We start from the raw sequence: 144179 nt of genomic DNA on the forward strand, positions 1-144179 counted from the left end.
TGCTGCGCTCTGCTATGTTTCTCCCTGCAAAGCTCCGCTCAGTCTTTGAAAAACTCGATTCTAGTCACCTCAGCATCAAACTGTACAGACTGGAGGCTACAGGGAGGTCCTCAAAAAATCCACTCCGATCTAGACGCTTCATTAATGAATCAGCTAGAGTGGAGTTGACAAAATGAGGTCCTCAAAAAATCCACTCCGATCTAGACGGCTCAATGGTGAATCAGCTAGAATGGAGTTGCTAAAATGAGGTCCTCAAAAAACCCACTCCGATCCAACGTTGTAAATTATGAGGACTCTGTTGCTGCGCTCTGTTATGTTTCTCCCTGCAAAGCTCCGCTCAGTCTTTGAAAAACTCGATTCCAGTCACCTCAGCATCAAACTGTACAGACTGGAGGCTACAGGGAGGTCCTCAAAAAATCCACTCCGATCTAGACGCTTCATTAATGAATCAGCTAGAGTGGAGTTGACAAAATGAGGTCCTCAAAAAATCCACTCCGATCTAGACGGCTCAATGGTAAATCAGCTAGAATGGAGTTGCTAAAATGAGGTCCTCAAAAAATCCACTAGGATCCAATGTTATAAATTATGAGGACTCTGGTGCTGTGCTATGTTATGTTTCTACCTGTAAAGCTCCGCTCAGTCTTTGAAAACTCGATTCCAGTCACCTCAGCATCAAACTGTACAGATTGGAGGCTACAGTGAGGTCCTCAAAAAATCCACTCCGATCTAGACAGCTCACTAGTGAATCAGCTAGAATAGAGTTGCTAAAATGAGGACCTCAAAAATTCCACTCCAATCTAGACGGCTCAATGGTGAATCAGCTAGAATGGAGTTGCTAAAATGAGGTCCTCAAAAAACCCACTAGGATCCAATGTTATAAATTATGAGGACTCTGTTGCTGCGCTATGGTATGTTTCTCCCTGTGAGGTTCCGTCCACTCTTTGAAAAACTCAATTCCAGTCACCTCAGCACCAAACTGTACAGATTGGAGGCTACAGGGAGATCCTCACAAAATCCACTCCGATCTAGATGGTTCACTAATGAATCAGCTAGAATGGAGTTGCTAAAATGAGGTCCTCAAAAAATCCACTCCAATCCAATGTTGTAAACTATGAGGACACTGTTGATGCGCTCTGTTACGTTTTTCCCTGTGAGGCTCCGTCCACTCTTCCAATGTCGATGCTGCGGCCAGGACTGGTAATACTATAACTATATGTATAATTATTTATATTATAAAAAGCAGTAATAAAATGCAAGTTTGATTAATCATGAAAAATTTTTTTTTGCCCTTTGTAAATACATAATAAATATAACAGTTTAAGCATGTATCTAAAAAATAAAAGTATTATTACAATTATAAAGCTGATTTTATATATATACACACACACACACACACACACACACACACACACACACACACACACACACACACACACACACACACACACACACACACACACACACACACACACACACACACACTGTGAATACATTCCAATTCCACTACATTGCAGCAGTCTATGAGGATCCTGGAACCTGGAATCGGCTCCATTCTGAACATTGGAGGATTTTTTGAGGGACGTCACTGTAGAAACTGAACTGTCTAGAATGGAGAAGCTGCAGAGAGATCATCAAAAAATCCACTCCGATCTAGTCACCTCACCAGTGAATCAGCTAGAGTGGAGTGGATGGAATGAGGACCACAAAATATCCACTCCGATCTAGTCACTTCAGTAGTGAGCCGTCTAGAGTGGAGTTGAAAAAATGAGGCCTCAAAAAATCAACTCCGATCTAGACGGCTCACTAGTGAATCAGCTACAATGGAGTTGATTTTTTGAGAACCACAAAAAATCAACTCCAAACTAGATGCAACCATTCTGTGACACTTTGGAGTTCTGCTTCAAGGACCTGTGATGATGTCACAGTCATGTGATCAGTCACATGGGGGGAGAAGCAGGGTGGGGGCTTGTAGGAAGTGAAGGGTTTTCTGTGTAGGAAGCTGCGAAATGTAAGAGCTGAAGGGAGAAGTCTGCACTGGTGAGCGGTAATGGGGGAGCGGGGACTGTGTGATAGAGGGGACAGGACTCAGTCCTGGGGGGCACCGGGACTCTGCACATTAGGGTACAGCCGGCTCCACATGTAAGAGCTGAGGGGAGAAGTCTGCACTGGTGAGCGGTAATGGGGGAGCAGGGACTGTGTGATAGAGGGGACAGGACTCAGTCCTGGGGGGCACCGGGACTCTGCACATTAGGGTACAGCCGGCTCCACATGTAAGAGCTGAAGGGAGAAGTCTGCACTGGTGAGCGGTAATGGGGGAGCAGGGACTGTGTGATAGAGGGGACAGGACTCAGTCCTGGGGGGCACCGGGACTCTGCACATTAGGGTACAGCCGGCTCCACATGTAAGAGCTGAAGGGAGAAGTCTGCACTGGTGAGCGGTAATGGGGGGCAGGGACTGTGTGATAGAGGGGACAGGACTCAGTCCTGGGGGGGCACCGGGACTCTGCACATTAGGGTACAGCCGGCTCCACATGTAAGAGCTGAAGGGAGAAGTCTGCACTGGTGAGCGGTAATGGGGGGCAGGGACTGTGTGATAGGGGGACAGGACTCAGTCCTGGGGGGCACCAGGACTCTGCACATTAGGGTACAGCCGGCTCCACATGTAAGAGCTGAGGGGAGAAGTCTGCACTGGTGAGCGGTAATGGGGGAGCAGGGACTGTGTGATAGAGGGGACAGGACTCAGTCCTGGGGGGCACCGGGACTCTCCACATTAGGGTACAGCCGGCTCCACATGTAAGAGCTGAAGGGAGAAGTCTGCACTGGTGAGCGGTAATGGGGGGCAGGGACTGTGTGATAGGGGGACAGGACTCAGTCCTGGGGGGCACCGGGACTCTGCACATTAGGGTACAGCCGGCTCCACATGTAAGAGCTGAGGGGAGAAGTCTGCACTGGTGAGCGGTAATGGGGGAGCAGGGACTGTGTGATAGAGGGGACAGGACTCAGTCCTGGGGGGCACCGGGACTCTCCACATTAGGGTACAGCCGGCTCCACATGTAAGAGCTGAAGGGAGAAGTCTGCACTGGTGAGCGGTAATGGGGGAGCAGGGACTGTGTGATAGAGGGGACAGGACTCAGTCCTGGGGGGGCACCGGGACTCTGCACATTAGGGTACAGCCGGCTCCACATGTAAGAGCTGAAGGGAGAAGTCTGCACTGGTGAGCGGTAATGGGGGGCAGGGACTGTGTGATAGGGGGACAGGACTCAGTCCTGGGGGGCACCGGGACTCTGCACATTAGGGTACAGCCGGCTCCACATGTAAGAGCTGAGGGGAGAAGTCTGCACTGGTGAGCGGTAATGGGGGAGCAGGGACTGTGTGATAGAGGGGACAGGACTCAGTCCTGGGGGGCACCGGGACTCTCCACATTAGGGTACAGCCGGCTCCACATGTAAGAGCTGAAGGGAGAAGTCTGCACTGGTGAGCGGTAATGGGGGGCAGGGACTGTGTGATAGGGGGACAGGACTCAGTCCTGGGGGGCACCGGGACTCTGCACATTAGGGTACAGCCGGCTCCACATGTAAGAGCTGAGGGGAGAAGTCTGCACTGGTGAGCGGTAATGGGGGAGCAGGGACTGTGTGATAGAGGGGACAGGACTCAGTCCTGGGGGGCACCGGGACTCTCCACATTAGGGTACAGCCGGCTCCACATGTAAGAGCTGAAGGGAGAAGTCTGCACTGGTGAGCGGTAATGGGGGAGCAGGGACTGTGTGATAGAGGGGACAGGACTCAGTCCTGGGGGGGCATCGGGACTCTGCACATTAGGGTACAGCCGACTCCACATGTAAGAGCTGAAGGGAGAAGTCTGCACTGGTGAGCGGTAATGGGGGAGCAGGGACTGTGTGATAGAGGGGACAGGACTCAGTCCTGGGGGGGCATCGGGACTCTGCACATTAGGGTACAGCCGACTCCACATGTAAGAGCTGAAGGGAGAAGTCTGCACTGGTGAGCGGTAATGGGGGAGCAGGGACTGTGTGATAGAGGGGACAGGACTCAGTCCTGGGGGGCACCGGGACTCTGCACATTAGGGTACAGCCGACTCCACATGTAAGAGCTGAAGGGAGAAGTCTGCACTGGTGAGCGGTAATGGAGGAGCAGGGACTGTGTGATAGAGGGGACAGGACTCAGTCCTGGGGGGCACCGGGACTCTGCACATTAGGGTACAGCCGGCTCCACATGTAAGAGCTGAAGGGAGAAGTCTGCACTGGTGAGCGGTAATGGGGGAGCAGGGACTGTGTGATAGAGGGGGCAGGACTCAGTCCTGGGGGGCATCGGGACTCTGCACATTAGGGTACAGCCGGCTCCACATGTAAGAGCTGAAGGGAGAAGTCTGCACTGGTGAGCGGTAATGGGGGAGCAGGGACTGTGTGATAGAGGGGACAGGACTCAGTCCTGGGGGGCACCGGGACTCTGCACATTAGGGTACAGCCGGCTCCACATGTAAGAGCTGAAGGGAGAAGTTTGCACTGGTGAGCGGTAATGGGGAGCAGGGACTGTGTGATAGAGGGGACAGGACTCAGTCCTGGGGGGCACCGGGACTCTGCACATTAGGGTACAGCCAGCTCCACATGTAAGAGCTGAAGGGAGAAGTCTGCACTGGTGAGCGGTAATGGGGGAGCAGGGACTGTGTGATAGAGGGGACAGGACTCAGTCCTGGGGGGGCACCGGGACTCTGCACATTAGGGTACAGCCGGCTCCACATGTAAGAGCTGAAGGGAGAAGTCTGCACTGGTGAGCGGTAATGGGGGAGCAGGGACTGTGTGATAGAGGGGACAGGACTCAGTCCTGGGGGGCACCGGGACTCTGCACATTAGGGTACAGCCGGCTCCACATGTAAGAGCTGAAGGGAGAAGTCTGCACTGGTGAGCGGTAATGGGGGGGCAGGGACTGTGTGATAGAGGGGACAGGGCTCAGTCCTGGGGGGCACCGGGACTCTGCACATTAGGGTACAGCCGGCTCCACATGTAAGAGCTGAAGGGAGAAGTCTGCACTGGTGAGCGGTAATGGGGAGCAGGGACTGTGTGATAGAGGGGACAGGACTCAGTCCTGGGGGGCACCCGGACTCTGCACATTAGGGTACAGCCAGCTCCACATGTAAGAGCTGAAGGGAGAAGTCTGCACTGGTGAGCGGTAATGGGGGAGCAGGGACTGTGTGATAGAGGGGACAGGACTTAGTCCTGGGGGGGCACCGGGACTCTGCACATTAGGGTACAGCCGGCTCCACATGTAAGAGCTGAAGGGAGAAGTCTGCACTGGTGAGCGGTAATGGGGGAGCAGGGACTGTGTGATAGAGGGGACAGGACTCAGTCCTGGGGGCACCGGGACTCTGCACATTAGGGTACAGCCGGCTCCACATGTAAGAGCTGAAGGGAGAAGTCTGCACTGGTGAGCGGTAATGGGGGGCAGGGACTGTGTGATAGAGAGGACAGGACTCAGTCCTGTGGGGCACCGGGACTCTGCACATTAGGGTACAGTCAGCTCCACATGTAAGAGCTGAAGGGAGAAGTCTGCACTGGTGAGCGGTAATGGGGGAGCAGGGACTGTGTGATAGAGGGGACAGGACTCAGTCCTGGGGGGCACCGGGACTCTGCACATTAGGGTACAGCCGGCTCCACATGTAAGAGCTGAAGAGAGAAGTCTGCACTGGTGAGCGGTAATGGGGAGCAGGGACTGTGTGATAGAGGGGACAGGACTCAGTCCTGGGGGGCACCGGGACTCTGCACATTAGGGTACAGCCAGCTCCACATGTAAGAGCTGAAGAGAGAAGTCTGCACTGGTGAGCGGTAATGGGGGAGCAGGGACTGTGTGATAGAGGGGACAGGACTCAGTCCTGGGGGGCACCGGGACTCTGCACATTAGGGTGTCATGATCCCAATGGCAGGGGATCACAAAAATGACAAGCACAGATACAAACAAGCTCTAGGGCGATGGAACCTGAGCTGACCGCGACCCTAAACCTAACACACAAATAAAAGTAGCCGGGGAACGTGCCTACGATGATCCTAGACGTCTCGCTCCAGCCGAAGATCTAACTTCCCCTATCAGAAGAAACACAGACCTCTCTTGCCTCCAGAGAAATACCCCACAGCAAATAGCAGCCCCCCACATATAATGACGGTGAAATGAGAGGAAAGCACATACGTAGTATGAAAACAGTTTCAGCAAAATGAGGCCCGCTAAAGCTAGATAGCAGAGGATACAAAAGTGAACTGCGCGGTCAGCGAAAAACCCTTCAAAAAACCATCCTGAAATTACTTGAACTCATGTGCCAACTCATGGTACATGAAAAGCAATTTCAGCCCACTAGAGCAACCAGCAGCAGAGAATCACATATCTGCAGGCTGGACTAAAAACCAAATTAAGCAAAACACAAAACAGGAAAATCCAAACTTAGCTTGTCCAGAAGGTTCTAGGAGCAGGGAGCAGAGGTAACAAGACACACTGGATACATTGCTAACCGGCGAGGAAATGCCAGCAAAGCCAGGTTAAATAGGAAACTCCCATATGCTGATGGAACAGGTGGAACCCAGAAACCCAGGAAAGACAAGTCACCCAGTACCATCAGTAACCACCAGAGGGAGCCCAAAAACAGAACTCACAACAGTACCCCCCCCTTGAGGAGGGGTCACCGAACCCTCACGAGAACCACCAGGGCGACCAGGATGAGCCCTATGAAAAGCGCGAACCAAATCATCAGCATGAACATCCGAGGCAACCACCCAAGAATTATCCTCCTGACCATAACCCTTCCACTTGACCAAATATTGGAGTTTCCGTCTGGAAACACGAGAATCCAAGATCTTCTCCACAACATACTCCAATTCTCCCTCCACCAGCACTGGAGCAGGAGGCTCAAGCGAAGGAACAACAGGTACCTCATACTTCCGCAACAACGACCGATGAAACACGTTATGAATAGCAAACGATGCCGGGAGATCCAAACGAAACGACACAGGGTTAAGAATTTCCAAGATCCTATAGGGACCGATGAACCGAGGCTTGAACTTAGGAGAAGAGACCTTCATAGGAACAAAACGAGAAGACAACCACACCAAGTCACCAACAAGAAGTCGAGGACCCACGCGGCGACGGCGATTAGCAAACTGCTGAGCCTTCTCCTGGGACAACTTCAAATTGTCCACCACATGACTCCAAATCCGATGCAACCTATCCACCACCATGTCCACTCCAGGACAATCAGAAGGTTCCACCTGACCAGAGGAAAAACGAGGATGAAACCCCGAATTACAAAAGAAAGGAGAAACCAAGGTAGCAGAACTAGCCCGATTATTAAGGGCAAACTCGGCCAGCGGCAAAAAGGTAACCCAGTCATCCTGATCAGCAGAAACAAAACACCTTAAATAAGTTTCCAAGGTCTGATTAGTTCGTTCAGTCTGGCCATTCGTCTGAGGATGGAATGCAGACGAAAAGGACAAATCAATGCCCATCTTAGCACAGAACGTCCGCCAAAATCTAGACACAAACTGGGATCCCCTGTCAGAAACGATGTTCTCAGGAATCCCATGCAAACGAACCACATTCTGAAAAAACAGAGGGACCAACTCAGAGGAGGAAGGCAACTTAGGCAAGGGTACCAGATGAACCATTTTAGAAAAGCGATCACACACAACCCAGATGACGGACATTTTTTGAGAGACAGGGAGATCCGAAATAAAGTCCATGGAAATGTGCGTCCAAGGCCTCTTCGGGATAGGCAAAGGTGACAACAATCCACTGGCCCGAGAACAGCAAGGCTTAGCCCGAGCGCAAACCTCACAAGACTGCACAAAAGAACGCACATCCCTCGACAAGGAAGGCCACCAAAAAGACCTGGCCACCAAGTCTCTAGTACCAAATATTCCAGGATGACCTGCCAACGCAGAAGAATGGACCTCGGAGATGACTCTACTGGTCCAATTATCCGGAACAAACAGTCTCTCAGGCGGACAACGATCAGGTTTACCCGCCTGAAACTCCTGCAAAGCACGTCGCAAGTCTGGGGAGACAGCAGACAAAATCACCCCATCCCTAAGGATACCAGAGGGCTCAGAATTTCCAAGGGAGTCAGGCACAAAACTCCTAGAAAGAGCATCCGCCTTCACATTCTTTGAACCTGGCAGGTATGAAACCACAAAATTGAAACGAGAGAAAAACAGTGACCAACGAGCCTGTCTAGGATTCAGACGCCTGGCAGACTCAAGGTAAATCAAATTTTTGTGATCAGTCAAGACCACCACACGATGTCTAGCACCCTCTAGCCAATGACGCCACTCCTCAAATGCCCACTTCATGGCCAAAAGTTCCCGATTACCAACATCATAATTCCGCTCAGCCGGCGAAAACGTTCTAGAAAAAAACGCGCATGGCTTCATCACTGAGCCATCGGAGCTTCTCTGTGACAAAACCGCCCCCGCTCCAATCTCGGAAGCATCAACCTCAACCTGAAAAGGGAGCGAAACATCTGGCTGACGCAACACAGGAGCAGAAGAAAACCGGCGCTTAAGTTCCTGAAAGGCCTCCACAGCCGCAGGAGACCAATTAGCAACATCAGCACCCTTCTTAGTCAAATCCGTCAAAGGCTTAACAACACTAGAAAAATTAGTTATAAAACGACGATAGAAATTAGCAAAGCCCAAGAACTTCTGTAGACTCTTAAGAGATGTAGGCTGCGTCCAGTCACAAATAGCCTGAACCTTGACGGGATCCATCTCAATAGTAGAAGGGGAAAAAATATACCCCAAGAAAGAAATCTTCTGGACTCCAAAGAGACACTTTGAGCCTTTTACAAACAAGGAATTGGCCCGCAGGACCTGAAACACCTTCCTGACCTGCTGAACATGAGACTCCCAGTCATCAGAAAAAAACAAAATATCATCCAAATACACAATCATAAATTTATCCAGATATTCACGGAAAATATCGTGCATAAAGGACTGGAAGACTGAAGGAGCATTAGAAAGTCCAAAAGGCATTACCAAATACTCAAAATGGCCCTCAGGCGTATTAAATGCGGTTTTCCACTCATCACCTTGCTTTATTCGTATAAGATTATACGCACCCCGAAGATCAATCTTAGTGAACCATTTAGCCCCCTTAATGCGAGCAAACAAATCAGTCAACAATGGCAAAGGATACTGATATTTTACGGTAATCTTATTCAAAAGACGATAATCTATACAAGGCCTCAAGGAACCATCTTTTTTGGCCACGAAAAAAAAACCTGCTCCCAAAGGGGACAAAGATGGACGGATATGTCCCTTTTCCAAGGACTCCTTAACATAATCCCGCATAGCAGTATGCTCTGGCACTGACAGATTGAACAAACGACCTTTAGGAAATTTACTGCCTGGAATTAAATTTATAGCACAATCGCAATCCCTGTGAGGAGGAAGCGAACTGAGCTTAGGCTCCTCAAAAACATCCCGATAGTCAGACAAAAACACAGGAATCTCAGAAGGAGTAGATGAAGCGATAGAAATCGGAGGTGCATCATCATGAACCCCCTGACAACCCCAGCTTAACACAGACATTGATTTCCAGTCAAGGACTGGATTATGAGTTTGTAACCATGGCAGACCAAGTACTAGAACATCATGCAAATTATACAGTACCAGGAAGCGAATCACCTCCTGATGAACGGGAGTCATACGCATGGTCACTTGTGTCCAGTACTGAGGTTTATTCATAGCCAAAGGTGTAGAGTCAATTCCCTTCAAAGGAATAGGGACTTCCAGAGGCTCCAGACTAAACCCACAGCGATTGGCAAATGACCAATCCATAAGACTCAGGGCAGCGCCTGAATCCACATAGGCATCGACGGAAATGGATGATAATGAACAAATCAGAGTCACAGACAGAATGAACTTAGACTGTAAAGTACTAATGGCAACAGACTTATCAACCTTTTTTGTGCGTTTAGAGCATGCTGATATAACATGAGCTGAATCACCACAATAAAAGCACAACCCTTTTTTCCGCCTATACTTTTGCCGTTCACTTCTGGACTGAATTCTATCACATTGCATTATCTCAGGTGACGGTTCAGACGACACCGCCAAATGATGCACAGGTTTGCGCTCCCGTAAACGCCGATCAATCTGAACAGCCATAGTCATAGACTCATTCAGACCAGCAGGCGCAGGGAACCCCACCATAACATCTTTAATGGCCTCAGAAAGGCCATCTCTAAACTTTGCAGCCAGAGCGCACTCATTCCACTGAGTAAGTACCGACCACTTCCGAAATTTTTGACAATAAATTTCTGCTTCATCTTGCCCCTGAGAGAGGGCCAACAAAGCTTTTTCAGCCTGAATCTCTTGGTTAGGTTCCTCATAGAGCAAACCCAATGCCAGAAAAAACGATTCCGCATTAAGCAACGCAGGGTCCCCTGGTGCCAATGCAAATGCCCAATCCTGAGGGTCACCCCGCAGGAAAGATATAATTATCTTGACTTGCTGAGCAGGGTCTCCAGAGGAGCGAGATTTCAAAGAAAGAAACAACTTGCAATTGTTCCTAAAATTCAGAAAACGAGATCTATCTCCAGAAAAAAACTCTGGGACAGGAATTCTAGGTTCAGACATAGGAGCATGTACAACAAAATCCTGTATATTTTGAACCTTAGCGGCAAGATTATTCAGGCTGGAAGCCAAACTCTGGACGTCCATGATAAACAGCTGAGATCAGAGCCATTCAAAGATTAAGAGGAGGAGGAAGTAGCCAGGCTGCAATAAGGCTAGGCAGCAAACTCTGAGGGAAAGGGGAAAAAAAAAAAAAAAACTTCCTCAGACTACTTATCCTCCTACTTCAGCCAATACAATTAACACTTTGTGGGCCGGTTATACTGTCATGATCCCAATGGCAGGGGATCACAAAAATGACAAGCACAGATACAAACAAGCTCTAGGGCGATGGAACCTGAGCTGACCGCGACCCTAAACCTAACACACAAATAAAAGTAGCCGGGGAACGTGCCTACGATGATCCTAGACGTCTCGCTCCAGCCGAAGATCTAACTTCCCCTATCAGAAGAAACACAGACCTCTCTTGCCTCCAGAGAAATACCCCACAGCAAATAGCAGCCCCCCACATATAATGACGGTGAAATGAGAGGAAAGCACATACGTAGTATGAAAACAGTTTCAGCAAAATGAGGCCCGCTAAAGCTAGATAGCAGAGGATACAAAAGTGAACTGCGCGGTCAGCGAAAAACCCTTCAAAAAACCATCCTGAAATTACTTGAACTCATGTGCCAACTCATGGTACATGAAAAGCAATTTCAGCCCACTAGAGCAACCAGCAGCAGAGAATCACATATCTGCAGGCTGGACTAAAAACCAAATTAAGCAAAACACAAAACAGGAAAATCCAAACTTAGCTTGTCCAGAAGGTTCTAGGAGCAGGGAGCAGAGGTAACAAGACACACTGGATACATTGCTAACCGGCGAGGAAATGCCAGCAAAGCCAGGTTAAATAGGAAACTCCCATATGCTGATGGAACAGGTGGAACCCAGAAACCCAGGAAAGACAAGTCACCCAGTACCATCAGTAACCACCAGAGGGAGCCCAAAAACAGAACTCACAACATTAGGGTACAGCCGGCTCCACATGTAAGAGCTGAAGGGAGAAGTCTGCACTGGTGAGCGGTAATGGGGGGCAGGGACTGTGTGATAGAGAGGACAGGACTCAGTCCTGGGGGGCACCGGGACTCTGCACATTAGGGTACAGCCAGCTCCACATGTAAGAGCTGAAGGGAGAAGTCTGCACTGCTGAGCGGTAATGGGGGAGCAGGGACTGTGTGATAGAGGGGACAGGACTCAGTCCTGGGGGGCACCGGGACTCTGAACATTAGGGTACAGCCGGCTCCACATGTAAGAGCTGAGGGGAGAAGTCTGCACTGGTGAGCGGTAATGGGGAGCAGGGACTGTGTGATAGAGGGGACAGGACTCAGTCCTGGGGGGCACCGGGACTCTGCACATTAGGGTACAGCCGGCCCCACATGTAAGAGCTGAAGGGAGAAGTCTGCACTGGTGAGCGGTAATGGGGGAGCAGGGACTGTGTGATAGAGGGGACAGGACTCAGTCCTGGGGGGCACCGGGACTCTGCACATTAGGGTACAGCCGGCTCCACATGTAAGAGCTGAAGGGAGAAGTCTGCACTGGTGAGCGGTAATGAGGGAGCAGGGACTGTGTGATAGAGGGGACAGGACTCAGTCCTGGGGGGCACCGGGACTCTGCACATTAGGGTACAGCCGGCTCCACATGTAAGAGCTGAAGGGAGAAGTCTGCACTGGTGAGCGGTAATGGGAGAGCAGGGACTGTGTGATAGAGGGGACAGGACTCAGTCCTGGGGGGCACCGGGACTCTGCACATTAGGGTACAGCCGGCTCCACATGTAAGAGCTGAAGGGAGAAGTCTGCACTGGTGAGCGGTAATGGGGAGCAGGGACTGTGTGATAGAGGGGACAGGACTCAGTCCTGGGGGGCACCGGGACTCTGCACATTAGGGTACAGCCGGCTCCACATGTAAGAGCTGAAGGGAGAAGTCTGCACTGGTGAGCGGTAATGAGGGAGCAGGGACTGTGTGATAGAGGGGACAGGACTCAGTCCTGGGGGGCACCGGGACTCTGCACATTAGGGTACAGCCGGCTCCACATGTAAGAGCTGAAGGGAGAAGTCTGCACTGGTGAGCGGTAATGGGAGAGCAGGGACTGTGTGATAGAGGGGACAGGACTCAGTCCTGGGGGGCACCGGGACTCTGCACATTAGGGTACAGCCGGCTCCACATGTAAGAGCTGAAGGGAGAAGTCTGCACTGGTGAGCGGTAATGGGGAGCAGGGACTGTGTGATAGAGGGGACAGGACTCAGTCCTGGGGGGCACCGGGACTCTGCACATTAGGGTACAGCCGGCTCCACATGTAAGAGCTGAAGGGAGAAGTCTGCACTGGTGAGCGGTAATGGGGGAGCAGGACTGTGTGATAGAGGAGACAGGACTCAGTCCTGGGGGGCACCGGGACTCTGCACATTAGGGTACAGCCGGCTCCACATGTAAGAGGTGAAGGGAGAAGTCTGCACTGGTGAGCGGTAATGGGAGAGCAGGGACTGTGTGATAGAGGGGACAGGACTCAGTCCTGGGGGGCACCGGGACTCTGCACATTAGGGTACAGCCGGCTCCACATGTAAGAGCTGAAGGGAGAAGTCTGCACTGGTGAGCGGTAATGGGGAGCAGGGACTGTGTGATAGAGGGGACAGGACTCAGTCCTGGGGGGCACCGGGACTCTGCACATTAGGGTACAGCCAGCTCCACATGTAAGAGCTGAGGGGAGAAGTCTGCACTGGTGAGCGGTAATGGGGGACCAGGGACTGTGTGATAGAGGGGACAGGACTCAGTCCTGGGGGGCACCGGGACTCTGCACATTAGGGTACAGCCGGCTCCACATGTAAGAGCTGAGGGGAGAAGTCTGCACTGGTGAGCGGTAATGGGGGAGCAGGGACTGCGTGATAGAGGGGATAGGACTCAGTCCTGGGGGGCACCGGGACTCTGCACATTAGGGTACAGCCGGCTCCACATGTAAGAGCTGAGGGGAGAAGTCTGCACTGGTGAGCGGTAATGGGGGAGCAGGGACTGCGTGATAGAGGGGATAGGACTCAGTCCTGGGGGGCACCGGGACTCTGCACATTAGGGTACAGCCGGCTCCACATGTAAGAGCTGAAGGGAGAAGTCTGCACTGGTGAGTGGTAATGGGGGAGCAGGGACTGTGTGATAGAGAGGACAGGACTCAGTCCTGGGGGGCACCGGGACTCTGCACATTAGGGTACAGCTGGCTCCACATGTAAGAGCTGAAGGGAGAAGTCTGCACTGGTGAGCGGTAATGGGGGAGCAGGGACTGTGTGATAGAGGGGACAGGACTCAGTCCTGGGGGGCACCGGGACTCTGCACATTAGGGTACAGCTGGCTCCACATGTAAGAGCTGAAGGGAGAAGTCTGCACTGGTGAGCGGTAATGGGGGAGCAGGGACTGTGTGATAGAGGGGACAGGACTCAGTCCTGGGGGGCACCAGGACTCTGCACATTAGGGTACAGCCGGCTCCACATGTAAGAGCTGAAGAGAGAAGTCTGCACTGGTGAGCGGTAATGGGGGAGCAGGGACTGTGTGATAGAGGGGACAGGGCTCAGTCCTGAGGGGCACCGGACTCTGTACATTAGGGTACAGCCGGCTCCACATGTAAGAGCTGAAGGGAGAAGTCTGCACTGGTGAGCGGTAATGGGGGAGCAGGGACTGTGTGATAGAGGGGACAGGACTCAGTCCTGGGGGGCACCGGGACTCTGCACATTAGGGTACAGCCGGCTCCACATGTAAGAGGTGAAGGGAGAAGTCTGCACTGGTGAGCGGTAATGGAGGAGCAGGGACTGTGTGATAGAGGAGACAGGACTCAGTCCTGGGGGGCACCGGGACTCTGCACATTTGTTCTGATGATCACATGTGTGTATTATTGTGAAGAGCTGTAAAACCTGCACTTATGTAATGAACACAGACCGGATACAGATCCTCAACACACAGCAGGAGTATAATATTCCCGGGACAGTTAAATGTTCCTCTTCCAATGGGGTGTACTTAATTCTGTGCACTATATGTCTATTGGGGGTCAGGACAGAAACTGAAAGCGAGGATGAGATCTCATCTCCACACGATTACAGGCAGAAAACCCCTTTACCTGTGGCTAAACGCTCCTGTGGTCCAGGACACAACATAAACAATATGAAAGTTATATTAACCCCTTAACAACTGCCTTATAACGGCCCTGAGGAATAAGACTACAGCGCTGCCCCATGGCTGAAATTCCCGCTGTTGGCAGCTGTACATGATGGCTGACACCCTGCATTGTCGGCCCTGGCTGGTTTTTGGATGCAATTGAGGCCAATAAACCCCTTAACCCCATCCCGACCTGTGACAGCATATGCGTCATGAAAGTCGGTGTCAATCCGACCTGTGACGCATATGCTGTGTGACAGAATGATCACGTCCCTGCAGGTAGAGTGAAAGGGTTAACTGTAATTTCACCTGACCTACAGGGACAGGGGGAGTGGTACTTCAGTCCAGGGGGGGTGGCTTCACCCCTTCCCCCCCCCCCCACCGTGGCTACGATCGCTCTGATTGGCTGTTGAAAGTGAAACAGCCAATCAGCAATTTGTAATATTTCACCTATGAAACGTGGTGAAATGTTACACTCCAGCCATGGCCGATGCTGCAATATCATCGGCCATGGCTGGAAACACTGATCTGCCACCGCCACCAATCTCCTCCCCAGTCCTCTGTCCTGTCCTCCGCTCCCCTCCGTCCTCTTCTCCGCTCCCCTCGTGCTCCGATCCCACCCCCCGTGCTCTGATCCCACCCCCCGTGCTCCTATCCCACCCCCCCATACTTACCGAGCTCCGGTGTTCGTCCGTCTTCTCATGGGTGCCGCCATCTTCCAAAAGGGCGGGCGCATGCGCAGTGCGCCCGCCTAATCTGCCACTCGGCAGATTCATTACAGGTACATTTTGATCACTGTGAAAGGTTTTATCACAGTGATCAAAATAAAAAAAATAGTAAATGAACCCCCCCTTTATCACCCCCATAGGTAGGGACAATAATAAAATAAAGAAAATATATTTACTTTTATTTTTCCACTAGGGTTAGGGTTAGAACTAGGGTTAGGGTTAGAACTAGAGTAGGGTTAGAACAAGGGTTAGGGTTAGAACTGGGGTTAGGGTTAGAATTACGGTTAGGGTTAGAATTAGGCTATGTGCATATAGTGCGGATTTGGCTGCGGATCCGCAGCGGATTGGCCGCTGCGGATTTGTAGCAGTTTTTCATCACATGTAAACCTATGGAAAACCAAATCCGCTGTGCCCATGTGGCGGAAAATACCGCGCGGAAACGCTGCGTTGTATTTTCCGCAGCATGTCAATTTTTTGTGCGGATTCCGCAGCGTTTTACACCCGTTCCTCAATAGGAATCCGCGGTAAATCCACAGGTAAAACACAGTGCCTTTTACATGCGGATTTTTCAAAAATGGTGCGGAAAAATCTCACACAAATCCGCAACGTGGGCACATAGGGTTAGGGTTGGGATTAGGGTTAGGGGTGTGTTGGGGTTAGTGTTGGAGTTAGAATGGAGGGGTTTCCACTGTTTAGGCACATCAGGGGTCTCCAAACGCAACATGGCGCCACCATTGATTCCAGCCAATCTTGCGTTCAAAAAGTCAAATGGTGCTCCCTCCCTTCCAAGCCCCGACGTGCGCCCAAACAGTGGTTTACCCAAACATATGGGGTATCAGCGTACTCAGGAAAAATTGCACAACAACTTTGGGGGTCTAATTTCTCCTGTTACCCTTGTGAAAATAACAAAATGGGGGCTGCAAAATTATTTTTGTGGGAAAAAGATTTTTTATTTCCCCGTCTCTGCATTATAAAATTCTGTGAAGCACTTGGGGGTTCAAAGTGCTCACCACACAACTAGATAAGTTCCTTGGGGGGTCTAGTTTCCAAAATGGGGTCACTTGTGGGGGTTTCTACTGTTGAGGCACATCAGGGGCTCTGCAAACGTAACATGACGCCCGCAGACCATTCTATCAAAGTCTGCATTCCAAAACGTCATTACTTCCCTTCCGAGCCCCGACGTGTGCCCAAACAGTGGTTTCCCCCCACATATGGGGTATCAGCATACTCAGGACGAACTGGACAACAAGTTTTGTGGTCCAATTTCTCCTGTTACCCTTGTGAAAATAAAAAATTGCTTGCTAAAACATAATTTTTGAGGAAAGAAAAATTATTTTTTATTTTCACGGCTCTGCGTTCTAAACTTCTGTGAAGCACTTGGGGGTTTAAAGTGGCACCGCATATCTAGATTAGTACCTTGGGAGGTCTAGTTTCCAAAATGGGGTCACTTGTGGGGGATCTCCATTGTTTATGCACACAGGGGCTCTCCAAACGCCACATGGTTCCGCTAACGATTGGAGCTAATTTTCATTCAAAAGTCAAATGGCGCTCCTTCCCTTCCGAGCCTTGCCGTGTGCACAAACAGTGGTTTATGATCACATATGAGGTATCGGTGTACTCAGGAGAAATTGCCCAACACATTTTAGGATCCATTTTATCCTGTTGCCCATGTGAAAATGAAAAAATTGAGGCTAAAATAAATTTTTTGTGAAAAAAAAGTACCTTTTCATTTTTACGGATCAATTTGTGAAGCACCTGGGGGTTCAAAGTGCTCACTATGCATATAGATAAGCTCCTTGGGGGTCTAGTTTCCAAAATGGGGTCACTTGTAGGGGAGCTCCAATGTTTAGGCACACGGGCTCTCCAAACGCGACATGGTGTCCGCTAAAGATTGGAGCCAATTTTTCATTGAAAAAGTAAAATGGCACTCCTTCCCTTCTGAGCCCTGTCGTGCGCCCAAACAGTGGTTCCCCCCCACATATGGGGTATCGGCGTACTCAGGACAAATTGTACAATAACTTTTGGGGTCTAGTTTCTCCTTTTACCCTTGGGAAAATAAAAAGATCATTTTTGTTACTAAAAAGTTAAATGTTCATTTTTTCCTTCCTTGCTTCTTTTGCTGCTGTGAAGCACCTGAAGGGTTAATAAACTTCTTGAATGTGGTTTTGAGCAGCTTGAGGGTTGCAGTTTTTAGAATGGTGTCACTTTTGGGTATTTTCAGCCATATAGACCCCTCAAACTGACTTCAAATGTGAGGTGGTCCCCAAAAAAAATGGTTTTGTAAATTTTGTTGTAAAAATGAGAAATCGCTGGTCAAATTTTAACACCTTATAACTTCCTAGCAAAAAAAAATTTTGTTTCCAAAATTGTGCTGATGTAAAGTAGACATGTGGGTAATGTTATTTATTAACTATTTTGTGTCACATAACTCTCGTTTAACAGAATAAAAATTAAAAATTTGAAAATTGCGAAATTTTCTACATTTTAGCCAAATTTCCATTTTTTTCACAAATAAACGTAAAAATTATCGACCTAAATTTACCACTAACATGAAGCCCAATATGTGACGAAAAAACATTCTCAGAACCGCTAAGATCCGTTGAAGCGTTCCTGAGTTAATACCTCATAAAAGGACACTGGTCAGAATTGCAAAAACCGGCCAGGTCATTATGGTCAAAATAGGCTGGGTCATGAAGGGATAAATAATGTCAGTTACCACAGCGCTATTAAAGTGATCACAAAGGGGTCACAAGGCTCCCTTTACTAAGTGTCGGACCCCTGCAATGAGAATCACGGTTCCCAATGGTTACCATGCTACTCTGAGGTCATGTGATGACCCCAAGGTACGGTTGCCTGTGAGATTCAGCTATAAGTGGACTCTCACAAATATTGCAGTGTATGAGACCAGCAGTCAAAATTAAAATGATACTGTACGTTTTACTTTTCTTGTACTTTTTCTGTAATACTCTTTACACAAGCCCCTCACAAAACATGTGTAAAAGCACCACTTACACACACACACATTCCCAGTGTTTTAAAGAATAAAATAAATATGACCCTTTCTTCAAGAAGACGCTATTAAGCAGAGGAGACATACACTTTCCTTGCTTCCGACACGCTTTCAAACAGTGATAACCACATTGCTGTAGTGCTCTTCCTCCTCATCTAGCGAGGAGGTAAAGGGGGGTACAGGGCCAGTGTGCTGTGTGCCAAAACTGACTAATGGTTTCCCAAAAGCCCTTTTCTAAATACAAGTCTGGGTGGAGTGTGTTGTTCGGTGGAGTACGTTTCTTAGGCCATGATCACATGTTCAGTGTTTGGTCAGTATTTTACATCAAGCCAAATCCAGGAGTGGAACAATTAAAGGAATATAGAAACATGTCACCACTTCTGTATTTACCACCCACTCCTGGTTTTGGCTTACAAATACTGATATAAAATACTGACCAAATGATGTTCGTCCTTCGTAGTCGAAGGTGAACATGACTTCAGGGTTAGAAGAGAATTAGTAGTTATGGGTCTGGAGGTGGCTGATGAGTCCAATCCCGGCCCTGAAGGTTCACCCACATACTTGACATAAGGAAGCAGATGTGGTCAGTACACCAGACTCTACTTGTGCCTTGCGTACAGCACGCTTTCTTTTTGCGTCAAAGATTTTCCTATCTTCAGCTGCACATGTCCCTGTTATTCTCTGCTGCACCTTTGTTGCACTAGAACCTGATTACTCTGCTATGTTTAGTCTTGCTCTTTACTCCACCCAGAACGTGCACTTACTGAGTCTTAGACACTGACTGTAATCCGAAATCATTTTCCATAAGACCCTCCTAAACTGTGAGGTAATCCAAACTCTATTAACTATCTAATCCCTAGTGTAGTGCAAACTGTATATCTGTTTGGTTTCCCTAGTGGACAGACCTCCTGCATTCCCAGGAATCCAATTTGACACTACAGGCCTCACTAAAATGGACTTGTTCACTTTTTTCTTTCTGTGAGGAAATTATGAATCTTATTGTGGCCCAGACAAATTTGTAAATTTGGAAAAAGTTATAAATTTAAAGTTATAAATTTATATGATAAAGGGAGTGGTTACCTCTGTCCGAGCACTAACACAACATAAGGAGTGACGTGTCTTTCAACACATTACAGACAAATTTGTTCGCCTATCAATATTTCACACAAAATACCACGTTGTCACACTTCAGATGGACCCCAGTAAATGCAGCAGAAATTGACATTTTGAGGCATTATGCTGCATATGGTCATAGTCAGAAAACCACAGCTTCAGCAATACTGGAGTGCTGATATACTCTACAGCACACCGGTATTTCGTATGACCATGACAAGGACAAGATTTGAAGAGATCCCAAAATTCTCTATAGATGAATCTCTGGTTCATTTCAAAGGGAGGCTAAAATTCTGACAATACATGCCCAGTAACAGGGCCAGGTATGGAATTAAACTGTACAAGCTTTTATACCTCAGGGTATAGCCACAGGTTTAAGGAAAAACATCCACATTGACCACCCCCGGACTGTAATGCCCTCTGTCCTGGGGGTGAGTGTGAAAATTGTGTGGGAATTGCTGCTCCCACTGCTGGATAAGGGTTATCACCTTTACATACTCCAGCATCCCACACTTCAAGACCCTCTGTCAGAGGTACAGTAGCTATGACTCAGCCCATCCTCCGACTAGAGGTTTGGAGGTATAGAAAAACATTGTATGTCCACAATTGGTTAATTGTGGTAGGCAGTACTCAGTTAATATATAATAAGTGTGCCTGCCGCGCAGAGAATGGGCAAAAATACCCTATAGAAAGCGCCATTATATATATTGAAGTTATAATTAACAATTGATGTTTCAACATACCTCAAAATCAAATTCAGGTTGCACAACAGGTACAATCAACAAAATGTAAGTATATTAACCAGCATATACTTATTTGGAAAGGGATCGTATAATGCAACAAATAGTATTGAAATGTTGTATCATGTTATGTGATAAAATTGTTGTAGTCAAATGATGAGACACGATAGGGAAGAATCGGGGGGATCACAAAGGCTAACAAAGGAGGAAGGTATAAAAAGAGGAATCTTGCGTATTCTGAGTGTGATACCAATGGTTCAAAATCATTAGAATGGCGATGTTAGCCAAGTGCTAAATTAAGATGAATTTCTGAATGATGTCCGGGGTAACCAAGCTCTCTTATATATGTATGAGTCCAAGTTCAGCCAACTGTCAGAGACTATGAGCTATTCCATTTGAATAAGGTTATCTACACACGTCAAAATTGTTAGTACCCTTCGTGTAATGACAGAAAAACCCACAATGGTCACAGAAATAACTGACAAAAGTAATAATAAAAAATCTATGAAAAGGAACAAATGAAAGTCAGACATTGCTTTTCAAACATGCTTCCACAGAATTTAAAAAAAAAAAACAACTCATGAAATAAGCCTGGACAGAAATGATGGTACGCCTGAAAAGAATGTGACAAAAGGAACATGTTAAATCAAGGTGTGTCCACTAATTAGCATCACAGGTGTCTACAATCTTGGAATCAGTGAGTAGGCCTGTATATAGGGCTACAGATACTGTGCTGTTTGGTGACATGTGTGTATCACACTCAATATGAACCAGAGGAAGCGAAGGAGACGACCAAGGAGAACACCATTGTTGAAAAAAAATAAAAAAGACAGACTGGAATTTGCCAAACTACATGTTGAGAAGCCACAAAGCCTCTGGGAGAATGTCCTATGGACAGATGAGACAAAAATGGAACTTTTTGGCAAGGCACATCAGCTGTATGTTCACAGAAGGAAAAATGAAGCATATCAAGAAAAGAACACTGTCCCTACTGTAAAACATGGAGGAGGCTCCGTTATGTTCTGGGGCTGCTTTGTTGCATCTGGCACAGGATGTCTAGAATTTGTGCAGGGTACAATGAAATCTCAAGACTATCAAGGGATTCTAGAGTGAAATGTGCTACCCAGTGTCAGAAAGCTTGCTCTCAGTCGCAGGTCATGGGTCTTGCAACAGGATAATTACGCAAAACACACAGCTAAAAACACACAAGAATGGCTAAGAGGAAAACATTGGACTATTCTGAAGTGGCCTTCTATGAGCTTTGACCTAAATCCTTTTGAGCATCTTTGGAAAGAACTAAAACATGCCATCTGGAAAAGGCAACCTTCAAACACAAGACAACTGGAGCAGTTTGCTCTTGAGGAGTGGGCCAAAATACCTGTCGAGAGGTGCAGAAGTCTCTTTGACAGTTACAGGAATCGTTTGATTGCAGTCATTGCCACAAAAGGTTGTGCAACAAAATATTAAGGTAAGGGTGCCATCATTTCTGTCCAGGTCTATTTCATGAGTTCTATTTTTATTTTTTTTTTAATTCTGTGGAAGCATGGTTGAAAAGCAGTGTCTGATTTTCATTTGTTCATTTTCATAATTTTTTTTATTTATTATTACTTTTGTCAGATTCAACTTATTTCTGTGACCATTGTGGATTTTTCTGTCATTAAACGAGGGGTACCAACAATTTTGACCACGTGTGTACTGCCTAAACCCATTCCAATTTAGAAGGAATGGTGATTGATCTTCAATGTCTTCTGGGGATAATCTGTCTCACTGCAGCTAAAAATACTTTTTAATGGTAGAAATAGTTATAGGGAATATTGATGGTAAAGCTGTTTCTGGAGAGTTCAGGAAGTTAGTGCAGAATAATTTATTGAAGAGATCAAACAATCCTGTCCACAATTTGGGTATTCGGGGGCAAGACCACCAAATATGGGTCGTGTTACCTACAGTAGAGTCACATCTCCAACACTTACAGTGGGGAAAAAAAGTATTTAGTCAGCCACCAATTGTGCAAGTTATCCCACTTAACCCATTATCTATCAATGTCCTTTTTTGGGACGCCTAATCTTTAGCTTCTAGCAACTAAGATTTTATAATTTTTATAATTAGGTCCAATTTTTTGTGTTGTGTTTGTAAAATGAATGTTTTCAAAATAGGAAATCATGTCATTGTCATTTTTAATTGAATATTGGGACTCCCTATTCTGAAAAATCCGTACTTGTAAAAATTTTAATTTGGCAAGTAATGGGTTAAAAGATGAGAGAAGCCTGTAATTGACTTCATAGGTAGACCACAACTATGAGAGTCAAAATGAGAAAACAAATCCAGAAAATCACCTTGTCTGATTTGGCATGATTTTTTTTTCAAATTATGGTGGAAAATAAGTATTTTGTCATTAACAAAAGTTCATGTATGTCAATATTTTGTTATATATCCTTTGTTGGCAATGACAGAGGTCAAACGTTTTCTGTACGTCTTCACAAGGTTGGCACATACTGTTGGTAGTATGTTGGCCCATTCCTCCATGCAGATCTGAGTGATGTTTGGGCCTGTGACTGGGCAACACGGACTTTAAACTCCCTCCAAAGGTTTTTTATGGGGTGAGATCTGGAGACTGGCTAGGTCACTCCAGGACCTTCATATGCTTCTTACGAAGCCACTCCTTCGTTGCCCTTGCAGTGTGCTTGAGATCATTATCATGCTGAAAGACCCATCCATGTTTCATCTTCAATGCCCTTGCTGATGGAAGGAAGTTTGCAGTCAAAATCTCACAATACATGGCCCCATTAATTCTTTCATGTACACAGATCAGTCATCCTGGTCCCTTTACAGAGAAATGGCCCCAAAGCATGATGTTGCCACCCCCATGATTCACAGTAGGTATGGTGTTTCTTTTGACGCAACTCCGCATTCTGTCTCCTCCAAACATGACGAGTAGTGATGAGCGAGTATACTCGTTGCTCGGATTTTCCGAGACAGGCTGAACACATGTGGGAATTCCCTAGCAACCAGGCAACCCCCACATGTACTCAGCCTGGCTAGTAGCTGTAAATCATTCAGCTGAGGTGACAAAAACTAAATCACCGAGCACTTACAAATACTCGTTCATCACTAATGACAAATTTTGTTTCTACCAAACACTTCTACTGTGGTTTCATCAAACCATATGACATTCTCCCAATAATCTTCTGGATAATCCCAATGCTCTCTAGCAAACTTCAGACGGGCCCGGACATGTACTGGCTTAAGCAGGGGGACACGTCTGACACTGCAGGTGCAGGATCTGAGTCTCTAGCCGTGTAGTGTGTTACTAATGGTAGCCTTTCTTACGGTGGTCCCAGCTCAACGCAGGTCATTCACTAGGTACCCCCCGTGTGGTTCTGGGATTTTTGCTCCCCATTCTTGTGATCATTTTGACCCCATGGGGTGAGATGTTGCGTGGAGCCCCAGATCGAGGGAGATTATCAGTGGTCTTGTATGTCTTCCATTTTTTTAATATTGCTCCCACAGTTGATTTCATCACACCAAGCTGCTTGCCTATTGCAGATTCAGTATTCCCAGTCAAGGTGCAGGGCTGCAATTTTTTTTTGGTGTCCTACAACAGCTCTTTCGTCTTCACCATAGTGGAGTTTGGAGTGTGACTGTTTAAGGTTGTGAACAGGTGTCATTTAAACTGATAACAAGTTCAAACAGGTGCCATTACCACAGGTAATGAGTGGCGGACAGAGGAGCCTCTTAAAGAAGTTACAGGTCTGTGAGAGCCAGAAATCTTGCATGTTTTTAAGTGACCAAATACTTATTTTCCACCATAATTTGTAAAATCTTGCCAAATCAGACAAGGTGATTTTCTGGATTTGTTTTCTCAATTTTGACTCTCATAGTTGTGGTCCACCTATGATGTCAATTACAGGCCTCTCTCATATTTTTAAGTGGGAGAATATAGATTTACATGCCCCCAAATAAATTTAGAAGAAATTGCTTTAATCTTCCGAAAAAAGACTTTGGGTAAATTATAAAGAATAGTCTGGAACGGATAAAGAATTCTAGGTAAAATGTCCATCTTCAGAATGTTAATTCTGCCAAACCAGGAACCAAGAGCCTGGATCATTGTGATAGATCTTCCTCCAGGTTTTGCTATAGCGGCACAAAATTAAGTGGGTAGATCTGTGAGGTATCTAATAGAATTGTAGTACCTAAATATTTGATATGGTTCTTTCTCCATTTAAAGGGAAATGTGGAGCTGAGGAGTGAGTCCTCGGTTTCCGGAATGTTAAAGTTAAGTAGCTGGGACTTAGAGATATTTACCTTAAAATTAGAGAGTAGAGTGAATCGCTCAACCTCCACCAGAATCACTGGTAGGGAGATTCTCGGCATCGTCACGTATAGTAGTAAATCGTCGGCAAAGATGGACATTTTCTGCATTGTATTACCAATTGAAACCCCTGATATGGATGCATTGGCCCTAATAGTGTTCGCCAGTGCCTCCATCACTAAGACATAAAAGAGGGGTGAAAGTGGGCATCCTTGACGGGTGCCAGCGTAGACTGTAAAAGGTTTGGAAATGCTTCCATTAACTCTTACCTGTGCTATGGGAGAGGTATAAAGGGCCATGATGCGTAACAACGTATTGCTACCCAATCCAGTTTTTTTGAGAGCGTCGCCCCTATGAAGTCCCTCCCTAACCTATCAAGTGCTTTCTCCACATCTATAGACACTAGGCATGACGGGACTCGCCAGGAACGCACGCTGTTATTGATTTTGATAATGTTGTCTCTTGCTTCCCTTCCATGACAAATCCCACCTGATCTTTATGTATAATATTTGGTTCTATGGGTTGTAGCCTCATAGCAATAATCTTGGAGCACATCTTGAGATCAATGTTGATTAGAGTTATGAGGTGAAAATTATTTTAATTGTGTGATCTTTACCTGGCTTGGGAATAACAGTTATATGTGCCAAAAGAGATTGTGGTGGGAATTTCCCTTCCCAATGCAATGGAGTTGAAGGATTGTAGAAGAATTGGAGGTAATTGTTGTTTGAATAGTTTATAACATTTTGGAGTGAAACCATCAGAACCTGGGCTTTTGCCTATTTTAAGCCCCTTTATCACCTCCAGGCTCTCCTCCTCTCTGAATTCGTCTTCCTGTGCTCAACGGTCATGTGGTACCGCTCATTAAGGTAATGAATATGGACGAGTCTCCACTCCCATAGGCTTGGAGCGCATATTCATTACCTTAATGAGCGGTACCATGTGACCGCTGAACACAGGAAGAGCTGAAGGCAGGCGCCGGAGGCTGGAATGAGATGCAGTGCCAGCACCCAGGGCACGCAGGTAGGTGAGTATGATGGTTTGTTTTTTTACAATAGGAAACATGCACACAGGGATAGGGGATAAGGAGGCATTCATACCAGAACAGGGAAGGGGGAGGCATTCATATAATGACAGGGGAGGCATGCAGACAGGGACAGGAATGGGGGGGCATTCATACCAAGGCATGCTGACAGGGACAGGGATGGGGAGGCATTCATACCAGGCCAGCGATGGGGGGAGCCATGCATAGCAGGACAGGGATGAAGGGACAATGCATACCCGGCTTATACTCAAGTCAATAAGCTTACCCAGTTTTCCGTGACAAAAGTAGGTGCCTCGGCTTATACATGGGACGGCTTATACTCGAGTATATACAGTACCTAAGTGGGGAAGAGGAAGCCATAACAGGAAGAGGCATCCTTTTGTGACCCATGTTACTCATTAATTCATCGAATCATTATGCCTGACAGCCAGGAATGTAGAGGAAGGAAGATAAGGAAAAGTAGTGGAAGGAAAAGTAGGAGGAGAGAAGAAGAGAGGGGATAGGGACATGGGGAGAGAGCAAATGCTATAAACAGGGAAGTGCAGTTCAAGTTATAGTAGTGACACATAAATTATGAAACCCACAATATGTCAGCAAAATTATGCTGTAATAAGGCATATAGGTAAGAGGAGAAGCTTGCAATAAAAGTTCAAATGCGGCTCAGTGACATTCCTGTTTATCCTGTGTGGGACATCAGATTCTTACGGCGAGACATGCGGTGTGAGCCTAAGGATGAAGCTGTTTCCCAATCATCCCGTGGGACCAAGGGCGAAAGCAAAGTTAATGCTGGCTAGTCCGGAATGGAAATCTGCAGCAAATTAAATGTTGCCAAAAATTTTGGGAGATCCCCCAGATTCTTGAATACTGCAGAGCGTCCATCTTTCCTGGCCAATAGTTGAAATGGGAAACCCCAGCGGTATATGATCCCTTGTTCCCTAAGAGCTTGAGTGAGATGGCACAGTGCTCTGCGAAGCTGAAAAGTGTAATGTGCAAGATCTGGGAAAGTCTGAACATCACAATCCATGAACTTAACCCTCCATCACATACAATATTCGGACTAACGAGTTCACATACAATGCGCCTGTCAGGCGCCTGCTGGAAAAATACCTATAATATCTAATGTTTGCAATTTCAGTGCTCTAAAAGTGATCAGTGACCTTCATAGGGATGTAATAAAAGAGACTACACATAATCAGTTGCAAAAAAAAACATTTACTTAACATAAAACTAATAACTATGAAATACAAACTTTTCAAAACTCCCGCCAAATAGTCCCCAGTTCGACTCTCTCAAAAAAATGTACAAAGAAAATTTTTGAACACAAACTTAATTTTAAGGTACCTTAAGTACTATTAAAAACATATTCAATCAGAAGTAGATGCTGAGGTTTCCCCAGAAAAGTCACACTTGCAGAGCAAATAGCAAGAATTACACACCATTTTTGCATGTGTCAGGCAAATTGCTTTATGATGACATTTGAGACATTCATAATTTGAAAGCCTTCTGGTTCCGCTTTCCGTTTGGCAGGTGGTGCATCTCCTTCTTTTGTGAGGTGGTGCAGATGGTGACTTTTCACCATCATCTTCTGGGCGGAACCTTTTGAGCTGAACTTGAAGGCGAGAGGGGATACCGATTGTTTTCACGCTTCTCCTGCGTAGCTCTCCAAGTACTAGTTCATGGGCCAATTTTTTCAGATACAATCATCTACGGAGTGGTTCAAGCTTGTTTTCAAGATAAATTACTTGTGAATTTATACCACCCAAATTCAACATAGCAAAAAATATGACCATTGGCCAGCGTTTGATGTTTCTGCTGACGTTGAAAGTGGAGCACATCTGATCTGCTGTATCCACACCCCCTTTGGTGGCATTGTAAAATGTAATTATCTCCGGTTTTTTTTCTGCCCCAGTCCCAGGATCGATGGCAGCATCATCATGAAGTGTTGATAGAAGAAGTATGATTTTTTTGGCATGTGGTACATAGGAAACTAAAGCCTTTCCATTATGGAATGCAAACATACTGCTGTACTGTTGTCTCTCTTTCACGCTTACAAACTGTGGCGGCAATTCCCTTTTGTTTTTTCTTACAGTTCCCACATATGACAGATTCTGAATTTTCAGATAATCAATCAGATCACAACTTGTAAACCAATTGTCAGCTGTAATATTGCGACCCGATCCAAATAAGGGTTCAGCCAGTCTTTTTACAACATCAATGGGTTTGTTGCTCACACAGTAAGGACCTTCTGGTTGTTTTCCTGCATAAACTTCCAGGTTGTAAGTGTAGGTCTTACTGGCATCAACAAGGGCATACATTTTTATTCCATATTTGTTTGGCTTTGATGGAATATATTGACGAAAGGCACATCTACCACGAAAACCAGGGAGCATTTCGTCAATAGTGAGATTCTCTCCAGGGTAATAACTTTGTTTACAGTTTACAACAAATCTTTGAAATATATCACGAATTGGAGCAAGTCGGTCATGTGTTTTGCGTTCGTTTCGGGTAGTTCTGTCGTCAAACCGAAGGCAACGAATTAGAATCTTGAATCTGTTTATGGACATAACAAGGCTAAATTTTTCAACTCCATCCCCATCTTTACCCCAAAGTTCCTCCAAACTTTGTCTATTTGCCCTATAAGCTCCTGCAAGGTACAGTAATCCAAAAAAAGCACGCAGTTCTATTTCATCTGTGGGCTTGATGGTTCTGTTGCAGATGTACTTGTCCTTTATAATGTCTATATATTGGTTGGTATATGTGACAATAGAGTCCAGAATGTCATCTGTAAATATACTGTTCCAGCATTCAACTGCAGTTTTTGCATTACGTGCAGTTCCTATTACTGCAGGAAGGTGAGTAATAATGTTTAAAGGTTCCCTACGTTTTTTCTGGAATGGCTTCTTGTTCCATTTAGTATTTTTATCTTTTCCAATATAATATGATCCAACTTCTTCATCCTCACCACTGTCACCATCTTGCTCTGTTTCAGAATCCAGGACACATTCTTCCACCTCATCATGAGAATCAATCTCACTTTCCTCTCCTAAATCCTCATTCAGTGTGAGGTCTCTATCATCTAACAGCATGTTTGTTACTTCCTCAACATCAAGTTGTTTGGATAAATTGTACATTTTCCTCTCCATTTCAGCAGATAATCTGAAGCAAGAGAAGGAATATGTTAGGGAACTACTGTATATGCCTGAGCAGCACACTTTCTTTTATAAAATCTCCCTTATTTCTATGAAATATCCTCACATTTTGTGCTATACATTCATAAAACAAGCTAAATAAACTATTGTGATGAATAAAAACATAAAATACCAACCTTACTGAATGTGACGTATTCACATACAATGAGCCTGAGAGATCTGTGCAGCTATATCCTCTCCCCTGAAGCTCTGAAATCCAACTGTGATATCAGGTTTCACAGACCTTCAAGAGACAGGAGACTACCTGGAGGGAGGGGGTTTCCTCACAATCTGGTGAGGAAGGAGAAATGAAAGTAAAAGAGAAGTGCCTGTCAGATCAGTTGTATGTGACGGAGGGTTAATATTTTGTTTGGCTCTTAGAACCTGTAGAATGTTATCCTTTTATTTGAAAAAATGCACTCTGCGGACAATGTCTCTTGGTCTTAATACTGAGGGTGATTTAGGACTCTGTCCAGCTCAATAAGATGATCAGGGTCTCTTCGGAATAGTTCGCACAGTTTTCTCCAGATCTTGAGGTGAGATATCCTCGGATAAGCCACATATGCGAAGGTTGTTCCTCCTATAATGGTTTTCTATGTCCTCAAGATGGGTGAGCATGTCTGAGATTTGTAATGTATGCTCAGATATAACAAGGTGGTGTTCATTAAGTCTCTGGTGTATAGAGAGTGCCTCTGTTTCCAAGTTTTCCACCCTATTGCCAACATGAGTGATTTCCTGTTTCACTTTCACAATGGCAGAAGCTTGTTTCTCTTCTAGTCTGCAGAACATCTCCATGTCCTGCCCTGTGTGAATAAAAGGAATATGTTCTGTTCAATCCCACTCCTCTGTCTTTGTTTAAGAAAGATCTGAGAAGGAATGTGTCAGAGCTGTGACCCTTGGCTCATGGACAGCTGCCCCTTGTTGTGAATGTTTACCTTGCTTAGAAGATTCTGCAGCATTTGTAGGTGCCATCTTTTCCTGTGTAATCTACCCAGAGGGAACTGACCTGGGACACAGATATCTGGAAATACCAAGGTCTGAAGGTGCAGGGGATGGGGCTGGTGCCCTAGAGAGTCTTTTCTTGCCCATAAACACAATGGGGCTACTTTAGAAATTGTAAGGTTGTCAGGAAGTAGTTAACCCTGCTGTTCTGTTCGGTCTGGGGAGACCTATTTTGAACTTTGGTATTTTTTGGGGTGTTCAAGATGCGGTTCTGAAACTTGTGGTTGATTGACTTAAATGAGGATGGGTCAGTCGGCCACGGGTTTCAGAGCCGCATCTTGAATATTTTAAAGAATATTGAAGTTCAAAGTCGGTCATTTTTGACCAACAGAACAGCAGGGTTAAATCATTGGGTCATTCAGGAGCTCTGTGAATGTGCGCCTTATTCAGCCATCAGCAAACCAGATATCTCCCCCCTCCCCGTGTTTATTATTTTGTTGTCGTTCGTATCATTATTTCTGCCCTGACACATATCCCCTTTTCTGTTTTCTCGATTTATGCAGCGCCTTTTTTTGACAATCATATTTACCGGGATTACAATTTTCTGTAGTTTATATTAATGTTCTATCATTATCTGTTACTGACGTCCCGATCTCTGTGGATGTTTCCTGCACTTTATAATTTTATATCTTTTTTTCATGGAATATTTATTTAACAAAAATTAAGTTAATTTACATCTTCTTTTTAGTTTATTTCTATGTTTTTAGTGCTGGATTGAAGATTTTATGTGATAACTCTCTGTATGTGACTATAATCAAACTAGATGGTGGCCCGATTCTAACGCATCGGGTATTCTAGAATATGTACGTAGCAGCCACATAGTATATAGCACAGGCCACGACATATTCTTGAATACCTGATGCATTAATACAGGCCACGCAGTATATAACAGTGGCCACACAGTATATAACACAGCCCAAACAGTATTTCCATGACAGACAGACAGAAGGACAGAAAGACGGAAGTGACCCTTAGACAATTATATAGTAGATTGTGTGTTATGCCGGGGGGAAGGACGGGGCCATGACTGGATGCAGTGATCATTTAACGCTGGTAACTGCTCTGGAGATTTCTTACATGGGATTTTTATGATGTTACATCATTATATTCTCCCCATTCAGGTCCCTACAATATCGGATCCTCTCAGTGGAGATCTTCTGTATTAGAGAAATCTCATGAGTGACCCTACAAGGATGGATTGGGACAGGGACAAGATGGCGGAGAGGATATTACACCTCACAATAGAGATCCTCTTCCGGCTTACTGGAGAGGTGAGAGATTCTGATGACGTCACATTACATCATTCTTATCTATGGAAATAACAGATGGACAGAACTGGAGAGGTGAGGATTCTGGAAATGTCTGTATGGAGATTTATTAATGTGTCTCTCCATAACCAGGATTACATAGTAGTGAAGAAGACCTCTAGCAAGTGCTGTCAGGCCCCTGTGTCTGAGGGATGGGGAAGACCCCTGAGCCCAATCACAGGGTCTCCACCTCACCCCCTGACACATGAGTACATCAATGACCAGAAGATCCTAGAACTCACCTACAAGATGATTGAGCTGCTGACTGGAGAGGTGACACTGCTGGGAATTTTGGGACATTACACAGTAACGCTATGGAGGGATCGGGAGATGACGGTATCATTGTATGTGTCAGGTTCCTATAAGGTGTCAGGATGTCGCCATCTATTTCTCCATGGAGGAGTGGGAGTATTTAGAAGGACTCAAAGATCTTTACAAGGACGTCATGATGGAGGTTCCCCAGCCCCTCACATCACCAGGTAATATACAGTACTAAATACACACTTCCTAGAATTATCTGTATGTAAAGAATTAATTCAGTCCCTGTATGTGTTTCCTCCAGTTCTATCCAGTGAGATGATAACACCAGAGAGATGTCCCCGTCCTCTTCTACCACAGGACTGTAAACAAGAAGATCCCAATGTTCCTCAGGATCATCAGGTAGATGGAGAGAAGGTGTCATGAGATCTTCCCTATGAGCTGTGGAAGGCTGTGAAGGTCTTGTGTTCAGTCTTGTTTTCTACACCAGTATAAGGGAAGTCAGATGTATAACTCGTACAGGGATTGCATTACAGTAATCGAACTGGCTGACAGCTCTCACGTCCAGAGCATGACAGCATGTATTTCTATGCAACCATCACGCTTGGACTGCACACCTAATATCATACCTCAAGTGCGAACAATGAGCAATAGCACAACCTCACTCTACAGTGAACCACTAGAAACATCTCCCAAGACTCCCCCCCACCTGCAGGGCTGACCCTCTGTAACTTCCCCTGCCCAGCTGCAGGGCTGACCCTCTGTAACTTCCCCTGCCCACCTGCAGGGCTGACCCTCTGTAACTTCCCCTGCCCAGCTGCAGGGCTGACCCTCTGTAACCCTCACCTGCCCAGCTGCAGGACTGACCCTCTGTAACTTCCCCTGCCCAGCTGCAGGGCTGACCCTCTGTAACCCTCACCTGCCCAGCTGCAGGACTGACCCTCTGTAACCCTCACCTGCCCAACTTCAGGGCTGACCCTCTGTAACTCTCCCCTGCCCAGCTGCAGGGCTGATCCTCTGTTACTTGTCCCCTGCTCAGTTGCCTACAGTCCATAACTATCACATAAAAATGACTACAATAAACCATAGCATTACCATATACCATAGTTACAGTACTGTTCATCAGTGTCCTGTAATAACAGTATATTCTGCATCGTTACACATATACCTTTATATCATACAGCAATTCTCTTCGGGAGGTTTCAGAATCTTCCACACCAGGAATATGACAGTGAGTTTTCCTTGTTTTCTCGCCTTCACAGTCCTCACATCTTAACCCTATAAAGCATCTCTGGGACGAGGTAGAATTGGTTGTTCAGAGCATCTCAGCACCTTCATCTAATTTCTGGCAACTGCAAGAACCTATCTTGTTGGCATGGGCTAATATTTCTGGGGAACTATCTGGGCACCTTGTGCAATCTATGATGTGATTAACTGCTGAGGTTCTGAAGGGGAAAGAAGAGCCTATGTCTTACTAGATGGGTGTCTCTAGTAATGTGGCCATTCAGTGTATGTTTTATATCTGGTGGAGATGACATCTGATCATAGACATTAGATGTTGTCTGAATCTTCTCAAACGCGTTCATCTATCAGTGACTTTTACAATGTTTGTTTCAGGGTAAAGATCTGCCCCATATTAATACTACAGAGACATATGTGAGGGGTGATGAGCGGGGTAAAGAGGAGATTCCTACAGATAACTGCACAGGTGAGTAGTGACCACTAAATGCAGAGAATTTACAGGTTCTAATCAGTCACTGGCCTGTAGAGTAACTTTAGATGTTTGTAGTTTTTTCAGATGTGTTTGCATGAAACTTTTGATGTGGATATAGGGGCTGATTCATTATGGGGTTACCAGGAACTATTCTTATTTTATTAGTTTTTAGCACATTGTACAAAAAAACCTCAGGTAGTTGCTTCCTTATTGCCTTTTGTGCTTCCTGCTGATCTCTACTGACAGGTCACAGACTGCTCTTACTGGTGATTCAAATTCTCTTCCATGCTTCTCTGTTGATGGGGGGTGACTGCTGATGTTGTGCTGATTGATAGCTTAACTGCGGGAAGCCGACTGTCAATCACCATGACGTGGAGCAGCTGAATCATCGGCAAGAGCGTTCGGTGACCACTCTGTCCCAGCGTCAAGTACAACAGTCAGGTAATTGTTTCTTTTAGCAAATACCTACTTATTAAGTTTTTAGGCAATTGTAAAAAAAAATGTAAGTCCTAGACAATCACCTCAAGATTGGCACCGTGCACACCAGTGTTTTGAAGGAGGGTGGTGGGGTAAGTAATACTGAATTGATTTAGACATACACACAGTACTTCTGCTGAGTGGTGCGTGCCTCTGTGCGCCTTGCCAGAAAAAAATCCAGAACTGATTGAAGCAACATTTCTGATGAATGTATGTTATACCCCTAGTTATGAATATAGTGGGCCCCAGCAAGCCTCGTTCTTACTTCACAAACTTTGGCAGACCTCACTTAGACTGACGTGAAAATGACAAAAACTCAGGCAAAATGTTTGCGAGTTTTCAGTGTTTTGTACGAATGTTTCTCCCTTGTTTCTCTAAAACCGTACACATATACAAATCCAGAAGGGCCCCAATATTCCTTTTGTATTTTCAGCTAGGATCTGTCTATTATCTGAGTTCTGTTTATTCTTCACTGAGCAGTTGATACACGAGAAGTGTTAATTTTCTACTCACTTGGTTGCGCTTGAGGTAGGTACAGGAATCGGTTCAAGTAAAAGTCCAGGCTGATTTCTTTAGACTAGTGATCAGTGAACTTGTTTGGAAAACGTTCGCCATTCTCAAATTCAGCATGAATATAGCAACACTCAGAGTTGTGTTCTGTTTCCTGGGCATTTTTCCTCAAAGTTGGTAAAATTCAATCAAAGATCGGTAAATAATCACGCTTCAACTATTTGTTGGGGATAAAACTGTGTTGCAGTGAGGAATCAGAAGGCCCCATTTGCTTTTAAAATTGGTAGGCCACTGACAACATCTGTTACTGGACGGGCTACTCTAGGGTCAGAAAAAGCATGTGCTCCAGTGGATGGCAAGCGCTACATCAAGTGGCCGCTCCTTTTCTTTCTCAGCATTAACATCACACACAGTACAATACTCCAGCGGTGGCATCTAAATCACCCTAGTTTCCCCCCACATCACAAATTTTGAAACGTTCAACTGAATGTGGGGAACCACAGATGGGCCATTTTGCAAAGCTGTTCACACCACACATTCTATTTCATGGGCATCAGAGGTCTGCTCCAAAGATTCACAGAATCCTGAGGAGAAAAGCGTCTGCACTGATGTTGCATCGGGGGCTGGATGAAGTAGAGTCCGAGCAGAATCCAGACCCTCATCACCAGACGTTAACCACCGGGTGAGGAGGTGATCCTGATAAGACTCAAATACCAGAGGGGCATGTGGACTGTACTGTGGTGTCAGGGCAACAAGAGGAAAAGGGTGACTCTTAGGGCGAGGTGTGGGAAAACAGAGGATGACAATGAAGTTGTAGATCCCTTTTGGTGTGAACCCAGAAGTACGCAGCTGAGTAGCTCAGCAGAGGGGGGGTTGGGGCTTCCCGCACAGACATGGAGTGATGCAATCACGACAAGCACTGCATTCTCATCTACAACTCTGGCTGTGGCCAGCAGCAGTCCCAAGTCTGCTGTTCACAGCGGCAGTAAGGGTTGCCTAGACTGGGCCTTTTCTTGAGACTGCAAAGGATGACCCAACTAACGTTTAATGACAGTTTTACCAAACAAGACTTTGTAGAGGCAAAAATTGCAATAATTTGACTACTACATCTACATGCATGAGCCGGCACATGAATGATCAACATGCCTTAGTCTGGGAATCTCACTTCGCTAAAATGCAGACTAGCGTGCCTCGCAAACAACCGGCTGCCCCATCAGCCACATCTGCTCCTTCTATCTCCTCCGTCACTGTGCCAAATGTTCTCACACAGGTCTCTGGCTGCAGAAACTCCATTTTTTTACCCCCTACAGTCGAGGTGAGTGAGAACCCATCAGTTACTACCTAAGTCGACATACCTGCTGTTTAGGTGTCACCTAACACAACACATCTTTCTCAATTCATCATAAAATCTCTGCCTGCACCTCACTCACAGTCCAGCAGTTTGTCATGTTCACCCTATTCCACTCTTTCAGCACAGCAGCCAACCCTCGGTCCTGCAGTTGTGGTCACGTAAAAGAAGGTTTCCTCCTACACATGCTAAAGCTAAGAGTTTGAACTCCACCATCTCCAATATTTTGGCAATAGCTTTCTATATTGAACCTGGAGCCACGGAAGTCTGTGTGTGATAACGGTGCAAACCTGGTGGCGGCACTATGGCAGGGCAACCTCAAACACGTGGCATGGTCACTGCATGCTCGCTTCCAATGTTCGCACCCTGCAGGTCATCTGCTTGCATCGATACAAAGGTCTTTGGGCCTTCTGGTTAATCATTTGATTTGCGATTGTCAGATATGGTGGAATTCCACTCTGCACATGTTGCTATGACTGTGGCAGCAGCGAAGAGCCTTGGTGCAGTATGTCCTTTTGCATAGCCTGGGCCAACACAGGACGGATGTGGTGCAAATCATGCTTGCGACGTGGGCACAGATGAAGGACCGCTGCATCCTTCTACAGTGGCGAAATGGCTCCTAAGATGGCTTACGCTGACGATGCCATCATCAGCATCACCATTCCGGCCATCTACATGCTGGAGCACTCTTTAAATACTCTGCAGGAGGAGGTGGTGGTCCCAGAGTAAGAGGTGGAAGCAAAGGAGGATGCGCAAGGGATAAAAATTTGTCTAAGTTCCGGACTCTCACCATACAAGTGGATGGCAAGGGAGCGTCGATTACCTCAATTGGAGGGTGCTCATGGTACCTGACAAACTGTTAGTGAAGGTGCAGGAGTACTTTATCCTGTTTGATCAAGAACACTTCAACATTATCACCCTGGGTCAACTTTTGCAAGGCTCTATTTACTGTTTTCCTCACGTCTGAATCATTACCTTAACTTGAGGGAGGGGCGGTTGCTGTGCCACAGATCGCCTTGTTTAGGAGTTCGATCTGCTGCCTGTGATTCTGCCATAGCTGTTGCTTCATTTAATTGTAATCCACACAAAACGGTTCAGCCCATCCCAGGTTTTTGTCAATTGAGGAGTAACTTATACAACAAAGTTACATATAGGGAAAAGCCAAGGAAGTGACATCACAATCATTAACATAGGAAAGAAACAAGAGATCATAAAAAGAAAATCATGCAAAGCAAATATCAAATGACCAATATACAAACTAACAAGACAATATCATCTTCTCAATGGATATCAATATATGCAGAGTGGATCAATTTGACTAATTAATCAATCCCATTTAAATCAATCCTTCACAATAATTTATTTAAATTTCTATTATTTTTTTTTAATATTAATTTTTTTTATTTCTATCAATCGACTATGCAAAAGGAAGACCAAATTGATATAAATATATCTATATCTCCATTAAATACATCTATAACCTTATGTATATTCAACTTGAAATATCTTCCAGCATCATAAAAAGAAAAATAGATATCAACTCGCAGGGCTGTGGAGTCAGTAAGCCAAACCTCCAACTCAACAATTTCCATGACATCGACTACCAAAATTGGCTTCGACTCAGACTCCACGACTCCAACTCCACAGCCCTGTCAGCCAAACCTCCCCTGTAAGCCAAACCTCCGACTCTTCAATTTCCATGACACTGACTCCACCAAAATGGGCTCTGACTCCGACTCCACAGCCCTGTCCACTTTCATGGTATATGATGCCACAAAGAGACGATGTATCCAAAATTCAGTCAGCACATTTGGGATGTCTAAGGTAAAAGATAAAAAAGAAACAAAATTCAGGAAGGAAAATTGAGTAATCCTAGTCAAATTATGCGGTTAACCTCCTAGTCTCTGTTAAGACCATTCGGAGACAGAGTATTTGGTGTATAGATCCAATATGTCTCTCTACGGAGGAGGATTTTTTTCATTACCTTCTCTCCTAGGGACATTAATCTGTTCCAGTACTTGGTATTTAAAGAGGCTGTCCACAACTTTTATATTGATGTCCTATCCTTCGGATAGGGCAACATTGTGTAATCATCCGGGGTCTGGCACTCGGACAACCAGCTCCACAAGTAAGTACTTCTGGTTTGCGGCTACCACCGCTGACACCGATAACAGCTGTTTGGCTGGTGTGTCTATTGCCTGACCCCGGCCAATCAGACATTGATAGGACATCTTGTGATTTTCTGGATTTTATTTTTGATATTCTATCTCTCAATGTTAATATTAACCTACCCTTACATGGAAATCCCATTGTAAGTGTAGAGTGCAGGATAAATGTGAGTCGAGTGGTACCTGGACCCATAGAGGTGTCAGTTAGATGTGAAGCAGCTTTCGTCCATGAGGATACCCGCTTCCCTACATCCATGTTTTAAGCGTATTTGAATAATGAGAATTTTACATCAGAAAGAGTGCCACCCAGGGGCGTAACTATAGCGGTTGCAGCTGCTTAAGGGCCCGGACGGCTTAGGGACCTGGACTGCTTAGGGGCCCGTCCGTCCACCCGTATAGCAATAGGGAAGGAGAAGGACCGAACCATTGTGGCCAGAAGCAGAGAGGCGTCACCGCAGGTCCTCCAGTTACATGGGGGAATATGGATTGAATGCGGTCACGTGATCCAACCTTGTGACCGGAGAGAGGCGTGTCCACAGGTCCTTCAGCAGCACCGAAGGTGTGAGTGTGAGTGGCCGGTTGCTGCAGCTTGTGGTTTTTAAGCCTAAGAAGCTGCAAGCCCTTGCTGCATCCTCCTCCTCCTGCTGCTGAAGGGTTCATCAGGCTTCCAATCTGCACCTGTCCTCCTGTTATTAGCAGCCGATCGGTGCCAGGAGCTGTGCGCAGACATTGTAGGTGAGTAGTGGCAGGAAGCTTCCTCATCGCTTTCAGTCATTCCCTGCTCCTGACTAAGTAGTCTGCGGGACTGGCTGCTCGGAGGTAATAGACTCTCGTCGACTCGTGAGTGAATGTGGCGCAGTGTATACAAGTGGCATCAGGGCGAACACCATTAATGTACATATCTACAACTGCAAGTCCCAGCAGGAACGTAGACAAGAACCACCGATTTCTACATAGGGCAGCGTGGGTTAAAATACTACAGGGCTCTTTATGTGACTATGCAGCCAATCATAGTACTACTTTTAAAGTCTGTTTTTGTTTAGTTCTATGAGAGCTGTGAGCTGATTGGTTGCTTAAGACACTGCCACTGTAACGTGAGGTATTATGCTATGCGCACATGTTGCCGATTTTGATGCATTTCCGAGGCATTTTTTGGATTCGCAGAATTGCATCAAATCCGCAGTGTAATACACAGCCAATGTTAGTCTATGTGAAATTGATATTTGTTGTGCACATGCTGTGGAAAAAAACAAACGGAATCGCTGCTTTTTTTTTTTTCCCGCAGCATGTCAATTATTTTTGCGGATCTGCAGCGTTTCTGCACCCATTGACTTCCATTGAGTCAGGCACATCCACAGCAAACCCGCAGATGTAAAAAAGGGGTGCATTATACTGTACTGGCTGCCTAATGGTGGTGCATTGTACTATACAGGCTGCCTAATGGGGGTGCATTATACTATACAGGCTGCCTAATGGGGGTGCATTATACTATACAGACTGCCTAATGGGGGTGCATTATACTATACAGGCTGCCTAATGGGGGTGCATTATACTATACAGGCTGCCTAATGGGGGTGCATTATACTATACAGACTGCCTAATGGGGGTGCATTATACTATACAGACTGCCTAATGGGGGTGCATTATACTATACAGGCTGCCTAATGGAGGTGCATTATACTATACATGCTGCCTAATGGGGGTGCATTATACAGTACTGGCTTCCTAATGGGGAGCATTATACTGTACAGGCCTATGGGGGTGCATTATACTTCTTATATGGATCCCCATGACTTCTATGTAAACCCCTTATGAGGATAATGGTTGTTTATTTTCTTTTATACATTACAAAACAATGGCAGTACGGGAGACAAATATATACCAGGATGGGGCTCTGGATAGTTATGCCAATGAGGTCAGACTATACAACATTGCAACAAAGCTATAGTGTGCAAAATGAATAGGGAAAATGTGAATCTGGGTGGAAAATATTTTGGCATAGGGGGGCCCCTGGTGCCACCGCTTCCTTCTTTACGCCAATTTGTAAAGACTTCCTGGGTGGAGCACCTTTCGACCACTGTGTCTGCTAGCTGCAGGCAGTTTCAACTGATTTTCCTAAGGTATCGGTCTTTTTCTTGTTTGCATAAATGTGCAGCATGCCTTCAGCAGCAGGTGAAGAATTGGTTTTATTTTTATGCCGTTCCTCGTGCGGTATAAGTGATTAGGCAACTTTATTCCTTGGGTTGGTGCGATTACAGCGATACCAGATTTATATCGGGTTTTATGTTTGGCTGCTGTCTCACACTAAAAGACGATCTTTATTGCAAAAACTAGTTTTTGCATCATCATATTTTGGGAGTTATAATTTTTTCATATTACTGCCAACAGTCATGTGATGGGTTGATTTTTGCTGGACAAGTTAACTTTTTTATTGGTATCTTTTTCGGGCACATAATGTTTTTTGATCGCTTTCTATTTTGATTTTTTGGAGGCAGAATGAACAAAAATCAGCAATTTGGGAACTGTGTTTTTTCTTTTTTTTATGCTGTTCCACGTGTGGTAAAATTGATAAGGCAGCTTTGTTCTTCAGGTCAGTACACACGATTACAGCAATACCATTTTTTTCAGCCCATTTTTTTAGGCTGAAAGTGCCTCTTTCGGCTTATACTCGAGTCATTGTCCCAGGGGGGTCGGCAGGGGAGTAGGGAGCAGCGGCTGTGACATACTCACATGCTCCCGGTGCAGTGCCTGGCAGCTTCCCCGATGGTCTTCTCCGGGCGATGACAGCTTCTTCCAGCGTTGAGCGGTTACATGGTACTGCTCATTACAGTAATGAATATGGACGAGACTCCACTCCCATAGGGGTGGAGCCGCATATTCATTACTGTAATGAGCGGTACCGGTGAGTATAATGGGGAGAGTGAGCAGCATGCGTGATATTCACCTGTTCTCGTTCCACTGCCGGGCTCCATCTTCCGCATCCTCTGCTGTGACGCTCAGGTCAGAGGGCACGATGACATGATTAGTGTGCGCCCTCTGCCTGAACGTCAGTGCAGAGGACGCGGAAGACACAGTGGCACCCGGTGGTGGAACGAGGACAGGTGAATATTGCAAGTGCTGGGGGCCTGAGCGACTAGAGGTGAGTATGCCTTTTTTTTTTTTAAATATCTCTATGGAGCATCTTATGGGGCCATAATCAGCATTTGTGCAGCATTATATGGGGCAAATATCTCTATGGAGCATCTTATGAGGCCATAATCAACATTTGTGCAGCATTATATGGGGCAAATGTGTCTATGGAGCATCTTATGGGTCCTTATTAACCTTTGTGCAGTATTATATGGGGCAAATATCTCTATGGAGCATCTTATGGGGCCATAATCAACATTTGTGCAGCATTATATGGGCCAAATGTGTCTATAGAGCATCTTATGGGGCCATAATTAACCTTTGTGCAGCATTATATGGGGCATATTTTAATATGGAGCATCTTATGGGGTCCATCATGAACTGTATGGAGCATTATATGGGGCTCCTGATTCAATATGGATAATCAAAAACACTTAAGCTACTGATATCTCAATTAAGTTTACTTTTATTGGTACCTATTTTTATTTTTGAAATTTACCGGTAGCTGCTGCATTTTCCACCCTAGGCTTATACTCGAGTCATTAAGTTTTCCGAGTTTTTTGTGGCAAAGTTAGGGGTCTCGGCTTATACCCGAGTATATACAGTATATCTTTTTTTATGTTTTGGCACCTTTACACAAAAACTGTTATAGAAAAAATATAATATTTATTTTATTTAATTTTCCACTGATATGGCTGTGTTTTTTGTTTGCGGGACAAGACATCGTTTTTAGAGGTACCTTTTTTATTTACATTTGTCTTTTTGAACTAGTTTTATTTAACTTTTTGTTCAGCGGTATGATGAAAAAGCATACAGTAGTTTTTTCCCCAGTTTTAATATATCTTTTTTTTTTTTTTACGGTGCTCACTGTAAGGGTTAACTAGCGTGACAGTTTTATGAAATAATCGTGTACTTTTCTTTTTTTTATACATAAACATGCATTAAAAAAACTAATTTATGGGTTATATATATATATATATATATATATACAGTATATACAGTTAGGTCCATATATATTTGGACAGGGACAACATTTTTCTAATTTTGGTTATAGACATTATCACAATGAATTTTAAACAAAACAATTCAGATGCAGTTGAAGTTCAGACTTTCAGCTTTCATTTGAGGGTATTCACATTAAAATTGGATGAAGGGTTTAGGAGTTTCAGCTCCTTAACATGTGCCACCCTGTTTTTAAAGGGATCAACGCAGTGATCCAGCAGGGGGCAGTGTTCTGGATCACTGCGTTGAGAAACACGTGATGGTGTCTCCGCGGTGTTGGATGTTTTGGTCTCCACGAGGTCAATCATCCGTGCCTTTATAGACTCACTCAGATGCGGCGGCTGACACTCAGGAGGCACGTTTCTTTAAAAGTTCACAGGGTTATTACTTCATAAACTACATGGCAAAATAACAGAAAGCAAATAGCCTTTGGCTCAGGAAAAGAAAAGCAAGTGTCCAGTCCTTCGGGCTCAGTCCTGGAGCCTTAACACACTCAGGAGGGTCTCACCTCCACACATATCTCCTGTGTAAAGCATTAGCCTGTCATATATAGAGCTAACCACACCCAGTATCCCATCACATGATTAGACATGTGGTCTGACATCACCACAGGTCCTGAAACACATATATACATGGTTATGTGAAATAAAGAAAACACTCCGAGCTACATCACAGCGACACGCCACCTAGGTGACACATACCTCCCGTCGACTACACACCCTTTAGCCATGTTACATACCTCCCCCCTCTGCCTAAAGCCGTGGGGCTTCCCACTTTCTCCCACTAAACAAGGGATTCTTGATAGGGCATCCGCATTACCGTGCAGCTTTCCGGCCCTATGTTCCACATGGAAACTGAAGTCCTGCAGGGCTAAAAACCAATGGGTGACCCTAGCATTTCTATCTTTTGTTTCCCTCATCCACTTAAGTGGGGCATGGTCAGATATTAGTCTGAATTTACTTCCCAGCAGATAGTACCGGAACGTGTCCACCGCCCACTTTATGGCCAAACACTCTTTTTCTACGACTGAGTAGTACTTCTCAGATGAAGACAGCTTTCTACTCAGATAGAGAATAGGATGTTCCTCCCCATGTAGTTCGTGGGAAAGGACTACTCCTACCCCAACATCTGAGGCATCTATCTGAAGAATAAATTCTTTCTTGAAATCTGGGGCCATCAGAACGGGTTGCTTACATAGAGCCCCTTTCAATTCTTGGAAGGCTGATTCTGTCTCTTCGGACCATTTAACCATCACTGATTTTGTCCCCTTTAGCAGATCGGTCAGAGGCGCAGCCACTGTGGCGAAGTTCGGGATGAACCTCCTGTAATATCCCAGGATTCCCAGAAAGGCTTTAACTTGCTTTTTGGAGAGTGGTTTTGGCCATGTTTGGATTGCCTCCACTTTCCTGATTTGAGGCTTTATTTCTCCACGACCCACTACATAGCCTAGGTACTTAGCTTCTTCCTTACCCAAGGCACATTTCTTCGGGTTTATTGTAAACCCCGCCTCTCTTAAAGCATCAAGCACCGCTTGGACCTTTTCCAGATGACTCTCCCAGTCCGGGCTAAAGATGACGATATCATCCAGGTACGCAGCAGCGTTTGGCTTATGGGGTGCAAGGACTCTATCCATAGCCCTCTGGAAGGTCGCTGGAGCTCCCTGTAGGCCAAATGGCATCCGGACATAATGGAAGCATCCATCTGGTGTAGAAAACGCCGTCTTCTCCTTGGCTTCCTGTGCCATGGGGATCTGCCAATACTCCCTCGTCAAATCCAAGGTGGTTATATATCTGGCGTGTCCAAAGCCTTTCGATGAGCTCATCAACACGGGGCATGGGATAAGCGTCGAACTTGGAGACCTCATTCAACTTCCGATAATCGTTGCAAAACCTCCACTCTCCATTAGGTTTTGGGACCAGGACAATTGGACTTGACCAACCGCTCTTGGATTCCTCAATGACTCCAAGCTTCAACATATGCTCCACCTCCTTGGAGATTACTTCTCGACGTGCCTCAGGAATACGATAGGGCTTCACGTTCACCCGCACATGTGGCTCTGTTAGGACCTCGTGCTCTATGACCTTCGTGTATCCTGGCAACTCTGAAAACAGGTCCCTGTTTTTCTGGAGTAACTTCCGGCACTGCTGCTTCTGGGTCTTCGATAGCGTCTCCGCTATAGTAACCGCTCCAACCTCACCTTCTGGGTTGCTTAACAAAGATGGAGTTACTGCCGGCTCTCTATCTTGCCATGGCTTGATGAGGTTGACATGGTAAACTTAGAATGGTTTCCGTCTTCCTGGTTGGTGAATTTTATAATTGACCTCACCAAGTTTCTCGAAGACCTCATATGGCCCTTGCCAATTGGCCAAGAACTTGCTTTCCACCGTCGGAACTAACACAAGAACTCAATCTCCCGGATTGAACTGCCTAATTCTTGCAGACTGGTTGTAGACCCTGGCCTGAGCTTCTTGTGCCTGGAGGAGGTGTTCTTTGATGACAGGCATCACCTTTGCAATCCTCTGCTGCATCAGGGCCACATGCTCAATGACGCTTCTGTGGGGCGTGACTTCGGCCTCCCAGGTTTCCTTGGCTATATCCAGGAGTCCTCGCGGATGTCGGCCATATAGAAGCTCAAACGGTGAGAACCCTGTGGAGGCCTGTGGAACTTCCCGAATGGAAAACATCAGATATGGTAAGACAGGGGTGTCAAACTGCATTCCTCGAGGGCTGCAAACAGGTCATGTTTTCAGGATTTCCTTGTACTGCACAGGTGATAATTTATTCACCAACTCATTATTTGTGTAGGTGATTAAATTATCACCTGTGCAGTACAAGGAAATCCTGAAAACATGACCTGTTTGCAGCCCTTGAGGAATGCAGTTTGACACCCCTGTGGTAAGAGACAATCCCAGTCTCTACCGTCTTTCTCTATAGCTTTTCTCAGCATGCTCTTCAGTGTCTTGTTAAATCTCTCAACAAGGCCATCTGACTGGGGATGGTACACCGAGGTCCTCAACTGGGAGATTTTCAGGACTTTGCATAACTCCCTCATCACCTTGCTCATGAAAGGTGTCCCCTGGTCAGTCAGGATCTCCTTCGGCAGACCTGTCCGGGAAAACACATGGACCAACTCTCGGGCTATACTCTTCGAGGATGAATTTCTCAAGGGAATTGCCTCAGGATAGCGTGTGGCATAGTCCAGGATGACTAATATATGCTGATGCTGATAGCCCCGGCCGGATTTAACTAAGGGACCGACCAAGTCCATGGCAATTCTCTCGAACGGCACCTCAATAATGGGCAATGGCACAAGGGGGTTCCGGAAATGAGGAGTGGGGGCAGTTAGCTGACATGTAGGGCAGGACCTGCAATAGTTCACTATTTCCCGGTGACATCCAGGCCAATAGAACCTCTGCACAACCCGTTCCTGCGTTTTTTCCACCCCTAGATGTCCACCCAAGATGTGTGAATGAGCCATGTCCAACACCTTTCGTCTATATGGACCCGGCACTACCAACTGCTCTACCAACTCCTCCCTTATTTTCGTGACCCGGTGCAACAACTCCCCACTCATCAAAAAATGGGGAAATCTTGTATCTGCCCCAGGCTCCTGTACCACCCCATTAATAACTGTGACATTATTAAAGGCTTCCCTCAGAGTGGGATCCCTATGTTGGGCAGTCCCAAAATGTCAGATGTAGGGGACACTTCCCCCTCATCCCCAACCAGAACACAAAAAGGAAACCTGTCTGTCTCTGGGTGTGGCGACACCCTTCCAGGGTTCATTGGTTCCCTACTCTTGCTAGGGAGCTCAGAACCTTTTCCCCACAAATCCCAAAACAAACAGAAATCCCGGCCAATAATTATAGGGTGCAACAAGTCCTGAACGACGCCGACTATATGGGACTCAGTGCCACATGCCGTTTCAATGTCCACCCTGGCCATAGGATAGTCCTTTGCATCACCATGTATGCATCGCACTCCGACCTTCTTTCCCGGGAGCAGGTGAAGAGGAAAAGTGGCGCTCACCAGGGTCACTAAGCTCCCCAAGTCTAACAGCGCCGTTACCGCTCGACCGTTCACCTTTACGGGACACACTTGAGGTCCCTCGTTGGGCGGAGAGTTCACACTGCAAGCTGGATACGCATAGTATGAACTACGGCGTCCCATGCTGCAGTCCATCTGCTCAGTGGTCTGGGAACAACGAGCAGCTATATGTCCTGGCTTGTGGCACCTCCAGCAAATAATATCACCCGTAGGGACCTTGGGCACCACCTCCCCCGCCCTTTGTGACCTTGGATGCCCCACCCCTTTTTGGGACTCAATTCCCTTCTGGGGCCCCCAGTACGGCATGGGTTGCTTCCCGGAGGAGCCTTCCAACCCTTGGTATCTCTCAACCAGTCCGATCAGCTCGTCGGCATTCTGGGGATCACCCTGGGCAACCCAAGACTGTATAGGCCTCGGGAGGGAATAGACAAACCGATCCATAATCACCCGTTCTACCATCTGTGCAGGTGTAGATGACTCTGGCTGCAGCCATTTCTGGACGAGGTGCAACAGATCAAACATTTGGGAGCGAGGTGGTTTGTCCCGGTGATAGGCCCAGCAGTGAACTTGCTGTGCCCTGACAGTCAGTGTCACCCCCACCTCCCATAGGGGTGGAGCCGCATATTCATTACTGTAAATGAGCGGCCCCACGTGACCGCTCATACAGTACAAGGTGTGGCCAGGACAGGAAGCAGCGAGGGAGCTGGGTGAGTATTTTAATCACAACGGGGGGGGAGGGGGGGACCTGGATCTGGATCTGGATTTTACACACTATTATTCATATCTTCTCTACAGCAAATGCTGCTGCAGGGAAGATATGAATGGCGGATTCAGCACCAGTGGGGGGGACAGCACTTAATGTAGCGCTGTCTCCTGCACGGCACACGGACTGCACACGGACAACGTCCGTGTGCGGTACGTGTTTTACACGGACCCATTGACTTTAATGGGTCCGTGTAATCCGTGTGCTCCCACGAACACTGACATGTCTCCGTGTTTTGCACACGGAGACACGGTCTGCAAAAAATCAATGACGTCTGCACAGATGCATTGATTTTAATGTGTGTACGTGTGTCAGTGGCTCCGGTACGTGAGGAAACTGTCACCTCACGTACCGGAGCCACTGACGTGTGAAACCGGCCTAAAGCATTAGCCTTGTCATATATAGAGCTAATTACACCCAGTATCCCATCACATGATTAGACATGTGGTCTGACATCACCACAGGTCCTGAAACACATGTATACATGGTTATGTGAAATAAAGAAAACACTCCGGGCTACATCACAGCGACACGCCACCTAGGTGACACATACCTCCCGTCGACTACACACCCTTTAGCCATGCTAATATATATATATATATATATATATATATATATATATATATATGTACCCATATTTTTTATTTTTTTTGCCATCATGACTCGGATGTCGTCATGGTGATCTTGGGTCATGGCGATAACTATCAGAACCTCATGATGACTTTGCGGGGGCACCCATTTGAAGGGAGAGGGAGCTCCATCCCTCTCCCTCAATTTTAAATGCTATGATTGATATTTAGGAGCTTAAACTGCCGGAAGTTGTGCAGGCATCGTTCCTGGAAATGAAAGCCGGGTGTCAGCGATGATGTTAAACACTCAGCCCTGTATATAACTAATACATCATAGGTTGGGAAGGGGTTAAGACATTGTTTTCTGTTTTACCTTATACTAATTAATAATAAAGTAAACGGCTACCCTGGTAATTAGAAAATAATCAGCCATGAGTCTAGAGGAGGACTGACCTCCATAATGTTACATAACTGACCTGCTAGATCAAATCGACATCTCTCTTTATCTACTTCTAGTGCAAAAATCAGATATAGTTGTTGGTCAATTTTATGCAGAAATATGAAAAATTTGCACAAACATTCAAGCGCCAGTGTAGGGCTAAGTGATTTACACAGGAACCAGGGACGGACAACTATGCTTGCAGAGGACACTGCTGCAAATAGGACATTTTCAGATCCCCCAGTGCTCCCAAATTCAGTCAATGTTTCTGTTGGCTTACATGATATATATAAGAATATAAAGTCTTGTTCTTTTTTCTTGTATCCGCTGTTTAGTTACATTAACCCCTTCACCCCCGGAGCTTTTTTCGTTTTCGTTTTTCACTCCCCTCCTTCCCAGAGCCATAACTTTTTTATTTTTCCGTCAATATGGCCATGTGAGGGCTTATTTTTTGCGGGACGAGATGTACTCGGGAAAAAAATTCCAAGTGTGATGAAATTGCAAAAAAAGTGCAATATCACACTTGTTTTTTGTTTGGATTTTTTGCCAGGTTCACCAAATGCTAAAACTGACCTGCCATTATGATTCTCCATGTCATTACGAGTTCATAGACACCTAACATGTCTAGGTTATTTTTTATCTAAGTGGTGAAAAAACATTCCAAAGTTTGCTAAAAAAAAAAAAAAATTGCGCGATTTTCTGATACCTGTAGCGTCTCCAATTTTCGTGATCTGGGGTCAGTTGAGGGCTTATTTTTTGCGTGCCGAGCTGAGGTTTTTAATGATACCATTTTGGTGCAGATACATTTTTTTGATCGTCCGTTATTGCATTTTAATGCAATGTTGCAGCGACCAAAGAATAGTAACTTTGGTGTTTTGATTTTTTTTTCGCTACGCCATTTAGCGATCAGGTTAGTTTTTATTGATAGATCGGACGATTCTGAACACGGCGATACCAAATATGTGTATTTTTGATTTTTTTTTTTAATTGTTTTATTTTGATTGGGGCGAAAGGGGGGTGATTTGAACTTTTATATATTTTTTATTTTTTTAATATTTTTAAACACTTTTTTTTTAAATTTTGGTATGCTTCAATAGCCTCCATAGGAGGCTAGAAGCATGCACTACACTATCGGCTCTGCTACATAGAGGTGAAGTACAGATCACCTCTATGTAGCAGAAAGGCAGGTGTACTTTGAACGCCGACCACAGGGTGGCGATCAAAGCAATCGGCCATCAACAACCATAGAGGTCTCAAGGAGACCTCTGGCTGTTATGGCAATGCACCGCTGACCTCCGATCATGTGACGGGGGTCAGCGGTGCGAGCAGCTCCAGCCGCGCGGCCGGGAGCGCTAGTTAAATGCCGCTGTCAGCGGCATTTAACTAGTTAATGGGCGCGAGCAGATCGCGATTCCGCTCGCGCTCATTGCGTGCACATGTCAGCCGTACAAAACAGCTGACATGTCACGGCTTTGAGGTGGGCTCACCGCCGGAGCCCACCTCAAAGCGGGGGATCTGCCAGCTATTCCGTCAGCTGGCAGAAAGGGGTTAATAAAAAGATATACAAAACCTTACTTTTTTATCCAAAGCCATATCTTGTGTACATGAGCAATCTCCTCCAATGTGCTTTACTCTGTCCTATAGTGTTTGTACTGGTCGGAGAGTTTATGAGAAGGAATCTCCTAATAATACTGATTACAGATCCCTTTTATGAGTCTCTTCTGAATGTGTAACTGGAACAGATTCATGACAGACACAGGGAATCATGACCTGAAAAGGGGCTATAATAGAGTAGAGAACATTTGTAAGAACATAACCTGGTGGCCTAAGGCTAGGTTCACACTGCGTTAGCAGCAGCCCGTTCAGCACATATGCTAACAGGCTGCTGTAACGCAAGTACCGGCGTTTGCATCGCGCTAGCGCAGATAGAGCATCTGCTAGCTCTATCTGCGCTAGCAGTGACGGACCCGGAAACGCTGCAGCCCGCGTCTCCGGGTCCGTCGCTCAATGACGGCACATCCCTAGCGCACGCCCATTGTGGGCATGCGCTAGCGATGCGCCCGACATTGCAGTCCATGGCGGCCGTAACGGACTACGTTACACCGCGTTTATGCCGCGGTGTAACGTAGTCCGTCTAATGGATACCATTGACGCAGTGTGAACCCAGCCTAACACTGTGATCTCCGTCCCTCTTTGTGGTCTGTTCAGTTTACACAGACATGTTATAAAGTATATCATAATATAAATAGTATTATAATTCCAATGCAATGTTACTGAAAAATAATAAAATAATTTGTATCCTTTCAGGTGACTTTACCAGGAGCTCAGATGGACGTCTGATATTCTCAGATTTTTCAACAGATAATTTTCATATGAAACCCGATACTTATAAAGAACATGTCAGTATACCAGATACACCTGAAGATGTTATCAGAAAAAATCTGTCATCTGATCCTTTTCAACCGGTCCTTGTTTCTGCTTCATCAAAGACAAATATGCAAAACAAAAGTCACAGAAGGGCTCTTGATCATGAAACCACTCACATTGGGGAGAAACCATATTCATGTTCAGAATGTGGAAAACGTTTTAAATACGGATTATGTCTTTTTAGACATCAGATGGTACACACAGGGGAGAAGCCAGTTTCATGTTCAGAATGTGGGAAAAGTTTTACAAAGAAATCATATCTTGTAAGACATCAGATGGTACACACAGGGGAGAAGCCATTTCCATGTTCGGAATGTGGAAAATGTTTTACACACAAATCATATCTTGTAAGACATCAGATGGTACACAGAGGGGAGAAACCATTTTCATGTTCAGAATGTGAGAAATGTTTTACAGACAAATCAGGTCTGGTTGCACATCAGAGAATTCACACAGGGGAGAAACCATTTGCATGTTCAGAATGTGGAAAATATTTCAGTGTTAAATCAAAACTAGTTAATCATCAGAGAACTCACACAGGGGAGAAGCCATTTTCATGTTCAGAATGTGGGAAATGTTTTACAGCGAAATCAAGTCTGCTTGTACATCAGAGAATTCACACAGGAGAGAAACCATTTGAATGTTCAGAATGTGGAAAATGTTTTCATTGGAAAACAAAGCTTGTTACACATCTTAAAACTCACACAGGAAAGTAGCCATTTTCTTTTTTTTCAAATATAAAGTTTTTTTATTTTGTAGCAGCATAATATAACAATAAACAGAAAATCAAAGTCTGGAAGAAGAAAACAGAAAAAAGCGATATATGGACTTCATTACATAAAGAATTAAAGCATAAGAATAAAAAGGGATAATCATGGTACAAATAACAGATGCCGACGGATAGTACGGGTTGACACTGTTGTACCCTCGGACTGCAGGGCAGCTTGATCTTGTTTGGATGTTTGTCGAGGTTCTTTATCCAACATCCGCACAATCTTCCGTTGAAATCTCTTGTCAATTTTTCATTTCCGTCCACATCTAGGGTGGTTAGCCACAGTGCCATGGGCTTTAAACTTCTTGATGACACTGCGCACGGTAGACACAGGAACATTCAGGTCTTTGGAGATGGACTTGTAGCCTTGAGATTGCGCATGCTTCCTCACAATTTGGTTTCTCAAGTCCTCAGACAGTTCTTTGGTCTTCTTTCTTTTCTCCGTGCTCAATGTGGGACACAGGACAGAGGTTGAGTCAACTTTAATCCATGTCAACTGGCTGCAAGTGTGATTTAGTTATTGCCAACACCTGTTAGGTGCCACAGGTAAGTTACAGGTGCTGGTAATTACACAAATTAGAGAAGCATCACATGATTTTTCGAACAGTGCCAATACTTTTGTCCACCCCCTTTTTTATGTTTGGTGTGGAATTATATCCAATTTGGCTTTAGGACAATTCTTTTTGTGTTTTTTCATTTAAGACAAATTAAATGAAGGTAATAATAACAAAGAATTTGTGTTTGCAATCATTTTCAGGAAGAAACTGAGTATTGTCTGACAGGATTGCAGGGGTGTCAATACTTGTGGCCATAACTGTATATAGTCTTTAGTGTCTGCCCGATGCTGTATGATGCTGAAATATCACCAAGCAAAAATTGTGTTCAATGCGGACCCAAAGTATTAACTTAATGCAAAAAATCAAGGATCGCTGCATGGGCTGATGGTAGATAATATCAACAGCAATCAGGTAAACCGACAACTCCAGCACCTTTTGGACAAGATATTTGATTGCCAAACAAAATTGCTAAAACCGCTTTCAATTTTAACCCCCAAAGAGAAATGTATGTACACCGGGATGGATTGCAGCAGGTATTCAGTAGCAGGCTAGGTAGATTGTTTTCTTAAGAACACTGACTCTGACATACAGGGAAAATTGAGTCAGGTTCGAGGCGTTAAGATCCAACTCCAACCGGGAGAAATACAATTGAACATTGAGAGACAATAGCCTTGAGATAAGGGGGACATCAATATCAATGCACAGATAGTTGATATTGCTCCTTGGGGACCATTTAAAAGGGAAGTTGGACTTTTATTGGTGTAGAAAGACATTTAATGCTTCAGATTTGTCAATATTTGTCTTGAATTGTGGCCATTTCTCGAAACGCATGAATTCAATCATGGGTTATATAGAAGGGTTAATGTTTTTCCTTCTTTTGCTTGAATTTGTTCTTATATTGTTGTAGCCTTATAGTCTCCTATTCAAGGATTTTATACTTCTCTCATATGCAATGTTGTCAATAGTCTGCAAAATCATCTTCTGGACATGGTAAATAAAGGTCATCATGACATAGGCAGGGGGGTTACATGGGTTACACTGCTGTACATGGTATAAAATACTACCTTCTTGTGTGAATAAACTAGAAAAGTGATTTGCTCACAACCCATGTGCATTCTTTACTCCGAGCGCTTGTTATCTGTGAGCATAATCTCTTAATTCGCCCTCACTGGTGATCCGGCACATATGACTTTGGGTCAGAACGAAAACAGCTATGACAGTTTTGACGCCCAACGTGGGGCCATGGTAACCAGCCTATTCAGAATCTGTATGTGGGAGTTTCCTGAGAGATTGGACTTACAAATTCCAGCTCCAGCAAGGTAGGTAGCCTTATTCTTACACCTTTGTTTTTCTACTTGCAATCTCTCTGGATCTCTGGATCTCTCAATATCTCTGGGTAAAAGGCCGCAAACACGATTAAAGAACTGACATCACCAGTGAGTTTTTGTGATTTTATGTCTGTTTATGTCTGTATGAGAGTTGAATAATAGAGTAATAAAATAATAAGAGTTATCTGTATTATCTGTCAGATTACTAACTGGTTGTGTAGTGCAGAGCTGGAACTGCAGTTTTATTGCTGTGGTCATCTTGGATTAGAAGTACGTTAGATAAGGCTGCCATCACACTAGCAGTATTTGGTCAGTATTTTGCATAAGTATTTGCAAGCCAAAACCAGGAGTGGGTGATAAATACAGAAGTGGTGCATATGTTTCTATTATACTTTTCTTCTTGTTCCACTCCTGGTTTTGGCTTACAAATACTGATGTAAAATACTGACCAAATATTGCTAGTGTGAGGGCAGCCTAAGGCTGTGTTTTGTATAAGGTAGTGTTTTTGTTTACGTAATTGGCTGGCTTCAGCTGTTCTCGGAGTGTCAGTGCGCACTGCAGTTTTCATAAGTTGTGCTAATTCCTATCCTAAGTACAGTAGGCAGGCTGTGCAAATCTTTGTATGTATGTTTGAGAACCTCTGAAAGACATGATTGATGACTAAGTAACCGAGTATAAGGAACAAATAAATAAATCCCTGATTGATGAGGGGTTAGGTGTGGTCCTCTGTATGTGACAGAGGACATTATTCAACTCACTTTGAGCTGAATCAGACAGAGTGATTGAGATAAGGGATTTTTGTTCTTTATGTGAAAATAAGCTGATTTCAGATCGCTGGAAAGAAAATGGAAAAAAAAACCTGAATGAGCACGTATGAATGAATCATCACACTCCATTCTGTGATGGGTGCAAAGGTATCGTGGGTGTAGTGTGTCAATGGGCAGAGCCCTACAGGATAAAGCACTACAGGATTTTTTGGGGGGGATTCCTATGCCATTACTTTTCCAATTATTGCAGATGGTCCAGGATGGATGCTTTATAGATATTTTAATCTACATATGAGATTGAGTAACAATTAAGCCCGTTTTATATATGGTATGACATTGGAAAGGTTCCTGTATGTGTTGGGCCAGACGCTGTCAGGGTCAGATTATTCAAATCGTGCAGTGATCTGCACTTATAGTGAAATGCCTTGGTTCCATGAGGAAGAGGAAGGGTTTTCAGAAATAAATTGTCTGAGAATTGCTACATTCTGTTTTGTGTAAAAGACACTGCAAGTTTCTTAACTCTGCTAGTACATGACAGGAGAGGCGATGAAGCTGCGTGCATGTTCTCTGTATTTATGTTCTGGGTGTAGTATGCGCTGAGAGATTTGATTTGTGCTTTTAAAGCAACACCTGTGCTGCAGCGGAAAAAGAACTGTGCCTATTTTAGAGAAAACTTGTAAGTGATTGTTTTGTTGTCAGTGTGTATTGGTACCTGCTTCTAGTTGTGTGATTGAAGTACAGCTAGTTGAGGATCAGCAAGAGGGGGTAGCCAACTGCATGACTGATCTAGTAGCTGAGAGGCCTATCACACACGAGCTTTCCTACTTTAGTCAGCGTTTTTTTTTTGTGGGTGAGAGAGCCCCGTGAGCCTTCCCACTGTCCATGGAGCTGGTCTAGTAGGTGAGAGGCCTATCACACCTAGGCCTTTCTACTTTAGTCAGCTGGTCTAATGGGTGAGAAAGCTGAAAGAGCCTTCCCGTTACTCTATAGCTCTCCCTGGTGAGAGAGCCACCAGAGCATTCCAGCTACACCTTGACAAGCTCATTCTGAATTGCTAGAGTGTGGCCTGTAGACAAGGTCCAGGTACACTGAGAGGGCATTTGCAGAAAGGTGAGCTGTCTGGAGAATAAGTTGAAGCCAGGGGCAACTTGTTCTGTGTGCAGTCAAGGGCCCAAATGGGATCTAAAACAACTATACAGATTGTAAAAGAGAGAAGAAAAAGCAGTGAAGGATGTGGGACCAATATTGAAAAAGGCAAAAATGCCAGAGTGTGGATGTTTGCATGTACAAAAATAGCACAGTTTCAGGGAAGAGAATAAAGGTTGGATAAAAGACGAGGGAAGAGAGCAACAAATGAATAAATGGTGTCGTGTGGCAGAGGAAATACAACAGTACGGAAATAAAGAGACTACAGTGGGACGTAAGGTGTATTATGACTGTTTTGATGCACAAAAATCTATCACTATGACTACTACTGCCCGACCTCTGTATAACCAGAGACACAGACAAGACAGGTACACATTGTGGTCAGCCAAACCCAGACTGGAGAGATACTTGTGTGACACCTGTGCTACCACCCGACCTAAGCGAATTACACCGAATCCTGTCTGGACAAGATCATATGTAGTGACTGAAGAAGCTGACTCAGTAGTGCGAGCATTGACTTTTGCGGATGAAGCTGACAGTAGTCCTGAGAGGGAGGAAGTTGTAGAACATCATGTCACCTCCACTGACCATCCGGTCAGCTCCACCACCAAACACCTGTCCACATCAGGACCAAGAAGGGTGACTAGAGTAAGACAGACACAGGAGTATTATCCCTGGAGCCCCTTTGACCAGCTAGCTATGTTAAAACAGTTGCCTAACCCTGAGATCCAACCTTTCCCATTTTACAGACAAATAAAGGCGATACAGCAGGCATATAAGTGCACCTGGGCACACCTAGAGAGTTTGGTGAGTGCGAACGCAAGTGACGTACTAGGACACATGATTAAGACACATGTGAGTCGCCCAGCAGGGCAATGGGGATACTCGGTATTGGTCCAGTCTTAAAGGGGATGTCACGGAGGCTGCGACCTGGTCCGTGGCCCTGGGACTCAATTAAAAGGGGAAAGGTCTTTAAAGGGATTTTGGTAATAAAGTCTATTCTTGACGCCACCTGTGGTTCTCGGTCAGAGGGACCGACACTGCTTAAATGGGTCCTCTGGGGTGATGTTGCAGCAAGATGAAGTGGGGTCCCCAGGGCTCCCAAGGTGTATGGCAGGGATGGTGGGTTGCCGGTAAATAACGGAAGACAAAAGGGTTGCAGTCTTTACCTGGTTTACTGATGGTAACAGGCCTCAGTCGAGGGTACCGGCAACAGGTACAGAAGGAGTCCAGGCTGGAGCCTTCCTCTATGCGCTGGTTTTCTGGTCCCTTGTTACCTGTAGTTCACTGGCAAGGTACGCCTTTCTCCTGTCCTGGGACAGTGCCAGCACAGTGGGCAGCTTGAGCTGTTCTCTTGGGGTCTCTGACACGGTGACTCCAGGATCTGACTGCTGCTTTACCTCAGACATTGAATGGGCAATTTACGTATAGTCCTATGCCCTCCGGCTCTGCTGTGGACCTTACAGCTATCCACAACCTCGGGTTCCCGATGCCCGGTTTCCCTGCTCTGGCTCACAGGAGGCCTAATTGCAGCCTCTCTGAGCTCCTAAACACTCCTCTCCCTTCACTTTCTGCTCCAGACTGAACTAAATCCACCTCCAGACCAGGATGGAAATCAGGGAAGTTCCCCTAAAACAGGGTTCTGAGCTCCCCCTCCTGGCCTGGAGTTAGAATATGTTGTGTGTAAGATTTACCTGCCAAGGGGATTCCACTTGTCTCCAGGCATGGCACTACCCTCCCCGAGAGGAAGGCAACACACTGTGGTACCCGAACTCCTGGGGTGCTACACACACAAATGTAACAAAGGATAAAGCATGGGGCATGAATGATCAATCTGCATGGGTCGGGGAGATGTACTGTGAATCACTAAAACAATGGGCTACTGTGAAACAATCAGAGCAGCCGTACTCCTGACTGGTGTGACACAGCAAAAAGGAGAGAGTATACAGATATACTTTGAACGGATACAGTTGAAGTGGGGTACAGTCCTATGAACCCACTTGATGTTAAAATACTAAAAATGTAGATCCGAAAGATCTGCAGGTGGCAAAAGGAATTGAACAAATGAGGACAACATGGCGCCCTGTTATCTATGCTAGAGGTCAAGGCAAACAGTGGAGACATAGTAGAGGACCTAATGACCTAGAAACAGTGAGATGCTGGAATTGTGGAAAAAATGGACATTACAGCAAACACTGCAAAAATCCTATAAATGAGACTAAGCAGACCAATCTTCCACCTCCATTGCCTTCAAACTAGGAAACTGGCAACCCAGTGACAAATATGTACCCTGTTTTTGTCCCCTCATGACCTGGTCCTACATTGATAATGACCATAACAATGCTGGGGGGAAAGAGGCGAAATTTTTTATTGACACTGGGGCAGCCGGGACGGTGGTGCACAAAGACTTGATAATGCCAGGCATGATTACTAATGAGATTGTGGAATGTGTGGGGGTAGAGGGACAAGTGGCTGAAGCCCCTCTGACTAAACAAATAAAACTAAAATTACGAGATAGCCAAGAGATGCTTACGAAACTTGTTAGTGAGAATGCTCCTATGAATTTGCTGGGAGCAGATGTGTTGAGTGCTATCCAGGCCACCATCCAATACACTCCTGTGAGTATTACAGTCACAAGTCCCCTCTCAGATAAGCACTTGTGTAAGATTGCAGCAATGGTGTATATGACAAAAGCATTGGAAGTAGCACCTGACACAAGAATGTCTGAGGGCAGGGAAATGAATCAGGTACCTGACACCGTTTGGGTAAAGGGAAAAACTGATGTGGGTCGGCTGCCCATCCCCCAGTCATGATTAAGTTAAAAGAGGGAACCACTCCTCCTAGTTTGGAGCAGTGCCCCTTAAAGGGCCATTGTCACCCCCCTCCAGCCATTATAAACTAAAAGAGCCACCTTGTGCAGCAGTAATGCTGCATTCTAACAAGGTGGCTCTTTTAGTTTTTTGTTCATGTATTCCCAAAATAAAGCGCTTTGAAACTTATCTAAAATACCTGTCTTTCGCCAGGGAGGCGGGTCCTCACTCCCCAGCTTGAACCGCTACTCTGCCGTCACTCCAATCTTCAGGGGCTTTCGGCGCTGGTTTTGAAGCTAAAACAGCGCAGAGGGGGCGGCGCCGAAAGCCCCTGAAGATTGGAGTGAGGGCAGAGTAGCGGTTCAAGCTGGGGAGTGAGGACCCGCCTCCCTGGCGAAAGACAGGTATCTTAGATAAGTTTCAAAGCGCTTTATTTTGGAAAAAAACATGAACAAAAAACTAAAAGAGCCACCTTGTTAGAATACAGCATTACTGCTGCACAAGGTGGCTCTTTTAGTTTATAATGGCTGGAGGGGGGTGACAGTGGCCCTTTAAGCTTAGCTAAATCAATGGCCCTGAACAGGGATATTAAAGAGTATGTTAAGGCAGGGGCTCTGGTGCAAAGATCTTCCCCCTGCAACACCCCTTTGTATCCCATTAAGAAAAAATGACCCAATGGTTCCCCTGACACAGAATGGTTCATGATTTAAGGGCTGTTAATGATGTTGCAGAGAGTGTGACCTCAATTGTTCCTAACCTACACACCTTACTGTCACAGATCCCGGCAACATCAAAATGTTTCACAGTAATTAATTTGGCAAATGCATTCTTCTCAGTACCCCTACACCCTGATTGTCAGTATCTTTTTGCTTTTACTCATGAAGGTAAACAGTACTATTGGACGGTCCTCCCACAGGGAGGAATGAACTCCCCTACAAGTATGGGGGTAGCAATGCTGCAGCAAGGCATGTTCTCTGAAAGCCGGAAGAGAGTCTGCTCCAGTAAGGGGGGAAATAGGAGAGCAGGGCAGACCAGACAGGGGCTGGTAGTGGGACTCAATTATTAGGTTAACAGATAGGGCAATCTGTCATAAAGACAGGGATCCTCGAACGGTGTGCTGCCTACGCGGCGCTCAAGTCCAACACATCGCTGAATAGGTTGACAGATTACTGGGAGGGGCTGGCGATGACCCAGCAGTCATGGTGCACATTGGCACAAATGACAAAGTTAGAGGTAGGTGGAAGGTCCTTAAAGATAATTTCAGGGAATTAGGCTGCAATCTTAAAGCAAGGACCACCAAGGTGGTATTCTCTGAAATACTGCCTGTACCACGTGCCATTCCAGAGAGGCAACGGGAGATTAGGGAGGTTAATATGTGGCTCAAGAATTGGTGTAGGAAGGAGGGGTTTGGGTTCCTGCAGAACTGGGCCGACTTCTCAGTTGGCTACAGGCTCTCCGCTAGGGATGGGCTGCATCTCGATGGGGAAGTGGCAGCTCTGCTGGGGGAGAAAATAGCTAGAAAATTGGAGGAGTGTTTAAACTAGGGATTGGGGAGAGGGTATTCATTTTATAGGAGGGGAAGAGAGTGCAGATAGAGACCCGGGCACAAATAAGGAAGTTGGGGTGGGGTTAGAACAGTTAATAATTTAAGAAAGAATAGAGGTACAGAGAGACACATAAAGTTCATGTATACTAGTGCCAAAAGCCTCACCAACAAAATGGAGGAATTAGAATTCATGGTGGGGATATCTGAGACATGGCTGGTGGAGAGTCATGACTCCCAATACCGCTGCAGACACAGCTCACATACAAGGCGCCGCAGATCTCGGGCATCTGGATGGCTCTCCACATCAGAAGGGTCCAACGAGCCGCAGAGTCCCGATAGGCGAAATCGGGCACACGACAAAGGGCAAAAGTCGTGTGCTCCTTCAGAGGTTATCAGACGGTCTGGCTCCACCCACTCTTCAGAAATGTCGGAGCTGGGACTGGTGAAAATACAGTAAAAGTCAAATTCGGCCAAAACTAAACAATCAGTGCTGTGTGTAATTATTTATGTTACAAAAAGTGACAATGCATACTGTACATTTATAATTCCTATGCCACTAGATTTGAATCTAGGAGGATCTCCTGGAATTAACTCCATTCTGGAAGTTTCAGTCATGAGCCGTCTAGATTGGATTTGATCCTATAAGGACATTGCTTCAGCCATTCTAGCATACGTCCCAACTTTTGAATAAGGCAAAGAGGGACAAAGGTTGTGGCAAATTTCAGGCCACGCCCTGACCACACCCATTTCACAACTAGTCACACCCATATCCACACCCCAAACACACCCATTTAGCACTGTTGATCACACTGTTTCATAAACAATAATTATAAACAAAAAAAATGGCCACACAGTGCTCTATACTCTATGATGGCCTCACATGATGCTCCATACTGTATAATGGCCTCACATAATGCTCCATATTGTATAATGGCCCCACATGATGCTCCATACTGTATAATGGCCAAACAGGATGCTCCATACTGTATAATTGCCACACACAGTGCTCCATACTGTATAATGGCCACACAGTGCTCCATACTGTATAATGGCCACACATAATGCTCCATACTGTATAATGGCCACACATGATGCTCCGTACTGTATAATGGCCACACAGTGTTCTGTACTGTATAATGCCCCCATATGATGCTCCGTACTGTATAATGGCCACACAGTGCTCTGTACTGTATAATGGCCTCACATGATGCTCCATATGGTATAATGGCTACACATGATGCTCCATACTGTATAATGGCCACAGAGTGCTCCATACTGTATAATTGCCCCACATGATGCTCCATACTGTATAATGGCCCCACATAGTGCTCCGTACTGTATAATGGCCTCACATGTTTTGTACAGTATAATGGCCCCACATAATGCTGCGTACAACCCTAACCTCAAACCTAACCCTAACACACCCCTAATCCCAACCCTAACCCTAACTTTAGCCCCAACCCTAACCCTAATTTTAGCCCCAACCCTAACCCTAACTTTAGCCAAACTTACTTTAGCCCAACTCTAGGGGGCGATCACCGGGGCAGGGGGTGACCACCAGGGCAGGGGAAGATCAGCGGGGCAGGGGAGTGATCACCAGGGGCAGGAGGGGGCTGTCAGGCGCAGGGGGGCAGAGGAGATGCAGCAGAGATGGAGCTGGCACCAGCAGGGAGGTGATCAGGGGGGCGGGAGGTGATCACCGGGGCAGGGGGGAGGAATCGGAGGTCGGGGGTGGAATCAGACAGCAGGGGGAGCGGAGAGTAGCAGAGGGGAGTACCGGATGGCAGTCAGGCGGCGATCAGTCAGCAGGAGACCTTGCTGTGTAGCTCCCGGGAGGATGGAGAGTGAGGGCAGCCATATTTCACTCCGCCCCTTCCCATCTGATTGGAGGGATAGCGTCACCTGGACGCTAGCTCCAATCAGATCTGGGGGTTGGTGACAAAGAGGTCTCCAGAGATATCATAGCCACAGGGGGGCAAAGCCACCCTCCCGGGCTCAACTAGAAGTCCTCCTGTACCTGCAGGTCGGGTGACATTTCAGTGACCCTGGTCACCCGACCAGCAGGAACGCATGACGCCTCATAGGCATCACAGGTCGGATTGGCACCGACTTTCATGATGCCTATGTGGTGTCACAGGTCGGGAAGGGATTTTAAAGCAGCGGTACATTTAGTCTGAGGCGATGCGGGAAAAGGAGGATCCCGACTGTGACAGCGGGACAGAGTCTGAAAAGCGGGATAGAGTCTCAAAATCGGGACTGCCCTGCTGGATCAGGGATGGTTGGGAGTTATGCAAGTAAGGTAATGAACAGGAACTGAACTAATTAGATTGTGTAGTACGTACGTACGACCATTGTGCCATGATTTGCTGTCTCATAATAAAGCACATGATTATACAGTGTCAGGCTTAGCTTTCATGTCAGGCTTTACAAGGCTGCAGTACCAAAGAGGCTCAATTGCATGGGAATTGGTTGAGGCTGCCAGTGGGGAAAATTAGCAAGCCACATTAGCGTCGTCCTCTCCCAGGGAGCTGCAGCTGCTGCTCCTCCACCAGCATTCACTGGACTACTGCACAGACTTCTCCATACCACCCTGATACATCGCTCTGCAATGCAGCAGCCGAGGCCAGTAACACAGGAGGTTGTGAGGGTCCAGCCCACCCTGCTCAGCCCGTCATTCCACGCAGGATTAGCCAGGCATTAGCTCCACTGCTGCTTACATTGGCGCCCAGGCTGTGTCCGGCAGGTAAGCCCTGGAGTTAGATGCCAGTGTACAGTCGGGGCTGTAGATGTGTGCAGCTCTGCTTACCACCGCACTGGAGGAACATAAGGAAGGGAAGGGGCGTGTCTGCTGCTTCTCCTGCTGTGTGCCGGAGAAGCAGAGTCCCGGGTGGGGCGCAGCCTCAAAACCGGGACAGTCCCGCAGTATGAGGGACGGTTGGGAGCTATGATTCTAGTCGTGTCAGCAATGAACTGTACAGAATAGAGGCTACAGGGAAAAACTCCACTCACTCTTTGAAAAACTCGATTCCAGTCACCTCAGCACCAAACTGTACAGATTGGAGGCTACAAGGAGGTCCTCCAAAAATCCACTCCGATCTAGACAGCTCAATGGTGAATCAGCTAGAATAGAGTTACTAATACCTCAAAAAATCCACTCCGATCCAATGTTGTAAATTATGAGGACTCTGTTGATGCGCTGTTACGTTTTTACCCGTGAGGCTTCGCCCACTCTTCCAATGTCGGTGTTGTGGCCATGACTGGAGGAAATACAGTAAAAGTAAAATTCAGGCAAAACTGAACAACTGCCCTTTGGAAAAACATAATAAACTTAACAGTTTGAGCAAGTATCTAAAAAATAAAAACATGAAATCATCACAATTCTAAAGCTATATATAAAATGTGTGAGTATACATTCCAATTCCACTACATTGCAGTCTATGAGGCTCCTGGAATCAGCTCCATTCTGAACATTGGAGGATTTTTTGAGGGACGTCACTGTAGAAACTGAACTGTCTACAATGGAGAAGCTGCAGAGAGATCATCAAAAAATCCACTCCGATCTAGTCACCTCACCAGTGAATCAGCTAGAGTGGAGTTGATTTTTTCAGGACCACAAAAAGTGAACTCCAAAATAGAAGCAACCATTAGGTGACCCTCTGGAGTTCTGCTTCCAGGACCTGTGATGATGTCACAGTCATGTGATCAGTCACCTGGGGGGAGGAGCAGGATGTGGGTGTTTGAAGTGAAGGGTTTTCTGTGTAGGAAGCTGCTACATGTAAGAGCTGGAGGGAGAAGTCTGCACTGGTGAGCGGTAATGGGGGAGCAGAGACTGTGTGATAGAGGGGACAGGACTCAGTCCTGGGGGGCACCGGGACTCTGCACATTAGGGTACAGCCGGCTCCACATGTAAGAGCTGAGGGGAGAAGTCTGCACTGGTGAGTGGTAATGGGGAGCAGGGACTGTGTGATAGAGGGGACAGTGTGTGACGCCGATCCAGCGCCGGCCGGCCGTAAAGCAGAGCACAGCGGTGAAGTCACCGCTCTGCTTTACGGCCTGCTGGCGCTGACACAGGATGCAGGAGGAGTGCAGGGAAGCGGACGCCGGGGAAGTGACAGGCATCGGAATGTAAGTATGTGTTTTTTTTTTTTTTTACATTTACAATGGTAACCAGGGTAAACATCGGGTTACTAAGCGCGGCCCTGCGCTTAGTAACCCGATGTTTACCCTGGTTACCCGGGGACTTCGGCATCGTTGGTCGCTGGAGAGCTGTCTGTGTGTCAGCTGGTCGTGATCGTTGGAAAGTTGCTGAGTGTGACGGTACCTTTACTCACTTTTGTTTCTGGAGCTCTCGTTAACTTCCTGTTCATGGGAATAGATCCGGCTACAAACAAGACAGAAAACATTGGGTCCGGGTTAACATTTCTGACTTTACTGTGCAGTTCATTTACACATGGCTGCAGCATACAGTTTAAGACAGTCTCTTTTTAGTGATGTTCCCTTGCTTTTGTGCCCCATCAGTCCTCGTCCAAGTCCTTTCCTGAGACTCACCATCTTTACCCCACTTCGTGACCCGGCTGACAAATTCTTCATCAGGTACACAGAGGCATGAATCGCTATACCTTTTCTGGACCTTAGGCCCAAAGCTGTCCCAGCATCTTGACGTGGCTGGAGATGTGCTCTGATTCTTGTAGGAAACTTGCACTGACCGAACTTGTTCTTCTCTGTTGCATTAGAACCTCCTAACTCTGCTATGTTTAGTCTTACTCTTCACTCCATCCCGAACTTGCACTTACTGAGTCTTAGCCTCTGACTAACTGACTGTAATCCAGAATCATTTTCTATTAAACCAGATCTAACCCTCCTAAACTGTGGGCTAATCCAAACTCTATCTAATCCCTAGCGTAGTGCAAACTGTATATCTACTGTATGGTTCCCTAGTGGACAGACGTCCTGCATTCCCAGGGACGGCCTTAGGCATAGCCTGTAAGAGAACCAAATCGAACACACACTGGCCATAGGGATAAAATATAACATTACTTTTATCGCACTAATAACATTAATAGATAAAACTTCACACAACATCCTAATCCTTTGTTGCCACAAAGTTGACATCATCCCAGCCTTCCCCCTACAGAAGGACCCCCAGCAACCCCCATAGGGACATCTTTATAGATGAATCTCTGGTTCATTTCAAAGTGGGGTTAAAATTCTGACAATACGTGTGCAGTAACAGAACCAGGTATGGAATTAAACTGCACAAGCTGTGCGAGAATACCTCAGGGTACATCCAAAGTTTTAGGGTCTATAAAGGGAACGACATACTCGTGGATCACCCCCAGAATGCAATGCTCCCTGTCATGTTGGTGAGTGTGGAAATTTTGTGGGAACTGCTGCACCCACTCCTGGATAAGAGTTATCACCTCCACATAGATACCTTTTACACCCGCATCCATCCTCTCTGTCAGAGGTAAAGTAGCATGTGGCGTAGTGCAAAAAAATCATAGAGGCCTCCCTAAGCCGCTAATTGGACAACTGCCGAGAAAGGGCAACAGCAGAGAACAATGCAGCGACAACATGCTGATCAAGTATACTAACTAGGGATGTCCTAATCTTGACAACCGTGAAAACAGCTCCCCTATAACTATCCGTGATATCACACCAGAACTCTCAAAGCCAGATTATATCCTGGATTATAAGTAGTTCATGGGGGGGAAGGGGGGTTGTTGATCTCTCCGATCAGATCCTTAAACTGTACAGTTCCATGCGAAAAGCTAAACTACGGTACAAAAAACCTGGTCTGGCACTGTACAATGCTTTTGTGCTGTTTTGATGTGCAGGCAATATGGGGATCTTCCTTCCGTTTCAGGAAGTAGTCATCAAGGCCCTATATTTGGCTCTCAGCAAGGTGAGGGTCCCAGTACTACTGAAACTGATGGTGCCTATATCGTACCAGGTCAAAATTTTCCCCTTGAGATTTTCCCAAACAGCGAAGAAAGGAAGAACACAAAAAAAGGTTCAGAGTAAGCTCCAAGAGGGGAATACGAAAGAACCCAATTTACCATTGTAAAACCTGCCCAGAGAAACCTGGCCTTTGCATTATGAATTGCTTTAAAGTGTACCACTCTTCCATAAATTTAAAAAATTTGGTTTTACACTGTTGACACAACACACTTTTATAATTTGATGTTCTCCGCACAACTTACACATACCACCACATTACAAATTCACACACCAGTAAAACAAAAAGCATTATATTCATTATTAGAATTATGCTTCTAGATAAATTCCTTAAGGGATGTAGTTTACAAAATGGGGTTGCTTGTGGGGCTATTTCCACTGTTTAAGCACATCCAGGGGCTTTCCAAGCACAACATGACACCCGCATCAAAGTCTGCATTCCAAAATTCCACTCCATCCCTTCCAAGCCATGCCATGAGCCAAAACAGTAGCTTTCCCCCACATATGGAGTATCCGGGTAATAACAATTTTTGGGCTGTTGGAGCACGCTGCACCAGGCTCAGTGTAAAATGACGGTGCAAGCCACGATCCGGCGGCACCTTCCAGTACGAACCCCGAACTTTGGAGTTTGGTTTTGCTCATCACTGTTACCCTTACTGTCACTGATAGTTTGTTATACCATGCCTCATGAAGAGACCTAAGAAGTCTTGAAAGCTTGCTATGTAACATAATTTATTTTATTTTTGTTAGCCATTAAAAGGTATCGTAGCTAGAAGCTTATTATTTAGTTTTTTTTCCACTGAGAGCAGTTTTTTAAAATTACTCTTTACATACAGACCACACTGATTTCAGTTTGTCCTGCATGTTATTCCTGATCTCTCTATATTAATTCCGTTATTATTGCTATCTTTCTTTGTATGTCGTGAGATGGAATAGTCAAGGGGTCCGAGGTCAGATGCCAGGAAGGTACGTCATAAATAGAAGGCAGAGACAAAGTCAGTCAGGTAAAGTTCTGAGGTCCGAATACCAGGAAGATAGCAGATTAGAGCAGAAGGGGTTAAACAAACATTGGATGGCCTTGCTTTCAATCAACACACAGCTGAAACGCCCCTGCAACAAATTGGATGACTATTATTATTATGACTGAGCTGTCAGTAACTGTTTACCAGAATTACTGAGGGGTGGAACTTTGACAATTGTCCTTCCCCTTCCGCCCTTTTTTGGTTCTTTGTTTCCAGTCCCACTTTACTACCTGTAGTGGGAACAAAAGGGGCAGTACTGCAAAATGGTGCATAAATGGTAAGAAAGTAGTAATAAATGGGTTAAATTAATTAAAAAGCACCAAAGTTGAGCATGTAATAAAAAAATAATAGGTGGCTGTGGAGCAACTGATATGCGAAGAACCTACAATAATTGTGTACAGCCAAGAATAGGTACAAAAGTACTGTATATGATTGTATAGAAATAGACATAAAAGACAAGAAGTTTAAAAATAGGGGAAACACTAGAGAGCGACAAACACAGCAGGAGGTGCTGCGAGTACATTATAATGATGGTGTAAGAACATAGTAACATAGTTAGTAAGGCCGAAAAAAGACATTTGTCCATCCAGTTCAGCCTATATTCCATCATAATAAATCCCCAGATCTACGTCCTTCTACAGAACCTAATTGTATGATACAATATTGTTCTGCTCCAGGAAGACATCCAGGCCTCTCTTGAACCCCTCGACTGAGTTCGCCATCACCACCTCCTCAGGCAAGCAATTCCAGATTCTCACTGCCCTAACAGTAAAGAATCCTCTTCTATGTTGGTGGAAAAACCTTCTCTCCTCCAGACGCAAAGAATGCCCCCTTGTGCCCGTCACCTTCCTTGGTATAAACAGATCCTCAGCGAGATATTTGTATTGTCCCCTTATATACTTATACATGGTTATTAGATCGCCCCTCAGTCGTCTTTTTTCTAGACTAAATAATCCTAATTTCGCTAATCTATCTGGGTATTGTAGTTCTCCCATCCCCTTTATTAATTTTGTTGCCCTCCTTTGTACTCTCTCTAGTTCCATTATATCCTTCCTGAGCACCGGTGCCCAAAACTGGACACAGTACTCCATGTGCGGTCTAACTAGGGATTTGTACAGAGGCAGTATAATGCTCTCATCATGTGTATCCAGACCTCTTTTAATGCACCCCATGATCCTGTTTGCCTTGGCAGCTGCTGCCTGGCACTGGCTGCTCCAGGTAAGTTTATCATTAACTAGGATCCCCAAGTCCTTCTCCCTGTCAGATTTACCCAGTGGTTTCCCGTTCAGTGTGTAATGGTGATATTGATTCCCTCTTCCCATGTGTATAACCTTACATTTATCATTGTTAAACCTCATCTGCCACCTTTCAGCCCAAGTTTCCAACTTATCCAGATCCATCTGTAGCAGAATACTATCTTCTCTTGTATTAACTGCTTTACATAGTTTTGTATCATCTGCAAATATCGATATTTTACTGTATAAACCTTCTACCAGATCATTAATGAATATGTTGAAGAGAACAGGTCCCAATACTGACCCCTGCGGTACCCCACTGGTCACAGCGACCCAGTTAGAGACTATACCATTTATAACCACCCTCTGCTTTCTATCACTAAGCCAGTTACTAACCCATTTACACACATTTTCCCCCAGACCAAGCATTCTCATTTTGTGTACCAACCTCTTGTGCGGCACGGTATCAAACGCTTTGGAAAAATCGAGATATACCACGTCCAATGACTCACCGTGGTCCAGTCTATAGCTTACCTCTTCATAAAAACTGATTAGATTGGTTTGACAGGAGCGATTTCTCATAAACCCATGCTGATATGGAGTTAAACAGTTATTCTCATTGAGATAATCCAGAATAACATCCCTCAGAAACCCTTCAAATATTTTACCAACAATAGAGGTTAGACTTACTGGCCTATAATTTCCAGGTTCACTTTTAGAGCCCTTTTTGAATATTGGCACCACATTTGCTATGCGCCAGTCCTGCGGAACAGACCCTGTCGCTATAGAGTCACTAAAAATAAGAAATAATGGTTTATCTATTACATTACTTAGTTCTCTTAGTACTCGTGGGTGTATGCCATCCGGACCCGGAGATTTATCTATTTTAATCTTATTTAGCCGGTTTCGCACCTCTTCTTGGGTTAGATTGGTGACCCTTAATATAGGGTTTTCATTGTTTCTTGGGATTTCACCTAGCATTTCATTTTCCACCGTGAATACCGTGGAGAAGAAGGTGTTTAATATGTTAGCTTTTTCCTCGTCATCTACAACCATTCTTTCCTCACTATTTTTTAAGGGGCCTACATTTTCAGTTTTTATTCTTTTACTATTGATATAGTTGAAGAACAGTTTGGGATTAGTTTTACTCTCCTTAGCAATGTGCTTCTCTGTTTCCTTTTTGGCAGCTTTAATTAGTTTTTTAGATAAAGTATTTTTCTCCCTATAGTTTTTTAGAGCTTCAATGGTGCCATCCTGCTTTAGTAGTGCAAATGCTTTCTTTTTACTGTTAATTGCCTGTCTTACTTCTTTGTTTAGCCACATTGGGTTTTTCCTATTTCTAGTCCTTTTATTCCCACAAGGTATAAACCGCTTACACTGCCTATTTAGGATGTTCTTAAACATTTCCCATTTATTATCTGTATTCTCATTTCTGAGGATATTGTCCCAGTCTACCAGATTAAGGGCATCTCTAAGCTGTTCAAACTTTGCCTTCCTAAAGTTCAATGTTTTTGTGACTCCCTCACAAGTCCCCCTAGTGAAAGACAGGTGAAACTGCACAATATTGTGGTCGCTATTTCCTAAATGCCCAACCACCTGCAGATTTGTTATTCTGTCAGGTCTATTAGATAGTATTAGGTCTAAAAGTGCTGCTCCTCTGGTTGGATTCTGCACCAATTGTGAAAGATAATTTTTCTTGGTTATTAGCAGAAACCTGTTGCCTTTATGGGTTTCACAGGTTTCTGTTTCCCAGTTAATATCCGGGTAGTTAAAGTCCCCCATAACCAGGACCTCATTATGGGTTGCAGCTTCATCTATCTGCTTTAGAAGTAGACTTTCCATGCTTTCTGTTATATTTGGGGGTTTGTAACAGACCCCAATGAGAATTTTGTTACCATTTTTCCCTCCATGAATTTCAACCCATATGGACTCGACATCCTCATTCCCTTCGCTAATATCCTCCCTTAAAGTGGATTTTAGACAAGACTTTACATAGAGACAAACCCCTCCTCCTCTCCGATTTTTACGATCCTTTCTAAACAGACTGTAACCCTGTAAGTTAACTGCCCAGTCATAGCTTTCATCTAACCATGTCTCGGTTATTCCCACTATGTCAAAGTTACCTGTAGATATTTCTGCTTCTAGTTCTTCCATCTTGTTTGTCAGGCTTCTGGCGTTTGCGAGCATGCAGTTTAGAGGATTTTGTTTTGTTCCAATCTCCTCACTGTGGATTGTTTTAGAAATGTTCTTACCTCCCTTCTGAGTATGTTTTCCTGGGTCGTCTTTGTTCGAGTCTAATGTTTTTCTTCCCGTCCCCTCTTCTTCTAGTTTAACGCCCTCCTGATGAGTGTAGCGAGTCTTCTGGCGAATGTGTGTTTCCCAGGTTTGTTGAGGTGTAGTCCGTCTCTGGCGAGGAGTCCATCATACCAGTAATTCACACCATGTATACAATGTATACAAATAAGTACATAATGGGAGAACAATGTAATTCAACCAATAACACCCAAGGCCAAGTAATAGTGGTATATAGTGAGGTAAAGCTAGAGTTTGTGAATAAGGGCTGCAAATATGAAGAGAAAAAGTGAAGGACTAATATTTATCCATATGTTCCTCATGCCTGAATGGTGTCAGCCCCTGTCATGATATGTACTTTTGCCCTGTCCTCTATTTGAATAATATGCCATTTGATGTATATAACTGTTCTCTGGTTTCTATTAGCTGTAATTTATGTATTTTCTTGGCTGGGAGTTCACCTGTAACAATGTCTCCTTCCCCCAATACTTGCAGCCCTAAGCTCTAATGTAATTAAGCTTTGTCAACATCACTAGTGGAGGAATAGCCATTCTTCCTCACAGCAGGTGGCTAGTCAAATGTACATATTACATAGACTGCCTGGAGCCCACCAGTCTAGAATCTTCTGGTGGACCCAACCATTGAATAGAAGGTGTAACCCCTACCCCCTTCATGGGCGGATCCCAGGAGCTCAGAAAATCCATTCTTTGAGATCAGATGTGAGTTGATCCTTGAAGGAAAAGGAGTGGGGATTCTTAGCTGAGGCAAGACCCCATGTCCATCTGGGATTGCGGAAGCGAACGGGGCGAGACTTGAGCTGAGGACATATCTCGTCGTTCGTGAGATTGTTTTTGGGATCCCTTGGACTAATTGTGGACTATTGCTTTGTTACCTGGCACAAGGATTATCGGGAGGTGCCCCCGAACCTGTTCTGTTGGACTAATTGTGGACTCTGTAGATCTACCTGCATGTGTTGTTCCAGCGTTCTTGATAATAAATCTGTGGAATCATCCCTTGGCCTGTTGTCCCTTCTTGCTCTGCCGTACACCCCGTCACAAACTGGTGGCAAGCAGTGGGATCAGAGCAGAAGGAATGGAGGACAACGGCCCATCAACATCGAGAACCAGCACCACAGAGTACAAGAACTGGAGTTTGGGGAGCCTACAATCAAAGGCCCGGGAAGTAGGAGTCCGTTTTAAAGGACTCTCCAAGGAGCAGCTTATTGAGGTTTTGCCAGGAGTTCGCCTGCAAGATGACGCTGAGGAAGGATCCTCACAGCAAATGGAGGAAAGAAGGCAGCCGGAGGTAAATACCCAAAAAAGTCAGTGGGTTGTGTGGTACGAGGAGGAGTTGGCATTGCTGGGAGAAGAGGCCACCATACACTATAAGAAAGAGGCCATTCACCGAGCTCAGGAGAGGGAGGCCATTCACAGAGCCGAGGAGAGGGAGAGGGAGGCCATTCACAGAGTCGAGAAGAGGGAGAGGGAGGCCATTCACAGAGCCGAGGACAGAGCTCAGGAGATGGCATTGCTGGAGAGGCAGATCGCTTTGGAAGCAGCTAGAAGCTCCAGACAGACTCTAACCCCAGCACCCACCATGAGGGAACTCCCCAGAGTGTCCCGCAAAGACTTCAAGCCCTTTAATGAGGCTGCAGGCGACATTGAGGGCTTCTTCCAGGACTTTGAGCATCAGTGTCGATTAATGGAAGTCCCGGAAAGGGACCGAGTCCGACATCTGGTGGGGCTCTTAGAGGGTGGAGCTGCCGCAGCCTATAGAGCTATGGACCCTCAGGGGAACTGTGAGTATGCGGAGATTAAACGGACTATTCTAGAACATTATGCTGTTACCCCAGACACTTACAGGACTCAGTACCGTACTTTAGCCTGTGATGAGGAAGTGTCTTTCAAGATGTATGCCCACAGACTCAAACAGATATGTCATCGCTGGCTGGAGGCAGATGAGGCCTTAACCTGGGAGACCTTCCTCCAGGTTATCCTAAAAGAGCAGTTTTACTTCAAGTGCCCTGCTGAGATCCGGGAATGGGTGTGTGAGAGGAGACCAGCCACTGTGGAGGAAGCTGCAGCTCTAGCTGATGAGGCTCTCACCATCAAGCCTCAGTGGAGGGTTCTGTTGGAGGATGGAGAGAGGCCTACCAGCTCCACAACACCGGTGGCCCCCTGTTCTTCTGTCCCCATTGTTCCCCGTTCCTCTAAGCCACCACCTCATGCTGATACCCGTGTAAATGTGCCTCCAGTTGCTTCTTCTGCGTTTTCTGGAATACGACGAGGAGAGGAAGTAGCAGAGCGCAAGTGTTATGGTTGTGGGCATCTGGGGCATCTGCAGGCCTCATGCCCAGCCAGCTCATGGAGAAGTCATCCTCAAACCCCTACAGCACCTTCAGGTGGAAGCCGGCCTCCACGTTCCCTTACCCCTCGCCCAAGAGGACGCCTTGGATGGAGTGAGACCCAGCAGAGATGTTATCGATGTGGACAGCCGGGGCATCTGCAAGCCTCCTGCCCAGCTGTTCAAATGAGGATTAATCCTGTACCCAGTCGTATTATTAATTATGTACACCCAAGTGCCATGGATGACGACGTGTCACCACTACGTGAGGACTGGCCTAGTGCCTCACCCACCCATGTTGCACCACTAGGAGTTTATGGTGGGCGACCTGCAGCTATGACGACTTCTGCTCATCGAGGTAAGCACTTGCAGGAGGTTGTGCTGGATGGACGGAGACTTATTGGATTTTGTGACTCAGGGGCTTTCCTTACACTGGCTGATCCCCGAGTGGTTCGGCCTGAGGCAATCCATCGAGGACCTGGGATTGTCATTGAACTGGCTGGTGGACAATGGAGGACTATTCCCACAGCCACTGGGGATCTGAACTTTGGTTTTGGGGTCAGGCGATGTGTGGTTGGGGTGATGGGTGGTCTGCCTGCAGATGTTCTCCTGGGCAATGATGTGGGAGAGCTAAGATGCCAATTTGTGGCTGCATGAAGCCACATGTAAGTTACGCTCTGCCTGTGTGTACTTAACCAGCCCTGTCCTCTATTTGAATAATATGCCATTTGATGTATGTAACTGTTCTCTGGTTTCTATTAGCTGTAATTTATGTATTTTCTTGGCCGGGAGTTCACCTGTAACAATGTCTCCTTCCCCCAATACTTGCAGCCCTAAGCTCTAATGTAATTAAGCTTTGTCAACATCACTAGTGGAGGAATAGCCATTCTTCCTCACAGCAGGTGGCTAGTCAAATGTACATACTACATAGACTACTTGGAGCCCACCAGTCTAGAATCTTCTGGTGGACCCAACCATTGAATAGAAGGTGTAATCCCTACCCCCTTCATGGGCGGATCCCAGGAGCTCAGACAATCCATTCTTATTTTGCCCCATAGCGCATTTCGGCACTGGCCTTTGTTGGGGGGGGGGGGGTCGTCAAACCAGTGGAGAGAACTATTTAACCTCCTGTGAGCCAATCAGAACTGATGTGTCACAGTATATCATTGCCGAAAATGGAGCAGTCACTGGACAGCTTCCGAAGGCTAACACACCCTGCTCCACGTCATCGGAGGTGGGATGGGTCACACGACAGCAAACCCGACCTTGTCAATGACAAGGGCAGGAAGGGTGAGATGAGAGCCAAACCATGCCCGGATATAGATGCGGCAGAGAATGTGCTGTCCTGATGGAGATCAGCGCATGCGCACAGGCAACAAAGGCAGAGACTTAATGAAAAATGCCCAGGCGGGAGGAATGCGGCAAGATAGCAGAGTGAAACTGTAGATGAAGAATCGGGGCTGGGAAACGGGAACTAAAACCATCTTGTATACATGGGACAGACTGTGTGCATTTAGTCTTTGTGACAGGGTCACTGGCACTGTATGTGAGGGGAAATATGTATTACGGAGATTGCTTTCCTCCGTGATCTAGAAACCTGTAAGTTTCTTTTCAGCATGCTATGTGCTGAAGGAGTTACGTGACCATGCTCTGAGTGGGTGTTTAGGTGAGTAGGTAAAGAGATGGATGGGACGCCTACTCGCCATAATTCCATCTCAAGGGTGTGGCTGGGGAATTAAATGTCCAGCTAGTTTTTTTTTTCCCTCTGACTGTGGAGTCAAGGAAGTCTCCATACTGAAGCTCTTGTGTGAGCTATGATATTTGTTGTCCCACAAGTGCTGGGCAGGACTGTGTATGAACTGTTTATTTTCTTTTGAGCCAGAAAGGCTGTTTTTCTGTTACCATTTGTTTTTTTGGTTTATGATACAATAAACCACCCAGAGACTTTAACCCCATGTGTACCTGTGTATACCTGGAGGAACAGCTAAGTGAGCTGTCTTTCCACACCATTGGTATACCATATATACTCGTGTGTAAGCTGAATTTTTTAGCAACTTTTTTTTGTGCTGAAAACGCCCCCTTTCGGCTTATACACTATACATTGTGATAGAAGATGGCGGCGGAGCAGCGGTTCACAGGAGGCAGGAGCCAGAGGCTGCAGCTAAAGCCTGTGCTCGCTGCTAAAGAGAAATGGATATTCACTGCACTGGCAATGAATATTCATTTCTTTTATAGTGCGCACAGTAGCAGCCGCCGGCTTCTAGCAGCTGCCGGGCTATCACGAGTGCCTGCACATTAAGGTAATGAATATTCACCCCTCTCCACTCCCATAGGCATGGATAGAGGTGAATATTCATTCCCTTAACCCCTTCATGACCCAGCCTATTTTGACCTTGCAGTTTTTTGCAATTCTGACCAGTGTCCCTTTATGAGGTAATAACTCAGGAACGCTTCAACGGATCCTAGCGGTTCTGAGATTGTTTTTTCGTGACATATTGGGCTTCATGTTAGTGGTAAATTTAGGTCAATAAATTATGCGTTTATTTGTGATAAAAACGGAAATTTGGCGAAAATTTTGAAAATTTCGCAATTTTCACATTTTGAATTTTTATTCTGTTAAACCAGAGAGTTATGTGACACAAAATAGTTAATAAATAACATTTCCCACATGTTTACTTTACATCAGCACAATTTTGGAAACAAAATTTTTTTTTGCTAGGAAGTTATAAGGGTTAAAATTTGACCAGCGATTTCTCATTTTTACAACGAAATTTACAAAACCATTTTTTTAGGGACCACCTCACATTTGAAGTCAGTTTGAGGGGTCTATATGGCTGAAAATACCCAAAAGTGACACCATTCTAAAAACTGCACCCCTCAAGGTACTCAAAACCACATTCCAGAAGTTTATTAACCCTTCAGGTGCTTCACAGCAGCAGAAGCAACATGGAAGGAAAAAATGAACATTTAACTTTTTAGTCACAAAAATTATCTTTTAGCAACAATTTTTTTATTTTCCCAATGGTAAAAGGAGAAACTGAACCATGTAAGTTGTTGTCCAATTTGTCCTGAGTACGCTGATACCTCATATGTGGGGGTAACCCACTGTTTGGGCGCACGGCAGGGCTTGGAAGGGAAGGAGCGCCATTTGACTTTTTGAATCAAAAATTGGCTCCACTCTTTAGCGGACACCATGTCACGTTTGGAGAGCCCCCGTGTGCCTAAAAATTGGAGCTCCCCCACAAGTGACCCCATTTTGGAAACTAGACGCCCCAGGGAACTTATCTAGATGCATAGTGAGCACTTTGAACCCCCAGGTGCTTCACAAATTGATCCGTAAAAATGAAAAAGTACTTTTTTTTCACAAAAAAATTCTTTTAGCCTCAATTTTTTCATTTTCACATGGGCAACAGGATAAAATGGATCCTAAAATTTGTTGGACAATTTCTCTTGAGTACACTGATACCTCATATGTGGGGGTAAACCACTGTTTGGGCACATGGTAAGGCTCGGAAGGGAAGGAGCGCCATTTGACTTTTTGAATGAAAAATTATCTCCATCGTTAGCGGACACCATGTCGCGTTTGGAAAGCTCCTGTGTGCCTAAACATTGGCGCTCCCCCACAAGTGACCCCATTTTGGAAACTAGACCCCCCAAGGAACTTATTTAGATGCCTACTGAGCACTTTAAACCCTCAGGTGCTTCACAAATTGATCTGTAAAAATGAAAAAGTACTTTTTTTTCACAAAAAAATTCTTTTCGCCTCAATTTTTTCATTTTCACATGGGCAATAGGATAAAATAGATCATAAAATTTGTTGGGCAATTTCTCCCGAGTACGCCGATACCTCATATGTGGGGGTAAACCACTGTTTGGGCACTCGGCAGGGCTCGGAAGGGAAGGCGCGCCATTTGACTTTTTGAATGGAAAATTAGCTCCAATTGTTAGCGGACACCATGTCGCGTTTGGAGAGCCCCTGTGTGCCTAAACATTGGAGCTCCCCCACAAGTGACCCCATTTTGGAAACTAGACCCCCCAAGGAACTTATCTAGATGCATATTGAGCACTTTAAACCCCCAGGTGCTTCACAGAAGTTTATAACGCAGAGCCATGAAAATAAAAAATAATTTTTCTTTCCTCAAAAATGATTTTTTAGCTTGGAATTTCCTATTTTGCCAAGGGTAATAGGAGAAATTGGACCCCAAATGTTGTTGTCCAGTTTGTCCTGAGTACGCTGATACCCCATATGTGGGGGTAAACCACTGTTTGGGTGCACGGCAGGGCTCGGAAGGGAAGGCGCGCCATTTGGCTTTTTAAATGGAAAATTAGCTCCAATCATTAGCGGACACCATGTCACGTTTGGAGAGCCCCTGTGTGCCTAAACATTGGATATCCCCCAGAAATGACCCCATTTTGGAAACTAGTCCACCAAAGGAACTAATCTAGATGTGTGGTGAGGACTTTGAACCCCCAAGTGCTTCACAGAAGTTTATAACGCAGAGCCATGAAAATAAAAATAAAAAATTATTTTCTCAAAAATGATCTTTTAGCCTGCAATTTTTTATTTTCCCAAGGGTATCAGGAGAAATTTGACCCCAAAAGTTGTTGTCCAGTTTCTCCTGAGTACGCTGATACCCCATATGTGGGGGTAAACCACTGTTTGGGCACATGCCGGGCGGCTCGGAATTGAAGTAGTGACGTTTTGAAATGCAGACTTTGATGGAATGCTCTGTGGGCGTCACGTTGCGTTTGCAGAGCCCCTGATGTGGCTTAACAGTAGAAACCCCCCACAAGTGACCCCATTTTGGAAACTAGACCCCGAAAGGAACTTATCTAGATGTGTGGTGTGTGCTTCACAGAAGTTTATAATGCAGAGCCGTGAAAATAATAAATACGTTTTCTTTCCTCAAAAATAATTATTTAGCACAGAATTTTTTAATTTTCCCAAGGGTAACAGGAGAAATTTGACCCCAATATTTGTTGTCCAGTTTCTCCTGAGTACGGTGATACCCCATATGTCGGGGTAAACTACTGTTTGGGCACATGCCGGGGCTCGGAATTGAAGTAGTGACGTTTTGAAATGCAGACTTTGATGGAATGCTCTGCGGGCGTCACGTTGCGTTTGCAGAGCCCCTGATGTGGCTAAACAGTAGAAACCCACCACAAGTGACCCCATTTTGGAAACTAGACCCCGAAAGGAACTTATCTAGATGTGTGGTGAGCACTTTGAACCCCCAAGTGCTTCATAGAAGTATATAATGCAGAGCCGTGAAAATAATAAATACGTTTTCTTTCCTCAAAAATAATTATTTAGCCCAGAATTTTTTATTTTCCCAAGGGTTACAGGAGAAATTGGACCCCAAAAGTTGTTGTTCAGTTTCTCCTGAGTACGCTGATACCCCATGTGTGGAGGTAAACCACTGTTTGGGCACACGTCGGGGCTCAGAAGGGAAGTAGTGACTTTTGAAATGCAGACTTTGATGGAATGGTCTGCGGGCGTCACGTTGCGTTTGCAGAGCCCCTGGTGTGCCTAAACAGTAGAAACCCCCCACAAGTGACCCCATTTTAGAAACTAGACCCCCCAAGGAACTTATCTAGATATGTGGTGAGCACTTTGAACCCCCAAGTGCTTCACAGACGTTTACAACGTTGAGCCGTGAAAATAATAAATCATTTTTCTTTCCTCAAAAATGATGTTTTAGCAAGCATTTTTTTATTTTCACAAGGGTAACCGGAGAAATTGGACCCCAGTAATTGTTGCGCAGTTTATCCTGAGTATGCTGGTACCCCATATGTGGGGGTAAACCACTGTTTGGGCACACGTCAGGGCTCGGAATTGAGGGAGCACCATTTGACTTTTTGAATACGAGATTGGCTGGAATCAATGGTGGCGCCATGTTGCGTTTGGAGACCCCTGATGTGCCTGAACAGTGGTAACCCCTCAATTCTACCTCCAACACTAACCCCCCCAGACCCCTAACCCTAATCCCAACTGTAGCCATAACCCTAATCACAACCCTAACCACAACACACCCCTAACCACAACCCTAACCCCAACTGTAGCCATAACCCTAATCACAACCCTAACCGCAACACACCCCTAACTCTAATCCCAACTGTAGCCATAACCCTAATCACAACCCTAACCGCAACACACACCTAACCCTAATCCCAACTGTAGCCATAACCCTAATCACAACCCTAACCCCAACACACCCCTAATCAGAACCCTAACCCTAACACACCCCTAACCCCAACACACCCCTAACCCTAACCACAACCCTAATTCCAACCCTAACCATAAGGCTATGTGCCCACGTTGCGGATTCGTGTGAGATTTTTCAGCATCATTTTTGAAAAATCCGCGGGTAAAAGGCACTGCGTTTTACCTGCAGATTTTCCGCGGATTTCCAGTGTTTTTTGTGCGGATTTCACCTGCGGATTCCTATTGAGGAACAGGTGTAAAACGCTGCGGAATCCGCACAAAGAATTGACATGCTGCGGAAAATACAACGCAGCGTTTCCGCGCGGTATTTTCCGCACCATGGGCACAGCGGATTTGGTTTCCATAGGTTTACATGGTACTGTACACCTGATGGAACACTGCTGCGAATCCGCAGCGGCCAATCCACTGCGGATCCGCAGCCAAATCCGCTCCGTGTGCACATGGCCTAATTCTAAAGGTATGTGCACACGCTGCGGATCCGCAGCAGTTTCCCATGAGTTTACAGTTCAATGTAAACATATGGGAAACAAAAATCGCTGTACACATGCTGCGGAAAAACTGCACGGAAACGCAGCGGTTTACATTCTGCAGCATGTCACTTCTTTGTGCGGATTCCGCAGCGGTTTTACAACTGCTCAAATAGAAAATCGCAGTTGTAAAACCGCAGTGAAATGCGCAGAAAAAACGCGGTAAATCCGCCATAAATCCGCAGCGGTTTAGCACTGCGGATTTATCAAATCCGCAGCTGAAAAATCCGCAGAGGACCAGAATACGTGTGCACATACCGAAACCCTACCCCTAGCCCTACCCCTAGCCCTAACCCTAGCCCTAACCCTACCCCTAACCCTACCCCTAACCCTACCCCTAACCCTATTCTAACATTAGTGGAAAAAAAACATTCTTTATTTTTTTATTGTCCCTACCTATGGGGGTGACAAAGGGGGGGGGTCATTTATTATTTTTTTTTATTTTGATCACTGAGATAGATTATATCTCAGTGATCAAAATGCACTTTGGAACGAATCTGCCGGCCGGCAGATTCGGCGGGCGCACTGCGCATGCGCCCGCCATTTTGGAAGATGGCGGCGCCCGGGGAGAAGAAGGATCGGTAAGTATGATGGGGTGGGGGGGGAGCACGGGGGGGGGGGGTGGAACGGAGCACGGGGGGTAGAACGGAGCACGGTTGGTGGAACGGAGCACGGGGGTGGAACGGAGCACGGAGGGGTGGAACGGAGCACGGAGGGGGGTGGATGGGAGTGCAGGGGGGGTGATTGAAGCACGAGCGGACAAGAGCACGGGGGGGAGCGGAGCACAGGACGGAGGGGAGCCGGAGCAGTGTACCGGGCAGATCGGGGGGCGATGGGTGGGGTGGGGGCACATTATTATTTCCAGCCAATGCCGATGATATTGCAGCATCGGCCATGGCTGGATTGTAATATTTCACCAGTTATAATAGGTGAAATATTACAAATCGCTCTGATTGGCAGTTTCACTTTCAACAGCCAATCAGAGCGATCGTAGCCACGAGGGGGTGAAGCCACCCCCCCTGGGCTAAACTACCACTCCCCCTGTCCCTGCAGATCGGGTGAAATGGGAGTTAACCCTTTCACCCGATCTGCAGGGACGCGATCTTTCCATGACGCCACATAGGCGTCATGGGTCGGATTGGCACCGACTTTCATGATGCCTACGTGGCGTCAAAGGTCGGGAAGGGGTTAAAGGGAAGGTGCCATCAAAAAAAAATTTTTTTCAGAAATTGTAAAAATGTAAAGAATTAATGATTACATTTTCTTTAAACATATTATCATTTGTTTAGAATTTAGTAAAATATGAAAAATAATTTGAAAAGTTTTGGAATTTCCACTTTTCAACACTAGGGGGAGCAGCTGCTGAAATTTCAGAAAAACCTAGTGTACAAATAGCTCACATTACAGCACTGCAGTAATTATGGGCGGAGTCTGCTGACGTGTGTGATGTCTCTTCTCCTCCCCTTCTGGGTGTTTGCTAAGGGATTAGAGAGGATGATATTCAGGAACCCAGTGAGCAGCCATTTTGTTGGTGACTGCAGAGTATGGCTGCCGTCACACTATCAGTATTTGGTCAGTATTTTACCTCAGTATTTGTAAGCCAAAACCAGGAGTGGAACAATTAGAGGAAAAGTATAATAGAAACAGGTCACCACTTCTGTATTTATCACCCACTCCTGGTTTTGGCTTACAAATACTGAGGTAAAATACTGACCAAATACTGATAGTGGACGGCAGCCTTAGGCTACTTTCACACTAGCGTTGTTGGCTGTACGTTGCAATGCGTCATTCAGAAGAAAAAACGCATCCTGCAAAGTTGTCTGCAGGATGCGTTTTTTCCCCATAGACTAACATTACCGACGCATTGCCACACGTCGTAACTGTCGTGCGACGGGTGCATCATGTTTTGGTGGACCGCCGCCACAAAAAAAGTTACATGTAACGTTTGTGCATCGAGTCCACCATTTTCGACCGCACATACACGGCCGAAACTCCACCCCATCCTCCCCAGACCTTACAATGGGGCAGCGGAAGCGTCATAAGACTGCTTCCGCTGCCCACGTCGGACATTTCTTTCACAGCATGCGTCGGTACGACGCACTGCGACGGGCCCGTACCGATGCTAGTGTGAAAGCAGCCTTATACTGACAAGTAGACAGTCACCGAGGATGGCAGGCAGCAAGGATTCTGGGAGATATGTGGTGGAGGGAGCAGGGTGACAGCAGCACAGAGAATTTCAGGAGAGCAGTGTGCTGGTCTATGGGGGCCCCCTGTTCGGTGTGCGGAGCAGCCAGGGATTGTACATAGAGCACTGTCTTTTATACACATGGATGGACCATCTGCTTGTTTGCTCCACAGAAATCCAGGAAACATTTCTGCGGATTGATGGCCTGGTCTGATCCAGACTTTGCATGCAGACCCCATTCCCCTCCTCAGATCCTGTCTTCCCCATCCTGTCCTGGCGATGTGTGAAAGCGAGGTGACAGGCGCAGTCTGGGGTGACGCTGGGAAGGAAATGTAGCCATATAGTAACGATAAAAATGAGACGCTTCTCTTCAGCTGCCTCACCAGCCCTGACTGCACCTAACTGGAGGTCATGCTGCCCCCTCTATTACCCCAGACCCGCGTGCAGGTGCTCAGCCAGAACCACCATAGAATGGGTCCGCTTTCTGAAGATAATACTGCCATAGTGTTCTCACATAATACCGCCATATAGATCACACATAATACTGCCATAGTGTTCTCACATAATACCGCCATATAGATCACACATAATACTGCCATAGTGTTCTCACATAATACCGCCATATAGATCACACATAATACTGCCATAGTGTTCTCACATAATACCGCCATATAGATCACACATAATACTGCCATAGTGTTCTCACATAATACCGCCATATAGATCACACATAATGCTGCCAGTGTTCTCACATAATACCGCCATATAGATCACACACAATACCACCATATAATTCTCACAATACTGATCAAGCATAATACCACCATACAGATCACATAATACCATCATATAGATCTCACATAATGCCATAATACAGCATGACGCCCGCAGCTCCTGTTATCGCACGCATTGAGTTGTGTGTGCAATGGGGAAAGATATGCAGGGGGGAGAGGAGTGCATAGAAGTGGATTAGATACACGGTTCACCAGACAGTATCACACAGGAGAGGATTAGATACACGGCTCACCAGACAGTATCACACAGGAGAGGATTAGATACACGGCTCAGCAGTCAGTATTCCACAGGATTAGATACACAGGTCAGCACAAGATAGGATTAGATACACGGCTCAGCAGACACTATCACACAGGAGAGGATTAGATACACGGCTCACCAGACAGTATCACACAGGAGAGGATTAGATACACGGCTCAGCAGTCAGTATTCCACAGGATTAGATACACAGGTCAGCACAGGATAGGATTAGATACACGGCTCAGCAGACACTATCACACAGGAGAGGATTAGATACACGGCTCACCAGACAGTATCACACAGGAGAGGATTAGATACACGGCTCAGCAGTCAGTATTCCACAGGATTAGATACACAGGTCAGCACAGGATAGGATTAGATACACGGCTCAGCAGACACTATCACACAGGAGAGGATTAGATACACGGCTCACCAGACAGTATCACACAGGAGAGGATTAGATACACGGCTCAGCAGTCAGTATTCCACAGGATTAGATACACAGGTCAGCACAGGATAGGATTAGATACACGGCTCAGCAGACACTATCACACAGGAGAGGATTAGATACACGGCTCAGCAGTCAGTATTCCACAGGATTAGATACACAGGTCAGCACAGGATAGGATTAGATACACGGCTCAGCAGACACTATCACACAGGAGAGGATTAGATACTTGGCTCAGCACAGTATAGTGAGAGATGCAGGGTCTGATGTCCTGTGAGGAGCTGCAGTGAGGTCGGAGCAGCACAGAGCCTCCCCCATCCCCCTCTGTTACCTCTCTGCAGCTCCTGATAAGAGAACATCAGACCGCAGCACTTCACCCTCTCTAGCGATTCTAGAGATTCAGCCACACACCAGGCAGCAGAGGACAGGGAACGGCTGCTGAGTGTGAGGGGAGACAGATGGAGCTGCCCCTCCAACAGCGCAGCTCTCAGTCACAGTGGAGCTCACAGGTACACTCCACTGTAGACTGAAGCAAGATGGCGCCGATCTCCTGCCTCTGCTGTGATGTGGAGACAGCCCAGGGGGCGTGGCCACATCAGAGCAGAGAGAAGCTTATAATGCATTACTAGCTATGGGGTCGCCTTCCGACTACAGATCTCTATGTCCAGGGCTGCCGTATGTGAAGACTGTAAGTGTCGTGCAGCTATACTTACAGTCCTGAAAATGAAAATGGCGGCGCCCAGTGGCAGAAAAAAAAATGAATAAAAAAAAAATACTGTGCACTTGAAAATAACTTATAAAAATAAGGAATTAAAGAGGTTTTTTTTTTTTTTACAATATTAAAACGCGGCACCTTCCCTTTAATGAGCAGTGATACCTGATTGACCGGCCACAGGAGCTTCTGGCACCGGAACAAGATGCTGCGAGGGTGCGTAGGGTAAGTAGAATGTTGTTTTTTGTTTTTTTTATGCTTTTCTCATGGGGTCCATGCATACAAGGATAGGGATGAGGAGCCATGCAGACAAGGATGGTGATGAGCCATGCAGACAAGGATGGTGATAAGGAGACATGCAGACAAGGATGGGAATGAGGAGCCACGCAGACAAGGATGTGGATGAGGGGACAATGCATACCTGGCTTATACTCGAGTCAATAAGTTTTCTTAGTTTTTCATGGCAAAATTAGGTGCCTTGGCGTATACTTAGGTCGGCTTATACACGAGTATATACGGTAATTATTTCTGCCCTGACACATATCCCCTGTTCTGTTTTCTCGATTTATGCAGCGCCTTTCTGGGACATTCATGTTTACTGTGATTACAATTTTCTGTAGTTTATATTAATGTTCTATTATCTGTTACTGACGTTCCTGGTTCTGCCGTCCCGATCTCTGTGGATGTTCCCTGCACTTTATAACGTTTATATTTTTTTTTCATTGAATATTTATTTAACAAAGAGTCAGTTAATTTAGATTTTCTTTTTAGATAATGTCTGTGTTTTTGGTGCTGGATTGGAGATGATCTGTGATACATCTCTGTTATCGGATTGTGTGTTATACTGGAGCCATGACTGGATGTAGTGATCATGTGAAGCCGGTAACAGCTCCGAAGATATCTTACATGGGATCTTTATGATGTTACATCGTCATCTTCTCCCCATTCAGGTCCCTACAATATTGGATCCTCCTGTATAAGAGAATTCTCCTGAGTGACCCCACAAGGATGGATAGGGACAGGGACAAGATGGCGGAGAGGATATTACACCTCACCCTAGAGATCCTCTTCCGGCTTACTGGAGAGGTGAGAGATTCTGATGACGTCACATTACATCATTCTTATCTATGGGAATAACAGATGGACAGAACTGGAGAGGTGAGGACGCTGTAAATGTCTGTAGTGAGGTTTATTAATGTGTCTCTCCATAACCAGGATTACACAGTTGTGAAGAAGACCTATAGTGAGCGCTGTCAGGCCCCCGTGTCTGAGGGATGGGGAAGACCCCTGAGCCCAATCACGGGGCCTCCACCTCACCCCCTGATACATGAGGACATCAATGACCAGAAGATCCTAGAACTCACCTACAAGATGATTGAGCTGCTGACTGGAGAGGTGACACTGCTGGGAATGCTGGGACATTATACAGTAACACTATGGAGGGATCGGGGATGACGGTATCATTGTATTTATCAGGTTCCTATAAGGTGTCAGGATGTCGCCGTCTATTTCTCCATGGAGGAGTGGGAGTATTTAGAAGGACACAAAGATCTGTACAATGATGTCATGATGGAGGTTCCCCAGCCCCTCACATCACCAGGTAGTAGACGGGACTACATGCACAGGCTTATAATTATCTGTATGTAAAGAATGAATTCAGTCCCTGTATGTGTTTCCTCTAGTTCTATCCAGTGAGAGGACAACACCAGAGAGATGTCCCAGTCCTCTTCTTCCACAGGACTGTAAACAAGAAGATTCCAATGTCCCTCAGGATCATCAGGTAGATGGAGAGAAAGTATCATAAGATATTCCCTATGAGTTGTGGACGGCTGTGAAGGTCTTGTGTTCAGTCTTGTTTCGTCCACCAGTATAAGGGAAGAGTCAGATGTATAAATCAGACAGACCAGTGGCTCTCAAGTCCAGAACATGACAGCATGTATTTCTATGCATCTGTTACGCTTGGGCCTCACACCTAATATCATGCCTCAAGTGCAAAACAATGAGCAATAGCACAACCTCACTCTACAGCCCTCCATATAGGAATCATGCACACAACTACAGTCTAATGTGTAAACAGCAGACCACCTAGGAACATCTCCCAAGACTACACACCCACACACCCCTGCAGGGCTGACCCTCTGTAACTCTCCACTGCCCAGCTGCCTACAGTCCGTAATTATCACATAAGTGACTACAATAAACCATAGCATTAACCATATAGTTAAGTACTATTCATCAGTGTCCTGAAATTACGGTATATTCTGAGTCATCACAAATATACCTTTGTCATACAGCAATTCTGTTAGGTGCCAGGATCTTCGATTCGTTTACGCCAGGAGTATGGCAGTGAGTTATCCTTGTTTTCCGCCTTCACAGTCCTCAGATCTTGGCATGGTCCAGTATTCATGGGGAACAATCTCAGCAGCTTGTGCAATCTATAACAAGATTAATATCTGAGGTTCTGAAGGGCAGATAAGATCCTATGTGTTACTAGATATGTGTCTCTATTAATGTGGCCTATTCAGTGTATGTTTTATACCTGGTGGAGATGACAGGATAAAGCTGATCATAGACATTAGATTTTGTCTGGATCTTCCCAAATTTCTTCATCTGTCAGTGACTTTTACAATCGTTGTTTCAGGGTGAAAATCTGACTCATTATAATACTATAGAGACATGTGTGAGGGGCGATGAGCAGTTTAAGGAGGAGATTACTACAGATAACCACACAGGTAAGTAGTGACCACTAAATGCAGAGAAGTCACAGGTTATAATCAGTCACTGGCCTGTAGAGTAACTTTAGATGTTCGCAGTTTTTTTCAGATTTGTTCACATAAAACTTTTGATGTGGATATAGGGGCTAATTTCTTTTGGGGTTACCAAGGGCGATTCTTTTTTTTTTTTTTTTTTTAATACATATATATACAATTATACATTGTGCTAACAACTATCTCTCAGGTAGTTGCTTCCTACCTGCCTTTTGTGCCTGCTGCTGATTTCTACAGATACAGACTAGTCACAGGCCACTCATAATGGTGATTTAGATTCTCTTCCACTCTGCTCTGTTGATGGGGGGTGACTGCTGATGTTCTGCTGATTGATAGTTTAACTGTGGGAGGCCGACTGTCAATTACCGTGATACCAGAAGCCATCCCTTGTCAATAGAGAAACCCGGTAGAAGAAAAGCTGCTCGCTGACTTGTAGCAGCTGAATCACTGGTCGGTGACCACTCTGACCTAATGTCAAGTACAACAGTCAGGTAATTGTTTCTGTTAACAAATACCTTCTTATTAAAGGGTCACCCCCCCTTTCCCCCCCCCCCCCCCCAGGCATTTGTAACTAAAAGAGCCACCTTGTGCAGCACTAATACTGCATTCTGACAAGGAGGTTCTTTTAGTTCTTGGTGCTGCAACTGCAGAAATAATTGATTTTGCAATTTGTCCGAATTACCTTGAAATAGTCCTGGGGGCAGGTCTACCCCCTAATGCAGACGCAACACCGCCATCACTCGTGCCCTTTTGGCGCCTGGCGCCGCCTCCTCAGCATTGTTTTCAACTGTCCCGGCACCTGCGCGGTTATCTTATGCCTTGGGCATGCGCAGTTAGCACTGCCCGTCTTCTGACATTATTTGATGTCATGTTGACTGCGCCTTTGCGGCTTCGCTGCCTGAGATCCCGCCCCGCAGTGTAAATAAATCAGAAGACAATGTGAGCTTTCCATCCAAGGATGTAGAACGTAGAAGTGCTTTAATATTCTTCCAAAAGAGGTGTACCTCCTTGAACCCAGCCCACCAGTGAGGTCAGCAAGGAGTTTCTAGGTGTTTGGCCAAAGCATAAAACCAAAATGCACATTTTGGGAGGCGTCAGACACTGGAGAGTCAGCTAGGCAACAGGCTGTGCTGCTGATCCATTGCTTTGGAAAGCCTCTCCTCTCTTTTTTCGAGACGTCATACCTGTGACTGAGAAAGTAAGTTTCATATTTTAATCCCTGTTATTTCTAACTGTTTGTACATATTGCATTTTGTCTCCTTTTTGTAATATCTTTTGTATTTTTGTAAACACTGCCGATATTTTCTTGAGTAAACTTATAAATTTACTAGTTACGTTCTTTTTGCTGTATGATTGAACCGACACATACTCCTTGCAAAATCCCGCTACCTTGGGTTGGTTCCTGATCTGATACAGGCTTTGGTATCAAACGAGGTATTTGGTGTCAACGTAACGTCAGGGTGTTGTTGGGAACCCTGGCAGTAATGGATCGGAGATTTATGTGCGTATACCTGCCTGGCATTGGTGATACACATACCGCCCTCACTGCAGAATGCCAGATAGCCAGTACATGACAAGGCAGCCTTTCCGACGACTACTTATCCTAGTTGCAGTTCCCTGACTGACCTGAGGGTAATGGGGGCACCAGAGAGTAAATTTTGGCAGATGCTCCCCACCCCCTAGAAAGGGATGCAGGCTGTTATGACCTGGTGGTAAGGACAATAATGGACCTGGTGGTTAAGAGCACACGGAATGACCTGATAGTTACTAATAATATAGGACGAGCTCTGAGACGTGGGAACTCTGCTGACCGCAATCCCTAATCCTATCACACAGACTAGAAATAGCCGTGGATTGCTCCTAACGCTCCCTATGCAACTCGACACAGCCTAAGAAACTAGCTAGCCCTAGAGATAGAAAAATAAAGCCTACCTTGCCTCAGAGAAATTCCCCAAAGGAAAAGGCAGCCCCCCACATATAATGACTGTGAGTAAAGATGAAAATTACAAACACAGAGATGAAATAGATTTAGCAAAGTGAGGCCCGACTTACTGAACAGACAGAGGATAGGAAAGGTAACTTTGCGGTCAGCACAAAAAACTACAAAAAGACCACGCAGAGGGCGCAAAAAGACCCTCCGCACCGACTCACGGTGCGGAGGCGCTCCCTCTGCATCCCAGAGCTTCCATGAAGCAAGACAAAAAAACAAAATAGCAGGCTGGACAGAAAAATAGCAAACCAGAGAAAAACAAGCAGGAACTTAGCTTCTGCTGGGAAGACAAGTCACAAGAACGATCCAGGAGAGAACTAGACCAATACTGGAACATTGACAGGTGGCATGGAGCAATGATCTAAGTGGAGTTAAATAGAGCAGCCAGCTAATGAATTAACCTCGTCACCTGTGGAAGGAAACTCAGAAGCAACAGCTCCACTCACAACCACCAGAGGAAGCCCACGGACAGAACCAGCCGAAGTACCATTCATGACCACAGGAGGGAGCTTGACAACAGAATTCACAACAGCAGGCATGCTAGAGTATCGAAACACGTTTGTAGACCGTCTTAGGAATGGTTTTCCCCAAGACAGCAGGGAGGCACAGTGTGCATCGCAGTTCTAGACTTCCAACCCCAAGAACGTCAAGACGTCACTGCAAAAATATTAGCAGCAGCAGCAGTGTAAGTGGCATAAATAACTTATGTGAGTCATTTCACACATTTTTTTAGACCATCCCGTGCACTAGCACTATAAGTCTGACACGCTGTGACCGACCGACTGGACAGGATGGTGTCTTGAGCTCAATAATACCACCAGGGAGAATGTCGACCCTTTTGCATTTTGATCTTCAAAAAATGGAAGAGTGGCCTGAGCTTGTCCGTCTTGCTTTGGAGGTTTTGTCCCACCCGGCAGCCAGCGTTCTCTCAGAACGAGTGTTCAGCGCTGCTGGTGGTGTCCTGATGGATAAGCGCATCTGGCTGCCCCCTGAAAGTCTAGACTACCTAACTTTCATCAAAATGAACAAGTCATGGATCTCTAATGTCTTTTGCACTCCAGTCATAGACTGGGCAGACTAGGCAAGGGTGTCGTCTTTAGCGGCATGCATTGGTCTTGTGTTATTGCAGTCTGCTGTGGCCTTTGTGTCTGCGGTTGCTACTGCTGCTGATGTTGCAAACAATTTTTTTTAAATGTGGAGACTCCAAGTTGTCTCCATCTGGTGGATTGCCTGTTGTGGAAGGGGTGTTAGAGGCCTATTATACTGCTTCTACTCTGTGGAAATTGATGTCACTTTAGTGGTGCATGATAATTTTTTTAAATGTGGAGAATGCAAGTTGGGTCTCCTTCATGTGTATTGCCTGTAGCAGTAGGGCTCCCAGACTGACAGGCCTGCACTTACTGTCACTGAACTACCTGTGTTACTATGCTTCCATTTTTCTACCAATAGTATTCTATGAAACTGATGTATGTGACACCTCACTTTGGCAGGAAATAAAAAATAAATTGATGTAACTGTTGCATGAGGTATCGGGCTCTCAGCCAAGAAGGCTTACATCGCTCCCTTAACCACCAGGTCTTAATTGAAACTTCAATTCAAAGCTATAAATGCTTGCTAAGACCCTGATACCATACGCTTGGCCCATGGCATTATAAAGTAGTGTACTGTGGGGACAATTGATCAGTCAACTACCTGTGTTAATTTCCTAATATTTTTCTAGCAATAGTACTGTATGAAACTGATGATTGCGCCACCTGACTGTGGCAGGAGAAAAAAATTGAGCTGTTGCATGAGGTATGTGTGTATATGTTTGGTTTTGCATCCTACTGAATTTAATGGGGTTCAGGTACGTTCGCCGAACTGCTTGGTAAACATTGGGACATTCAGTGAGCCAAACCAAACTTTGGAAGGTTCTCTCATTTCTAATTAAGACTCTATAAACCATGACACAAGCAAAGGAAATAAAAGGCCTTTCAGTGAAGGCAAAACAACGTAAACAGTCCAAACAGCGGCTCTTTAGTGATAGCCTGGGTGGTTTTCTTACCTCCTTATAACGTGACTAGAATCTACTATGAAAATGGGTCTCTGTTCCAGTAAAGCAATTTTCAGCATTGTAGATTTTAGTGACATCTTCCATGTTGGCATAGGACATAGCCACAAAATACGGAGCTTCCACATGTAACATAGTTAGCAAAGCCGAAAAAAGAAATTTGACCATCCAATTCAGCCTATATTCCGAATATAGAATAAATCCCCAGAACTACGTCCTTCTAAAGAACCTAATAACTGTAAGATACAATATTGTTACGTACCAGGAAGACATCCAGGCTTCTCTTAAACCCCTCAACTGAGTTTGCCATCACCACCTCCTCAGGCAAGGAATTCCAGATTCTCATTGCTCTAACAGTAAAGAATCCTCTTCTATGATGGAGGAAAAACCTTCTCTCCTCCAGATGCAGATAATGTCCCCTTGTGACAGTCATATTCCTAACTATTCAACCTTTCTAGGGCTCTTGGACATCCCCCAGATGTGAATTGCAGCATTTAGAAGATAGAAGTGGGAGACCCCTGCTATACTCACCTCTCCGTATTGCATTGTAAGAGACCAGTGATCAATGATCAGACAAATAAAAATTGAAATCCCATACAGGGACTGGGTAAAAAAGTAAAAAAAAAAAAAAGTATTAAAAATGTTTTAAAACTATTAAAATAATAATCACAAAATAAGTAAAAAAAAATATTAAACCAATAAATACACTGCTCAAAAAATAAAGGGAACACTAAAATCCCACATCCTAGATACCACTGAATGAAATATTCCAGTTGTAAATCTTTATTCATTACATAGTGGAATGTGTTGAGAACAATAAAACCTAAAAATGATCAACGTAAATCACAACTAATATCCCACGGAGGTCTGGAGTTGAATGATGCTAAAAATCAAAGTGGAAAATGAAGTTACTGGCTGATCCAACTTCAGTGGAAATGCCTCAAGACAAAGAAATGATGCTCAGTAGTGTGTGTGTGGCCTCCACGTGCCTGTATGACCTCCCTACAATGCCTGGGCCTGATGAGGCGGCGGATGGTCTCCTGAGGGACCTCCTCTCATAGCCGGACTAAAACATCCGCCAACTTCTGGACAGTCTGTGGTGTAGCGTGACGTTGGTGGATGGTGCGAGAAATGATGTCCCAGATGTGTGCAATTGGATTCAGGTCTGGGGAACGGGCGGGCCAGTCCATAGCTTCAGTGCCTTCATCTTGCAGGAACTGCTGACACACCCCAGCCCCATGAGGTCTGGCATTGTCCTGTATTAGGACCAACCACACCAGCATATGGTCTCACAAGGGGTCTGAGGGTCTCATCTCAGTACCGAATGGCAGTCAGGCTACCTCTGGTGAGCACATGGAGGTCTGTACGGCCCTCCAAAGAAATTACACCCCACACCATTACTCACCCACTGCCAAACCAGTCATGCTGAAGGTTGTTGCAGGCAGCAGATCGTTTTCCACCGCGTCTCCAGACTCTGTCACGTCTGTCACATGTGCTCAGTGTGAACCTGCTTTCATCTGTGAAGAGCACAGGGTGCCAGTGGCAAATTTGCCAATCATGGTGTTTTGTGGCAAATGCCAAGCGTCCTGCACGATGTTGGGCTGTGAGCGCAGCCCCTATCTGTGGACATAGGGCACTCAGACCATCTTAATGGAGTCTGTTTCTAACCATTTGGGCAGACACATGCACATTTATGGCCTGCTGGATGTCATTTTGCAGGGCTCTGGCAGTGCTCCTCCTGTTCCTGTTTGCACAAAGGCTGATGTAGCAGTCCTGCTGCTGGGTTGTTGCCCTCCTACGTCTCCTGGTGTACTGGCCTGTCTCCTGGTAGCGCCTCCAGCCTCTGGACACTACGCTGACAGACACACAAACCTTCTTGCCACAGCTCACATTGATGTGCCATCCTGGATGAGCTGCACTACCTGAGCCAATTGTGTGGGTTGTAGAGTCCATCTCATGCTACCACGAGTGTGAAAGCACAACCAACATTCAAAAGTGACCAAAACATCAGCCAGAAAGCATTGGTACTGAGATGTGGTCTGTGGTCCCCACCTGCAGAACCACTACTTTATTGAGTGTGTCTTGATTATTGCCAATAATTTCCATCTGTTGTCTATTCCATTTGCACAGCAGCATGTGGAATTGATTGTCAGTGTTGCTTCCTAAGTGGACAGTTTGATTTCACAGAAGTCTGATTTACTTGGAGTTAGATTCTGTTGTTTGTGTTCCCTCGTCCGGAAAGAGCCAACCTATAAAACGGTCACACTTGTTCACACCGTAAAAAAAACAAACAAAAACAACCTTTGCTTTTTCATCATGCCGCCAAAGAAAAAGTAAAATAAAACGCGATCAAAAAGTGATATCAAAATTAAAATGGTAGCGATTAAAACATCATCTTGTCCCGCAAAAAAACAAGCTGCCATACAGCTCCAACAGCAGAAAAATAAAAGTTACAGCTTTCAGAATAAAACTATGCAAAACAATTATTTTTTCAATAAAATAGTTTTTGTTGTGAAAAAGCGGCAAAACGTAAAAAAAAAATATAAATGTGGTATCACTGTAATCGTACTGACTTGAAGAATAAAGCTGCCTTATTAATTTTACTACACACAGAATATCATTAAAAAAAATCCTGAATTCCTGGTGTTTGATCAATCTGTCTCCCAAAAATCAGAATATAAAGCGATCAAAAAATGTCATGTGCCCGAAAATCAGAATATAAAGCGATCAAAAAATGTCACGTGCCCGAAAATGGTACCAATAAAAATGTCAGCTCGACCCACAAAAAACAAGCCATCACATGACTGTCAGCCGAAATATGGAAAACTTATAGCTCTCAAAATATGGTGATGCAAAAACTTGTTTTTGCAATAAAAAGCTTTTTTTAGTGTGTGACATTAGACGGAACTCCCGGCTGAAGATTCCCTATAATGAGGCAGATGGGGACACTGTGGACGCCATAAGACCTGTGATCCGGCAGAGTCCGTCTGTCATACATAAAAGCGCAGTCAGCCAGTTTTATGCACCTCTGAAAAGGACACCGCTGAACAGAGTCCAGACGGAATCCAGAGTAAGGCTCAGAGAGAAAATATCCACGTTGAACATGCGAGATGGAACAGCTACAATGCAAATGACCCACAGATGAGTGGTGAACTCCCCAGTCTTGTAGAAACAAGAGAACAATGATAATACCAAAAACACATGGGCCACCTGCATAGCGAACAAGTCTGTAGGAACCTGTTCACACCACCAAAGAACTTGAAAACACAAAAGCGCACAGAGAGGTCAAAAAATACTCTGTTGTAAAAAAAAGTCACAGTAAATAAGCAAGTGCTAGTCAAAAAATAAAAAAATACAGGGTATTTAGTTAATACGTTTTTTTGCAAAAAAAGTATGTTAAGCTGCTCCACCAATCGCCAAGGTATACCCATAATAGAGCAGTCCTACCTAATGTATATAATCCCTATCTGATGTATTTAAAAACCTGATCATCTGTATAGTACCTGTATGAACAGGGCTCAGAGAGTGGCCCATGTGTTTTTGGTTTTATGATTATTCTCTTGTTTCTACAAGACTGGGTAGTTCACCACTCCTCTGTGGGTCATTTGCATTGTAGCTGTTCCATCTCGCATGTTCAACGTGGATATTTTCTCTCTGAGCCCCGTTCATACAGGTACTATACAGATGATCAGGTTTTTAAATACATCAGATAGGGATTATATACATTAGACAGGACTGCTCTATTATGGGTATACCTTGGCGATTGGTGGAGCAGCTTAACATACTTTTTTTGCAAAAAAACGTATTAACTAAATACCCTGTATTTTTTCATTTTTTGACTAGCACTTGCTTATTTACTGTGACTTTTTTACAACAGAGTATTTTTTAACCTCTCTGCGCTTTTGTGTTTTCAAGTTCTTTGGTGGTGTGAACAGGTTCCTACAGACTTGTTCGCTATGCAGGTGGCCCATGTGTTTTTGGTTTTATGGAATCCAGAGTAAGTTTACTGCCTCATTATAGTGAATGGAGGTTTCATCTATCACGTCACTCAGAGCTTTAGATAGTAACCCCAAAGTAAGTGCTCAACGTAGAGCACCAGATAAAGGTGATCCCAAATGTTATGTACAATGTTCCCAATAAAAGCTTCAACTCATTCCACAAAAAAAGCAAGTCCTCACTCAGGTCCGTCATCTGTTAACGGAAATATAGGGGGCTTCCATGTTACTGGTAGCACAAAGGCTCTGGAAAAACAAAATAGCTTCTCATCCGCCAAAAGAAAGTTTGCGCTCCCAAATTCAACTACCCCCCTCCCTTCTGAGCCCCACAGTGTACCTAAACCAAATAAATCATCAACATGTTTGGCAATTCTGTTGTGATGAGAGTCCACCTAATTTATGAGTGCATGTATCCAGAAGCACGGGCTGGGCATAACATACTGGTGACTGCAACGTACTGGTCACTACCGCGTACTGGTCACTACAACGGCAGTTTGCATTTTTCACTCACCAACATCCACTGCTGCCTGTTTCTGGAAAACACTTATGGAGTAAAAATCATCACTACACCTGTAGATAAATTCCCAAAGGGGTGTAATTTCCAAATTGGGGTCACTTGAGGAGGGGATTCTGCTTTTCTGGCATTTAGGGGCTCTTTATATAGAGTCGGGAAACTATTCTATAATAATTTGTTTTCCAAGAGTCAAATAGCGCTCCATCCCTCCAGAGTCTTGCTCTGTGGCTAAGCAGTACTGTACAGCCACATATGGGTAATTGCCAAGTTCAGAAGAAATTAAGTAACACATTTTGGCACCATTTTTTACACATTTCCCAGTGTGAAAATGTAAAATCTAGGGCTAAAACAATTTTTTTGTAGTAAAAACGTCATTATTTTTTCTTCACTGCCCTATGGTATCAAATTCTGTGACACACTTGTGGTGTCAATATGTCATGATCACTGCACCCCTAGTTGAACTCATTGAGAGATGTCGTTTTTAAAATGGGGTCACTTATGGGGGTTTCTGACATGGCCCCCTCAAACCAATGCAGCAAAACCTGCACTGTAATATGGCACTCCTTCCCTTTCATGCCCTGCCGTTCTCTCAGACAGTAGTTTTCCACCACATTCTGGGTATTGTCATACTCAGGAGAAATTGCACAACAAACTTTGGGGTCCATTTTTTCTTGCTACCCTTGTGAAAATAGTTAAGTGGGGGCTAAAATAACATTTTTGTGGTAAAAATGTTTTTTTTTTTATTTTGAAGGCTCAATATTATAAAAATTCTGTGAAGCTCTGGACTTTCAAGGTGCTCACCATACATCTAGATAAATTCCTTGAGGGGTCTAGTTTCCAAAATGTGGACACTTGTTGGGGGTTTACACTGTTTAGGCATGTCAGGGACTCTCCAAACGCAACATGGCATCAGTTATTGATTCCAGCCAGTCTTGCATTCCAATAGTCAAATGGCGCTCTTTGCAAGCTCTGCTGTTCGCCCAAACAGTAATGATTTAAGGGCATAAAAAAAATTTCACCAAATTTCCATTAACAAATAAACGCAAGTAATGTTAAAGAAATGTTACCACCATCATAAAGTACAATATATCACAAGAAAGCATTCTCAGAATCACCGGGATCCATTGAAGCATTCTAGAGTTATGACCTCAGAAAGTGACACTGGTTAGAATTGAAAAAAATTGCCCCGTCACGAAGGCAAAAACAGGCTCGGGCGCGAAAGGGTTAATATTTTTATTCCTATCAATTGACTATGCAAAAAGCCTACCGAATTGATATAAATATATCTATATCTCCATTAAATACATATACAGTGGGGGAAATAAGTACCGTATATACTCGAGTATAAGCTGAGATTTTCAGCCCACTTTTTTGGGCTGAAAGTCCCCCTCTCGGCTTATACTCGAGTCATACCCGGGGTCGGCAGGGGAGGGGGAGCGGGCGCTGTCTAGTAATACTCACCTACTCCTGGCGCGGTCCCTGGCTTCCCCGGCGCCGGCAGCAGCAGATTCTTCCTGTACTGAGCGGTCACATGGTACCGCTCATTACAGTAATGAATATGTGGCTCCACCTCCCATAGAGGTGGCGGCGCATATTCATTACTGTAATGAGCGGTAACGGTGACCGCTCAGTACAGGACGAAGCTGCGGTGTCGGGGAAGCAGGGACCTGCAGGGACCGTGCTAGGAGTAGGTGAGTATATCGGGGAGGGGAGCGCTGCGCGATAGTCACCTTTCCTCGTTCCGGCACCGCTCCATCTTCAGCAGTGGCGCTCAGGTCAGAGGGTGCGGTGACGTGGTTAGTGCGCGCTCTCTGCTGAACGTCAGTGCTGAAGATGGAGTGGCGCCGGAACGAGGAGCAGGTGACTATTGAAAGTGCCGGGGGCCTGAGCGATGGAGTGGTGAGTATGTGATTTATTTTTATCGCAGCAACAGCAAATGGGGCAAGTGTCTGTATGGAGTATCTATGGGGCCATAACATTTGTGCAGCACTATATGGGGCCATAACGTTTGTGCAGCACTATATGGGGCCATAACGTTTGTGCAGCACTGTTGATTTCTTCACTCCAAGCTGGTTGGCTATTGCAGATTCAGTCTTCCCAGCCTGGTGCAGGGCTACAATTTTGTTTCTGGTGTCCTTTGACAGCTCTTTGGTCTTCACCATAGTGGAGTTTGGAGTCAGACTGTTTGAGGGTGTGCACAGGTGTCTTTTTATACTGATAACAAGTTTAAATAGGTGCCATTACTACAGGTACTACAGGTTTCTGACCAAATACTTATTTATTCGGACTCCCATGACAGCACACGAGAGAGGGGATCCGCCCTTAAGGAACAGGAAACCTACCGATACAAAAGGGCGGCACCTCTCCCCATGCATCAGTTGGTTTCCTGTTCCTGAAGGGACTGGATGCCTATAGAATCTACATGAGTCCAGGCCGGCCGGACCGATTCTGGTGGTGAGGGGGTCTCCCACTTCAGCCGGTGCGGGTACCTGAGGTAGTCACGGTGGCCCTGGCAGGGCGGCACGGCGGTGACTAGGCAGCGAGGAGCGGTCGCCAGGGGGTGTCCGGTCTCCGGGGCCAGCATATGGTAAGTCGCCCTTCCCGTGTGCTATGGGTCTCTCTGTGCGGGGGGGCGGCAGCGTCTAGGGAGCGCCGATCGGAACGTAGCTGGCCGGCCTCGGCGTTCCACGATGGCTGCAGTGCTGACAGGAAGCGCTGTAAGCTGTGGTGACGTCGGGAGGCAGAGCCGGCGACGACTTCCGGGTCGGTGAGCTCCTGCGCATGCGCAGGGGCTCCAAGATGGCGGCGCCCACCGGAGATCATGCCGCAATCCCTCCTGAGCGTCGATTGATCCCCCACAGCTGCGGGAGGGCGGGAAAATTAAACAAGCAAGCTGGGCAAGGTGCGCTGACCGAAGGAGGGGCTTTATAAGGCGGCTCCAGCAGCGTCTTCCCGGGTTCTGGCTCCAATTTACTAAAGATGGAATCGGATCAGGATCAGCAGGTTGTGCTGCTGGAACAAGCATCCCAGAAACCCAAGGAGAAGGAACATGAAAAGAGGAGCGATGGTTCGGGCCGCAGAAGCTCCTCCAGACAGGGGTCTGGAGGGTCAGCCAAAAAGGATCCCCCTCGTGCTTCGGTATTTCTGGGTGTGAACAGCCACTGGTAAGTGATCTTCGAGAAAGTTCACTTAGTGACTAGTCTCCCCTCATATGTCTTATGCAGGGAAGGAAAAACGTCAGTAAGGCGAAGCATAGGGAATGTGCCATCTGCGGGGTTCCCTTGCCTGACTCACACCCTAAAAAACTATGTGACCCCTGTATCCAGCAGTCGGTGAGGTTCTGGAAGGAGGGGAGGGGGTATAGCATGTAGATTTTACACTCTAGTCTACCTTACTTATCCCCGTAGGTAGCCGAAGAATCCTCCTCTATTACGGCCAGTCTCAAAGAGATGATTAAAATGGAGGTTAAGGAGTCCTTTAAAAACCTTTCACAGTCAGGAGGTTCTAGGCAGAGAACTGAGTGGAGCAATGTCTCTACTTGGGTCACTCACATCTTGCATTCCAGCAGTTAAGTGGGCTCAGTTCCACACCAGGTCCCTACAAAAAGAAGTCCTGTTCCATGACAGAGCCTTAGGAGGCGCATTGAATGGGAAATTGACGTTGAGGCCGATAACATTGAATTCCCTTAGGTGGTGGCTAGATAAACGGAATTTATCAGCAGGGGTTCCCTGGATGGTAGATGTCACCCACGTGATAACCACAGATGCCAGCTCTTCAGGGTGGGGAGCCTATATGGGGGACATGGTGGTCCAGGGACAGTGGGAACCCTTCACAACATTCTCATCAAACCAAAGAGAGTTGTTGGCGGTTGAATTGGCTGTTAAAAAATTCCTCGTATATCTGCAGGGCCAGCACGTCAGAATTCTGTCGGACAACAGAGTGGCGGTCGCTTACATAAACCGGCAAGGGGGAACTCGTTCCGAAACTTTAATGCAGATCACGGGTCGGTTGTTCCAGGTGGCAGAGCTCAATTTTCTATCTTTGACAGCTCTTCACATCAAAGGAAAAGAAAATGTGGCAGCAGATTTCCTCAGCCGAAATGTGTTAAAACAGGGAGAATGGTCTCTCAACGAGGACATTTTCAATCTTATCGTCCGCAGATGGGGTCAACCAGTGGTGGATCTATTCGCCACCAGAAACAACAGAAAAGTAAAACTCTTTTGCTCCCTAAATCCCAGGGAGAATCCACTGGCGGTGGATGCGTTTCTGATAAAATGGGATTTTCCACTGGCCTATGCTTTCCCACCACTGAACCTGATACCTCTAGTGGTGAGGAAAATCAGGGAGGATCGAGCGAAAGTCATCCTTATCGCCCCCTTTTGGCCCAGAAGAACCTGGTTTGCCTGGCTCAAGACAATGTCCGTAGCGGTCCCCTGGGTACTACCAGAGATCCCGAACTTGCTTTCTCAGGGACCGATCTCCCATCCACAAGTGGCGGCGCTCCATTTAACGGCGTGGAGTTTGAACGGTCACTATTAGTGGGGAAAGGCTTCTCTCCAAACTTAGTAGAGACACTCCTAAAGAGTAGAAAGCAAATAACTACGAGAATCTACTCTAGGACTTGGAGAAAGTTTTTGACTTGTTCAAAATTTAATATCCAAGACGGGGTGCCAATACAACAAATCTTAGAGTTCCTACAGAAGGGGTTCGAGTTAAAACTCTCTCCTAGTACCCTTAGAGTACAGGTCTCAGCTTTAGGTGCCCTGTTTTCCTGTAATATAGCTAATAACTACTGGATAGCAAGGTTTATGAAGGCAGTTAGTAGATCCACACCAGTGCATAAAGACAAAACAGTTCCATGGGATTTAAATTTAGTTCTGTCCTCTCTCACTAAACCCCCCTTTGAACCTCTGCAGGAGGCCTCGATCAAAATGTTGACACTCAAGACAGCCTTCCTGATTGCCATAACCTCAGCTCGCAGGATAGGGGATATACAGGCGCTTTCCAGAGCTCCTCCATACACTGAAATCTTGTCAGACAGAGTAGTCCTTAGACCAGACCCAGCATATCTACCAAAGGTGGCGTCACGTTTCCATAGATCACAGGAGATCGTTTTGCCGTCCTTTATTCCTAATCCCTCTAATCCTAAAGAGCAGGAGCTTCATACGTTAGACGTCAGGAGATCTCTTCTTCAGTATATTTCAGCTACTGATAATTGGAAGAAAGATGGGGCACTGCTTCTTTCCTTCCAAGGTCCAAGGAAAGGGTTTAGAGTATCAAAATATTTACTGGCTAAATGGATTAGGGAAACTATCTCTCTAGCTTATACAGCAGGTGGGGGGCCAGCTCCGCAGAATCTAAAGGCACATTCCACCCGGGCCATGGCGTCATTCTGGGCGGAAAGATCTGGAGTGTCAGTGGAGCAGATATGTAAGGCGGCCACATGGTCATCCCCTTCCACTTTCTTTAAACACTATCGGTTGGATTTGGGGTCCTCCTCTGATCTTTCCTTTGGGTTAAGGGTGCTACAATCTATAGTCCCTCCCTAAGGTAGCTTACATCTCTGTAAATCTCTTGTGTGCTGTCATGGGAGTCCGAATAAAGCATTAAGCTACTTACTGGTAGCGGCATTTTTCGGAGGCCCATGACAGCACCCTTAGTTCCCTCCCTATTCACGTGGGGGTAGCACTTCCTGATATGTATATAGCGTAATATGTAAATCTCACGTATGGTGTCTTATTACAATAATGGGTTATTTTGTTTCAAAATGTATATAATGTATATTGGTGTACCACTAACCGCGGCAGTCCTCTCAGGCTCTGAAATACAACTGATGCATGGGGAGAGGTGCCGCCCTTTTGTATCTGTAGGTTTCCTGTTCCTTAAGGGCGGATCCCCTCTCTCGTGTGCTGTCATGGGCCTCCGAAAAATGCCGCTACCAGTAAGTAGCTTAATGCTTTTCCACCATAATATGCAAATAAAATGTTAAAAAAACAGACAATGTGATTTTCTGGATTTTTTTTTCTCAGTTTGTCTCCCATAGTTGAGGTCTACCTATGATGTAAATTACAGACGCCTCTCATCTTTTTAAGTGGTGGAACTTGCACTATTGCTGATTGACGAAATACTTTTTTGCCCCACTGTATATGGTATTTGATCCCTTTCTGATTTTGTAAGTTTGCCTACTGACAAAGACATGAACAGTCTATAATTTTAAGGGTAGGTTAATTTTAACATTGAGAGATAGAATATCAAAAATAAAATCCAGAAAATCATATTGTATAAATTATATACATTTATTTGCATTTTGCAGTGAGAAATAAGTATTTGATCCTCTACCAACCATTAAGAGTTCAGGCTCCTACAGACCAGTTAGACACTCCTAATCAACTCGTTACCTGCATTAAAGACTGCTGTTCTACATAGTCACCTTTATAAATGACTCCTGTCCACAAGCTCAATTAATCAGACTAACCTCTACAACATGGGCAAGACCAAAGAGCTTTATAAGGGTGTCAGGGACAAGATTATAGACCTGCACAAAGCTGGAATTGGCTACAGAACCATAAGTAAGATGCTGGGTGAGAAGAGACAACTGTTGGTGCAATAGTAAGAAAATGGAAGAAATACAAAATGACTGTCAATCGATATTGATCTGGTGCACCATGCAAAATCTAACCTCATGGGGTATCATTGATCATGAGGAAGGTGAGTGATCAGCTTAAAACTACATGGGGGAACTTGTTAATGATCTCAAGGCAGCTGGGACCACAGTCACCAAGAAAACCATTGGTAACACTTCACACCATGAAGGTTTAAAATCCTGCAGTGCCCGCAAGGTCCCCCTACTCAAGAAGGCACATATGCAGGCCGGTCTGAAGTTTGCCAATGAACACCTGGATGATTCTGTGAGTGATTGGGAGAAGGTGCTGTGGTTAGATGAGACAAAAATTGAACTCCACTCGCCGTGTTTGGAGGAAAAGAACTACTGCCTATGACCCAAAGAACACTGTCTCTACTGTCAAGCATTGAGGTGGAAATATTATGTTTTGTGGGTGTTTTTCTCCTAAGGGCACAGGACTACTTCACCATGTCAATGGGAGAATGGATAGAGCCATGTACCATAAAATCCTGAGTGACATTAAAAATGGGTCATGGCTGGGTCTTCCAGCAAGACAATGACCCGAAACATACAGCCAAGGCAACAAAGGAGTGGCTCAAAAAGAAGCACATTAAGGTCATGGAGTGACCTAGCCAGTCTCTAGACCTTAATCCCATAGAAAACTTATGGAGGGAGTTGAACCTCGGAGTTGCCAAGCAACAGCCTCAAAATCTTAATGATTTAGAGATGATCTGCAAAGAGGATTGGACCAAAATTCCTCCTGACATGTGCACAAACCTCATCATCAACTACAAAAAATGTCTGACTGCTGTGCTTGCCAACAAGGGTTTTGCCACCAAGTATTAAGTCTTGTTTGCCAGAGGGCTCAAATACTGATTTCTCACTGCAAAATGAAAATAAATTTATATAATTTATACAATATGTTTTTCTGGATTTTATTTTTGATATTCTATCTCTCAATGTTAACATTAACCAGCCCTTAAAATTATAGACTGTTCATGACTTTGTCAGTGGGAAAACTTACAAAATCAACAAGGGATTGAATACTTATTTCCCCCTCTGTATAATCTCATGTTTATTCAACTTGACAAATCTTTCAAGCATCATAAAAAGAAAAATATATATCCACTCGCATAGTATATGATTCCATGAAGAGAAGATGTATCCAAAATTCAGTCAGCACATCTGGGATGTCTAAAGTAAAAAATAAAACAGAAGCAAAATTCAGGAAGGAAAATCTAGTAATCCTAGTCACATTATGCGGTTAACCTCATAGTCTCTGTTAAGACTATTCGGAGACAGAGTATTTGGTGTATAGATCCAATATTTCTCTCTACGGAGGAGGATTTTTTTCATTACCTTCTCTCCTAGGGACATTAATCTGTTCCAATACTTGGTATTTAACCCCTTTACCCCCAAGGGTGGTTTGCACGTTATGGACCGGGCCAATTTTTACAATTCTGACCACTGTCCCTTTATGAGGTTATAACTCTGGAACGCTTCAACGGATCCCGGTGATTCTGACATTGTTTTCTCGTGACATATTGTACTTCATGATAGTGGTAAAATTTCTTTGATATTACCTGCGTTTATTTGTGAAAAAAATGGAAATTTGGCGAAAATTTTGAAAATTTCGCAATTTTCCAACTTTGAATTTTTATGCAATTAAATCACAGAGATATGTCACACAAAATACTTAATAAGTAACATTTCCCACATGTCTACTTTACATCAGCACAATTTTGGAACCAAAATTTTTTTTTGTTAGGGAGTTATAAGGGTTAAAAGTTGACCAGCAATTTCTCATTTTTACAACACCATTTTATTTTAGGGACTACATCTCATTTGAAGTCATTTTGAGGGGTCTATATGATAGAAAATACCCAAGTGTGACACCATTCTAAAAACTGCACCCCTCAAGGTTCTCAAAACCACATTCAAGAAGTTTATTAACCCTTCAGGTGCTTCACAGGAATTTTTGGAATGTTTAAATAAAAATTAACATTTAACTTTTTTTCACAAAAAATTTACTGCAGCTCCAATTTGTTTTATTTTACCAAGGGTTACAGGAGAAAATGGACCCCAAACGATGTTGTACAATTTGTCCTGAGTACGCTGATACCCCATATGTGGGGGTTAACCACAGTTTGGGCGCATGGCAGAGCTCGGAAGGGAAGGAGCGCCATTTGACTTTTCAATGCAAAATTGACTGGAATTGAGATGGGACGCCATGTTGCGTTTGGAGAGCCACTGACGTGCCTAAACATTGAAACCCCCCACAAGTGACACCATTTTGGAAAGTAGACCCCCTAATGAACTTATCTAGAGGTGTGGTGAGCACTTTGACCCACCAAGTGCTTCACAGAAGTTTATAATGCAGAACAGTAAAAATAAAAAATCATTTTTTTTCACAAAAATTATCTTTTCACCCCCAATTTTTTATTTTCCCAATGGTAAGAGAAGAAATTGGACCACAAACGTTGCGGCACAATTTGTCCTGAGTACTCTGATTCCCCATATGTGGGGGTAAACCATTGTTTGGGCGCCTGGGAGAGCTCGGAAGGGAAGGAGCGCCGTTTGACCTTTCAATGCAAAATTGACAGGAATTGAGATGGGACGCCATGTTGCGTTTGGAGAGCCACTGATGTACCTAAACATTGAAACCCCCCACAAGTGACACCATTTTGAAAAGTAGACCCCCTAAGGAACTTATCTAGATGTGTGGTGAGCACTTTGACCCAATAAGAGCTTCACAGAAGTTTATAATGCAGAGCCGTAAAAATAAAACAAAAATTTTTTCCCACAAAAATAATTTTTTAGCCCCCAGTTTTGTATTTTCCTGAGGGTAACAGGAGAAATTGGACCCCAAAAGTTGTTGTGCAATTTGTCCTGAGTGCGCTGATACCCTATATGTGGGGGAGAACCAGCGTTTGGGCGCATGGGAGGGCTCGGAAGGGAAGGAGCGCCATTTGGAATACAGACTTAGATGGAATGGTCTGCAGGCGTCACATTGTGTTTGCAGAGCCCCTAATGTACCTAAACAGTAGAAACCCCCCACAAGTGACCCCATATTGGAAACTAGACCCCCCAAGGAACTTATCTAGATGTGTTGTGAGAACTTTGAGCCCCCAAGTATTTCACTACAGTTTATAACGCAGAGCCGTGAAAAAAAAAAAAAAAAATTTCCCCTCAAAATTATTTTTTAGCCCCCAGTTTTGTATTTTCTCGAGGGTAAAAGGAGAAATTGGACCCCAAAAGTTGTTGTCCAATTTGTCCTGAGTGCGTTGATACCCCATATGTGGGGGGGAACCAGCGTTTGGGCGCATGGGAGGGCTCGGAAGGGAAGGAGCGCCATTTGGAATGCAGACTTAGATGGAATGGTCTGCAGGCGTCACATTGCGTTTGCAGAGCCCCTAATATACCTAAACAGTAGAAACCCCCACAAGTGACCCCATATTGGAAACTAGACCCCCCCCCCACGAACTTATCTAGATGTGTTGTGAGAACTTTGAGCCCCCAAGTGTTTCACTACAGTTTATAACGCAGAGCTGTGAAAATAAAAAATCTCTTTTTTTCCCACAAAAATTATTTTTTAACCCCCAGTTTTGTATTTTCCCAAGGGTAACAGGAGAAATTGGACCCCAATAGTTGTTGCCCAATTTGTCCTGAGTACGCTGATACCCCATATGTTGGGGTAAACTCCTGTTTGGGCACACGGGAGAGCTCGGAAGGGAAGGAGCACTGTTTTACTTTTTCAATGCAGAATTGGATGGAATTGAGATCGGTCGCCATGTCGCGTTTGGAGATCCCCCTAATGTGCCTAAACAGTGGAAACCCCCCAATTATAACTGAAACCCTAATCCAAACACACCCCTAACCCTAATCCCAATGGTAACCCTAACCACACCTCTAACCCAGACACACCCCTAACCCTAATCCCAACCCTATTCCCAACTGTAAATGTAATCTAAACCCTAACCCTAACTTTAGCCCCAACCCTAACTGTAGCCCCAACCCTAGCCCTAACCCTAACCCTAACCCTAGCCCTAACCCTAACCTTAGCCCTAACCCTAGCCCTAACCCTAGCCCTAATGCTAACCCTAGCCCTAACCCTAACCCTAGCCCTAGCCCTAACCCTAGCCCTAACCCTAGCCCTAACCCTAGCCCTAACCCTAGCCCTAACTCTAATGGGAAAATGGAAATAAATACCTTTTTTTCATTTACTTTTATAGCGGGTTTTTTAGCGGATTTTTATGATTGGCAGCCGTCACACACTGAAAGACGCTTTTTATTGCAAAAAATATTTTTTGCGTTACCACATTTTGAGAGCTATAATTTTTCCATATTTTGGTCCACAGAGTCATGTGAGGTCTTGTTTTTTGCGGGACGAGTTGACGATTTTATTGGTAACATTTTCAGGCACGTGACATTTTTTGATCGCTTTTTATTCCGATTTTTGTGAGGAAGAATGACCAAAAAACAGCTATTCATGAATTTCTTCTGGGGGAGGCGTTTATACCGTTCCGTGTTTGGTAAAATTGATAAAGCAGTTTTATTCTTCGGGTCAGTACGATTACAGAGACACCTCATTTATATCATTTTTTTATATTTTGGCGCTTTTATACGATAAAAACTATTTTACGGAAAAAATAATTATTTTTGCATCGCTTTATTCTCAAGACTATAACTTTTTTTTTTTTTGCTGATGATGCTGTATGGCGGCTCGTTTTTTGCGGGACAAGATGACGCTTTCAGTGGTACCATTGTTATTTATATCCATCTCTTTGATCGCGTGTTATTCCACTTTTTGTTCGGCGGTATGATAATAAAGCGTTGTTTTTTGCCTCATTTTTTTTTTTTTTTCTTACGGTGTTTACTGAAGGGGTTAACTAGTGGGCCAGTTTTATAGGTCGGGCCGTTACAGACGCGGCGATACTAAATATGTGTACTTTTATTGTTTTTTTTTTTTTATTTAGATAAAGAAATGTATTTATGGGAATAATATTTTTTTTTTTTTTTCATTATTTTGGAATATTTTTTTTTTATTTTTTTTTACACATTTGAAAAAATTTTTTTTAACTTTTTTACTTTGTCCCAGGGGGGGACATCACAGATCGGTGATCTGACAGTTTGCACAGCACTCTGTCAGATCACCGATCTGATAGGAGTGCAGGCTGCTTCACAGTGCCTGCTCTGAGCAGGCTCTGTGAAGCCACCTCCCTCCCTGCAGGACCCGGATCCGCGGCCATCTTTGATCCGGGGCTCGAGCAGGGAGGGAGGGAGGTGAGACCCTCGCAGCAACGCGATCACATCGCGTTGCTGCGGGGGGCTCAGGGAAGCCCGCAGGGAGCCCCCTCCCTGCGCGGTGCTTCCCTGCACCGCCGGCACATCGCGATCATCTTTGATCGCGGTGTGCCGGGGGTTAATGTGCCGGGGGCGGTCTTTGACCGCTCCTGGCACATAGTGCCGGATGTCAGCTGCGATAGGCAGCTGACACCCGGCCGCGATCGGCGGCGCTCCCCCTGTGAGCGCTGCCGATCGCATATGACGTACTATTGCGTCCTTGGGAAGTAAAGCCCACCCCACATGGACGCAATAGTACGTCTAATGGCAGAAAGGGGTTAAAGAGGTCCACTACTTTTATATTGATGCTCTATCCTTAGGGTAGGGCATCAGTGTTGTGTGATAGGCCGGGGTCTGGCACTTGAACAACCAGCCCAGCAAATAAGTACTTCCGGCTCGCGGCAGCCACCGTTGACACCGATAATAGCTGATCTGCGGGGGTGTCTATTGCAGGACCCTGGCCTATCACACATTTATCAAAAGGATAGGGCATCAATGTAAAGGTAGTGGACAACCTCTTTAAGCTGTGCAACAGAATGTCCTTTTTCCTTAAAATACACTATTCGACATGTAAGTAAAATTAAACCTTGATTTCAAAACGCCTACCTGTTCGGGGGTGAGTGAAACATTTCCCCTTAATCACATTATTTCATTGCGCACAATTCAAACTTTGAAAAGTCCCATTTGTTTTGGTTGATAAAAAAAAAAAGTTTAGTTTTACTCCCAGTGTCAGCGCGCACTAATTTATTCTTAATATTAGGTAGTCTTTTATGGCAAATAAAGAAATTCTGAAATATTGGGGTATGCCTGTCCTAGGATATGCCAATGTTTTTTATTATTAATTGATTCACCTTCTTATTGATTGGATGGAAATATTTCCCAAAAGGTATATAGGTAATTTATTTTTTAGTAGGAGTTATATCTTCATGGAGAAGATGTAAAGGGTAACCCTAGAGTGATCGCATCTCGGCAAGTCTTGGTTCACAGGTTACAAAGAGGTGGCTCATTATTAGTTTTTTACAACTATTTAAAGGGAATCTGTCACCCCCCAGGACATATATGACCTATTAATATGGGCATACAGGTGATAAGATGTTACACTAGTCCTACCTGTATGCCTCATGTTAGCGGTCTTGTTGAGAAATGTTTCTTTCCTTATACTAATGATTTCTTCTTTGCACCTCACGCCCTTGGGCAAGGAGGAAATCATTAGTATAAGTCCCTGCCTCCTGTCTCCATTGTAATACTATCCCCCTCCCATGCACACCAGTTATGACCCCGGAATCCAGCGCCTGCGCCCTACATTCCCTCAGAAATACATACCTCATCCTCCTTTCTATGGGCACTGCATTCAGGGATCTTCTGCGCAGGTGTCGGCTACTTCCGCTCCAGTGACCTCCGGTGTGCGCGCCGATAAGGTGCTCTCCCCACTTCTTCCCTGCATAGTCATCACTATGTACATATGGTTCCTAGCGATGACTGTACAGGGAGGAAGTGGGGAGAGCACCTTATCGGCGCACACATCTCCAACATGTATCTGGGGTAGTAGGGAACATAGTGTGAATGCTGTCTGGGCATCTGTACCAATGAGTCAACAATTTATAACTTCTCTCTTGGAAGTCTGCACATAATGAAGATCTGAACGTGTGGAGGAGACTCTTATTCCCGTCCTCCAATGTTAATGGTTTATGCAAGTCGTTTTCCCACTTCAAGAAGAAAGCTGGAGGATCAAATGTAGACACCTGATGCTCCTGGAACATTTTATAGAGGAGTGATACGTGTATGTTGAAGGGTCCCCATCCAGGCAAGCCGACTCAAAGGGAGTAAGAGGTCTAAATAAATCAACCTGTCTGGATATTTTGGTTATATAGCTTCTAATTTGTTCATAAAAAAGCTACAAGCCGGGGGGAGGTCCCGTCTCTCCAAAGAGGGACTGCAAGGATTTTATAGAAGATTGGGTTATGTAATCATAGACTATCGGATGGCTATCTTTGTATTTATGTAGGAATATAACTTTATCCAGGCCCGCAGGGAAGTCTGGGTTATCAAAAATCAGGGTCAAGGGGCCTGGTATGGATGAGATATTAAGCTTTTGATTATTGTGTCTAACAAAAAGAGTCAAGTTTCTTGTGAGATAGGGTAGGTTCTCTCTCTGAGCCTTCATATTTCCCTCCTGCCAAATGTTTACTTTGGGATTATTCGTTAAGATCTTTGATTCTAAATCCACTCTTTTTTTATGTTTATGATGATATAAATCTAAGAGGCAGGTTCCGAGGGAGGCATAATTGTAAAGTAGAAAATTAGGGAGGCTCAATCCTCCCGTTCGTTTAGATCTGCTTAATAACTGATACGACAAGCGAGGACATCTGCCCGACCACACATATCTTGTAATTGTCTTGAGTCTGGAGAAAAAGGAGGCGGGTATGACCATAGGAATAGTCTGAAAAAATAAAGGAGACATGGTAATAAGTCCATTTTTATCGTATTGATCCTCCCAAGCCAGGATATGTGCAATTTATTCCATTTCTCCAGATCAAGTTCTGCTCTACGAAGAGCTATTTTATGATTGGCCTCATATAATTGTGATGTCTTAGATATCTGGGTATAAACCTAACTTCTAAGGGAATCACAACGCTATTTAAACGGGAAGGAGGGTAGCTGAGAAACTAGGGAGGATGGTAAAGAGATGTTTAATATTTCTGATTTATGGGAATTTATTTTGAAATCGCTCAGTTGACCAAAGCAATGCAGTTCCGATAAAATATTGGGTATAGTGGTTATGGGGGAGGTAATGAGCATGAGCACATCGTCAGCAAATAGTGCCAACTTGTGCTCTTCTGATAGGATCTTCACCCCTTTTATAGATGGGTTAGTACGGATTGCATTGGCCAAATGTTCCATAGTCAATACATATAGCAAGGGTGATAGAGGACACCCCTGCCTTGTGCCGTTTCGTATATGCAAAGAATCTGACAAAGAGACATTAACTTTAATCTGTGCAGAAGGAGACTCATAAAGGTCCATGATACTCCTCAGTATTTTCTTTTTCAGTCCAATGCCCTCTAGCGTTTGGTACATAAACTCCCAACTCACCCTATCGAAGGCCTTTTCGGCATCGATTGAGAATATACACATGGGATTCCCTGTCCTGTTTGCTCTGTCTATTAGAGAAATAGATCTTATAGTGTTATCCCTTGCCTCTCTTCCTGGAACGAAACCTACCTGGTCCTGATTAATCAGGTGGGACAAGAGACAACTTAATCTTTTAGCGATCATTTTAGCATAAATTTTAACATCAATATTGATAAGTGAGATAGGACGATAACTGCTACATAGCGAGGGATCCTTCTCTGGCTTCGGGATAACCGTTATATGGGCTGCTAGAGCTTGTGGAGGAAAGGATCCTCCCGATGCCACAAAATTACATGCGGCCAGGAATGGAGGGCCCAGCAGATCCGAAAACTATTTATAGAATCCCGCTGAGTAACCATCGGGACCAGGACTCTTACCTGGTTTCAGGTTCCCAATTACAGAGGTGACCTCCTCCAAAGAAAAGTCTTCCTCAAGATTCACTAGGCACTCCTCCGAAACAGCGGGCAACTTGTTTAATTGTATATAAGTTTTGATTTTATCATGGAATGAATGGGCTGGAAGATCCTTAAAGTGACCCTTTATATTATACAGGGAGTTATAGTAATCATAAAAGCTGGATAATATATCCCGTGTACTATGGGCTATCTTACCCTTGGCATTTCTTATGAATGGTATAAATGTTTGTGGTCCCCGTGGATGTAGAGCTCTTGCCAGAAATTTGCCACTTTTACTTAAGTGATAGAAACGGCTCTTGATTCTCTCCCTAAGGATTTCTGATCTAGTATTGTGAGTAACTTTTGTCTGGCTGTGGATAAATATGACAGGGTAAGCGGGGAAAGGTCTTGTTTATGCTGTGTCTCGAGTTTAGAAATCTGGGAGGAGGGGTCAGCTATTTCTGCTATGCGAAACCTCTGAAGGCGGGCACCCTGTGAGATAAGGACACCTCTCAAGATACTCTTCAGGGCCTCCCATTTTATTGAAGGAGACGTGGGGTCCACAGCATGGTCCACCACAAAACCCTCGATAGATCGTTTTATCTCAGAGGTACACATTGGATCCTGTAATAAGTTCTCATTTAGTCGCCAAGAAAACTTAGATTTCGCAAAGGAGTCCAGTTGCATTTAAAAATAAATGGGAGCGTGATCGGACCACAACACCGACCCCACCTCCGCCCCCACCCCGAGCTCCAGTAAGGAGTGGGACACACAAAAAAATAATCAATTCTTCTATAAGTGGAGGGTACCCGTGAATAAAAGCTATAATCTCTCGCATCCGGATGGAGAGCCCTCCACACGTCGACCAGGCGGAGATCACTCATCTGCTTTCTTACTTTTTTAAGAGGACGGAGAATAACAGGACTTACCCGTTGATACGTCAATTAGAGGGTTCATTGGAAGGTTAAAGTCACCTCCAAGACTAATTGGCGAGTCACCTGCAAATTTCTCCAGAAACTTTTTGCACGAATAGCCAAATTTCTGCTGATCCTGGTTAGGAAAATAAACATTCGCCAAGATAAGTTCACGAGATCTCCAAGCCAACTTCAAGAAAATAAATCTCCCCTCCGTATCAATCACCTAGTCAAGGACTTCTGGAAGAAAGGACTTATGAAAACCCACTGACACTCCCCTAGACTTGGAGTGAGGGTTTGTACTATGGTACCACTTCGGGTAGTAAAAGGATGTACAATCAGGGGTCACTCCAGTCTTAGAGTGAGTCTCCTGAAGTAGCAAAATGGAGACACGTTGCTTATGATTGGAGTACAAGATCTGTTTTCTTTTTTCTGGTATGTTTAACCCTTTAGCATTAAAGGAACAAAATTTAACTCCAGCCATAATCAAGATGTTGTTTGAGGAATTGGTTATATGAGAACGGATACCGGATCCCCTGAATATTCATATGTAGTTCCAGGGTGGGGAATAGGTTGAGGAATTGGGGATGAAACAGTAAAGAGAAGGGAGAAGAAGAGGAAACAAACAGATTGAGAAGAAAAAAGAAGAATTTAGTATGTGGTGAATGTACACCTATAAGAAGAAATCGTGATGTGGTGGTGTGTCGAGAGTCCACCAGACACATCAGTTAGGGTGAAAAACAGCCGAAGGTGAGGTCCAACCTCCGCCCACCACCCCCATGGCCTAAGCAAAATAATAACTAGCAGAAAACACTAATTAAGGTCTATCAAAATTATCCGACATCTGACCCCACTTGAATTAACTTTAAGCTCTAACTAAACAATGCAAACTGTAGAGAGGATAACTAGACCTTCCATTCCTTAACATATCATAAGTTGAGGAGTCCACTTGGTTGAAAAGTGACCGTATTATTGAACACGGGCAAACCCAACGCATACCGGACCAGAGGTCAGAATGACCTGTCAGGATGTGTGTATGCAGGGTATTATATTCTGAGAATAGGAGGAAGAGGAAGAGAGTCCCCTCAAGTCTGGCAAGGAGCAGAACCATTTTTCTTATGTTGTTTGGCATGTTGAGCTTTCAATCATCTCGGTGGGATGTCTGGGAGCTGGGAAGATCTCAGCCAATCAGGGAGATCAGTTAGTGGTAATTCAAAAGTTCCCGAGAAAGTGGCCAGGTCACCGAAATTATGAAAAATTGCTGTTTTCCCTCCTTTAAAGGCTATCAGCTGGAATGCGAATCCCCATTTGTAAAGAATATCTTTTTCTTTAAGGAGAGATAGAAGTGGTCTCAAGGCTCTCCTTAGCTGTAGAGTCCATCTAGACAGATCCGAGAGTATTAGAATCTGAGCTCCACAAAAGGTGATGGTGCCTTTTTGTCTGGCTGCTATCATAATTAGTGTTGAGCATTCCGATACCGCAAGTTTCGGGTATCGGCCGATATTTGCGGTATCTGAATTCCGATCCCGAGTTCCGATATTTTTGCGATATTGGGAATCGGGATCGGGATGAATATTTATGTGTAAAATAAAGAAAAAAAAAATATGAATATACTCACCCTCGGACACGCCCTGGTTGTAACCGCTGCAACCGGCAGTCTCCGTTCCTAAGAATGAGCAAGTGAAGGACCTGCGATGACGTCACGGCTTGTGATTGGTCGCGTGAGCGGTCACATGAGCGATCATGCGACCAATCACAAGCCACGACGTCATCGAAGGTCCTTCACCCGCTCATTCTTAGGAACGGAGGCTGCCGGTTACACCGCTAAGGTCCAGGGTCCGCCGGAGGGGTGAGTATATCCATATTTTTATTGTTTATTTTTTACATGAATATGGTTCCCAGGGCCTGAAGGAAAGTTCCCTCTCCTTCAGACCCTGGGAACCATTCCAGGATACATTCCAATATTTGTGTCCCATTGACTTGTATTGGTATTGGGTATCGGCAATATCCGATATTTTTCGGATATCGGCCGATACAATCCGATACCGATACTTTCAAATATCGGAAGGTATCGCTCAACACTAATCATAATAGATTCTTTAACTTTATAATAATGTATTCTGCAGATGACATCTCTAGGCCTTGAATCTGATAACGGTTTAGGTCCAAGGGATCTGTGAATCCGGTCAAATTCTATGGAGCCTGCCTTCTTATCATTTAAGATCTCAAGGAACATTTTTTGTACTGTAATATCCAGCTCAGACGGGCTCACAGACTGAGGAAGGCCACGTATTCTAATGTTGTTACGTCTGTTACTGTTCTCCAAGTCCTCCAATCCCGTTGCCATGTCCTCCAGTCTCATAGCATGGTTTGTTATTACCTCTCTGTGGGTTTGTAGTTCCTGCAAGATGAGTTCCTGGGATTTCTCTATGTCTTCCACTCTAGAGGTGAATTCTGATTTTAGAACCTGCAGTTCCTTCTTATAAGAGTTTTCAATTCTGCAAGCGAATGTCTCCAAGTCACATTTAGTGGGAAGAGTTCTGATAAATTTACTAAGTCAAGTCATCTGGGAACTCGGAATTATCATCCCCCTCATCTGTTGCTCTATCATGAGAGCTATGCACGGCTAAAGAATCCTGAGAAGAGGACATTCCCCAGGGATCTTGGAAGAGGACATGAATCTAGTATTTCTTTGTTGTTTTTTTGTAGTAAGAAAGCGATCCGTGTCTTCTGAGGGAGCTTTAGTATCCAGAAACTGTCCAGCACGCTTTTTGGGCTTGTCCATAAATATAAGTGGGTTTTATAGATTAATATGTGGGCATGTGAGGCAGGGGCAGCTACATCAAGCTACTTTATCCCCCATCGGCAAACCGCCCTCCTCTAGTAATAATAATAATCTTTATTTTCAAATAGTGCTAACATATTCCGCAGCGCTTTACAGTTTGCACACATTATCATCGCTGTCCCTAGTGAGATTTCCACTCCGTGTAGAGATGTGGCCTGAAGTCTCTCAGGAGCCAAGCAGATCTTGTGCTGCTATATCGCAGCAAGAGGTGGGTTATTGCCTCTGTCTCTGCCGTTCGGCAAGATGGCGGTGTTTGGCTCCAAAAGAGAGCCCCGGGAGAAGGAGAGCACCAGGAGTCCCACAGCCCCGCCGAAGGCAATCCTAGCTCCTCCACACCGGACAGGTAAGACTGCGGCAGGTGGATTAAGTGTGAGGAGTCGCAGGAGGAGGGGAGCGGGGAAGTACCACCGGCGCCAGGAGCCGCGATCTGTCTGCCTCCTCAGCACTCCAGGATCAAGATGGACGCCGCTGCAGTGACAGGTGGTCTCCCTCCCGCTCCGCCGTCACTCCCTGACTCACCAAGTCCTTCCTGTGGTGTGCCAAGGTCTCCGACACTGTCTCTGGCGCCAGCACTCTCGTCTCCGCTCCGTCCGCTCGATCAGGGCGGTGATCCTCCTCCGGTTCCAGGCTCCTGTCGGTAAGTGGCAATGGTGTCCCTCAGTGAAAGCGCCCCAGCATCCGCCGATATCGGGCCCCTTCAGATGTGATTTCCCAGTGATATGGATGATGGAGCTGTAATATTCCGGGGTCTTTGGCAGATTATGGGTGGTTGTGGAGGTTAAATCTGGTGAAATCTGATGAGCTCTCCTCAGACACGTCCGCTCAGCTCAGAGTCCAGGCCACGCCCCCACATGACGTTTTTTGATCGCTTTCCATTTTGATTTTTCTGAGGCAGAATGAAGAAATATCAGCGATTCGGAAACTGTTTTTTCTTTTTTTATTATTACGTTATGCATGTAGTAAAGTTGGTAAGGCAGCTTTGTTCTTCAGGTTAGTACAATTACAGCAATGTCATATTTATATCTTTTTTTTATGTTTTGGCACTTTTACACAAAATAATAATAATTTTATTTCTATAGCGCCAACATTCCGTAGCACTTTACATTTTAGAGGGGACTTATACAGACAATGGACATTACATCATAAGAATAAACACATAGATCAAAACAGATACCAAGAGGAATGACGATCCTGCGCTTGCCGACAGTTAATGAGAGGTATATCTCAGGATATAAAACTAAATGGTGGTTTATTCTACGCATTTCAAAGTACAAATGACTTCATCAGGAAAGACCACAAGTATAGTATACTTGTTTCGTTTTATATCCAGGGATATACATCTCATTAACTGTCAGCAAGCGCAGAAACCATCCACAAACCTTTCTTTCCATCCTTTAATATGAAGGACTTGTTCTCCTTTCTTGTTTCCACTGTTTAGTTACATTAATAAAAAGATACACAATACCTTACTTTTTTCTCTAAAGCCATAACTTGTGTACATGACCAATCTCCTTCAATGTGCTTTGCTCTGTGCTATAGTGCTTGTACCTGTCAGAAAATGTATGAGAAGGAATCTCCTAATAAAACTGATTACAGATCCATTTTATGAGTCTCTTCTGAATGTGTAACTCGAACAAATTCATGACAGACACAGGGAAACATGACCTGAAAAGTGGCTATAATAGAGTAGTGAACATTTGTAAGGACATAACCTGGTGGCCTAACACTGTGATCTCAGTCCCTCTTTGTGGCCTATTGTCCAGTTTACACAGACCTGTTATAAAGTATATAATAATATAAACTATTATAATTCCAATGCAATGTTACTGAAAAATAATAAAATCATTTTTATTCTTGGCAGGTGACTTTACCAGGAGCACTGAGGGATGTCTGATATTCTCAGATTTTTCAGCAGATAATTTTCATATGGCACCGGATACTTATGAAGAACATGTCATTAAACCAGATACACCTCAAGATGTTATCAGAAAAAATCTGTCACCTGATCCTTTTCAACAGGTCCTTGTTACTCCTTCATCAAAGACAAATATGCAAAACAGTGGTCACAGAGGGGCTCTTGATCATGAAACAGATTACACAGGGAAGAAACCATTTTCATGTTCGGAATGTGGAAAATGTTTTACACACAGATCATGTCTTGTAAGACATCATATGGTACACACAGGGGAGAAACCAGTTCCATGTTCAGAATGTGGGAAAGGTTTCAGAAAAAAATCACATCTTGATAGACATAAGCTAACACACACAGGGGAGAAGCCATTTTCATGTTCAGAATGTGGAAAATGTTTTACAGAGAAATCAAGTCTTGTTATACATCAGAGAATTCACACAGGGGAGAAGCCATTTTCATGTTCAGAATGTGGGAAATGTTTTACAGAAAAATCATGTTTTGTTAGACATCAGAGAATGCACACAGGAGCAAAGCCATTTTCATGTTCAGAATGTGGGAAATGTTTTAGTCGTAAAACACATCTTGTTGCACATCTGAAAAATCATACAGGGGATAAACCATTTTCATGTTCAGAATGTGGGAAATGTTATAGTGCGAAATCCATACTTCTTAAACATCAGAAAATTCACACAGGAGAGAAGCCGTTTTCATGTTCAGAATGTGAGAAATGTTTTAATCTGAAAGCAAGTCTTGTTGCACATCTGAAAACTCACACAGGGGAAAAGCCGTTTTCATGTTCAGAATGTGGTAAACGATATAGTGAGAAATCCACACTTTTAAAACATCAGAGAATTCACACAGGGGAGAAGCCATTTTCTTGTTCAGAATGCGGGAAATGTTTTACACACAAATCAAATTTTATGATGCATCAGAGAATTCACACAGGGGAGAAACCATTTGCATGTTCAGAATGTGGGAAATGTTTTACAGAGAAATCAAGTCTGGTTGCACATCAGAGAATTCACACAGGGGAGAAACCTTTTTCATGTTCAGAGTGTGGGAAATGTTTTACAGAGAAATCAAGTCTGGTTGCACATCACATAAGTCACACAGGGCAGAAACCATTTTCATGTTCAGAATGTGGGAAATATTTCAGTATTAAATCAAAACTTGCTAAACATCAGATAATTCACACAGGGGAGAAGCCATTTTCATGTTCAGAATGTGAGAAATGTTTTACAACAAAATCAGGTCTTGTTAGACATCAGAAAATTCACACAGGAGAGAAGCCATTTTCATGTTCAGAATGTGGAAAATGTTTTAATCGGAAAACAAATCTTGTTACACATCTAAAAACTCACACAGGAAAGTAGCCATTTCCTTTTTTTTTCAAATTCAAAGTTTTTTTTTATTTTGTAACAGCATAACATAACAATAAACAGAAAATCAAAGTCTGGAAAATGAAGAACTGAAAAAGAGTGATGTATACACTTCATTACATAAAGAATCAAAGCATATGAATAAAGAGGGATAATCATGGTACAAATATCATGAATTCAATGTAGTATATGGATAGGCAAGACACTTCAAACATGAGAAGAAAAATAAAAGTCATGGGGGTCCATGGGTATTTATAACTTTATACTGTAGATTTGATTACAAGTAGAGTGTAAGGACATTGATTGGCTAGAAGGTAAGTCCGCAAGGACAGGGTCTTCTCCCCTCTGTACCGGTCTGTCATTGTAAATTTGTTTACTTTAAAGGATATCTATAACGCTGTATGTAACCGCTTTTCTCATGTACAGCACCATGGAATTAATGGTGCTATATAAATAATAATAAAAGGTATTCAACCATTTGTTGGTCTATGGACTTGCAAAGAAGAGACAAACTTTAAGGCGCCTTAGCCTAGTTTCGTAGAGTGGAAAATAGGGAAAGGTTTCCCAGTGTAACCATTTAGTAGCGGTTGTAATAGTCTTCTTGTGTTTGAACCATCAGCTTTTCCAAAGCATGGTTCCTAGCCATCTCTACGAACCATTCTTCTAATGAAGGGGGGTACTGAATTCCAATCAAGTGATATTATTGTTTTGGCTGTCTAAAGTAAATGCTTTTTAAGGCCAGAGTCATACTAAATGTATGAAAAATCGATCCGAGAGTTGCATGAGTGTAATGCAAGTGTGATGCAAGTACAGTCTGATTTTTCACACCTATCTTCCGATTTACATCCAAATGCAGTGCAATTGCCATCCAACTGCAATGCGATTTTAACATGAGCTTTTACATCGAGAATTGCTCTGTCATCTGCATATTGTTTTCAAAGGAAATATTTGTCAAAGTGTGTGTGTTTATATATATATGTGTATATATATATATATATATATATATATATATATATATATATATATATATATACACACACACACACATATATATATATATATACATACAAGGGGAGTTCATTAAAGATTTCACCTAACCCACTTCCTGTGGACTGAAAACACTGAAACTTAAACTTGGCACAGTTATTAGTTCTTCTCTTCATATGTGCCATCTGGGGACACACACTTCTTCCATCTCTTTAAGCAACTGTAAACACCTCAGTTGTAGGAGTCAACAGGTTGCTCCAAAAGCCACATGACTTCAGAAATCAGAGTCATATCATCTGGAAAATGCTTGCCCTTCAAAAATAACTTATTTGTTGGAAAGAGGTGGACATCCAATGGTGCAAGGTCAGATGAATAAGGGAGATGCGGTAGAATTTCAAAGCCACAGGAGCTTGCTTTCATTTGGGCAGCATATGAGTTGTGAACTGGTGCATTGTCTTGCAGAAGGTGGACACCTTTGGTGAGTATGCCACATCTCTTGGTTTTGATGGCCTCCTGCAATTTCTGCAGCAGTGAAGCATAGTATTGCCCAGTGATCATAGTACCTTTTGCTAAGAAATCCATCAATACTACTCCGTGCTGGTCACAAAATACTGTGAGCATGATCTTGCCTGCCGAGGTTTGGGCACCAGCCTTCTTTGGGGGTTGTGAGTCATGATGCTTCCATTGCATCGACCGGACTTTAGTCTCAGGATCATATTGATGGACCCAGCTTCCTGTGTGATGAATCTGTTGAAAAAGTCCTCCTGGTTTCCATGGCACTTCGTCAATAGAGCCTGAGGGCATTGGACGCTTCCTGCTTCTGAAAAGGTGGCAGCAGCCAGGGAAACCAGCGAGCAGATACCTTATGCATGTGAAGATTGTCTTGGATGATATTTTTCCACGGATCCCACACTAATCTTGACATTTTGGGCTAAGTGGCGAATGGTTGTGTGGTGATTTTCCAAAATGGCGACCTCCACTTGTTAGATGGTGTGTTCCTCAGTAGCAGAATGGGGTTGCCCTGGAATTGGAGCTGTTTGCACCGGAGGCAGACCACATTTGATTTGATGCCAGTTCTTTATTACATCATATGATGGGGAATCATCATCATAAACATCTCATCGATTGTCTCCTTTGGTGTGTGGCCTTTCAAGTAATGGAACTTGACTGCTCTGTATTCAACTGGGTCCATTATCAAACCTCATATCACTTCAGCACCTGTAAAATCAAGACCATTATCAGTTTTGAGTAGGAAATTGGCATGTAACCTATAGAGACTTTTTACACGTGCAGTTTCGGTGTCCTGTGTTAAATAGAAGTGGGTCAGGGGAAATCTTTAATGAATGCCCCTCATTTACATATATACACTGCTCAAAAAAATAAAGGGAACACTAAAATCCCACATCCTAGATATCACTGAATGAAATATTCCAGTTGTAAATCTTTGTTCATTACATAGTGGAATGTGTTGAGAACAATAAAACTTAAAAATGATCAACGTAAATCACAAGTAATATCCCATGGAGGTCTGGAGTTGGAATGATGCTCAAAATCAGAGTGGAAAATGAAGTTACAGGCTGATACAACTTCAGTGTAAATGCCTCAAGATAAGGAAATGATGCTCAGTAGTGTGTGTGGCCTCCACGTGCCTGTATGAGTATCAGATTCAGGTCTCGGGAATGGGCAGGCCAGTCCATAGCTTCAATGCCTTCATCTTACAGGAACTGCTGACACACCCCAGCCTCATGAGGTCTGGCATTGTCCTGCATTAGGAGGAACCCAGGGCCAACCACACCAGCATATGATCTCACAAGGGGCCTGAGGATCTCATTTCGGGACATAATGGCAGTCAGGCTACCTCTAGTGAGCACATGGAGGACTGTGCGGCCCTCCAAAGAAATGACACCCCACACCATTACTGACCAACTGGTCATGCTGACGGATGTTGCAGGCAGCAAATTGCTCTCCACGGCATCTCCAGTCACATCTGTCACATGTGCTCAGTGTGAACCTGCTTTCATCTGTGAAGAGCACAGGGCGACAGTGGCGAATTTGCCAATCCTGGCATTCTGTGGCAAATGCCAAGCGTCCTGCACGATGTTGGGCTGTGAGCGCAACCTCCATCTGTGGACATAGGGCACTCAGACCATCTTAATGGAGTCTGTTTCTAACCGTTTGTGCAGACACATGCACATTTATGGCCTGCTGGATGTCATTTTGCAGGGCTCTGGCAGTGCTCCTGTTCCTGTTTGCACAAAGGCTGATGTAGCTGTCCTGCTGCTGGGTTGTTGCCCTCCTACGGCTCCCTCCATGTCTCCTGGTGTACTGACCTGTCTCCTGGTAACGCCTCCAGCCTCAACACTATGCTGACAGACACAGCAAACCTTGCCACAGCTCGCTTTGATGTGCCATCCTGGATGAGCTGCACTACCTGAGCCACCTGTGTGGGTTGTAGAGTCCGTCTCATGCCACCACGAGTGTGAAAGCACAACCAACATTCAAAAGTGACCAAAGCATCAGCCAAAAAGCATTGTTACTGAGATGTGGTCTGTGGTCCCCACCTGCAGAACCACTCCTTCATTGGGTGTGTCTTGATAATTGCCAATAATTTCCATCTGTTGTCTATTCCATTTGCACAACAGCATGTGAAATTGATTGTCAAACAGGGTTGCTTCCTAAGTGGACAGTTTGATTTCACAGAAGTTTGATTTACTTGGAGTTATATTCTGTTGTTTAAGTGTTCCCTTTATTTTTTTGAGCAGCGTATATGTATGTGTATATATACAGTATGTATATACAGTGGGGCAAAAAAGTATTTAGTCAGTCATCAATAGTGCAAGTTCCACCACTTAAAAAGATGATAGGCGTCTGTAATTTACATCATAGGTAGACCTCAACTGTGGGAGACAAACTGAGAAAAAAAAATCCAGAAAATCACATTGTCTGTTTTTTTAACATTTTATTTGCATATTATGGTGGAAAATAAGTATTTGGTCAGAAACAAACAATCAAGATTTCTGGCTCTCACAGACCTGTAACTTCTTCTTTAAGAGTCTCCTCTTTCCTCCACTCATTACCTGTAGTAATGGCACCTGTTTAAACTTGTTATCAGTATAAAAAGACACCTGTGCACACCCTCAAACAGTCTGACTCCAAACTCCACTATGGTGAAGACCAAAGAGCTGTCAAAGGACACCAGAAACAAAATTGTAGCCCTGCACCAGGCTGGGAAGACTGAATCTGCAATAGCCAACCAGCTTGGAGTGAAGAAATCAACAGTGGGAGCAATAATTAGAAAATGGAAGACATACAAGACCACTGATAATCTCCCTCGATCTGGGGCTCCACGCAAAATCCCACCCCGTGGGGTCAGAATGATCACAAGAACGGTGAGCAAAAATCCCAGAACCACGCGGGGGGACCTAGTGAATGAACTGCAGAGAGCTGGGACCACCGTAACAAGGCCTACCATAAGTAACACACTACGCCACCATGGACTCAGATCCTGCAGTGCCAGACGTGTCCCACTGCTTAAGCCAGTACATGTCCGGGCCCGTCTGAAGTTTGCTAGAGAGCATTTGGATGATCCAGAGGAGTTTTGGGAGAATGTCCTATGGTCTGATGAAACCAAACTGGAACTGTTTGGTAGAAACACAACTTGTCGGGTTTGGAGGAAAAAGAATACTGAGTTGCATCCATTAAACACCATACCTACTGTAAAGCATGGTGGTGGAAACATCATGCTTTGGGGCTGTTTCTCTGCAAAGGGGCCAGGACGACTGATCCGGGTACATGAAAGAATGAATGGGGCCATGTATCGTGAGATTTTGAGTGCAAACCTCCTTCCATCAGCAAGGGCATTGAAGATGAAACATGGCTGGGTCTTTCAACATGACAATGATCCAAAGCACACCGCCAGGGCAACGAAGGAGTGGCTTCGTAAGAAGCATTTCAAGGTCCTGGAGTGGCCTAGCCAGTCTCCAGATCTCAACCCTATAGAAAACCTTTGGAGGGAGTTGAAAGTCCGTGTTGCCAAGCGAAAAGCCAAAAACATCACTGCTCTAGAGGAGATCTGCATGGAGGAATGGGCCAACATACCAACAACAGTGTGTGGCAACCTTGTGAAGACTTACAGAAAACGTTTGACCTCTGTCATTGCCAACAAAGGATATATTACAAAGTATTGAGATGAAATTTTGTTTCTGACCAAATACTTATTTTCCACCATAATATGCAAATAAAATGTTAAAAAAACAGACAATGTGATTTTCTGGATTTTTTTTTTCTCAGTTTGTCTCCCATAGTTGAGGTCTACCTATGATGTAAATTACAGACGCCTCTCATCTTTTTAAGTGGTGGAACTTGCACTATTGCTGACTGACTAAATACTTTTTTGCCCCACTGTATATATATATACAGTACAGACCAAAAGTTTGGACACACCTCATTTAACATTTTTTCTGTATTTTCATGACTGAAAATTGTAAATTCACACTGAAGGCATGAAAACTATGAATTACATGTGGAATTATATAATATTTTATATAACAAAAAAGTGTGAAACAACTGAAAATATCTCTTATATTCTAGGTTCTTCAAAGTAGCCACCTTTTGCTTTGATGACTGCTTTGCACACTCTTGGCATTCTTTTGATGAGCTACAAGAGGTAGTCACTGGGAATGGTTTTCACTTCACAGGTGTACCCTGTCAGGTTTAATAAGTGGGATTTCTTGCCTTATAAATGGGGTTGGGACCATCAGTTGTGTTGTGCAGAAGTCTGGTGGATACACAGCTGATAGTCCTACTGAATAGACTGTTAGAATTTGTATTATGGCAAGAAAAAGCAGCTATGTAAAGAAAAACGAGTGGCCATCATTACTTTAAGAAATGAAGGTCAGTCAGTGCGAAAAATTGGGAAAACTTTGAAAGTGTCCCCAAGTACAGTTGGAAAAACCATCAAGCGCTACAAAGAAATTGGCTCACATCAGGACCGCCCCAGGAAAGGAAGACCAAGAGTCACCTTTCCTTCTGAGGATAAGTTTATCTGAGTCACCAGCCTCAGAAATCACAGGTTAACAGCAGCTCAGATTAGAGACCAGGTCAATGCCACACAGAGTTCTAGCAGCAGACACATTTCTACAACAACTGTTAAGAGGAGACTTTGCAGCAGGCCTTCATGGTAAAATAGCTGCTATGAAACCACTGCTAAGGACAGGCAACAAGCAGAAGAGACTTGTTTGGGCTAAAGAACACAAGGAATGGACATTGTGCTTTGGTCTGATGAGTCCAAATTTGAGATATTTGGTTTCAAACCACCGTGTCTATGTGCAACGCAGAAAAGGTGAACGGATGGACTCTACCTGCCTAGTTCCCACCGTGAAGCATGGAGGAGGAGGTGTGATGGTGTGGGGGTGCTTTGCTGGTGACACTGTTGGGGATTTATTCAAAATTGAAGGCATACTGAACCAGCATGGATACCATAGCATCTTGCAGCGGCATGCTATTCCATCCAGTTTGCGATTAGTTGGACCATCATTTATTTTTCAACAGGACAATGCCCCAAAACACATGTCCAGACTGTGTAAGGGCTATTTGACCAAGAAGGAGTGTGATGGGGTGCTACGCCAGACCCGAACCCAATCGAGATGGTTTGGGGTGAGCTGGACCGCAGAATGAAGGCAAAAGGGCCAACAAGTGCTAAGCATCTCTGGGAACTCCTTCAAGACTGTAGGAAGACCATTTCTGGTGACAACCTCTTGAAGCTCATCAAGAGAATGCCAAGAGTGCAAAGCAGTCATCAAAGCAAAAGGTGGCTACTTTGAAGAACCTAGAATATAAGACATATTTTCAGTTGTTTCACACTTTTTTGTTAAGTATATAATTCCACATGTGTTAATTCTTAGTTTTGATGCCTTCAGTGTGCATTTACAATTTTCATAGTCATGAAAATACAGAAAAAATGTTAAATGAGAAGGTGTGTCCAAACTTTTGGTCTGTACTGTGTGTGTGTGTATATATACATATATATATTTATATATATATACACAGTGGGTACGGAAAGTATTCAGAATCCTTTACATTTTTCACTCTTTGTCTCATTTAAAGGGGTCTGAATACTTTCTGTACCCACTGTATGTGTGTGCGTATATATATATATATATATATATATGTATATATATATATATATGCCGGTAATTCAGCAGCTGAGTAATGTAAAACCACAGCAGGAGCCAACAGGATACAATAGCTGGATTACATACAGTAAATCTATAGAGAATAGGTAGATTTACAGATGTTTGTGATAAATACAATTAGTACAGTGTGTGCAGCTACTGTACATGTATTTAATTAATAAAAGATTATTTTTCTAAAAAAATGGTGTGGGCTCCCACATAATTTTCGTAACCAGCAGAGGGAAAGCCAACGGTTGGGGGCCGATCTTTATAGCCTGGGAAGGGTTTAATACCCATGGAGCTTCCCAGGCTAGTAATATCAGCTCACACCTGTGTACTTCTTTATTTTATAATCTTTATTTTTTATATAGCGCTAACTGTTCTGTCCTCACTAAATGAGGCAGGCTCATACTTAGTTATACAGTCAGCTAAACCGCTATACCGGAGGTCCAATAAGGAGACTGTGGTTGAGTCTGTGCTTTATTAAACGTAGTGGTATATTGATGCGGTGAAACTGTGAACAATGATATACATAGAATCAGTGCATGGCATAGAACAGATACATAATACACATGATATACATTATGCATAATATTTAGAAAGCTAGTGACTAAACTAGGAGTACAACTGGTTAAACTAAGCTAATATAGAGCAGAAATATCTATAGGAAGCATAAAGACATACCGGCAATGCAATCGCAAGGGGGATGAAGTGAAGCGTCTTTCCTTGAAGGCAAACCGAAGAAAGTGAAAGGAAAATGGAGGGAAATGGAGGCTGAGCTACCATAATGCATTGCAAAGGAGGAGGAGAATCAGACATGGATAATACAAAAACAAGATTGAACTGCCAACATAACTCTGACCGCTAGAGGGAGCCAAAGCATCACAAACAAATAAAGGTATGAATATCCATACTGAGAAACCTGCAATTATGCAAACAGATAATCAGGGTAACAATATTAGATGGCGGAGACAGAACACTCCCCGTCTGGCATCAACGGATGTCACTACTCCTTTCTTCCGAAGGCAACAATAGGACCAGTTCAGATACCGGTCTGGAAAATGTCTTAGGTTCATTCCCTTTGGTCATCCTTAGCTCAACTTTGCGGACGTTGCCATCCTTGCTCGGAAACGTTGCGGTAACTAGACCAAGTGGCCACTGGTTCCAGTGAATCTGACAGTCTTTCACAAGAACAAGGTCACCTATGTTCAGATTAGGTTTAGTAGATTGCCACTTCGTCCGTGGCTGCAGGGTAGACAAATATTGTTTGCGCCACCTGTCCCAGAAAGTATTTGCAAGACTTTGTACCTGTCTCCATTGGCGCTTGTAGAGGTCCTTCGCGTCGAATCCTCCTGGAGGGGCACTGGACAGTCCTGTTTTCTGGGTAAGTAAAGTAGCTGGAGTCAATAACAAAGGCTCCTCAGGGTCGTTAGGAACTGGAACCAGGGGTCTTGCGTTAATTATAGCTGCAGCTTCAGCCATGAAGGTGATTAGGCTTTCGTGGGTAAGCCTCGCTGCTCCTTTACATTTTTCCATGTCACGAGTTCTGGTAGCCATGAATGAGCGAGCTATATGTGTCAGGCAGGTAATGGCTCGAGTAAGTGACTTCCAACTTGAGAATCTGTCGAATCTGCAAGATCCAAGCTGGATAACAGAGGTCATTGTATGTAGTGTAGAAACCTGAGGGCGGATTTCAGCATCTGAGTCCTGTCCTACTAGTTCAAAGGTGTCTGGAAAACATTCCTCAATGTACAATAGTTTTGGTCCAGAGAGCCACGTTGTGCTTCCTAGTCGACTTGCGTCAACTGCTCTAGTTGCATGATCCGCGGGATTCTGGTCTGTGGGTATGTAATGCCACTGCTGTGGGTGAACTGATCTCCTGATTCGTAGCACTCTGTTATTGACATAGACGTAGAATCACCTGGTTTCGTTGTGGATATATCCCAGGACTACTTTGCTGTCCGAGTAGAACTTGGCCTGTGTCAGGTCGATTGTTGTGAATTCTGTGGCTGAATTCACTCCTGTGGTCACAAGTGGTACTGCAGCTTCTGAGCTTCCTCCCTCAGGTGTTCTGGTGAGCTCGTTAACTGCTTCATTACTTAACTCCGCCTGATGCTGCTATCCTTGCTCCTTGTCAATGTTTCAGTGTTGGATCTGAGCTTCTCCTGATTGTTCCTGTGACCTGCTGCTCTGTATAGCTAAGTGCTTGTTGCTTTTTTGTTGCTTTTTTTCTGTCCAGCTTGTCTTTTGTTTTGCTGGAAGCTCTGAGACGCAAAGGATGTACCGCCGTGCCGTTAGTTCGGCACGGTGGTTTTTTTTTGCCCCCTTTGCGTGGTTTTGCTTTAGGGTTTTTTGTAGACTGCAAAGTTCGCTTTACTGTCCTCGCTCTGTCCTAGAATATCGGGCCCCACTTTGCTGAATCTATTTCATCCCTACGTTTTGTCTTTTCATCTTACTCACAGTCATTATATGTGGGGGGCTGCCTTTTCCTTTGGGGAATTTCTCTGGGGCAAGTCAGGCCTATTTTTCTATCTTCAGGCTAGCTAGTTTCTTAGGCTGTGCCGAGTTGCCTAGGTAGTTGTTAGGCGCAATCCACAGCCGCTTTTAGTTGTGTTTAGGATAGGATCAGGTGTGCAGTCTACAGAGTTTCCACGTCTCAGAGCTCGTTCTTGTATTTTTGGGTATTTGTCAGATCACTGTGTGCGCTCTGATCGCTAAGCACACTGTGTTTCTGGATTGCCTTCATAACACCTGTCATTAGCAAACATAACAGTACAAGGAGCCAAAACTAATGATTCTCAATAGAGGGAAAGAAAAAGTTCTGACATCATTTTTTTTTTTTTTTCTGCTCTGTGTTCACTTTTTTTTTTTCCCCTAGACATTTGGGTGATTCTGGACACAGGTGTGGACATGGATATTCAGGGTCTGTGCTCTTCAATGGATAATCTCGTTATAAATGTACAAAAAATTCAAGATACTATTGATCAGAAATCTATGTTAGAACCAAGAATTCCTATTCCTGATTTGTTTTTTGGAGATAGAACTAAGTTTCTAAGTTTCAAAAATAATTGTAAGCTATTTCTGGCCTTGAAACCTCATTCTTCTGGTAATCCTATTCAACAGGTTTTGATTATTATTTCTTTTTTGCGCGGCGACCCTCAAGACTGGGCATTTTCTCTTGCGCCAGGAGACCCTGCATTGAGTAGTGTCGATGCGTTTTTCCTGGCGCTCGGATTGCTGTACGATGAGCCTAATTCAGTGGATCAGGCTGAGAAAAATTTGCTGGCTTTGTGCCAGGGTCAGGATGATATAGAAGTATATTGTCAGAAATTTAGGAAATGGTCAGTACTCACTCAGTGGAATGAATCTGCGCTGGCAGCTTTGTTCAGAAAGGGTCTCTCTGAGGCTCTTAAGGATGTCATGGTGGGATTTCCTATGCCTGCTGGTTTGAATGAGTCTTTGTCTTTGGCCATTCAGATCGGTCGACGCTTGCGCGAGCGTAAATCTGTGCACCATTTGGCGGTACTGCCTGAGGTTAAACCTGAGCCTATGCAGTGCGATAGGACTATGACTAGAGTTGAACGGCAGGAATACAGACGTCTGAATGGTCTGTGTTTCTACTGTGGTGATTCCACTCATGCTATTTCTGATTGTCCTAAGCGCACTAAGCGGTCCGCTAGGTCTGCCGTCATTGGTACTGTACAGTCCAAATTCCTTCTGTCCATTACCTTGATATGCTCTTTGTCGTCGTTTTCTGTCATGGCGTTTGTGGATTCGGGCGCTGCCCTGAATCTGATGGATTTGGATTATGCTAAACGTTGTGGGTTTTTCTTGGAGCCTTTGCGGTGTCCTATTCCATTGAGAGGAATTGATGCTACACCTTTGGCCAAGAATAAACCTCAATACTGGGCCCAGCTGACCATGTGCATGGCTCCTGCACATCAGGAAGTTATTCGCTTTCTGGTGTTGCATAATCTGCATGATGTGGTCGTGTTGGGGTTGCCATGGCTACAAACCCATAATCCAGTATTGGATTGGAATTCCATGTCGGTATCCAGCTGGGGTTGTCAGGGGCTACATGGTGATGTTCCATTTTTGTCGATTTCGTCATCCACCCCTTCTGAGGTCCCAGAGTTCATGTCTGATTATCAGGATGTATTTGAAGAGTCCAAGTCCGATGCTCTACCTCCGCATAGGGATTGTGATTGTGCTATCAATTTGATTCCTGGTAGTAAATTCCCTAAAGGTCGATTATTTAATTTATCCGTGACCGAACACGCCGCTATGCGCAGTTATGTGAAGGAATCCCTGGAGAAGGGACATATTCGCCCATCGTCATCACCACTGGGAGCAGGGTTCTTCTTTGTAGCCAAGAAGGATGGTTCGCTGAGACCGTGTATTGATTACCGCCTTCTTAATAAGATCACTGTTAAATTTCAGTATCCCTTGCCATTGTTATCTGACTTGTTTGCTCGGATTAAGGGATCAAAGTGTCTCTTCGGTGTGCAGAAAGTTTCATTTTTGGGGTTCATCTTTACCCCTTCTACTATCGAGATGGATCCAGTTAAGGTCCAAGCCATCCAGGATTGGATTCAGCCGACATCTCTGAAAAGTCTGCAAAAGTTCCTGGGCTTTGCTAATTTTTATCGTCGCTTCATCTGTAATTTTTCTAGCATTGCCAAACCATTGACCGATTTGACCAAGAAGGGTGCTGATTTGGTTAATTGGTCTTCTGCTGCTGTGGAAGCTTTTCAGGAGTTGAAGCGTCGTTTTTGTTCTGCCCCTGTGTTGTGTCAGCCAGATGTTTCTCTTCCGTTCCAGGTCGAGGTTGATGCTTCTGAGATTGGAGCAGGGGCGGTTTTGTCACAGAGAGGTTCTGATTGCTCAGTGATGAAACCATGTGCTTTCTTTTCCAGGAAGTTTTCGCCCGCTGAGCGTAATTATGATGTGGGCAATCGAGAGTTGCTGGCCATGAAGTGGGCATTCGAGGAGTGGCGTCATTGGCTTGAAGGAGCTAAGCATCGCGTGGTGGTATTGACTGATCATAAGAACTTGACTTATCTCGAGTCTGCCAAGCGCTTGAATCCTAGACAGGCCCGTTGGTCGTTATTTTTTGCCCGCTTCGACTTTGTGATTTCGTACCTTCCGGGCTCTAAAAATGTGAAGGCGGATGCTCTGTCTAGGAGTTTTGTGCCCGACTCTCCGGGTTTATCTGAGCCAGCGGGTATCCTCAAGGAAGGAGTCATTGTGTCTGCCATCTCCCCTGATTTGCGGCGGGTGCTGCAAAAATTTCAGGTGAATAAACCTGATCGTTGTCCAGCTGAGAAACTGTTCGTCCCTGATAGGTGGACTAATAAACTTATCTCTGAACTTCATTGTTCGGTGTTGGCTGGTCATCCTGGAATCTTTGGTACCAGAGAGTTAGTGGCTAGATCCTTCTGGTGGCCATCTCTGTCATGGGATGTACGTACTTTTGTGCAGTCCTGTGGGATTTGTGCTAGGGCTAAGCCCTGCTGTTCTTGTGCCAGTGGGTTGCTTTTGCCCTTGCCGGTCCCAAAGAGGCCTTGGACACATATTTCGATGGATTTCATTTCTGACCTTCCCGTTTCTCAAAAGATGTCAGTCATTTGGGTGGTCTGTGATCGCTTTTCTAAAATGGTCCATCTGGTGCCCTTGGCTAAATTGCCTTCCTCCTCTGATTTGGTACCTTTGTTCTTTCAGCATGTGGTTCGGTTGCATGGCATTCCTGAGAATATTGTTTCTGACAGAGGTTCCCAGTTTGTTTCAAGGTTTTGGCGAGCCTTTTGTGGTAGGATGGGCATTGACCTATCCTTTTCCTCGGCTTTCCATCCTCAGACTAATGGCCAGACCGAACGAACCAATCAGACCTTGGAAACATATCTGAGATGTTTTGTTTCTGCAGACCAGGATGATTGGGTGTCCTTTTTGCCGTTGGCTGAGTTCGCCCTTAATAATCGGGCCAGCTCGGCTACCTTGGTTTCTCCATTTTTTTGCAATTCTGGGTTCCATCCTCGTTTCTCTTCAGGACAGGTTGAGTCTTCGGACTGTCCTGGTGTGGATTCTATGGTGGATAGGTTGCAGCAGATCTGGACTCAGGTAGTGGACAATTTGATCTTGTCCCAGGAGAAAGCTCAACTTTTCGCTAATCGCAGACGCCGTGTGGGTCCCCGACTTCGTGTTGGGGATCTGGTTTGGTTATCTTCTCGTCATATTCCTATGAAGGTTTCCTCTCCTAAATTTAAACCTCGTTTTATTGGTCCGTATAGGATTTCTGAGGTTCTCAATCCTGTGTCTTTTCGTTTGACCCTCCCAGACTCCTTTTCCATACATAATGTATTCCATAGGTCGTTGTTGCGGAGATACGTGGCACCTATGGTTCCATCTGTTGAGCCTCCTGCCCCGGTTTTGGTGGAGGGGGAATTGGAGTATATTGTGGAGAAGATTTTGGATTCTCGTGTTTCTAGACGGAAACTCCAGTATCTGGTTAAATGGAAGGGTTATGCTCAGGAAGATAATTCCTGGGTTTTTGCCTCTGATGTTCATGCTCCCGATCTTGTTCGTGCCTTTCATGTGGCTCATCCTGGTCGGCCTGGGGGCTCTGGTGAGGGTTCGGTGACCCCTCCTCAAGGGGGGGGGTACTGTTGTGAATTCTGTGGCTGAATTCACTCCTGTGGTCACAAGTGGTACTGCAGCTTCTGAGCTTCCTCCCTCAGGTGTTCTGGTGAGCTCGTTAACTGCTTCATTACTTAACTCCGCCTGATGCTGCTATCCTTGCTCCTTGTCAATGTTTCAGTGTTGGATCTGAGCTTCTCCTGATTGTTCCTGTGACCTGCTGCTCTGTATAGCTAAGTGCTTGTTGCTTTTTTGTTGCTTTTTTTCTGTCCAGCTTGTCTTTTGTTTTGCTGGAAGCTCTGAGACGCAAAGGGTGTACCGCCGTGCCGTTAGTTCGGCACGGTGGGTTTTTTTTGCCCCCTTTGCGTGGTTTTGCTTTAGGGTTTTTTGTAGACTGCAAAGTTCGCTTTACTGTCCTCGCTCTGTCCTAGAATATCGGGCCCCACTTTGCTGAATCTATTTCATCCCTACGTTTTGTCTTTTCATCTTACTCACAGTCATTATATGTGGGGGGCTGCCTTTTCCTTTGGGGAATTTCTCTGGGGCAAGTCAGGCCTATTTTTCTATCTTCAGGCTAGCTAGTTTCTTAGGCTGTGCCGAGTTGCCTAGGTAGTTGTTAGGCGCAATCCACAGCCGCTTTTAGTTGTGTTTAGGATAGGATCAGGTGTGCAGTCTACAGAGTTTCCACGTCTCAGAGCTCGTTCTTGTATTTTTGGGTATTTGTCAGATCACTGTGTGCGCTCTGATCGCTAAGCACACTGTGTTTCTGGATTGCCTTCATAACACCTGTCATTAGCAAACATAACAGTCGATATCCATTTCGGATGCGATGAACTCCGCTAACTCAACGGCTAAGACTGCGGCACAAAGCTCTAACCTGGGTATAGTGTGCTCTGGTTGTGGTGCGAGTTTGGCCTTTCCCATGACGAAACCAATGTGGCACTGACATTTAGAGTCTACAGTTTTGAGGTAGGCAACAGCGGCAATTGCTTTGACAGAAGCATCTGCAAATACGTACAGTCTTTGGCTCTGTATCTCAGTAGATGGCACAGGGGTGTATGGTCTTGGCATATGCAAGTTGGAGAGTGCCGCTAACGAGTTCTTCCACTCTTCCCACTGGATCCTCTTATCAGGTGGCAGAGGTGCATCCCAGTCAGATGTTTCCCTAGTTAAAGGGAACCTGTCACCCCGTTTTTTGAGATTGAGATATAAATACTGTTAAATAGGGCCTGTGCTGTGCGTTACTATGGTGTATGTAGTGTACCCTGATTCCCCATGTATGCCGAGAAATACATTACCAAAGTCGGCGTTTTCGCCTGTCAATCAGGCTGGTCTGGTCAGGTGGGCGTGTTCACAGCGTTCTTTTCTTCCCCAGGTTTCCGTTGGTGGCGTAGTGGTGTGCGCATGTCCAAGGTCCGGATTCCCTGTGCCCACGTGAAGACACAGCGCGCGATCTGCGCTGTCATTCCTTTCATCGGTGCGGGCGGCCATCTTCCTGGGGCCGCGTGTGCGCAGATGTAGTGCTCTGCTGCATGGGGCTTCAGGAAAATGGCCGCGGGATGCCGCGCGTGCGCAGAAGAGATCGCGGCGGCCATTTTCCCAAAGCCGAGTTTGCATCTCGGCTTTGGGAAAATGGCCGCCGCGATCTCTTCTGCGCACGCGCGGCATCCCGCGGCCATTTTCCTGAAGCCCCGTGCAGCAGAGCACTACATCTGCGCACGCGCGGCCCCAGGAAGATGGCCGCCCGCACCGATGAAAGGAATGACAGCGCAGATCGCGCGCTGTGTCTTCACGTGGGCACAGGGAATCCGGACCTTGGACATGCGCACACCACTACGCCACCAACGGAAACCTGGGGAAGAAAAGAACGCTGTGAACACGCCCACCTGACCAGACCAGCCTGATTGACAGGCGAAAACGCCGACTTTGGTAATGTATTTCTCGGCATACATGGGGAATCAGGGTACACTACATACACCATAGTAACGCACAGCACAGGCCCTATTTAACAGTATTTATATCTCAATCTCAAAAAACGGGGTGACAGGTTCCCTTTAAGTCTCTTAGTAGGGCCTTGCCTTGTATAGTAACAGGAGCTGCGAAACCCAAGGGGTCGTACAGACTGTTGATGGTAGACAGGACGCCTCTACGTGTGAAAGGCCTTTCTTCCTGGCTGACCTGAAAGGTGAAAGTGTCTGATTGTAGATTCCAGAGAAGCCCGAGGCTGCGTTGCATTGGTGCGGGGTCTGACCCCAGGTCCAGGTCTCTGAGACCATTACATAGGTCCTGAGAAGGGAACGCTTCCATGAGTTCTTGGCTGTTTAAGGCTATTTTATGAAGCCTAAGGTTCGAGTAGGCAAGCATGTCCTGAGCTCTCCTGAGAAGACTGATGGCAGTCTCATTTGAAGGCATGGCTTTTAGACAGTCGTCGACATAAAAGTCCTTTTCTATGAATTGTCTGACATCTGCTCCGTATTCTGCTTCTCCTTCCTGAGCCGACCTTTTGAGTCCGTAAATGGCGACTGCAGGTGAAGGACTGTTGCCAAAGATGTGCACTCTCATGCGATACTCTGTGACTTCTTTAGTAGGATCATTGTCTCTGTACCAGAAGAATCTTAGGAAGTTCCTGTCTCTCTCTCTCACAAGGAAACAATGGAACATTTGCTGGATGTCAGCGATGAAGGCAATGGAATCCTTACGGAAGCGCATAAGTACACCCAGTAGTTTGTTATTGAGGTCTGGTCCTGTCAGCAGAATGTCATTCAGGGAGACATCATTAAATTTAGCACTGGAATCAAACACGACTCTGATCTGGCCTGGTTTTTTAGGGTGGTATACTCCGAACATGGGTAGGAACCAGCATTCTTCAGAGTCTTTGAGAGTGGGAGCTAGTTCTGCGTGACGGTTTTCAAAAATCTGTGACATGAAGGAGAAAAAGTGATCTTTCATCTCTGGTTTCTTTTGCAGATTACGAATGAGAGAGGAGAAACGTTGTAATGCCTGATTTCTGTTGTTCGGTAGATGTGGTCTGTGGGTTTTGAAGGGAAGAGGTGCGACCCAGCTGTTGGTCTCATCTTTAACGAGTCCCTTGTCCATTACCTCTAAGAACAACTTGTCCTCTACCGACATTGCCACTTGGTTGTCCTGCTTAGTTCTCTGGAAGACTGTGCACCCTAACTGATCCTCATAGCCTCCCGACACTATACTGCTGTCGTGAGTAAAGTCTATTAAATGGTTGGGCAGTTGGATGCTGTGTGGCAGTTCCCTGACATGGAACTCATTGCTACAAGGTTGAAACAGAGATGGACGTCCTTTCTCCAATGTATTTGTCAGCATGCTTGTCACAGAAGATGGGGCGTGCATGCGTCCCAAGCATACGTTGCCAATTATGACCCATCCTAGGTCTAGCCTTTGGGCATAGGGAGCATTGTGGAGTCCATTGATATGACGTCTCACTTTATGAACCTGCAGGATATCTCTCCCCAACAGCAGAATTATCTGGGCCTGATGGTCGAGTTCTGGTATAAGGTGTGCTATTTGTTTTAAGTGAGCGTGATGGATTGCTACATCTGGTGTAGGGATTTCAGATCTATTGTCTGGGATCTGGTTACATTCGATGATCGTAGGTAGTGGTAGGCAGAATTGTTCGTCTAAAGACTCAATCTGGTAGTCAGTAGCTTTCCTGCCTGCTGTTGTCACAGTACCTGCACACGTCTTTAAGGAGTAGGGAGTGCTTGGCCCTTTGATGTTGAATAGGTCAAAGAACGTTGATCTAGCCAAGGATCGATTACTTTGATCATCCAAGATAGCATACAGTCTTACAGCTTGGTCTCTATGGCCCTTCGGGTATACTTTGACGAGGCATATTTTTGAACAGGACCTACTGTCTATTGTCCCTTTGCAGACCTCGGTGCATTGTGAAGTGATCTCTGGCGTAGCTGTATCAGTGTTCCTTTCCTCCCCGCCATGCTCACTGTCAGCAGGCGTGTTTTGTGTACTCCATGGAGCTGGGCCAGGGTGTAGAGCGGTGTTATGGTCTGTGGTGCCACATTCTGTGCATTTTACACTGACCTTGCAATCCTTGGCGAGATGAGCTGTGGACGAGCAGCACTTGTAGCAGATACCGTTTTCTTTCAGGAAGCTTCTGCGATCTGGCATAGATTTTCCTCTGAAGGCTTTGCATTTCAGGAGAGGATGAGGCTTCTCATGAAGTGGGCACTGCTTGTCAGGGTCCTGCACCTTTGTCTCTGATTGGGAGCAGCCAGCAGACCTGTAATTAGAACCTGAAGAAGAAACATAAGTCTTGTGTACTGCCACAGATGTTCTGCGTGGATTTGCAGGTGGTGACGGTGTGGCATATGGTATTGCAAAGTCAAAGCTGGGATCGTTTCTAATTCTCGCTTGTTGGTGTATGAAGTCTACAAAAACGGAGAAGGGAGGGAATGGAACGCTGTGTTTGTATTTGTACGTGGAACCATGTGTGAGCCACCTCTCCTGTAGATTGTAGGGCAACTTCTGGACTATAGGGTTAACACCTCTGGCTGTGTCGAGAAATGCAAGTCCCTGTAGGTCGTCCTGGTATTTGGCAACTTGGACTTCCTTTAGCAAGTCGCTTAGCTCTCTAAGTTTCTGGAGACCTTTGTTAGATATTTTAGGAAAGTCATCGATTCTTTTGAACAAGGCTCTTTCTATTACTTCTGCTGAGCCGTAACACTCATCCAGCCTTTTCCAGATCTCTTTGAGGCCAGTCTCAGGGCGGTTTATATTAATGTCTCTGATCCTTACTGCGTGTTTGACTGACTCTTCTCCCAGGTATTTGACTAACAGGTCTATCTCTTCCCTGTGTTGCAGCCCCAAGTCTCTAATGACATTTTGGAAGGAAGCTTTCCAAGCTCTGTAACCTTCAGCTCGGTCAGTGAATTTCATGAATCCCTTGGCAACCAGTTCACGTCGTGTGAAGAACTTGGCAAATTCTGTCGTGAACTGGTTGTCAGCAGAGTATACTGGTGATGGGTCGCCCTGATAGTGATGTGAGGTGCGTTCGTACCTGTTAGTGTCCCCATGGTGGCGCCAGCCGGTGTCGTATTGCTTCGGCCTGATGTACGGTGCGTCAGCAGGGTGATCCACGTTGGTTACTTCGCTGGAGGTGTCGTATTCTGGTTTTGGTACTGGTTCAGGGTTATAGTTTGGATCAGGAAGGTCATTAACATACTGAGATGTGCGTTGTGGTGAGTCTTGCAGTGGAAACTCCAGACTCGACGTACTGCTTTGGCTATGCAGCTTGGGATTTTGCACGGCTTCTAGCGATTCTGCTTCGGCGAGGGCTGCGGCAGCTTCCCTTTTTGCTGCTAGGCTTTCTAAGGCGGCATCCACACGTGCCTTCTCTAACTGCGACCTTCTCTCTTGATCGGCTCTCTCATCATCTATGCGTGCTTTTTCTAACTGCAACCTTCTCTCTTGATCGGCTCTCTCATCATCTATGCGTGCTTTTTCTAACTGCAACCTTCTTTCTTGATTGGCTCTCTCTAAGCGCGACCTTCTCTCTTCGTCATCTAGGCGTGCTTTTTCTAATTTAAGTTGCATCTCTTGGTCAGCAAAGCTCGCTCGTATTTTGGCAGCTTCAGCATTTGCGCGGGCAATGGCGACAGCGCTGCTGATGGATGTTGTCTTTGAGGAGACGGAAGTAACAGATCTTGTCCTATGCGATTTGTGAGACATGGTGTCTTGGGAAAGTGCTTGGCTGTGCAGAGATTGCTGTAGCTGTATTTAGTCTCTGAGTAGCCGGTGACTTGAATCCCACTAGTTGGATGGCTGCCGTTTCACTGTTCTGTCCTCACTAAATGAGGCAGGCTCATACTTAGTTATACAGTCAGCTAAACCGCTATACCGGAGGTCCAATAAGGAGACTGTGGTTGAGTCTGTGCTTTATTAAACGTAGTGGTATATTGATGCGGTGAAACTGTGAACAATGATATACATAGAATCAGTGCATGGCATAGAACAGATACATAATACACACGATATACATTATGCATAACATTTAGAAAGCTAGTGACTAAACTAGGAGTACAACTGGTTAAACTAAGCTAATATAGAGCAGAAATATCTATAGGAAGCATAAAGACATACCGGCAATGCAATCGCAAGGGGGATGAAGTGAAGCGTCTTTCCTTGAAGGCAAACCGAAGAAAGTGAAAGGAAAAATGGAGGGAAATGGAGGCTGAGCTACCATAATGCATTGCAAAGGAGGAGGAGAATCAGACATGGATAATACAAAAACAAGATTGAACTGCCAACATAACTCTGACCGCTAGAGGGAGCCAAAGCATCACAAACAAATAAAGGTATGAATATCCATACTGAGAAACCTGCAATTATGCAAACAGATAATCAGGGTAACAATATTAGATGGCGGAGACAGAACACTAACATATTCCGCAGCGCTTAACAGTTTTGCACACATTATCATCACTGTCTCCGATGGGGCTCACAATCTAGAATCCCTATCAGTATGTCTTTGGAATGTGGGAGGAAACCGGAGTGCCCGGAGGAAACCCACGCAAACATGTGGGTAAACATACAAATTCTTTGCAGATGTCCTGGGTGGGATTAGAACCCAGGACCCCAGCACTGTAAGGCTGTAGTGCTAACCACTGCGCCACCGTGCTGTACTTAGATTTTACTGGCTATTAAAATGGGGGACCCTAAAAAAATTAAGTAGGGTCCCCCTATAATTAATAACCAGCAAAACCTATGCAGACAGCTGTAGGCTGATATTAATAGCCTAGAAAGGGGCCATGGATACTGCCCCCCAGGTTAAAAACATCAGCTCTCAGCTAACGCCGAATTGGCGCATCTCTAAGATATGCCAATTCTGGCACTTAGACTCGCTCTTCCCACTTGTAGCGGTGGTAAATGGGTGATAGTTGGGGGGTTGATGTCACCTTTGTATTGTCAGGTTCACATTTGCGGTTTGCGCCGCAGCGGCATCGCCGCAACACAACGCATGCGTCGTGCGGCCCTATCTTTAACATTGGGGCCGCATGGACATGCGTTGTCATGCGTTGTGTTGCGTTTTGCAACGCATGCGTCGTTTGGCCGCACCTGGCAGGGCGCGGCAACCGCAACATGTTGCATTTTTTCGGCGGTGCCGACTTTTTAAAAAGCGCATGCGTCGTGTTTGCGTCGTGTTTGCGTTGTCAATGCGCCTAATTCCCCATTGAAGTGTATTGACAACGCATAGGACGCAAGCACTTGCGTTGTCGTGCGCTGTACGACGCATGCGTTTTAATTTAAAAAACAAGGAAAAGTGTCTAGACGGTGTCTAGACACTGACAAAAGGTCACTATATATATAAAGAAAAGGGGTTGGCATTGTCTTTCACTAGGCTATTCAACAGAGAAGACACTATTCACCAGAGAAGACACAGAGAGGAGCAATCTGCTTTCAAAACCTGTAAGTATATATATTTCTCATTGCATTTTATTCTGTGTTTTATTTCTTGATTTTGAATGTATTTTTGTGCAATTTTTGGTCTGTGCTATTGTACGGTTATGCCACTGTGTGTTATTATTGAAAATGTATCTTGTTTAATGTATTTCTGATGTTATACGATGGCTTTTCTTGTCTCCGGCCTTGCTGGTTTTTAGATTTGTTGTAATTGGATTTTGTGTTTTTCTGGTGTCATGCGGTTGTTCAAAATGATTTTTTATTGTTTAATTTATGGTGAATGTCTTGTTATTCTGGTTTCTATTTTTTGTGGTAACCGTATGGCGTTTTCTTAGCTCATTTATTGTCTTCGGTGTCTTTTCTTGGTGGTGGTGGGGTTATGATTGGGTTGTTCCGTGCGGAAATATGCCTTTTTTCCCCCATTGTATTGTTATGTTTTATTTTATTTTATTTTTTTTGTTTAATGTATCTGATATTTCCGGCGTTTGTAACCATATGGCATATATCTCCTTCCTTGACTGTTTGCATTGTAAAGTTTTTATTATGGATGCTAATTTTTTGGGGGGGCTGGTGAGCCTGTTTTTTTTTTCATGTTTTTTTTTCGCTTTGACTATGGTTGATGTTGTATTGGGTTGCTGTAGATTTTAACAGCGGCTGTACCATAATGTTTATTGCTTTATATCAAATGGTTTTTATATCTGTTTCTGATGTATGATGTGGTACAAGATGGTGTTGTTTTGGATAATGTCTTGTTGTAATTGTAAAGTATGGCGTTCTAGTTCTTGTGCCATATTTTTTTTTTTTTTAAAAGAAAGATATGTGTCATTTTATTCACAAAATTGTACCTAGTGGTGTCTTGTAGCTGAATGTTTTTTGGTCTATTCTGGATGACACTTTTTGCTTCTGCATTGTGTTGTATCTGCTATTGTATTCAATTGCGATGTATGGCGTTGTGGTATGGCTTGTTGAGTTTGCATTGTCCTATGAGTGAACATTCCATTGTGGTAGTAATGATTTTTTTTATAAATTTTTTGCTATGCTATTGTATGTGGTCATGTTTGCTTTTGAATAAATTTTTTTTTTCTTTTTCTCCTTACAGAATAACTTGAAACAATGGCGTCAGATTCACCAGCTAGCCAATCGGCACAGGAGAGTGCGGTGAGTAATTATGTCCAGTTGCTTACTATTCGGTGTCATTTGTAGCCTTGGCACTAATTTTAAAACAATTTGTACAGGCTTCTTCAAGTGAGGAGGAAGGGACCCAGCAGGAGCAGGGAGATCGGGGTCAAGGTGTGGCGTCAAGCAGGCAAGTATTATTTTTTTGGTTTTTTTGGTTATTATTTCTTTACTAATCCAGCTGTGAGGAAGGATGGCTATTCTTTCACTTGTGATGTTGACATTAGGGCAGCAAGTTATGGGGGAAGGAGACATTTTAGGTGAACTCCCAGCACAAGAACAAACAAGTGGCATATACTTCAAATACAGGACAGGGCAAAAGTACATATCATGACAGGTGCAGGTGGTTGTTGTGAATATTTTCAAATATTTAACCTTACTGTTTTCCTATTATTCTAGGTTTCACAACGGGAACACGAGAGTATTGATGTTGACCTGCTAATTACCAGCATCCAGGAGCGTGGCACGCGGACCAGGTGGTGTTGAGGCGGATGTGGCAAAAGCGCTGTGGGATGGCTTTGACAGCGCTTCAGCCAAGGAGAAAGGCAACTTTGGTGAGTATTGCTGATATGCCGCTATCATCAGGCCAGGATAAAACAACCGTGTGTGATGTGAGCAACGCCTTTAACTTTGCATCACAAACAGTTGTGTTATCATTTTTAAATGCTAAATATTTAACTATTTTTGTTGTATTCATTCACAGTCAAAAAGTTGAAGACCAGATGGCGATCCATGAAGGACCGTTTCAATAAGGTCCTCCGTGCTGAGGAGAAGCAAGCTTGCAGTGGTGCTGCTGCGGCCAGGTCTGTGCCCTACAAATACAGCAGGGCGTTACAGTTCCTGAGACCGGTCTTTGGCCGCCGAAAGTAAGTATTTCTGGTACAGCACAATATGCATTTTACACATACCATATTGCCCAGCCACATAGCATATTGCACAGCCACATCATACATTGCCCAGCCACGTACATTGTGCATCCACATAGTATATTGCCAGGCCACTATATCGCAGCCACATAGTACATGTTCTAGCCACGTATCCAGATAGTAGATTTTACAGGCACACAGTGTATTGGCCATCCACGCAGTCAGCGTAGCATATTGGGCATCCACGTAACTTTTGGGATGGTATATTGCTAGTGTTGAGCGATAACTTCCGATACTTGAAAGTATCGTATAGTATCGCCCGATACCCGAAAAGTATCGGATATCGGCGATACCGATACCCAATAGCAATACAAGTAAATTGGACACCAAGTATCTGAAGCTATCCTGTATGGTTCCCAGGGTCTGAAGGAGAGGAAACTCTCCTTCTGGCCCTGGGCTCCATATAAATGTTTAAAGTAAAGAATAAAAATTAAAAATATTGATATATATACTCACCCTCTGACGCGTCCTGGTTGTAACCAGCAGCTTCCGTTCCTTTGAATGAGCGCTTGAAAGACCAGATGACGTTGCGGCTTGTGATTTGTTGCGTGAGCGGTCACGTGACCGACACGCAACCAATCACAAGCCGCAACGTCATCTGGTCTTTCAAGCGCTCATTCAAAGGAACGGAAGCTGCTGGTTACATCGGTAAGGTCCAGGTTGCGTCGGAGAGGAGAGTATATCAATATTTTTTAGTTGTATTTTTTATTTTAATATCGATCCCGATACCGATTCGCAATATCGCAAAATTATTGGAACTCGGTATCGGAATTCCGCAAACACTGATAGACAGAGGATTGTAATCTATTGTTGTGTGACCTAATTTAAACATTATTATTACAGGATTTGGCGTATGTGAGAGGTTATTATTTGTAGACTAATGTTGCCCTTTTCTTTTCACAGAACACACAGCAGCACCCTCGAGCCTGGCCCATCTGGAGCGGTCCGTCATGAATCGCCATCTGGAACGTCACAGCCATCCCACAGCGCGAGCAGTCTTGTACCACTTTCTGGGGAACTGGCAGCCAGTCCATCAGGTGTTCCCCTGCCCGATGCCTCTGGCACTCCTTCTTTCGGGTATTCCCGTCAGCGTCAGCGGGCCTCGGACAGGCCGCTGCCCGAATTTTTGCATTTGAGCACGGTGTTCCAGAATTGTTTCAAGGCGCTGGGCGATAGAATGGACACTGCTCTGTCCAATATCGACCGGCGCCTTGAAACAATCGAAACCGAGCTCTCGAGGCCGGCAAAACATTTTTTTAGTACCATTGCTAAGGGCATGCTGGAACACCTTACGCCGGAACTCCAGATTTCGGTGATGCAGGACTGCAACACTTCCTACGTGAGGGCTCTGCAGCAGGCTCGGAGAATGCAGTCAGCGACTACAATGCCCGTAGTACCATCGCTGGCTAGCATGACTTCGACTCCTGCTGCAGAGCTGCTCCAGCCATCCCACCGAGGTCCGCGTGCGGCGGGACGCCACCACAGACATTACATTGCGCCGCCGACTCCTGCTCCTGCCAGGCCCTCAGCCTCCAGTACCCGTCATGCTGAAGGAAAAAAAAAAGAGGAGGAAGACTACAAGGTCATCATCTGAGTCTCTGGCTGCTCCAACACAAACACCCAGATCTCGGCTGGGGTCGAGCCGGAGCAGGAGCAGCCAGAGCCAGTCGAGATCAAGTGGGAGACTTGTTATGCCTCCTCCCTCCCCTGCAGAGGTTGCTGTCTCATCGCCAGCTTACATTGAGGGCTTGCCCTCTAGTTTATTGGAATATGGCTCCACATCCTCATCCTCTTCCTCCCCCACTCCCAAACAGAGACTTACCACTCACCCATGGTAGCTGAGGTTGATACACCATAGTTTTATTTCCCATCCTTTTTTCCTGTTTCCCCAAATAAAAGTTTTATATTTCAAACAATATGTGTTTTTATTGGGCAGTAGACTTCTCGGCAATACACACCGTGCGCCGTCTACACATATCTTGTGTTTCAAAACACCTCATATATATGCAATATCAGACACAATTTTCTCAATTTTCCCTTTTCCTTTTTTTGGGTGTCTCACATTGCTGTATGAGGTGTTTAGAAACACTTTAGGCCACTTTCACACGTCAGTGTCTCCAGTACGTGAGGTGACATTTTCCTCACATACCGTAGACACTGACACACGTAGACCAAATCAATGCATCTGTTCAGATGTCATTGTTTTTTTGGGGTCCTTGTCTACGTTTTCCAAACACGGACACATGTCAGTGTTTGTGGGAGTGCACGTATAAGGGACCCAATAAAGTCAATGGTTCCGTGTAAACACGTACCGCACCCGGACGTTGTCCATCTGCAGTCCGTGTGCGTGCATGAGACACCGCTACAGTAAGCGCTGTCCCCCCCACATGGTGCTGAAGCCGCGATTCATATTTTCCCTGCAGCAGCGTTTGCTGCAGAGAATATATGAATTATATAGTGTTTAAAATAAAGATCTATGTGCCCCCCGCCCTCCCACCCCCTGTGCGCCCCCCCGCTGTTCTGAAAATACTCACCCTGGTCCCTCGTTGGCTGTCGCTGCTTCCTGTCCTGGGCGCACCTTGTACTGTATGCGAACACGTGGTGCCGCCAATTAGAGTCATCAATAGGCGGCTCCACCTCCCATACTGGTTGACCCTTCTATTCATGACTGTAAATGAGCGTCCCCACGTGACCGCATACAGTAGAAGGTGCGCCCAGGACAGGAAGCTGCGACAGCCAACGAGGGACCCGGGTGAGTATTTTCAGAACAGCGGGGGGGCGCACAGGGGGTGGGAGGGCGTGGGGCACATAGATCTTTATTTTAAACACTATATAATTCATATCTTTTCTGCAGCAAACGCTGCTGCAGGGAAGTTATGAATCGCGGCTTCAGCACCAGATGCTGGTACGTGTGGTACCCAGTGGGCACACAGGCGACACACGGGTGCCGCACGTGTGCCACACTGACGTGCCACAGAAACGTAGGGGCACACGGACACGTAATTCCGGTACCGATTGTTTCTGGTCCCGGAATTATGTTGACGGGTGACTGCCCTAGATTGTATACATAAGGGTTTTGCAGACCATTTGGTAGCTGGTGATCACCAGAGTACATTTTGTGCAGTACACCGTTTAGCCCAGTTGGTAGATAAATGTACTTTGGAGAAGTGTTGAAAAATGCAAAAAAATTTTTATTAAACAACAAGTTTTTATAAAAAGGGTAGCAAGTTTAGTCAAAAAACAAACATTTATGAAGTATAGGTAGATGCCAAATTGGAAATTACATTACCCACCTACACTGATGACATTTATTGCACATAATACTGTATAAATATTCTATTATCATTATATTATATATTTAGCACAGTTACAGTTAAAAGGTATTTAGTGTTGTAGTTAAAACCAGTAATACAATAGTCAAACATAAACACTACACCATAGTATCTTGCCATGCTACACGGCCAACATCTGAAACAAAATAGGAAGCAAATCGATCCCTCATCTGCGCAATTTCAACACTTGTCCTCAGAGGATGATCTTGGTAATCGGGCAATGGGTTTGGAATGGGTTCATCGAGTTCCACGTTCAGTCTCTCTTTGGCCATAATATAATTGTGGAGAACCACACAAGCCTTCACCACCTCATCCACTGTCTCAGTTTTCAGATTAATGGCGGATCCTAATATACGCCATTTGGAGACAAGGATGCCAAAGGCGCACTCCACAGTTCTTCTGGCTCTGGGCAGTCTGTAATTGAAAATACTTTTTGTGTGGTCCAAGCCCCGACTGGAGTAGGGTTTCAGTAGGTTGGCACACATCTGAAATGCCTCATCCCCAACCACAACAAATGGCATTGCCGGGCCTTCGGTGTTGGGAAGAGGTCGTGGCTGGGGGAAATTAAAATTGTTCCCATATAACCTTTGGCCCATATCAGACTCCTTAAATGTTCGCGAGTCATTTGCACGGCCAAACGCTCCAA

General features: G+C 45.0%; 2 protein-coding genes across 2 annotated transcripts; both read left to right on the forward strand.

The window, feature by feature from the left end:
- The first annotated feature begins 1958 nt into the window (after positions 1–1958).
- LOC138667881 (zinc finger protein 585A-like) lies at positions 1959–117336 on the forward strand. Its single transcript, XM_069755962.1, has 14 exons — positions 1959–2037; positions 31053–31202; positions 31332–31511; positions 31594–31717; positions 31801–31898; positions 33114–33204; positions 49970–50801; positions 62742–62819; positions 83949–84084; positions 84214–84393; positions 84475–84598; positions 84681–84778; positions 85640–85730; positions 115428–117336. The coding sequence occupies exons 2-14, from the start codon at positions 31107–31109 to the stop codon at positions 116849–116851; spliced, it is 3552 nt and encodes a 1183-aa protein (XP_069612063.1). The 5' UTR covers positions 1959–2037; positions 31053–31106; the 3' UTR covers positions 116852–117336.
- Positions 117337–139039: 21703 nt separating this feature from the next.
- Positions 139040–141795, forward strand: LOC138667882 (uncharacterized). Its single transcript, XM_069755963.1, has 6 exons — positions 139040–139054; positions 139199–139257; positions 139335–139405; positions 139725–139829; positions 139979–140141; positions 141105–141795. The coding sequence occupies exons 1-6, from the start codon at positions 139040–139042 to the stop codon at positions 141793–141795; spliced, it is 1104 nt and encodes a 367-aa protein (XP_069612064.1).
- Positions 141796–144179: the final 2384 nt, after the last annotated feature.

This window comes from Ranitomeya imitator, chromosome 2 (genome assembly GCF_032444005.1).
Source record: "Ranitomeya imitator isolate aRanImi1 chromosome 2, aRanImi1.pri, whole genome shotgun sequence".
In the NCBI taxonomy this organism is placed as follows: domain Eukaryota; kingdom Metazoa; phylum Chordata; class Amphibia; order Anura; family Dendrobatidae; genus Ranitomeya; species Ranitomeya imitator.

Coding starts and splice junctions, on each gene's coding strand:
- LOC138667881 (XM_069755962.1), top strand. CDS start 31,107: ATGAGTGACCCTACAAGGATGGATTGGGACAGGGACAAGATGGCGGAG. Junction 31,718..31,800: donor CCAGCCCCTCACATCACCAG/GTAATATACAGT, acceptor TGTTTCCTCCAG/TTCTATCCAGTGAGATGATA. Junction 84,599..84,680: donor CCAGCCCCTCACATCACCAG/GTAGTAGACGGG, acceptor TGTTTCCTCTAG/TTCTATCCAGTGAGAGGACA.
- LOC138667882 (XM_069755963.1), top strand. Junction 139,258..139,334: donor AATCGGCACAGGAGAGTGCG/GTGAGTAATTAT, acceptor CAATTTGTACAG/GCTTCTTCAAGTGAGGAGGA. Junction 139,406..139,724: donor CAAGGTGTGGCGTCAAGCAG/GCAAGTATTATT, acceptor GCTAATTACCAG/CATCCAGGAGCGTGGCACGC.